This window comes from Enhydra lutris, unplaced genomic scaffold, assembly GCF_002288905.1.
Source record: "Enhydra lutris kenyoni isolate GAN:26980312 unplaced genomic scaffold, ASM228890v2 scaffoldscaffold39, whole genome shotgun sequence".
Lineage (NCBI taxonomy): Eukaryota > Metazoa > Chordata > Mammalia > Carnivora > Mustelidae > Enhydra > Enhydra lutris.
The window spans coordinates 10596571-10722788 of NW_019154123.1; the positions used below are offsets into that span (position 1 = coordinate 10596571).

Consider the following 126218-nt stretch of genomic DNA (forward strand, 5'->3'; position numbering starts at 1 on the left):
CTGGACATCAGCTATATCACAGCCCAGAAATTCTGCTCCCCACCCAGGGCTCACAGGATCTGCCAAGGCAGTCTTTCTCAGCCCACGTGCATGCATGTCACCTGGGGCTCTTGCAGTCATGCAGGTCTGAGCCTGCAGGTTTAGGGTGGGCCTGAGGAGCTGCATTTCTCACAAACTCCCAGGTGACACTGACCTTGCCAGTGTGTAGGCAATATTTTGAGAAACAAGGCTTAGATCAGTGATTCTCCTGATTTCACAAGGTCTTCTCCCCAGGTCTTCAACACAGCTGAGGGCGCAGAGTTGTAGGGTGGCCATCTGCCCTGGTTTGACAGGGATTATCCCCAACATCCCCAGTCCTGGGCAAACCCAGATGATTGGTCATCCCAACAGCCCCAAACCACTCTGAACAGCCCTCATCCTTCTCCTCCCTACTCCTTCCCCACCTGACACTTGTATCTTGGGCTTCTAGACTCCCTCTTAAGATAACTGCTTTCCCCCCAGGCTCTTCATTTCTCTTCCATACAATACATTCCCCTCGGGCAGACCTGTCTCCACCAGCCCTAAAGACAGAGCTGCATTTTTCAGCTAGTGAGGCCAGTTGTAGGAAGAGCTGCCCATTTGTCTTGGTATGGAAGGTTCCATTTCATATTTCCCTGTAGCTGGTCAGGACTAAGAGGCCCCCCTGAGATCAGTGAGGACCATATTTAGTAGTTAACTGATTTATTTTCACAGAAACTTTCTCATCCTGTCTGTTCTCTGTAGACCAAGCAGGTTTCTCCAGTGCTTGGGAATAATGCCGGCTCTGCTTTGCCTCTTAGCTGATGATGTGGCTATTATCTGGAATCAGGAAAAATCAAAATCTTTCACTCTGGGGCTTGGTGAATACAATGTGTTTTCCAGTATTTCCAGTGGTGCTTTTTACATCGAAGCCATAAATTCTTTTAGGCAAAGCTTCATGCCTCATCATCCTAGAAATACAGCTCTGATTATATCCATCCACAGCTAAAAACCTTCATTAACACTGAATTTACAGCAGAATTATTTCCAAACTTCCTGTATTAGTACAAAGTAATGGTTCTCAAAACTTTGCTTTGCACCAGAATGACCTAGAGGGATTGTTGAAATAGATTGTCCGCCCCACCCCTGAGTTTCAGATTCAGTAGGCCTAGGTGGGGGCCCAGGAACTTGCATTTCTAATGAGTTCCCAGATGATACTGGTCCACAGACCTTACTCTGAGGACCACTGCTTTCCATCCACCCACCTAGCTATGGGTTACACTCCAACACCCAGCTACACCACATAAATTCAAAGACAACCCTTTATTCCTTGTTCATATTGCATGTCTCCTACTCTGTGCCTTTGTTTTGTTTTATTCATTTATTTACTCACTGTCTTAGTCCACTTAGGCTACTATAACCAAACACCACACCTGGGTGGCTTAAACAACAGATGTTTATTGTCACAGTTCTGGAGGCTGGAAAGTCCAAGATCAAGGTACCTGTAGATTTAGCTCTTGGTGAGAGCCCTCTTCTTGGCTGGTAGATGGCTGCCTTCTCACTGTATCATCACATGGTGGAGAGAGAACATGCTGGTGTCTCTTCCTTTTCTTGTAAGGGCTAATTCCATCATGGGGCTTTGCCCTCATGGCCTCATATAAACCTAATTACCTACTAAAGACCCCCCACCTCCTAATACTACCACATTAGGAGATGGGATTTCAGCATATGGATTTTGGGGGGACACAGACATTCAGTCCACAAAATTCATGGATTTGTTCACTCAATCAATGATTCATTGTTTTATAACTTCCCCCTTTTTGTTGACGTATAATTGGCAATAAAAATTACAAAGACTTAAGGTTTATAATATGATTTTTTGTATATACTTTATCGAACATTTCTTTTTAAAGACGACACAACTGATCCTGTCAAATGCTCTCATGGAGTTTATGGTACAAGAGAAGAGAGAGAAAATTTACCCTTTTCATTAACAGAGTGCTTCAGGGTTCCCAAAGAGATCTCACATGCAAGCTCCCCTTTGGTCTTTTCCAGACCCCTGAAAGATCAATGAGGCAGAGGTTATTTTACACATTTCACAGATAAGGAAATTGAAGGCCAGGGAGTATTTCAACCGAGGTATTGCTAACCCAGGTCTTTCCAGTTCCAGGTTAATGTTTTTTTCCAACCAATCATGCTACTTCAGTCTTGGTTCACTGTATTCCCCTCTCACTGTTGCCCAAATTGTACCTCTTCTTTAAAGCCTAATCTGTCACACCTCCAGCATGAAGCCTTCCATGATAACCATAATTAAAATAATTTATCCTTCTAATAAACAAAGACAATACTTTGTCTCTCTACTGGCACTTAAATATATACATGTTTATATATATTTTTATAATATATAATTATAACATAATATATTATATATTTATAATATATATAAATATATAATATATTTATATATTTATAATATATATAACTATATATAAATATATAATATATTTATATATTTATTACATATATATACTGGCATTTAAATATATATATTATATATATATATCCCAATCTCCATGAGAATAGGATCACTCTCCTTTTTGTTTCCCATAACACTCAGCTCTCACCTTATAGTAGAAGCTTACTAAAGCTCTAAGAAATGAAAAAAGAATGAAGGTTGGAGAGATGAAAATCCCACCTACTTTCTGAATCAATGGTTATATTCATTAGATAATTAATGAAGAATAATATATTTGAAGAGAAAGCAGAGTTCTGCGTTATCTCTTTATTTTCTATCTTCCATAATGGTGATAGGGAGGACTAGCACTCAAGAAGTGAGTTTTCCTGTTCTAACATTTTGCCTTCATAACATAACAGATAAATACTATTGCTCTTGTTTTCAAGTGGAGATCCTAAAGCCCAGAATTGTTTAGACATTTCCCCAAATTCTGACACTGGTGGCAAGTTAGAAAGGGGACTATACTCAATTCCATTTAACCTCATTGGCAATATGAACACATGAAATCACCTCCAGTTATACTATGACAACAATAAATTGTCCAGCATTTATCTACATAGCAAATTAATTCTTTGTATAGTAATAATCTTGAGGTCATCCTTTAGTAACATAATCTCTCACCTTATTATTGACTTGTCATTGATTCACCATTTGCTGGCTGAATCTTTTGATCCATTTCTGCAAAAAGGGAAAGGAATTTCACTTTACCGTGTGACCAGTCATCACTAATTGTGAAATGCTGGCCTGTGACTTTGACAGTGAATCTGTCTTAACACGTGGTATTGTGTTATAACAGAACAAGCCTGTTAGGAAAGAGAGTGGGAAAGGTTTGTGGTAAATCCTGGAACAAAAAGTGGGGGTGGGGAAGATAGATCCAGTTCCATGAATAACCTCAAAAGAAACAATAACTTTAGCAACAATGTAAAGCTCATACATTAAAGCAATTTGTTACACATTTACCATATCATAGAGCTGAGAATTCTTGGAGAGTTTAACCAAAGGACATTGCCGATCAACATCACAGGGCCTTGACAGAGAGGCAGGTAAGAGACAGACAGCATTCAGGAAAGCGCTAACTCACCTACCCGGGTTCAGCCCTGGGTTCTGCAGCCGGTTTTATAAGAGCAGAGACCTGCAACATCCTAAAAACCAGACAGACATATGAAAGGTGATCTTTCTCACAAATGTATGAAATACCAATTTGCATCCTCTCCTCTTGTATATACTGCAATATTCTACCTGACAAACACCTGTTAATTTTTAATTGGCAAGGGTTATTTCAAGGTCTTAATCATTTCATTAGCCATTAAGACAGCTAACAGTAAATCTTGGCATCTACCGGATTTTTTTTTTTTTTGCTTACAATTTCAATGAAACTGTTTAAAGGGATGAGGAAATTTTATAAATATCTTCTGAACTTTCTGGATCTGCCAGGTGGAAAAAAGTTTCAAAGCACATTTTCAGGCCCTCTGGGGTGTTCAATTCAGAAAAATTAAGTTACAACAAATGTCCTATTTCATAAACAGCTTTTTATCATTATTCAAACTGTCAGATCAGGGAGCTGGTAAAAAGTCATTCATCCAGAGAATGGTAAAAATTAGGGAAAGAGATAACTATTTTCTCGAATTCACTGATGATGATGTTAATATATATTGGCTTCAATGGGCAGTTTCAATCACGCTTCTCCTCAAGATAAAATAAAAAACATTTCAGACATTTGATTATCACTGCTTCTTAGAAAGAGTTCAGAAGCTCCCCCTCAGCCAATGGTTCTTGGTTCCTAGACATCTTTGCACTGGGGAATTCTTAGTAAGGACGAAGATCTATATATAGAAACAAAACCTGTTCCTAACGTGTGTGCCTATCAGGGGACAGGCAGGAGGGAATTGTCATTTTGTCTAGTCATTCAGGCTCTAAAATGATGAGGTTTCTTGGTAAAATAACAACAATACTACTAGATCATGCTTACATACTGAACTTTCAGACAATGTTCTAAATACATTTTAAGCGTATTTAATCCTCACAACCACCCTATGAGATAAGTACTATAATTATCCTCATTTTATAGGATAAGCTGAGAAACTTAGAAACACAAGTTCAACAACCTGCCCAAGGTCACACACCTAGTAGGCAATGACACAGGCAGTCTGGCTCCAGAGCCCGGGCTCTTACCCTATATACTCTATTGCTTTTTTATGTATAAAAAGTAGTATTTTTTATATGAAGCATGACACATGTGTGTGTGTGTTTGTGTGTATGAAACACAATTATTAAAATTTTGAGAAAATGAAAACTGGAAGAAGAGAAAAGGAAGAAGTGCTATGAACTTCATATAATTGTCATGAGCCTTTGGGGATATTTGGTTTCAATCATATTTATATGCATATTTTTTATTTGTTGTAGTTCTAGGATTTTGATTTTTTTATCTTATTATATCAGAAATATTTCCTATGTTGTTAACAGTGTTCATGATGCTCATTTTTAATACCTGTGTAATATTACATAGACTGGGTATATTACTCACTTGACAAGTCTCCAGCTGTTAGCTATTTAGGTTGTTTCCAGCAGCCCAGGGCAGGTTCAAGTGCAGGTTGTGTAGCCAGAGAGACTGGTTCAAATGTCTGTTTCTCTACTCACCAGCTACATATTCTTCAGCAAGCTACTCGACCTCTCAGTGTTTCAGTTTTCTCATCTGTAAAATGAGGATATTAGTAGTAACGACCTCCATCTACTTGGGTTTCTGGGAGGATAGACTGCATTAATTGTAGTAAAGCACTTAAAACATTGTACAGTTATCAGTATCGTGAGTGAGTCTATAGTAAACATCTTTATACATAAAAGAATTCATATTAAAAAAATAATTTCCTTAATAGATATTCCCAGACTTAAGGCTACCAGGTCAAAAGATAGGAATCTTGTTTGTTCTAATATCTGATTTACATTGCCAAAGAGTTTCCAAAAACGTATTATATAGATTTATATGCCACTAGTTATGGAAAAAGAAACGACTTTCCAGTGTACTTTGCTGACTTTGGGTATTAATATTAAATCTTCTATTGCTTTGCCTTCTACTTCATCAATCTGTTCTTCAGCTGTTTCTAGTTTGCCCTTAAACCCATCCACTGAGTTAGTTTCTGCCAGTTTGTTTCTCAGTTCCAGAATTTCCATTTGATTTTTATCATAGTTACCAATAATATGCCAAAATTCCCCATCTTCTCATCTAATTTTGTTAATTTATTAATCACAGATATTTTAAAGTTTATTATATGGTCTATAGGTGTGACTGGTAATTTTATTGCCAGACATTGTGTAATGAAAAATTGTAGAGATAATTTGAGCCTCTGGGTGATCACATCTTTGTCAAGTGGGGTTTTACCTTAGCTTCTAACAGGTAGTTATGTAAGATCCTATATAAGAGAGCTCTTTTGGATTCCTGGCTCCCAGGGTTCTCTGCTTCTCAAATCTTCTCTGCCCTGAATCTGTGATGCTTTTAAACAAATATTTGCTAGATTTTATACAGGTTTTCCACTTTCTCTCAGAGGATAAGTTGATCTAAATGAAAATAATCCGTAACAGCTGGGAATGTAAATCCTTGACATTAATTTTAAAATAACTGATTAAACCTAAATACAGCTTATTTTTGTTTTAGTGTATATTCAATTGATTATTAGTAAGGCTGAATGTTCTTACTTTTTTGCAAATATGTTATATTTCATCTTTTGTGAAATGTGATTTTAGTGTTATCTCGTATATTGGCTAAATATGATTCTATTTTTATCTCATGTATTAGTTCTCAGCTGTGGAGTTTGTATGAGCTTCTGTTAATGATTATTGACCCTTTTGTAATGTTCAAATAATTGTACCTTGCCTACTGCTTGTTTGTTTATTGCTGTCTTAATATAACCAAATCTATTTTATCTTTACTTTGTGATTTGTTACAGTATTTTAAGGCTATAAAAACAAATTCTTTAGATTTCCTACAGTTTGAGTTTTGCTATTTTATTATATGTGTATCATGAATATATAAATTGATTTTTTCAGTTAATCAGTCCATATCTTATAAAATATTTTCCCTTCCCACTGATTTGTGTTCTGACATTATCAAATATTCCATTATTATATAAAATATGATTTATTTTGACCACATATTTTGCCTCATTAATTTATTTTGGTGCCAGTATCACATGGTTTTAATTATTATAACTTTATAATATATTTTAATATTTGATATGACTAGTCTGTCCTCATTACTTTTCTTCCTCAGAACTGATTTCTACTATTCTTGCCTACTTTCTTTACCAGATTTATGTTAAAATCAAGTTCCTCTCATTGTTACCTCAAAATGTGAAAAACAAAAGAGGCTTTATTACTAGATTGCCCATTATAGCTATACTTTGGAAAGAATTAACAGTTGTTTTAGATTTATTTATTTTAGACAGAGAGAGAGGGAGGGGCAGAGGGAAGTGGGAGAGAATCTCAAGCAGACTCCCTGCTGAGTGCAGAGCCTGATTCAGGGCTTGATCTCATGACCCAGAGATCATGACCTGATCATGACCTGAGCTGAAACCAAGAGTGGGACACTTAATTTTTAAGTGCCACCCAGGTGCCCCAAGAATTTACAATTTTAAAATGTTTTTTTTAAACCAGAAACCAATCTTTTGACTAATTTAATATTTTTATAGCTCTCAAAAAGTTTCATTTAGATAGGTAACATATTTCCATTTAAACTCAGTTTTATATATTTTGTTGCTCTTGTAAAATAAATCTTTTAGAGGTTTATGTTGCTAATGGTTGCTAATATTTAGAAATATTACTAATTTATGTTAATAGTCATATGCCTGCCAATATTTTACTAATTTATTGTCTATTCACACTTTTATATGCTTCTTTGGGTTTTCAAGATATAAAAATATTTTTCCAGTCATAATGATTTTTTTCCAAAATATTTTTGGAATAATAATAAAAATAAATAAATAAATAAATAAATAAATATATTTCCAAAACATTTTTCCAGTCATTCTTTATAGGTCTTCTTTCTTTATTACTTTTTAAAAAAGATTTTATTTATTTATTTTATTTATTTGAGAGAGAGAGAGAGAGACAGCACAAACGGGGCAGGGAGGGCAGAAGGAGAGGGAGAAGCAGACTCCTTGGGGAGCAGGGAGCCCAACTAAGGGCTCGATTGGAACACTGGGACTATGGCCTGAGCAGAAGGCAGATGCTTAGCCAACTGAGCCACCCAGCTGCCCCCAAGTCTTTTTCTTTAGTGTTTTATTATATTGATAAGGGCTTTAAAAAATGTTTAATAACATTATTATGGCAGAACCATTATACCAACTTTTACCCCATCCTTGCTTTTAAACATGTATATTTCTAGTTTTTTAAAATTAATCTTAATATTGACTACTAGTTAAAAATATTTATTATGCTAAAAATAGTTTATTTTTTCTTCTTATCTTTTTATCAGGAACAAGTATTAAATTTTATCTAACACTTTACAATCTATGAAAATAATCTTTTACTTCTTATTTAATGTACCGATATGAAATATTTCACTAGTTTAGTTTCTAATTTTGTAAACTTTTGCATTGCTTGGGTATACATTAGTTTTATTATTTTGCTGAGATGAGCTCTACTGACTTTTTAAAAAGTACATTAAATTGTATTAGGTTTAAGCTTATTTTTTTTTAAAGATTTTATTTATTTATTTGTCAGAGAGAGTGAGCACAGGCAGACAGAGTGGCAGGCAGAGGCAGAGGGAGAAGCAGGCTCCCTGCTGAGCAGGGAGCCCGATGTGGGACTCGATCCCAGGACGCTGGGATCATGACCTGAGCCTAAGGCAGCCGCTTAACCAACTGAGCCACTCAGGCGTCCCAGGTTTAAGCTTATTTAAGGCATTATTTTTTCAGTGTCATTATCCCTTTACTAATATTATAATAACAATAATTATAAAATAGTCCTTTTTGTCTTATTTATGTTTTTTTGAAAAAATTCTGCTTGTGACCATGTTAGGCTGCAAAATCTTTGCTCTTTTAAAAAGTATTTCTATGTCATTTTTCTTTAAATATGACTCTTCTAAGCACCACCAAATCATAAGACCTTCATTTTAATTTAATGTGAAGATCTTTCCATTTGAATAGAGAAATTTAAGACATTTATACTTGTCATGATTTTTAGCTTGATTGTACTTATTTTATACTTTCTTTTCAATAATTCCTTATTGTTTCCTTTCCATTTTGTCTTTTGAACTGTTTTATCGCCTACAATTATTTATAAAATAGATATTCTTCTTCCCATTCAACTAGTATCTATATTAAATTGTTCACAACTACCCTTAAATGTATTCTTAGCTAATGATTTAAAAATAAAGCAACAGGGGCGCCTGGGTGGCTCAGTTGATTAAATGTCTGACCCTTGATTTCAGTTCAGGTCAAGATCTCATGGGTCATGAGTTTGAGCCCTGCATTAGGCTCCCTGGTCAGTGGGGAGTCTGCCTGAGATTCTCCCCCTCTGCCTGCCCCCTCCCCCGTTCTCCTGCCATGTGGTCTCTCTCTAATAAATAAATAAATAAATAAGCTTTCGTTTTCTCCATCTCCTCTTTCCACATTGTGGTTATTAGTTACAGACTCTTCTTTTAAAATTTAAACAAACAAAAAAACAAACAAAAAAACCTCCTTTTCGGATTAATTTATTAGAAACATTGCTTCCTTAGAAGAAAAACATCTGGTCATTAATATCAATTCTTAATTCATTTCAATTTTCCCTATATTTTATTCCTTTATTACTTCATCTTGACCCTGAGTGCTTGGTTAGCCCTAAGCTTTTTTCCTGGAATTTTCTATTTTTGATTTTTTTTATATATCTGACCACTTAGTGATCTAAACAGTATCTCTTTGCAACTCTACTCTAAGTTGTTATACCTTCTGACACTTTCCTGATGTAAAAATGTTCTTCTGTTGCTTTTATGTATGAGCCAATAATCAGGCAGGCATAAAACTTAAAGAATCAAACTTGTTTTGCTTAAAATTATGCAAGAAATTATACTTTGGTCTGAAAAATGTTCTTGTTCTGTAAAAGAAATATGAAGACAATCTACAAAAATATGTATCTGTTTTCTTAAATACTTGAAGGAATTTTGTTTGTTCTAGAAATTTAAAAATTTACCAGCCTATGACTAGGCATTTATTTCTACCCCTTAATTTTGCTCAAAATTACAATATTACTGCAGTTTTTGTATAAAGAAAGTTTTCTTCTGTCATAAACTTTGATTTTTACTTCTAATCCACTTGCTCTATTTTCAGGGGAACACCCATTATTTTATTCATAAATATAAGAAATGTTTATCTAATATTAATAGCATATACAATGTGTTAAGCCCTCTGTTGGGGGGTAGGGTTATAATAATAAGATGTTTATTGCTCTCAAGGAGCTTATTTTCTAAGTTAGTCCTCCATAATTTGTCTATCCAATTTCCTCTTACCCTTTTAGCTTTTATTCATTTTCTTTGGATGTTTAGACCAGTTATGAAATTTTTCTTCTGTATCCCTAATTTCTATTTCTGCAAAACAGAAATTTCACCTACTGAATTTTTCATTTAGTCACAATCTATTCTTATTTTTACCTGTTCTTGTTTAATTAAAAACAATATAGTCCCTCCTGCTATATCGTTATAATTGCATTCCTAAAAAGCCTCATATTATCAGAAGGTTATTATAAAAACAATTATTTCAAGGAGAAAAGGGGTTGGGGCTAAGTAGTTTCAAATGCACAATAATAAGATAATTTTACTACCGTAATTTCAATAATAATAATATGTGCTTTTATATTTCTAAGTGTTTTTAACTCAAATTTTAACTAATAAATCGGTCTATCAAAACAAGTAAATATGATTCTCAACATACCAATCAAGTAAGGTAAGACTTACAATGTAAAGTTAAATCAGATCTTAGACAATGGGTTACTACAACCATAAAATAAATTATATTACAGTTTGCAACTCTCCCAAGTAAAGAAAAAACTGCAACACCAACTGATCAACCAGCCATTCAAACAAACCTATTCCAAATATTTTTATGGAGTAACTGCATGTCTACATATATAACTATAGTTCTAAATATGCCATCATGTTAAAACTAATAATAGCAAGTACAATGCAAATGATGTATCTTAATGTATCCATGATGTTATCTCCAATTCTATCTATAAAACCACAGGAAGTAGGAGAAATGATTGAACTTGCATATGGAAACAACCAGTTTCTGGTATACTTCATGTGTTGGGATATATTCATTGCTTCATTTCCAAAAACTGCAAGGAGACCCAATAAAGTGGGAGCCCAAGAGAAGAGGACCCAAGGTCCTCAATGTGCTTCCACAAAATTCCACTTTTCTTGTAAGTTTGCAGTCAGCTTCTAGCATTTACAATAGATTTCAAGTATTGGTGCACAAGGCCCAAGAAGCCATCAAAGGGAAGTCTTACCTTTGACCATTAAAATCCCGAAATGCAATTCTGGCCAGGGACAACTTTCACCTGTTAGCATAGGAAACTCCCAAGGTATGTCCACTCTGCAGGCATAGGAAACTCCTAAAGTGTGTCAGGACCAGCAACATAGAAGGCCACAGAGCATGTGAGAGAGCAAACTGGAATTAACGAAGTAACCTCTTCATTCCTTCCACTTTCTAGAATATGCTTATTTCTTACATTTTTATTGTTGATTCATAAAATTCTTTTTCAGGTGGTTCTAAATCCTTTAAAAAAGTAATTCACCAGAAGAATGTTCATATAGTGCAACTCATTTGCGTCTTCCCAGAAGTTCCCCAAATTGGAATCTTAAAATATGCATATTGGGATGAAAAAACAGCTTAAAAACAGTTTTGTTAAATGTCTGTTTTTTTTTTAATTCAATGAATGATTTTAAAAATTAGCTTCATTGTTTTTTAATTTACCATCTGTTAACTCAATAAATATGAGTTCTTAAAGTTAACCTAATTGTCTTGGAATTTGCTGTTTTTGAAGCTGATTAAAGTTATTTAAATTAATTTTATTGTATATCCAGACTAGAACAAAGCACGTCTGCCTTTGAATAGATCTTGGCTAATAATTTACAAATAAGTGTGCCCATTTTTAAAATGGACTAATTTTGTTTCTGGTCCTTAATATATATCAGTCAACCTGTAGAGATGCAGAGATGCTGATGTTAGATACTCAAAGGGATAGTATGTCAATATACCGAAACTAGTAGCCATTAAAAACTGACCAAGTACAAACTTCCAACAACTCTGTCTTTTGTCTAATAAAGAGGAAATCCAGAGAGAATATCAATGAGAATGCTATTTCTTTTCACCCTATGTTCCCATGGATGAAAGGAGTTGCTATGTTTTTTAAATATCCTGCTTCTGGTCATAGTTTCTTAGACTAAGGGTGGTCACTGAATCCAAGTGAGCCAATCAGACTCATCCCTAAGAATTGTGAAGACACAAAGATGGGCCTTTCTCTGGGTGGCTTGACGGAAACATCCATAGTGCAAGAACAACTGGCCATCGTGATCTGCTATGTAACTGAGTAGAGGTAACTCGTATTGCCATGAGAAAGACAGAAAAGAAATATGGAGAGAGAGGATTGACTGGGTTCCCTGTAGCACTTCAACACATCTACTCCCAAAACCCTACTGTACCCTTGACTTTGGATTCCACAAAAAGCTCCAGTTGTGCTTTTCCCTTTTTGCTTAAGCTCAGAGTCGGCTTCTATCACTTACCAAAGTCGAAAGAACTTGAACTAATGTACAGAAGAGAAAATCCCACTGGTAGTAATGATTGTTTAATCATGGGTTTTTAAGGCTTTATTCCCCGCCGACCCCACTTTCCTTCAGATGAGAAGCTCTTAACTTTAACATGTAATTTAGCTAGTCTTTCTTTTATGGTTATTGCTTTTATGGCTTATCTAAGAAAAACTGTCTATCTCCAAGTGATGTTTTCCTCTAAAACTTTATGGTTTTAATTCTACGTTTAGATCTATAATCCACTGGCAATGAATTTTCATGTATGGTGTGAGGTAGGGATCAAGATGTTTGTTTGTTTGTTTTCTGTATGGATATCTAGTTATCCTAGCACCATTTGTTGAAAACACTTTTTTTGTGTATTGGGTTGCTTTGGTGGTGGTGAAAGTTGGCCGGGGTGGGGGGAGGGGTCATCTGAAGCCATCTGAAACTAATGACTGAGTACTAAAATGCTGAGACAGTCATTTTGTTAACTTTATTAATGAGTTTAAGAAAATAATAGTAACATCTTCACTTAAAAGAATGAGTAATAATTCATTCATCGGAATTCACTTCTTCCATAAACTTGCATGTAATATACCTAAAATATATCTCATGACTAATAGTCAAATCTGTTTTCTGTTCCATGCTGTTATCAGCTTACTCTTTTCCATTGTCTATATAATATGCATCCATTCATGTTCCAGATATTAAAAAGAGCAAGACATACTGAGATCCAGCCTAGGGCTATATCTGTGAGATGGAACAAACTACATATGTCCAAGAATACTAAATGAAACAAAACTGATGACCAAGTCAAAGCGGAATTCAACCACTGGTCCTGCTCCATTTGTCCCTCTTCTGTGTATCATACCTGGAACTTTTGCCCTCCAATTGTATAAATCAGCTTCCAAGTTGTCTCAGGAAGATCCAAAATTAATAACGTTATCGTAGATTTGAGATGACCTTGAAGTGTGATCTCAAAATCCATTGATTCCCAATGTGCAAGTCACAGATGACTTGCATACAAATCATCTTCATGGCACACATAGAAAATCTTTAATATTTGCCAAAAACTGGGGTAAATGCATGAGGCAACTGGCTCAGGAACTCTGAGCACCCTGAGCCCTTCCCAGGCTCTGGTGGGTCATCTTTAAGACTGAAAGGTTCAATATCTTGGCACACTTGTTATCCTTTTGTACCATAGCACTTAGTTTATTCTCATCTAAGTACTTCTAAAAAATGTGCAGTAGTGGATGAAAAATTTATAGGTTTGGCTAATAAGCATTCTCTATTTCTGGAAAAAATTATCCCCAATTTATCTTGGAGAACAGTACCTCCCCCATTCTCAGCCTACGCAATTTGGGTAGGGAGCTCTCCTAAATCCAAGGCGGGCATTTGGCCCAAGGCTGTTGCGTTAAAGAACCATAGCCCTTGACCAGGGTTATAAGTGCAGGTAGGAGCACATGATACAACTTGATACAGTCACAACCAGGTATAGTTCTTTTGCTGGAAACTTTGAGAAAGAGGAGTGCTCTTTTGTTGGAGTTTCTGCTCAGAAGAATAGAAGATTGGAGGGACTAGCTTATTACAGTGAAGGGAAAACTAGACTAAGAATGAAGTTAAAGCAGAAGTTGACACAGAAGAAAGCAGAAACAAGAGATAGTTGGTGACGTTATTTGAGCAGATATACCTAATTATGCCTAAAGCACTTCTTACACTGTATTTCCAACTAACATGTATGTTTGTTGAGGGAGTTCGAGGATAAAAAGTGAAACAAAACTTTAATTTATAATTTGGATTTAGGCCCCTTTCAACCCAGGTTTCCCAAATCCATATGGATCACTGGATCCCTGCTTTATTTCTACCAAATCTGAATTTATGGACATGGAGCCAAGGAATCTGCATTTTAAATAAGCCTTCTATTTAATTCCCATGTACAGTAAAATTTGAGATATACCACTGTGTGGGAATAAGGAGTGAAAAGAACAAACATTCCCCACCCTGATGTTTGTCGACATCAACAAAATAGTTTGTTACAGAATCAGAACTACAGTCCAGTTCTCTTCTTTTCTTCCTGGTAACTTGATTTCCCTAAGGTCATGCACTATTACTTTTTTCCCTACTCCAACACATTTTTCATCTAAAATGTAAACATTTACTAATGGCAAAGATTCTACGTTTGGGCAGCATTCATAGCATATAAAAATAGGAGGTGCTTTAACAATTTTAAGATAAATGTTACTAGTGACTATGTTCTGGACTTGGCAAACATTTCCACAAAAGTTATAGAAGAGAAAAGCATTCCACTGTGTGTGTAGCTGTTTTAATACAAAAATAATTTCTTCCAAAATCTATCAGTAAAAAATAAATATTCCAGAAATAGAGGCCATAATTATTCTCCAGCTCTGAGTCCCCTTGGCACACCAGCAAGTCACCCAGGAGGTTCTTGCTTCTTTCTACCCCACTTACATTTCAGTCAATTCACTTTCTCTGCTTGTTTACAGCCCAGGATTTCCTCTTATTAGAATAACAATGAGAGCAACATTAACAAAAGAAAACACCGTCTTTATTGACTACTACCCACGTAGAAGCCCAGGCATTTGCTAACTCCAGGAGTTGAGTACAGTGGTAATCCCCACCGAATGGATGAGGAAATTGAGGCAGGAAACTAAGAGACTTGCCCAAGGTCATGCTAATGACTAGTTGAACTTGGATTAATCCAGGCAGTTGGACACCTATGGCTCCTCTGCCTACATGTATATAAATTTTGTCTATTTTTTTCTTTAAAGTTCACTAAAATATTATAATCTGCTCATGCTGCTTCTTTGTATTCAAAACTCATGGAGCACATAAAATGGGTGGGTTTTATTCCATAAATTATACCTCAAGAAAGGTGAATTTAAAAATTACAAATTGTAGAGCCAAACTGCTAAGAATTTAAAGACTTGATTGCCCAATGAATTGAGTGGCTTTAAAAATATGGATGTGCCCCTGTGTATATAATGTGTGTGTGTGTGTGTGTATATATATATGGTATACATATATGTATCTATATGTATGTACACACACACACACACACACACACACTATACTATATAGAGTTTGGCCTTCACTAAAAATATGCATAAGCTACACGAAAGTGTGCCCGTGTAGTTTTACAAAGCCTGGGAGTACAGATTTTAGGGCCTGCTCCAGGAATCACGTATTTAGCTGGCATTCCTTTACAAGGTAGGATCGTTAAGCTTAGTCCTAGATAATATTCTGACGCTCTGCTGATCTTTATGTCCTACTCTAGATGATGTATGCATTTTTAAAAACCAGTAATATTTATCACAGTGAAATAAAAAAGTTACCTGTGATCGATATAAGATCATTGTGCTCTTGAAAAATTAACAGTCTAACAAAGGAAGCATATGGCATAAGGAATCCTCAAAAAATGTGCCCTCCTTCTAAAACTTCAGCTTTTTCCTCTTTCATTCATTAGCTCTTCAAATATTTATCAGGTGCCCCTAATAAACATGGAAAGTTGTATACTATAAAAAGGGCAGTATTATAAACGGCTTTGCATCATCCCTCAAATGATATTATGGAGTATCAGTTACAGACCCCCAGCCTTGACTCTTCCTGTCCACTCTGCCACCAGAGAGATCTTTTTTTTTTTTTTTTTTTATGATTTTTATTTTTAAGCAATCTCTACAGCCAACACGGGCCTTGAACCTACAACCCTGAGATCAAGAATCACATTCTTCACCAACTGAGCCAGCCAGCTACCCTCCGACTGATCTTTCTAAAGAGTTCTGTTGGTGTTACTCCCATCCTTATAACCTTTAATGACTCCCTACCTCATAAGGTAGGAGACATTTGACTGGTGGTCTTTACACTGATTTTGATCTGGAGACATCTTTTCTCCCCACATGTGTACTTTAAGATGGGGTAAGTTTTCAACATTTAATATTTCCACTTTTCACATAAAACCAAATTAGCAACTTCTCTTTAACAATTGGAAGACGAGGGGCACCTGGGTGGCTCAGTTGGTTAAGCTCCAACTCTTGATTTTGGTTCAGGTCATGATCTCAGGGTCCTGGAATAAAGACCTGTTGGCCTGGGATGAGGGCAGAGGCCAGGGCTCCCTGCTCAGCTCCCTGCTCAGTGGGGAGCCTGCCTGAGGAATCTCTCCTTCTCCTTCTGTCCCCTGTCCCTCCCCCCCTCTCTAAAATAAATAAATCTTAAAAAACAAAAAAAAACCAAACAGAACAGAACCCAAAAGTAACCTCAACTGGAAGACCTGACACTCGGCATCATTGGGCAGAAAATATATTCTCAGGATTGCCACAGTGTTTACACCGCTTATGGTCTCAACTTGGTCTACTTTGCTCACTTGTTTCCATGCTTGGCCTAGAGTAGAGAGAATTTGCAGTCCGACAGACAGGATACAGCTTGTCTGCAAGGTTCTTCTTAGTTCGTAGTTGCTTGATTTCATCCTTCCCAAAGATCTCATGTTCCAGCCACACCGAGTTCCTGGTAGTTTCTAAACAGCAAGCTTGGTCATCCTCAGTGCCTCTCCTCATATTGGTCTCTCTGATTGAAATAGCCTCTATCTCCCTTTTTTGCCTAGAAGAGACTCATTTAACCTCAGCACTTAGTTCAATTCTTCTATGCAACTTTCCTAAATCCCACCAGTTATTTGCTTCTTCCCACGTGTTCCTGTAGCACTTTGTGCCTCTATTGGCATCGCAGTGGCTTTTCCTTCTGTGAGCCCAGTTGGAAAATGTGTTTCTTGAAAAGAACTCTTGACCATCTCCACATACACAGTCCTTAATAGAGTATCTGGCATGAATAAGCGAGTATTTATTGAATGAACAAAAAGATAGATAAGTGAATGAATGAATACTTTCAAGAAAGTTTTTTATTTGTGTTGCAAAATTTTGATGTTTAAAATAAGGGAAGTAACTATTCAAGACAAAATTTCAAAATTTGATAATGATCATGACATCTTTAGATAACACTTTTTTTCCCCCCCAGATAACACTTCTCAAAAGTTCCTGTTCATGGTACCCTTTCTCGGAAAACAAGTCTTGAAAAAATAAAATACATATAATTTAGGAAATACATAAAGAGTGGCTTAAAATTGACAGGGCAGTGCAGTTTGGGGGGAAGGCGTGGGATTGCAGGGGCTGCATTCAAAGAGAGAAAGATGGTGAAAAAAGTCACAGCATGCATGTCTCCCTATAATTTGGTGGCCTCTCCAGCAGTGTTTACCTTGAAGAATGAAACATTTAGGCCACAAAGGAGAAGGGTGAGATTGTTGAGCTGGAGGATATCAGTTCTCAAGGGTCACTAAGAGTATGTTAGTCCTTAAAAGCTGTGCACCATAGCTCTCTACTTCAGGGCACAAGATAGGCTGCACTATCTGGCCTCACTGTGATGATTCTATGGAACCATGCAACTAGTCCTGGCCAATGAGTTGTGAGCCCAAATAATGAGTCACTTCTGGCTATAGAATTTAAATGCCAGCCTGACACACTCTGAATGATCTTTATTTTTCCCATAGCAACATGAAACATTCAGGATGGCGACTGTTCTATCAGCCTGGGACCCTGAATGAGGAGACATGCAACAGACAAGCTGACTTGCAGGGGACTCAACACGACCAAGAAAACAACTTCTGTCACTGTAGATCACTAAACATTGGAATTGTTTGTTATTCTGACATAAGATACCCTCTCCTGACTAATATAACAGATTTGCTCTGTTTGGCAGAACTAAGACTAATGGTTGGAAGTTTTAGGGTTTATAGGATTTATGAGTTTTAGGGTTGAAAGTTTTAGGGAAGTCTGTGTCAATTTTGTTCAATTTTTTAAAATGTAATAAGGTATAAAGTATAAAGATGGAATGAACTACTTAGGATACTCCTCATTTATACACACAATATACATTGAACTTTACCCTGTAGTAACTCTTCTGTAGATAAAATCTCTACCTTGAGGTAGGTATAAGTGGTGAGTTCCCCTTCACTTAAGTTGTTTGCCTTGATAGCCCCTAAAGGTTTGGCTTGACAAATCAACTTCAAAAATACATTCCAACCAGGAACTTCAGGATGTGTACTTCCTCTCATCTAGAAAAGAAAAAAAAAAAAAATCTATTTTCTCAAATATTCTTTGGATTTCATCTATTTACGGACCTATTGAGTTGTCTTTTCGCATTTTGATGTCATCTTGCCACCAAATAAATTTATTGAAGGCCAATGCTGTTTTAGCTCTCCTTTCCATCTTTCTGACACTGTTTAGTAGACAATATTTGTTATCTATTCCCCATAGGAAAATAATCAGCTTTTGACCCTATTTATTATTATTGACCATTTGATATGCTTCATATTTACTTGTCTTTCAACCATTTAAGTCAGATTTGGACTTGTTAAGAAAAAATCTAGGAGCAGAAATATATTACCCTAATAACTTTCAGGCAAAATACCTTTTCCTTCTGGGAAGGGAAAAAAAAAAAAAAAAAAAAAAAAGGCTTATCCTAGTACTATTGAATTTGTGGCCAATTACAATATTTCATTAACATCTTAATTCAGTAAGTATTTAATGTATTCCTACTACGTGCCAGGGGGCAAGGTTTACAAAAGAGTTTATCAAGTTACGTTACTTAATGCACTGTACGCATCATTACATAATTCTGTACTATAATAGAGCCTGTGAGCTCTCTGTTCAAGACTATTTAGGGGATAAAAAGCAAATTCAAAAGGTTGGGGAAAATGTTCCTTTGGTTTAACGTGGGGGAGAATATCACACTTTAGATTTGGGGGATTTGGTTGATATTTCTGGGAAATAAGTAAGAGTGTGTAAGGGAAATAAGAGTGTGTAAGGGAGAAAAAAAATCGATCTTTTTTTGTGTGTGTGTGTGTATTTCAATTTCTGTTAAGCTTCACTTCAGCCTTTCAGAACTGGAGAATCAGCTGCCTGCTATAAGAAATTGCTAATAAGCAGTAATTAAAGACTGAGAATTTTTTCTTTCCTTTCCAAACCTGATGTCATTCCCAGATGGAGATACTGGTACTAGTTAGGCAATTCAGCATTTTGGTAAAGTAAGGCAGAAGATTTGGGGTCTCTTGGATCTATGGACACAGAAAGTGGTCCAGGAGGGAAAACTTGTGTTTTGTTTTGCCCATGGCATTTATACCTTTTTGCTTTGCTTCACAGAACGAGGAGTTGAGGTGGGCACTTGCGTCTCAGAAACGAGGGATGAGTTCACTAAAATAACACTAATTCATAAACTTTTTATAGTCTTATATCTTTGGAATTGTTGTCTTCGCAGAAAACAACAACAAGATAATCAAATGAAAAAGATGGACATTCCAGTGGATCCAATACCACTGATAGGAAAGAACTGGTATATCAGAAAGCAGCATGAATACATGTGCTATCCTCCTTTATTTAGAAAAATGACACAAAAATACAGCACAGTTGATGTGCTGTTACCAGGACTTGAAAGTAGAATCAACCACTGTGTAAAAGATAAAATAAGACTGCACGGAATATGAGGATTTTCCCAGCGTGCTTTATTCATAGACATCTGACAGAAGAGGACCTAACAGAGCTTTTAGGAAAAACTGAATTCTCAGCCCACAGTCACTTTCCAGGAACTTCACTGCAAACAGTGCTCTGCGCTGGCGGGATGGAGATCTTAGCAATCTCCCTCCTGCTTCCATAGTTTCCTTTTCTCTAAATACAATTATGTATGGGGACTTAATGAGAGAGCAAGCCTTGTGTGAAAGGAACTCAAGAAAGTGCAGCTTCTAAAAATACACCGAGGCGGCTCTACAGTCCTTATTGTTACAAACTGACGTTTTGCAGTTCAAGCTATGAACCTAACAACCACCCCCCCCACACACACACACGAAGAAAAAAAAGTAGACCGTTTTTCCTTTCTGCAATCCCCTTAACTTTGAGTAAACAGTAGTAATTTTCTGTTGTCATACTCAATGCAAATTTCCCCAAGACTACACAACACAAAACAAAAGACCTGTTAGCTTCCCACGAGCGGGGTGAGGGTGGAGGATGGCAGGAAGAGAGGGGCAAAGTTGATGGAGTTCTCACTTCTCCTTAGCCTGGGGTCCTGAACCTCCAAGTCACTCTGCTGTTGCAAGGGGTTTCGGAGTTTCAGTCACCTTCTGGGCGGGTTCCCTTGCCCCTCTCTTCCGCCAGCTCCCTGTCATTAAATTCGCATCACTTGCCCCCTTTGCTTTCAGAAGAAACTGGACCTCTCAGTTCAGGGTCTTTTCCCAGTGGATTTTAAAGTACAGCTGCCGACGGGAGGACACATATTAAACAAACAGGCAGAGGCGAGGGGTGGGGATCTGCAAGAGGCCCCCCCTTCTTCTCCTTCCACCACGTGTTCCTCAGTTGGGGTGCAGCGCTCTTGGATGGGTGCTGAGAAGGGCGAGGGTGGGGTGGAAGAAGATGGACAGAGCAGGCTGTAAGGGAGGCCCCCCTAGGAGAGATCGTCTCCACCGAACATTGACGAGAGAAAAAAAACTGGCCCACATGCCCCTAGTGGGGAGCGATACATCCCACGCGGGCTGGGTTTGGGGGGGGTGCGTAGGGCCCTCTCACCTGACTTCCTCCTCTGCTGGCACACACACTACAATCACCCGCTCCCCCCCCCAAAAGCCCAGCTAAACAACGAACAACAAGAGGAAGCCGCAGGCAGCAAGAGGAGGGGCGCGCGTGGTGGGGGCCCGGGAGAGGTGAGGGGGCAGGGTTGGTGGGCGTCAAGAACCGCGCCGCGCACCCCTATGCGTACTCCCAGGCGCCCACACTTACCCCTAGCGTCTGAGGGTCCGGTCTTCGGCGCCAATCCCAGCGCGCGCCTCTCGCCCGCCCTCGTCCCTCCGGCCCGCCGCCCCCCACACCCCGGCCGGCGCGCTGGGAGGGAGCCTGGGAGCGGCGCGCGGCGGCGGCGGCAGCGGCTCGGGCTCGGCTCGGCTCGGGCTCCAGCGCGCTCAGTGTAGCCGGCGGCCGCTGAGGCTCCACCGCCAGGGGGAGAAGCCGGGGCGGGCGCTGGGGAGGCGGGCCGGGCCCTCGCAGCCCCGCCGGCCAGCCCGCGTCGCACAAGCTCGGGAGCGGCAGCGACGCGGGGTCTGCCGAGCCCCCGGGCGCATAGTGCCCGGCCGAAAGGAGCCGCGGCTGGATGCGCGTCCCGGGGAGCTGCGGGGTCCCGCGGGGGGCGCCCCGGCCGCTTCCGTGCGCCTCCAGACTGCGGGCGCGGCGACCGCCGAGCAGAGAGCAGCTCCCGCCGGCCCCTTCCCCCTCCCGCCCCCGCCGCCGCCCCCTCCCCCTCCCCCCCCCCGTTAACATCCCCCCCCCCCCCCTTCCTTCCCTCGGCCCCGCGCGCTCGCTAGCTCGCTCCTCGCCTCGCTCTCCCCTTTAAACGCCCACTTCGGATGGGGAAAGAAGACAACTTGAAGTCAAGTTGCAATTAACTTCCGCGGCAGCCGCAGCTCCGGCGGCGGCGGCACAAGAGGCAGAAGCCGCCGCCTCGGAAGTCCGACGCGCCCGCCCTGGGAGCTGTTCCTGGTCGCGGGCCCGCACTCGACAGCCACCGCCGCCCCCAACGCCCATGCCTGAGTGAGTTCTGCTCCTTTGCCTCTCTTTTCCCCCCTATTCTTGCTCTTTCATCTCTCTCTCTCTTTTTTCGGAATCGATCCAAACTTCTTTGTAGCACCCACCCACGGCGCCCCTTGTTGGGGCAGCGCGGCTCCCCTCTCGTGGACGTCCGGCTGCAAGGGTCTTCCGAGCCCCTTCTCTTCGTGCGCAGCCGAACCCGGGAGGGGTGGGCCAGTCGAGCGTGGGAGAGTACCCGGGATGGGGGACTTGGAGATGCCATTCATCCTCTCTCAGAGTGTGGGCACCCTACACACCTGCCCGGCAGACCCTGGCGGAACAAACTCCTTCAGGTCCTCAGTATGACCCTTCTTGGAAGAGGAAAGGGGAGCGGAAAAGACCGAAGGAAGCAAACGGGAAAAGGGAAAGAAAGCCTCTCTGTGCACCCCGGAGCTGGGCTGGCAGAAGGGTGCCCGGCGGAGTAGGCTGGGGAGTGGAAACGTTCCCCGCCGGATCGCAAGTAAGCTCAGCATCCTTCCCCGGTCCATCTCCTCCTTCCTCCGCCCCCCGCCCGCGCAGCTGTTTGGGAGCGGCGGCGGAGAGGGGCCTAGAAGTTAGTGGCAACTTCTCCATCCCGGGAACACTCGGGCGCCCGGGCGCTTAAGTTGGAGCCGGGATTTTGAAAGCCGCGGCACTCCGCATTTCGAGCCCTCGCTGGCGGTGGTGAGGTCGGTCCTGAAGGGGCTCCTGGAGTGACTGTGAGTTTGGAGCGGGCCTGGAGGCAGGAAGAGGTGCTGCCCTCTTAGCAGGACCGAGACATCACAGGTACGGCCTCGGGGTCTGCACCGTGTCTCCCTCCTGCGGTCCTGACCCGAGCGTGGCGGCCTTCAACGAGCGCTTCACTGCGGAGGCTCCCGGGGCGGCGGAGCGTGGGTTTGGGCAACCACCGTAAGAGGCACAAAGCAGGCAGGTGGCAGGTACGGGGAGCGACACGCGTGTACCGGGGAAATGCACAGAGCAGGACTCTGGGGATGACCCCAGAAGAAGGAGAGGGGCTTAGGGCTCTTGCTGGAGGTCTTGGCCGGGACCTCCACTGGGGCGTTGCGCTTAATAGTGTCAACCCCAGGATCGCCTCTCGAAGTGGCCTGGTTGGCAACTTTGACCTCTGCGCCCTTCCTCAGCGAACTTTCCCTCGCGGCATTCCAGATTTCCAGGCAAATGTAAGACTTGGACTCTACACGGTTATATTAAGAGACAGGGAAATCTGAAAGACGTCCTATTCTCAGGAGAAAAACCATTCTACCCGGATGGCTGGGGTTCCCTGCTTGCATCCTTGGTGGCCAGGGGACCTGACTTTTTCAAGAAGACAGAGGAAGGGTAAGAAATGAGTGAATGTGGACTGGTAGGTGTCAGGTTTTGTCCCAAGCAGTCCCTAAAATCTACAGTGTTTGTGCTACTGAGGGAGTAACTCCTGCGGTTGAAACTTTATTGAAATTTACACCCTACCTAAAGTGGATTTTTCTGAGGTGTCAGGAGTGTAAGATTTATTCTATGGTAAAACGTAGCTGCAGAAGCAAACAACAACAAGTACAAAAACCGTACTTTAATACTGGAAAACGCCAAGGTTGAGGTGTTTCCTCTAAAAACGTTTAATCTGCTGTGGGGTACCAATGCTATGATTTCGCAGCAGTCCTTTATTTCTATTGCATATTATTTTAGTAGAACAGTAGTACATTCATATACTGGCTGCTCCAGTCTGCTGGCAAACATTAGCATTCAAGCTTACATTTTTGACAAATGTGCAGACAGGAATAGCATGAATAGGCATCTTAAATATTAACAACCTAAGCATCTGTTGTGAAACAAATTTAATATATTTACTCTGTTTTTCTCACATTGTTAGAAAAGGTTATAATAAGTGCATAATTTCAACTTTAGTTAGCAGAAGTAACTGGCTGTATCTTTCACTACCTCTCCAAGTGTTTAACACAGTCACCAGACATAAATACTTTAATTAACTTGGTTAGACACATTATTAAATACACTTTAGACCATGTGTATACTATGTAAAATGTAACAAGTGCAAAATATGTATCCTATTTGTGCACATTTTAAGTGACTCTGCATTTTATAAATATACCAGGCATGTTTATTCTTCGTCTCCATTTGACACTTATTACTTTATAGTTTTTCTAATGGAAACAATATATTAAATGTAGAGTCGTTCAGTCATATGTAATACATAATATGTAAACAGTAGCTATAAAATAGGAAGCATTGTTAAATTTGAGTATGGCTACGTGTAACAAGATTATACAGGAGAAACAAAAATCACTGCTCCATTTTGTATTCTTTTCTGAAAAAGGAATACAAATGATGGATGAAAAAAGAACAGATAGGGATTTCCCTCCTAAAGTACTAGTGCCTTAAAATGTGTGTGGGTTGGGGGTGGGGAAAGCAAGGGGGAGAAGGGGAAAAAGAGAGATAGAGAAAGAAGACCTAAAGAACTTCTAAAAGTCTGAATAGTTATTTCCAGAACCAATGCATTCCTCATTTTCCCACAAGCTGAAATATGTAATAAATAATAGTTCTTTGTATGTAAAAGTATTCACAAGGAATGCCTTTTGTTTAGTTGTTATAATAAATTAATATATTCTTTGGTTGATAATCTACAAAAGTAGTTCTTTTGTCTCCCAGCATCCTAAACAAGAACGACAAAATGAGTATTGGTTTATTTCTGCAGACAAGCCTGTTGCCAGATATATGAACCTGTGACTGAATAAGCTATGGTATGCTGAGTGATGGTTAAGAAAGACTACATTGAATTAGCAAAGACTCAAATATCTGAAGGAGATTTTCAATTATTTTTTCATGTGACAGGTTATGGATTGTAAATTAGGCCTAAAAGGTCAGGTGACAGGCACCTGTTCCTCATTATTATAAAAATCTTTTGGTTACAAACACTATTAAGCTAAACACAACATGGATATACAGCAGGGACTCTATAAAGCACTCTAGTGGTTTTTCAGCTGCCATGTAAATTTCCAAGAGGGCCATACATTGATATGCCCTTTACACAAACAAATCATTTCTTCCAAGACGTGTTGTCTTGGATGACTCTTATATTAGTACTTGGGATTCATGAAGTATATGAAATAAATGCATATGACTGAATCAATCTTCAGACCATGTCTAGACATGTTGTTATTGAATGCAAAAATATTATTTTTTAAGCTCTCTTTTTCCTTTACAGTCCACTGTTTAATTATCAGAATTTGTCCATATTTTAAATAGAAACCTCCCCAAATTGCCTTCTGTCCTTTTTTAGATGAGCTCCCATTTTAAATAATGCCATGAAAGATTTTGCTAAATACTTGTATAGAAGGAAAAAATTAGTTGCACTATATACCGTCATAGCTTTGTGGTATATAGAAAATGGGAAGAGACCCACATTTTACATGAATGCTGTTAGGAAGGGTGTCATCATTTGATCTTCAAAGTTGACACTTCTCTCAGGAGAGTTCAGTGATATTTCTATTAGAATTAGAGAGTGTGATTTGATTTTTGTGAATGGTTTATTTTTAGATATTTCAGACAGCAGAAAAAGCATACATACTGAACGGACCTAAGTAGCCAATGTTGTGAAATATTAAAGGTGCCAGTTGCTTTTAACTGGCAAAGGAGGAAGATTTTTGAGTAAATCTGGTAACTCAGATGATTAAATTCTATATTTAAATATGTACTTTGTCTTAGTTTTGTCTAGTTTCTGCTTATTGTATTTAGTATTCATTTTTAGCATTTGTGATCAGATTACAGAAGAGTCCTTACTCTTGCTTTTCAAATCGATTTGCTTTTCAAACTCCAAAACTCTGGGATGATTTTAACAAATTGGTTTACCTTTTGACAGAACAGAGTTAAGTTAATTAATAGATCAGGCACGAAAAATCATCCACGGTAGGGTGTATTTTCTGGTAAAATGAAAGTTATGTTTCAGCATGATGAGCATCAGGCTTCACTAATCTGTTCCTCGTGTGGAATGAACACTTCCTACTTCGAGCTAGCAGGCACCTACTGTTTATTTACGCTGCATTAAACTGACAGCTCAGCAATCAGAGGAAAAATATTACTTACCTTCCTGAAGTAAATACCAGTTTATAGGTTAGTGCACGTATTTATATTCCTGTCACCACTAAATAACGGCTCTGTCTCCATTTTAATATCTACCTGTACTATAATCCAGGCCTTCAGACTCTTCCTGGTTGGGGGTAGGGGTCGAGAGGAGTTTCTCTTATCATTTACCAGTGACAAAACTTTAAAGAGGAGTAATATCTTCTTTTTGTCGTGTGAGAACCAGCTGAAAGCAATGCTATGCACTTTTACATTACATACCTCAACTGTAACATCAAAACCCCCAAAGAGCCTGGATGCCACTTAAAATAGTCATCTTAGAGCAACCTCAGGACAAATATGTTCAAACACATTGAAGTGTGTGTTTGCTAAATTAACTTTCTGCAAAGTTCCAAGTAGATTACTTAAATTATCTTATTACTTAGGGAGTAACTTTGATAAAGGGTGGTACCTTCCAAGGCTTAGATGGAATGTTTCAGTTGTTAATGGAGATCTGCTAATGTGAATACAAAGTGGGGTTCATCGATCGATCAATCGTTCCATTGATACTATTAGCTTTCCCCTGAAAATATTCTTGCCCCCTATGTTTGTCTTCTTGTTAATATGCTGACCTTAAGAGAGATTTCAACTTTCTTATAAGAATAATACTAAATGCATTTGTTGTTTTCTTTTTACAAGACCCTTCTTTTTTCAAGACCCCTGGAAACATCAAAATACTGTGAAAGTTGAATTCTTAAACTTAGGATTAACTTGAGAAAATGCATATTTTCACTTACGTTCTGTAAGTAGCTCTTACACCATCATCTACACACAGTTGTCAATCAGTAATCACATATTCCATTGACATCAGAGCAGAATGTGGTCTTAATACAGCATGGAAATAAAATCTGTTACACAAGGTTCTTCCTCTTCACTATACCAAAGAAAAAGTGTCTACGATGGTAATTTATATATCGTTCCTAAGTGCTGTTCTCAATGGTAAGTCTATTTAAACTTGATGTCTTCATAGAGTGTGATCAACACATTAACACACATTATTTAGTACTTTTGAACTTATGCCAACGGTACCTTTTGCTGTTTATTTTTTTAAAGTCTTTTTTAAGATCAGATATTTCATTTCAGAGTAAATAGATACAGATTGTGTGTATATATATTCAGGGTGAGATTTAGTAGCAGAGCATTTCTCCAGCATATTGGCCTATTTTTATTCTTTCAAGTTATTCTGTATCACTTCCACAGTTGTTGCTGTCTGAAGGTTTATAATAGAAATTCTAATCACCTCTTTCAATGGACTTTCAAGGATATAATTCAGTTTATGCAATGATCTAGTTTAGTTATGAGAGGTGAAAATTAGTTACCTGGTACCCCAGCATTTATGTCCCTAGATTCTGCTGAAATTTATTCAGTCCAGTTATTTGACATTTGGTAGTGGAGTATCTTGTAATCAAAAATTAAGAGTTGGTTCAGTTTCCAGTGGAGGAAAGATCTTGCTAGATAAAACATTTAACTCTGCAATATTTTATTACACTCATCACTCATTTTAGAGCCCGCTTATTGTTGCACAAATTTTTGAGTACCTCGGGGTGCAGGTCCCCCAAATGAAGCCGAAATGCTTGCAGAAGAAGCAGATGTCAGGCTGCACCTGGTAGTGCTTTTACTAGAATGTCTGTGGACCTGCACTGGCTGCCCCCTTCTCCATACCCCTTCCCCCCAGGTGTGCAGGAAGTGGAGGGCGTTGTACCCGGTGGAGTGGGTGGACTCTACCCAGAGCTATGACCTGATTTGTGACGCACCCTCAGAACTGCAGTAATGGTCCAGCTGCTTCACAGGCAACTGGTAACACCTCATTTGGGGATGCTTCTGCCTTGCTAGCAGTGCCAGAGAGGACTTCGTCATTGTCACCTCACCAAAGACTACTTTTTGAGAGCTCTCCTATAGGGCCGGATTTGGAGAGCAGCCTCTGATATTTGGAGGGTAAGTGCCAAAAAAGTTCCTATCAGTTTCATATGGAGAATCAGGACTAAGACCAGAGGAAGGAGAGACAGGCATTTAGTGTTTGGGGAGATCTCTGTGTTGGGATGTTGCTTTTTCTCAGCTAGAGATGATTTGGGACCAGATACCAACAAAAATTCTTCAGTAGGCATTCTTCTTTGGGTGGTGAAATATGGTAGGCAGCTCCCAGGGGGAAATTATTAGACTCTCTTTCCTTGAGATATTTAAAGAAAAGGTGGCAATCTATGTGAGAGGGAATTCTTCAGATGATGTTTTCCAGGAAGTCAGGCATTTGGTAGAGTTGATTGCTGGAGGTTCCTTTCTAGTCTTCCTCAATGGTTTCAGATATGCCGTTAAGAGCCTGTAAATGACAATTTGACCTTTTAATGTTTATAATGTTAAGGACTTTAAGGTAAAAGAGGTTTTATGTTATAAATATTTTATTGTGATAATTACTATAAAGGAAATAGAACCTAGTATATGCAGATATCTTTTGAAATGGAGATAATTTTGAATATAGTGTATTCATAATTAGCTGTTTGATGTTGAATGCAATTGAGTTTTCCTGTTCCAGTGAACCAGACGATGGAAATCTTTGGGGATTAACAACAGGGCTTTGTGATTCTTGATATAGCAAACCTTTCCCCATTCACTGATAAAATGTTTTTATCAGTGAATGAAGAACTAAATTAAACTGCTTACATTTTAAATTTTAAAAGATTACATAGACTTGATAAAATAGTCCAGGTGTTTTTCCATTGTATTTTCACCAGTTGAAATGATACCTGGAGGTCCTGTTTAATGTTAGACAGATTTCTCCAGACTGTGGAGGACAGAACAATATTTTAATAACTATTCTTAAAAAAAAATTCTTACAGATGGGCTCTCTTTTGGGTGGCTTAAGAGGACTCAAAAACAATTTAGAACCTTATCTTAAAAGTTAAAAAAAAATGATAGCCTTATTTTGTATGGAGTCATTGTATTTTAATAATACTGTATGCTTATTAGTGTTATTAGAGCAGTAGACAGTTAATTACAGCCTTTTCTGAGACATGTTAACGTATATTAACAGTCATGTTAAAAAAAGAATGATGTATACTCTTACATGCAAGCTGCTACTTGCTAGACTCTTTAAAAAATATTCTTTTAGAATGTATAGAGTCAGATTTTTGGTCCAGAATCATCAGAATGTTTTCTACTACCACTTAATTTTAAAACTTCATGGGATATACAATTTTTTCTTCTTTGTTCTATTCTTCTTTCTTTGTAATTGTTATTGACTTGGTCACTTTTGCCAGTGGCATTAAAAATTGTTGCCCCTCAGCAGTTTTAGCTTTCCCACATTGTATTTTGAGACGCCTACATTTTCTTATGTTCTGATGACTTTGGCCAACATGAGCCATTAAAAGCTTATTGAGTTGATTTAGCACCTCTTCCTATTTCTTTTTGTGGAATGATTTCAGTCACTGTTTTTTTAGCCAAATTAGGTTTTCTTATCATTCTCTATAACCTGATATTTAAGATACACTTGAGCACTTGATCACAGAGGTAGTTCTATTTCCTTTTCCAAACTTCAGCCCTTGGTGTTGCTTTGGTTTCTGTCATGGCAGAACAAAGGTGACTGGAACTAGAGTTTAAAGCTGGGCTTAGCCTTATTTAGACAATGCTACTAAATTGGTTAACTATTTGAATCCCCCCCCCCTGGTTAATTTGGATATGTAGACTTTGTAACCTTGTACTATATAGCACTTTAAAGTCCACCAATATTTCCACTTTATGAATTTTTAGGTGCTGCTGTTATTTATTTCTACAAGTTTTAAAAGACTACAAAAAAGAAACTCAGTGTAAGATACATGTCTGTTGTGTTCTATAAAATAGGAGAAATTCTACAGTTAGCATCCTTTGCCTGGTATAGTGAGCATTCATTAAGGATTTGCTAAACTAATAATAAAATAGTGAGTTTAGCTTGTACTGAGAATGATTCAATGGAAGAGAGACGTTTTTCTCTAATTTTCTCTTTTTGCTGGGGTTATCTGAACACTTAATCTACACATGTCCCAGTTTTCTGGATAATTGAATGTTTTTCTTCTCTAACTATGTGCCCTGTCATTTTTTGACAATAGCACACCAGGGTTTGTTTTATCCTCATTGTCTCTGACCTTCAGGATTAGGTGAAGAATCTCAGTTTAGGTTCAGGGTCCTTTGGTGTTTGGTGCAGTAACAGACTGTATGTACTGCAGTAAACAGAGAGAGCTCCCCTAAGGTCCTTGCAGTTAGGTTACCCATGTAATAATGGTCTTCCTGATATCATAGGACCAAAAATACTACGGACCTCTACCTGTTCTTTACTGAAGAAATATCTGTCATGATTATTGCTTAAAACGAAATTTTTCATTTAGCTATATACATTTTATAAAAACTATTTTAGATTTAGGGCATTTATATTGACAAAGATTTCACTCCATTCCTTAAAATTGATGCGAGAGTTGCAATAGAAATGCATCTAAAACATTCTGAAAAGTTCAGTGGAAGTTATTTAAAAAACACTCTTGCTTTTTTAAATTTATTTTCTTTTTGAGACCTGTATGGAGCTATTTGCAAGACAGACCTATTTAGTTCCTCAAAAGGAAGTATTCCTCAAGCTGTACACTGCTGTGTGACCTATTACATTATCGTGCACATTCTGTCTCTTTAAAAACAGTCTCCTCTATTTGCCCTATTAATTGTTGATATGTTGCCATCCACGAGACAAAAATTAGAGCTGTAATTAAATAATCATGTGATGCTCCTTAGTGCCAGTGAGAGCAAACTCATTTTTCCAGGCCCTGATGGTCACTGATTATTGTATTACTACTGGCTTGCTTTATTTTTTTTAATGATTCTCTATCTGTAGATTACCTAACCACTATCCCTGTTTTCAAAATTAAAGAAAGTAAGGAACATTCAGCCAGTTAATTGGCTAGAGGGCCTCAGGGATGTAAGGTAGACATACCTTTTTTTGCTTTTGGTCACCTGGTAGGTTCTTTGGGGAGGCTACATCAGTGGTGTGGTTGCCTGCCATTTAATTTACACTGGTGTTTTGGCTGGGATGGAGGCATATGGGGAATGCCAGGAGAATTACAAAAGGAGCCGGGTATTAAAATTCAGAAATGATTAAAATTGAAATAAAAGGATGTTGCTTCTTTGCCAGTACTCTGGCAGTCATAATGACACATAGAGATTAGTTTCCACCTTCATCTTTTCCTTCTTTCTCATTTCCTCTTGTTTATTGTTGACACATTTTCCTTATGTCTGTCTCCAGTCTCTGTATCTTTTTGCAACATTATGCATTCCTACTTCTCCCTCTTTCCTTAAGCATGGAGAAGCCTACTTAACCTTATTATAACAATAACAGAATAGGCTATTAATATTTAATATGCACATGATTAAAATTTCTCTCCCTTAAACATGGGTCAGCTGTATTATTATTAACCGGCATGTAATTTTTCATTTAAAATATTCTTATTCTGCCCTTGCTGTTTTTAAAATGTAGTCTACTTTAGTAGTGATTTAATACTTAATGTTTAGAAAACTGTGGTCGGCTAGTGAGAAAAGAACTTACCAGTCATGGATAATCAATTATGCATGAATTCAAATGTAACAGATGGAATCTGGTGAGTTAAAGTTTCTCTTTGCCTTAGTGGGTTTTTTTTTTTTTTTCTTGTTTGTTTGACACCTGTCTCTTACATAGAGATAAACATCTAATGTAGCGTGTGAGAAATTTCCTTATATCTTTATGTTCTCTTTAAAGTGAACTTGATTTTTTAAAATCATATTTGAGGGCAGAGAATTTTTATGTGGTCTTAAAGATGATCAGATTCTTTTCCGGCACTTTATAGATACAGAACGTGATTCTGCCAGACTTATGAAGGGTCACTCACTCAGTGGGCTTGTAAAAAGGAAGAAGCAAGACCCAAATCTTGGTTCCTTGCCTTTTCTCCACTACTCTTCCCACTGTCATTTTTCTTAGAGGTGTGACACTAATTCTGGGTTTTAAAGAATTTTTGGTGAAAACTGTGGTAGACTAGTATTAAATGGTGTAGTATTCTATGGTGAACAAATGTTATCTGTGAACATACATAATGTTATGCTACATGTATATTGGATATATGTTTATTCATACTTGGATGTTCGCTAAACAATTGGATTTCCCAAACCTATTGAGAATGCCCCAAGATTTGGTTTATATTCTAAACTGCGGCATATGCCAGCCATAAAGATGCCTTTGCTTACAATATTGTAAATTCTTCGTGACAAAACCCCTTTGTGCAAAGTGAACTAAAAACTTATTTTTGAGAGCCTTATTGCTTCAATGAAGAGATAAGTTTAATTTTCACTAAGTATAATGTGAATCTGTGGCTTTTTTTCAGTTGTAGAAAAATAGAACAGTGGGTATTGTCCATCTTTAAAGCAGTACAGTCTCAAAACAGTTACAAGCTGGTCCCCATCAAAATTTTTCATAAATATGCTGTTTGTTTCTCTCCCAAGTGTATTTATATATATAAAAAACAATACAAATGAAAATAGTCTTTACAGAATAAATAAAAATAAATGATTAAAAAATAGCCTCGAGGCTCACTAGTTCTGTTTTTAAAGTTATACTGTAGCATTATTTATCAACTTTTTGCTTCATATCAGCTGGAAATTTGCATGTGTATTTATAGTCCATGTTAGTTATCTAATGAATTAAATCCCACAATAAATACACTAGTTAAGAAAGAGGCAACTACAAAATAGGTAACTGGATATGCCCTAGCAACAGCTGTACTGTGCAACAATTTTTTTAGTATTTTATTTATGATTTTATACATAATAAATATGTAATTTTAATTTGGCTTCACCATTCCTATTGCTTAGGCATGCATCCACCAGAAAAATACATAGGGTTAGGTATGAATTCAGTGAGACCGAATTTATACATGAACTTCTAATACATTAACAATTCCATCATTAATATAAAAATCCCTAATATAAAACCAGTAAGAATAGATGATAGGAAACAGAATACAGACACCATTGTATGGAAAAAGATGATATTAGATATTATTGCATTAGGTAAATAATCCTAATTGCTGTCACTTGAAAGTGACTGATAAATTTGAAAGCCTTTTGGGCTCTTTATAGCCAAAAAGTTCTGTTCATTTATTTTCAAAAATAGAATCTAAAGTCTTTATCCAGAGACAGTTGAGAAATTATTACACCGACCACATTTGTAGCGTTGCTGCATATCTGTGGCCGTACTGTACGCAAGCGTTTGACATTGTTACATGCTGTTTAATTGGGAGGGTCTACTATTTCATGAGTATAGTTAATTTTCACTCATTTGAGAACATGCAAAAAGAGTTTTTGGACTTACAGTACTCTTACTTGTTTGTTTTTGTCTATGTTTGCTTTCTCTGCTCTATGCCATAGAATAGAATAAAATCTGAAAAGAGAACCATTTTCTTGCATCAGGGGACCATCAAATTACCTACTTTGGGTGGGATCTTGGTCTCTAATTACCAATCCATGTTAATTATCCTTGGGTCAGGTATTCATCATATGAATTAATTATCTAGCATAGACTGGACTGTGGCTGTTGGCGGTTAAGGACAAAGCAATGGAAGGTTGGCGGTAAGAAGAGGTTTGTTCGGTATGTTGTAGCTCATTGTTTTTCTGCTTGGCATCATACTTTCATGACAATATATATCTGCCAATTTTAGGAATATATGAAAGATTGTTTTCCTTTAGTTTTTTATTGTTTGGTTTTGTTTTTAGTTATTTTATTGGAGTAAAAGATGCATAACATAAAATGTTCTATTGGACAATTTTTTAAGTGTACGATTCAGTGGCATTAATTACAGCCACACTGTTGTGCAGGCATCACCACACTCGGCTTCCAGATCTTTTCCATCATCCCCAATAGAAGGTACTTTAGTTTTTCTCTTTGGTTTCTCCTTTGCTGCAGCACATTTCAAGCATCATAGTGGTATTTAATCATTGTGCAGAGTGTGATGTAGTGGTTTCTGGGGGTGGCTTTCTTTCCTAACGGACAACCCCGGTCCAGTGCCTTGTGGCTGTGGGGATTGCAGTACAGTATTTGGTGCTGCCTTTGGCTGATACTCCCCAGAAAGGACCTGGACAAACATTCAGGTCTATTGTAACTTCAAACTCTTCCTCCCTCCAATTAAGCCAAGAAAGATTAGCGATAACATTCACATCCCTAAGAAGATTTGGTTGATCTGTCTTGGCTAAAGGTTGATTAGGAATGGTTGCTGTTTGACTTCACTGGGATTAAAATCCCCTGAGCTTCCGGGAGAGTATGGCACAGCTGCAGGGGCCGTGATGCCCTGCCATTGGCTCCTTGGCGTGGACAACATAAGTACTTCAGTTATGCTTATGTGCAAAACTTAGCCTGGAAATAAGTGGAAGTTTTCAACTGTTCAAGGGGAAACTTACTCAAGGTTGAAATTTTCAGGGAGAAAACTTCGTGCTCATCTACGTTGATAAAAGACTTAGAGGAAACCAGGATGGTTCTGGCTCCAGTAAATAATAGACTGGTTTTAGAGTTTCACTTCCCACATGTAATTTTGTGGTTAGTCACTTATGTCTGTAATGATAAATCATATACCTGCACAGGATTTCTGGCACCTCAGTAAATCTCAAGCAAGTGCCCAAATGCTAATTTATCGTGGTTCCTCACACACCATCCCTGTTTCACCAGATCAGTGATCTAATAGCTTGCTCTCACCTTTTTTTGTTTGTTTGTTTGATACAAGTGGCTTGCCTGCACATATATTCCTTAAATTGGGGACAAGGGCTGGTTCCTAGAACAGCCTTAACTTTTCCAAGTGACTCCAGGATTGGGTTAAAAAACTCACTTTGAAGATATCCTAGCAGGTATATTTGACTTCGTGTCTCCAAAACATGAACTTAATCCAGTAGATGTCAAACCTGGCTGTACATGAGAATCACCTTGGGGAGTTCTAAACAACTAAATGCCTGGCTCCCACTCTTGGCCATTCTGATTTTTTCTTTTCAGTGGGGTGCAGCCTGGACATCTGGATTGTTGAAGGAGGTCCTCAGGTCATGACAATGTGCAGCAAATTTGGGAAGCCACTGAGCTTACTTCTGATCCTGCACCTGGCTTTACTTCCTAAGATTGCAAGAATCTGTCTTGCACTCTCTCATAGAAACAGTTCTCGGATTCCTTTTCCTGTGATGACAGTGTGAGAGACTCCAGGAATACAGACATAAGTATACCCTCAGAATGCTTACAGACTTGCAGTTCAGAGGAACAGACAGGTAGATATAGAATATCCCACTGAAGGACCGATAGTGTGAAGGAACATCAAAGGAAGTAACTGAAAGCTGGAGAAGGATTCAGACAGAAGAGGTGCAGTCAAGCTGCCTATTAAAGGATATGGCAGAAGGGAGGTCCCCAGGTGAGAAGGGGGAGGAAGGTCACTCCAGAAGCAATGGGGGAAAGATATGGCAACCTGAAACCGTTAAATACTTCAGCAGTGATACCAACACTGAAGGATCAACAGCAATGACAGGAGGCCTTCCCATCCCTACTCAATTTTGGATGCGAGTCTAGATCGAGATACCAGTTTTGGTGGGATTACTACCATCATGCCTTGTCAAGGTTATGATTCATACCGACGCCTAGGGAAGGAGAGGTAGCTTTCAAAAAATTCTGCTCAATAAATTTTTGCTAAAAAAGATATTTCTGGGTAAAAGACCCAAATACCCTGTCAAGTTCCAGAAGCCATCTATAATGGCTGTTCATTTCCCTTATTCGTCACTCCCCAAACTAGCTTACACATTGGCTTTTCTTTGCTCAGTTTTAATAATGACCCTTGCCTATTAAAGCCATATCACAAACTACCAGTGGGTATTCACATCCACCCCCAAGCAATCAGGAAATAACTTTTGATCATTATCAGTCTGGCTATAACTGAAACCTCACTTATTAGGGAAAAAACAAAAACAGAAAACCTTAAGCCCCATATTTAAAGTCCATTACCATTTCTCTTTTATCCCCCCCCAAACATATTCAAGCCTTTTGCTATTGTTTTCTGCAGTAACCATTGTTTGTTTGGTATCTGGAACACACTTACCTCCCCCCAGTTTGAGTAGGTACTGCTTTAAAGCTTCCTAAAGAGCCATTTCTAATGGCAACTGTGCTTATTTAATTCAGGGGTGGGAATGAGGGTGGGAAATGACCCTGTGGTTTTTAACTTCACCTATGAGCTATTTAAATGTTCATGGAAAGCAGCATTTGAGGTAAATGCATATAATTCCAAATGTACAATAGGACCCTTTCAAATACAGACATGTCTAGAAAGTTGTCTTAAATTTGTGTGCGGCAGCACACAAGCCTTATTCCATGCAACTTTACAGATCTCTGGGCTAATTCTAAAATGGAAACTGATATCAATTTGGACATCATTAGAATGTCTGAGAGCCATTCAGCACCTCTAAGACTCTTCCTGGCTAGGTCCTGGATATACTTAAGTTGTCCTTTATAGAAGTTCTCTAGATCCAGTAGAAATTTCTGTAGTGGTGGAGGTGTTCTGTAATCTACATTGTCCAACACAATGGCCACTAGCCACATGAGGCTATTGAACATATGAATTGTGACTAAGGAACTAAATTGTAAATTTTATTTAATTTCAGTGAATTCAAATTTAAATGTTATAGCCACCTTTCTCACAGGTTACCGCCTCCTCACTCCTGCAAACTCTAAAAGGAATTATCATTGCATTTAGTGGTGGAGGCTGGTTGCAAGTGACACCATCAGCTTTTTGCTCTCACTTATTTATTCGTAGTGTAAATATTGCAAGGACGGTGTATGAATTCCTGGTAATATGGTAGTGAGCAAGACAGTGTGCTCTCATAGGGCTTATAGTCTAGTATGTGAAACATATATTAAGCCAATAATTACCCAAGTTGTTAATTGACTAAGACTGTGATGACTGTTAAAAAGGAGCAATGAAAGAGCATATAAGAAATGGGGGCAATACCTTCTTGTGAGATTAGTCAGAAAGCTTAATCAGAATTCCATTTATTCACTAAGCAAGAAAAGCACCTTCCCTTCCCCAAGTTCAAGGCTAGACCCAGGGATCTCAGAGTGGGGCAGCTAACATGTGCCATGCCGTGACCTCCAAAGATGTGGAGTCTGATTGAGCTTCATGCATCCGCATATACTGCAAACTTCTGAACTTCATCAAGTAGATTCTCTCCTAAATTGTGCAGTTGTGATGATGTCAGTCACAGATAAGATGTGAGAAGAAGGGTGCAAATGTTTACAGGATATTGCATTTCCTCTCCAATATATGTTTTGACAAAGTTGTTTGAGTTCCAGCCCCAGCTTTTTCCTCTCTGTTCTTACAAATTTGTATTTGGTCCATTCAAGAAACGATGTGGAAATCAGTCCTGACATTCCAGACAGACAAAATGAGACACATGACAGCAAAACATATGGCTCAAATAGACATCCTTATATGGCAAACACAGACCATATTCCCAGAAATCATATATGGAAAACACCACCTGCAGCTAAAGCCAAAAAACAAAGAGTTGACATGATAAAAAGAGCAATATGCTACGTAAATTGTGCTGCTCTAAGAGTGTAGAGAGATAGCCAACTGTATTTGAATTTAAAAAGATGAAAAAAGAAAACAAAACAAAACATGTCCTTAGAAAGTGCTATGGTGGTAAGCATTGCTTTGCTAACACAGTCACTGGCGAAGTTACCATATCTTAAAAGCGTTCAAATCCTAAATGCTTTCTCTGTTTATTACAAATGTACATGCTATTCAGAACTCTGAATGTGTTTTAATGCTTTCGGATATCTGCCTGCATATTTATCTTAATATGGTGCCATGTGAAATATGCAGTTGTCCTTTCCTTATTAAATTAAAAAATCTTGTGTATCTTATACAATATTTTATCTTTGCTACCTTTGTGTAGCCAGTTTGAATGCCTTCTCATGTGATAAAAAATTGATGCACTCTGTTTTAACTGTACATCCGCATGTTAAATAGTTCATGTATTTGACCTGTAATATTTCATGTTCCTGAGGTTTTCTATTTTGATAGCTAGATTTATTAAGTTTAACCTTTTTTCTATACTTGCTTGTATCTTTATTGCCAAATATAAGAGGCCTGTATTAGAATAAATTGATGTTTTTCCCCCTCCATATCCTCACATATGCCTAGGAGGGTGGTATTTTCCTAATAATCCTTTTTCTTCTTTATTTTAACCTGGGTTTACATTGGCCAATGCTCTTTAGCATACTTGTTACAACAAGTGTGCTAAAGAGGGAGATACTGTATAATAAATAAGTTCATCAATGTAATGTACCACTTGGAGGACATAAACCTCCTTGTGTCATTTCTTAAATAGTTCTGAAATAAAGAATGTACTTGAAGGAAAATTAGTATGTGTGTGTGTGTGTGTGTGTGTGTGTGTGTGTGTGTGTGCATGCGTGTGTATGAGAATATGTACATAATTGTACTATATTGGTATTCTTTATAATAAAGTCATCATTAGAAGTCTCTATCATTTATTTTATCATTTTCCAAGGCCATGTCCATCCTTAAACTCTGAGGTTGTGTTTAAGAATTCGCTTGTAATACCTGGATAAAAGGTGCTATTCAAATTTTAAAATTATTATTTTAATTCCCATTAGTTACGTCAGTATTGGCCAAATCATTAGGAGACTAAGGCAATCAGGATCTATTTGTCTTGTATTATTTGTGTAAATGATAGGATAAACATATATTTACAATATTTTATTCCATTGTGTTTTAAATTGACATATTCAGTAGCCCTTTTTAATCTTCTTTTCTCTGCTCAGGTTCTGTATTATCCAATGACTTTCATTTCCTTTTTTCCTTTTTTTAAAAAAATTACTTGAGCTTAAGTTGCATAAATAAATTTTGTTTTGTAGTCTACTATAGTTTTTCTATTTTCTAAAAATAGTATTTTCTAATGCTACTATTTGTAAAGTTGCACAGTGTGATACTAGAATGCACTGTTCCTACTGAAAACCAAGCAGGTTTCAGGGAAACACATCAGGCATCACCAGTTTGAAGCAACTCTTAATACATACATCTTGGAAATTCCTAATTTAACATATCATTGCAAAAATCATTGCCATAGAGATTATTGATGATAACTGGATATCTATTTTTTTTTTTTAAATATCAAATATCTTCCTAAAATAAGCTTAAGTACTTCCATCCACAATACCAATTTGGACACCCTGCTACATTTTTGCCATGTTTGTATTTTTCCTTATTGATTCTGTTTCTTATACTTCAATTAAAAAACCCTACTCCATATTTCCCCATGTTTCAGCTTTTTAAAATGTGGTATCATTTGGGCTTTTTGGTTAAGATTGTCTTATATTTTCTTGTTTTTGATGTTGTGTTTTGTTTTATTATCACATGTTCTTCCTTTTGCTCAAGGCTTGGGTTTATATGTGCCAAGATTCACGGTTGCCTTCCTCGATTTTGACTAACCTTTCCGGTTTGTGGGTGAAACTTGGGTGCCATTAGAGTGATATATTTTCATTGTGTTTCTCCCAAACTTGTTCTCCCCAGGATGCCATTATTTCCTATACTTTATCTCCCGCTTTACCTTCTGCTTTTCTTAGATTTCTAATGTAAACAGTGTCTCTAAGAATGTATTGGTAGCTTTAAAGAGCTTAATTTGCATATTTCCCTCTTACCTCTGTACTTGTGCTAACTTGTTGCTTTTTTATGTGTAACAAAATGTTTATCTGACTGATTTTTCTCTTTTCCCTACTAGTGTATTCTGAAAAATAATTCTTACAATATTTTTGTTTTTGTTTAATGATTAACTGCCTTCAGGGTTCTAAGATGTTAGTATTGAAACCCAGTCGGTAAACGCTGCATCTCTGTTGTGAATGAGATTGTAATGTTCTTCACTTTTAGAGGAACTGTATGTAATAGATTATCTAAATAAGAGGATCATACTTCTGTGCTAATGACCATTAATCTAACTGGGTAACTTACCCTAGATTACAGAAGCATTTATTGCTACGACAGATGCATTTACCACCCCAAACTTTTCTTTCACCCGGTATAAATTAATTTAGGAATGGTGGCGTCTTCTCCTTTGTGATAACAAGTTACATCTCTTTCAAATGGCCCAAATTTTGTTTGACTTGGCCACTATGGGCCACGTATTTCTTCCTCCAACGTGTTCTATGGCTCAGAAGTGAGAGAGTTTTGAACTGATTAGATACAGAAAGCTCTTATCTTTTTTTAATGTCGGCTCTTAATAGTTTGGGATTCAACCTCCTTTGAGGATAAATATTCGCTAGAGCTTTTCAGGGCCCCCGGCCTTTATTCCTGCGCAATGGTTTCTGTACCCTCCACTCTTCTCCGGGAGATCTACCTCCCGATTGTCCCCTTCAGCCACTTCCTGAAGTCCCCCTACCTCAGTACTCCGTGCCTGTCACCTGCACGCCCGGGCCCGTCTCCCGCGGGGCCAGGGCGCCCTCCCTGCCTGGCCTGTCCCTCGGGTGCCCGCCCGCGACGCTCCCGACATACTCCTTTCTGTGGCTTTTGCGCGCGTGGGTGGTTGGTTAGTTTTCCCCCCTGGCCCTCTCCCCCTCCTCCGTGGCACTTTCTCCCCCCGCCCCCCGCCACTCGCGCCCCTCCTCCCGCCCCGCTCACTCTCGCACACCTGCCCCTGCCGCCCGCGCGCCGCGCGCTCCCCTCCCCGCCGAGGCGGCCGCTGCCAGGGAAGCCCCCTCTCCCCTCCCCTGCGCGCCCTCCCCGGCGCGCCTGGCGGCGGCCGGCGCTAGCCCTCGCGCGGCGCCCTGTTATTCTCGGTATTGTGTGTAATAAATGTCGGGCCGCCTCACTCTAATCAAGCTCATTACAAATTCTTGCGCGCCCGGGGCCGGAAATCGTGCGCTCCCCCCCCCACCCCTTCCCTCACTCATTCACTAGTTACTTGTCTTTCTGCTTTTTAACTCGCCGCCCCCGCCCCCTCCCCCAATCCCGGCCCTCCAGCCCGGGTTTTAATCCCCATCCCTATTCCGCCTTCTCCTTGCACCCTGCCCCCCCCCCGCCGCCTTCCTCCTCCGCTCCCTCCCCCCTCCTCCTCCTCCGCCGCCGCCGCCACTTTCTCGCTCGCTCCCGCTCCCCGGACGCGGCGGATGAGCCGGCCCCGCTGGGGAAGGGCTCGGGGCGGCGGCGGGCGGCCGGGAGGAGGCTGCGTGCTTGGGGCTGGGGCTGCGAGCGGGGTGATTTTGTATTAAAATGAGGAGGAGGAAGAAGAGGCAGCCACAGCGGCGGCGGCGGCGGCAGCAGCAGCAGCAGCAGCAGCAGCAGGAACAGCGGCGTAGAGGGCTGCAGCCCGGGCGGACGCGCGGAGCCGAGCTGGGCACGGCGGCGGCGGCGACAGCGGCCGGGATGAGTCAACTAATAATTTAATGGGGGCAGAGACGGCAGCGCGGGGGAGAGCGAGCGAGAGCGAGCGAGGGATAGAGAGAGAGAAGCAGCCCCGTCCGGGGACTCGCGCTCACACGCACGCACGCACACACAAACACACACACACACCTCTCCCTGTGCCACCCAGCAACAACCGGCCTCGTCACAACAACAGCAACAGCCGCCCTCTAGCCCAGCCCGGGGACCGAGCATAAAGCCGGGGCGACTCCAGAGGACGCTTCCCACCCCCCTCTTGCATTTCGGGAAACTCCTCATCAGTTTTGTTGGGGTTTCTGGGTTTCTTTTCCCCCCAAGTCCTAGTGCCATTGTGGTGCTCGTTGTTTACCTCGGACTCTGGCTGAGTGAGAGCTTGGCGACTTTTTGGGGGGAGGGGGCGGGGAGTTTGTTGCTGCTGAGGCGGTGGAGGTGGCTGGGGGTGCCTTCTGATTCTCTCCCCCTCCCCCCAAACCCTCCTTCTCTTTCCCTACTCACTCGGCTCCCCAGGCGCTCGCAGCCCCGCGTCAATGGGCTGGGAGAGGGTCCTCGGGGCTGCTATAAGCGAGGGCCGAATCAAAAGTGGCATTTCAGTGCCTTTCCGGGGCTCTTTCCGCGACCTTCTGCCCCCCACCCTCGCTGTCCCCCGGTAGATGCCCTTGTTGGGGTTGCGAGGCTGTGGGAAGAAAGTTTAAGGTTTGTTAATAATTAGTCGCAATTGTTGAGGAGGGGGGTGGGGGCGATTGGAAGGGAGGCGAGGTGGCCTTCCCCTCTCTGCGTTCTCCGGGGTTATTGGAGAATAATATTGCAAGTGACAGCCAGAAGTAGACTTTCTGTCCTCACACTGAAGAACCCGAGCGAGCAGGAGGGAGGGAGGGAGCGAGGGGACCTTTTTTTCCTTTCTGGAGACCTTGTCCGCAGTGATTTTTTTTTTTCTTTTTAAGAGAATCCTCAGTCACCACCTCGCCTCCCCAGCATCACCACAGTGTACAGCTCATAACGGGTTTTGCTTTGTTTTTACGATTTCCCCCCCCAACGAATCACTTGTCAGATCAATTTTATCTTCTCCCTCCTCCCTACTTCCCACTCTCCCCTCCTCCCCCATCGAAAACCCGGTTTTCTGAGGTTAGACATTTTACAAACCATATATGTTGTTTTTCGAATTGTGATTTTTTTTTTTTTTAACCCCCTCTCCCATGGCTACTCTTCTAGACGTTTATTTCTGCCCTTCCCCCGCTTAGGGGGGCGGGGGTAGGGGAAGAGAAAATAATACAATTTCAGGGGAAGTCGCCTTCAGGTCTGCTGCCTTTTTTTTTTTTTTTTTTTTTTTAATTAAAAAAAAAAAAAAAAGGACATAGAAAACATCAGTCTTGAACTTCTCTTCAAGAACCCGGGCTGCAAAGGAAATCTCCTTTGTTTTTGTTATTTATATGCTGTCAAGTTTTGAAGTGGTGAGTTTCAGGTCGGTTTTGCTAATTTCACTCAGTAAAACTGCAGTGTTTCTGTTTCTAGATAGTACTTTGCTTCTTTGTCTCTTTAAAAGGTCACAGTGAAAGCTTGGCCTGGATCGTGCCGGCCATATGGAATGGATAAGGGCACAATCTCTTAAAATGTGATTATGGGGTTCTTTGGGGGTAAATGAGGCGATCCAGCAAGGAACTCGTTGAAAAAATCCCACATTGCAAAAAATAGTTTGTCGAAACCGGAATTTCGTGTTTTTCTTTTTCTTTTTGGAGGAAATAATAGCTGTATCTGAGTTCACTGTTTTACTAAAAAATTATCATAGATGGACTTGGTTTATGGACAGGGAAATGGGATTTTGAGAAAGTAGCCTGCATTCAGTGTGACAACCAGACGTTACACTAAAATGCGTTTTAAAATGTGTAACTCAAAAGAAACTCTTCGGCTTGGCGTCTGTTGAGACCCTAGTTAGTTCCTGTACTCAGTCCAGCAGGCCCTTTGGAGGCTGCTCTTTCCAATACCAAACTGAGGTTTAGTGAACTTTAGCCTTGGGCATAGAGTTTAAATGAGTAAATTAGGTGTTTTATGTGCATGTAATTTTGCTTTATAATGTAAAGCTTTTTACAAGATGACTGAGTGTTTAATAGACTTTTATAGGTGGGTGTTGGAAGGATAATTTTGCATGACCTATATGATGTTTTGATTGTCAATACATTAACTAAATTATAATCTATCACTTTCATTTGCTGTACAGTTTATAATGCTGTTAAGCCTCATGACTACTTAATATGTTTTGTAGCATTAACTTTGATGCTGTTGTCTACCACCCCCCCCCTTTTTCTCAAATTGCCCCACGGGTTAAGTATTTTCTTTTCAAATCATATGTTTTAAAATTCATCTTCTGCTCTAGGGTAAGGCAACCAATTTCAGAAAAAGCAGCTCTGTATTATAATCCACATGAAACATTAGAAGCAGTGTTTTGAATAAGTTAATAATCACTGCTCTCTAATTTTGGCTTTAGACTATAGTTTAATATAATGGAAAAGAGTAATCTTGATAAAAAGTGGTTAAAAGAGGCACATTTATTGTTAATGAACCTCATAACCAAAAACAGATGGGACCTCGATCAACGGTAAACCTTTAGTTCTCAGCGTGCCACCCTAGAGTACAAGGATAAATAGCTATTATTTCTCAAACTTTATAGTTCTTCATTTGGCATTCTTAAGGTTGCTTTTAAACCTACAGATTACCATTCTCCCCCCACCCCCATTCACCTCTTTTCTTGATTATAATAGAAAAAGTAATCAATGGTTAAAGAGGGAAAAAATGCTTACAGAAAGGCCATGCTAATACAAGCTGGCTTTCAACAAACACAGATCTCAATAGCTTCTTTGGTACAATAATTTTTTTTTTTTTAAGTACAAGATATGTTGAATTACCAGACAGCTGAAGGAAAGTGGTAATTATTATACTTTCTTTGGCTTTCCTAAATATGATCCCCTCTCCCTTAGTATTGGTGAGTTCCATACTTAAAGTACTATGAAAGTTTATAAAATAATTCTGCTAAACCTGTTCTTATTAGTTCAATTAAAACTGCATTTTAGAAGTGACTTTGATATTGTATTAATTGCTTTGTTATACACAGTATGAAAATTGATGTCCAATGTATAATATAACTGAAAACAATTATCTGCTATGTTTTTTCTGAAGTCAATTAGGATGTTGACTTCATTGCATCCCAAGATTATTTTTAAATGCTAATGACTGTGTTTTACCAAAATCATCAAGATTTTTTTTTTTAAAAGTAAATTTGGCTCTTCAATCTAGTATGTATATCACAAAGTATTTTCAAGTTTTTTGCTATTTAAATTGTTAATAGCATTCTATTACTAAGAGACACCTAAATATTAACACTAAAACACATAAGTTGTAATGCTTCAGCACCTGGGGTATTTGAAGAAATCCTCCATTTCTTTCAATTTTCTTAAGGTTGATGTGATCCAATCACATATTTGAGCCAGGACCTGACTAGATCTTTAACAGGTCACGTAATTCTTAAAACTTAAGCAGTAGAAAACTTTCTGTGGATTAGCCTGTAAAGCCAATGAGGAGTTTAAAAAGCAGATATTTGCTACCTTGTTTTGAGGTGGTATATATAGATATATATATATTTCTTCATAAAAATTAAACTATGTAAAAACGTAAACATGTACATCAGATTTAATTAATATTTTGGACTGTGATCATCTTCCTATTCTTGATTAAAGTGTTACTATTGTGTTCTGTAATGAGTTTCTGATTTTTAAAAATTGGGACTACATAAATATGTTGTTTTCTTTTTAGCTATACTTGTGGTAATTCTTGTTCTAAAAGTAAGCCCATTTCCCCCAACTTAGTTTTGTTGGTAGGTGACAAATTACCTTTTTATTCTAATATGTGTAGCTACAGTTTCCACAAATTATTCTGTTAACTTGAATGGAAATGTAATACTGTTATCTGAAAACATAGTAACATCTGCAGTATATTATTTACTTAAGCAGTTTTACAAGTGTATTATTATATTTGTGGAGAGAAATAGCTAGGGATAAAATATTTACTTGGTGTATCATATATAATATATAGAGAGAGGGTGAGGGGGAGAGAGACCCCCCCCATCCAATTATAACATGTCTTCTTTTTAAATTCTGGCAGGTGATCTTTAGAGGGTAACTGAGTATGGATCATTTGAACGAGGCAACTCAGGGGAAAGAACATTCAGAAATGTCTAACAATGTGAGCGATCCGAAGGGTCCACCAGCCAAGATCGCCCGCCTGGAGCAGAACGGGAGCCCGCTAGGAAGAGGAAGGCTTGGGAGTACAGGTGCAAAAATGCAGGGAGTGCCTTTAAAACACTCGGGCCATCTGATGAAAACAAACCTTAGGAAAGGTAAATACTTTCGAGCCAAATCCTGGAAAGCTACAAGCCCTTGTGTCTACTCAAGGCCACTTTGTGTGGGGGTGGAGAGGCAGAACATGTCTTTGTATGTTCTTTTCCTTGATTCTCTTGCTGATGTGAAGTTAGTTAATTCCAGGCTGCCGTGTCAGTCATGTTTGGAAAGTGTAAGCTCTGTGCTTGACTGGAACACCTTGCCCTGCTATAGAGTGGAATCATTGGATGTTTGGATGAGAAGGACTGAGTTAAATGTAATGGCCTTCATTATACAAGGCTTCCATTGATAAGGTGTCATTGTAGTAGAGGATACGTAGGTGGCTGTTGCTTAAACTAACCCCGATTAAGAATAAGGCACTTAGATTGTTTGAGGACTGCTTTAGGTTTTTGTAGAGGGTTACTAGCTAGCTGTAAATCATTTTCAGACATAATGGGAATCTTATGTGATATGATGTAAAAGTTTTGTGATGTCATTTTTTGTGTGGTTTGTTTTCTTAAGAGCAGATTTATTATTTAGCAGTGAAAAACCTGATGATTCTAGTTTTTGATTTTTGCTATGGTTGAGTATTTTTTGATAAAGGAAGGGCAGACTTAGGCAAGTTTATAAAGGAAAGATAGTAACTGTGTGACTCCTTTCTACCCATTTGATATTAAATTGATGAAGTTTAACAACTTTGACTGTGTTCAGCCTTGCTATTTATGTAGATCAGTGCCTATGCTGGGTATAACGTGTGTGTCTCATAATGGTCTTTATTTTGTCTCTGAATAACTGTGTTTGGGATTCAGATTTTTCCTTACATTCACTAAGTGAAGGATAAAAATGCTGTCTTTTAGCAACCAAGAATATTAAGTAGATAAAGTTAGAAGGCAGAGGAATTTCATTGTGTTTGATGCATAACATTTATCATACAATCATTTATTTTTTTCTTGGTTTGGCGAAAACAAAGAATATATTGATCCTGAAATGAACAGACACAGCAGTCCGTATTGTTAGATCTTTATCTATTAAAAATGGAAAAACAGCACTTCAGCAAATTCTTTGGCCTCTACTCATGATTACCCTATTTATTGATTGTTTGCCAAGAATGTATGCATCTTAAGAAAGCCAGGGTAAGAGCATTAAAAATATAATTTATTACAGCTTTTCAAACTGAGTGCATTAATATTGTACTGTGAAGCACTGGGGCTCTATAAAAAAGACTTTCTGACGCCTGCAAACATATAAGTTCCATAAATTCCTAAATAGGAGATTTCAGCTGTCTCTGGTATTATGTGATATTTGCACAGCAAACTTTAATGCCAGGACAGTTTTAGACAAGGATTCTACAGACTTCACTGCTCCTTATGGCAGACGTGCTGTTTACACAGGCTCATAAACCTTTAGCAAAAGCTTCTAAGACTGCCTCCAGGTTTAAATCATGTGGTATTTTTAGCATTCAGCAGTGACCAGTGCACTCCCCTTTTCATGCTGGAAGGTTATGAAGTTGCTGTAGTTGGAAGTCTCGCCAAACACTGGCACAAATAATCAGTTCAGAGAAGGCTCCTGTTCAGCATTACTCGCAGGATCAGGAAGGCAAGGGTGACAAGTTTGCTAGAAGGCTTAGCAGCTAGATTTGTCGTGAAATGATTCTCTTGTCACTTTATCAATAGCCACCTTAATTATCTATAGGGTATCTCTAAATAGAGTCCACAGTAAATCCAGTATGTTTCAATAGTTTGCAAATCCTATAGTTATTTTCATAGATCTAGGGAGCATATAGTAGAACACGTATGTATCATTCTGCAAGAGGAAAAATCAATGCATACGTTTTTGTTGTACTAACCCAACTCTTTGAAGCCATCAGAACAGGGGGAGGAGAAACCAAAGTACAGTAATTTCACTTCCTGCTGAATTTTTTTTTTTTAAACATTGCTTTCATAGTGACTTACTTTAAAAATATAGTTTAATTGTAGACGGTTCTCAGCTTGCTTCAAACAACAAAATTACTAAAGCTTTTTGGTAGTGGTGATTTTGTGTGTGTGTGTGTGTGTCTGTGTGTCTGTGTGTGTGTGTGTGTGTTTAATCTTATTTTTCATGAGCATGGTTTCTGTTTGACAGGTGCTAGATAAAAATTGTGGCTGAGATGAGAAAGCCCTACTTAAGAAAAAGAGGTTGGGTGTTTTTGTTTATTTGTTTAGGAAATTTTGCCAAAGTACCTTCACACCAAGGAAGAAATCACCAGTTTGCTCGTTGTTATTTTTGCTGTGGTCTTCCCAAGTCTTCTTCTGATCCCTGACAGGATCTCTCTCTGGTATAAAACAGATGAATGAATGACAAGAATATTGGCAAGCTCTGTGGCTTGTTTTTCATGCCTAGCCTGTTGGGTATCTACGAATGAATTTGTGAGCTTTTCTAAGTAAACCTAAAGGGGTTTATTTGTCAGAGCTAGAATCTCTAGTGATCAGTTCACTAAGGCTTTGGTGAAGATGCACATGTAAAAAAATGTAGCTGCTTTACTGCCAGCTTTTGTTCAGCATAAACAAGAAAATAGAGCCTTTTTAAAGGGCATCCCTGGTGTCAGGAGGAAATCCTGATTTTGAGCTCGGGTTGGTATGCACTAGAAATCTCTAGAAGTTGGTAGGATTCTGTGAGTCCAGAAGGCAGAGCCTTATAGAGGCATTAATGTTATAGGACTAATTGGGGATCCTGGGTGCCCTGTTAAAGTAACCCTTGTCATCATTTATGCTAAAGATGATACCCTCCTGGCAGTTTGCCACAGTACAGTTCAGATGCATCTGCTTTTAACCCTTTTCCGTATATCACTGGAAGTCTGGCAGTGTGCTGCATAAACACCTTGAGTACTACAGCATTCCGTGATTTCAGTTTCTAGAAGCCTCTTTTCTGACGGTGGTGTGGCCTGTGCTTATTAATCATCTGGCTACTGAGTTATTACACTGGATTAAAGTAAATAAAGAGAGAACACATCAGATCTATTCAGATTCCTTTATCCTAATATGTCATTCAGAGGCCACTTTCCTTTTCTCTCTTCCATAACATGCAACAAAGATTGTTCATTTTCAAGACCTGTGGTTGCTGTGATATCTTTTTAGTCAGGTGGATTAAATGAGTGGCCAATAAATAAATCTTATTTATTTACATTGGGCACATATTGAAATCATATATTTTGGACATCAGTTTGGTTAAGTTTGGTGTTTCTTTTATGGAACTGTTAAGGAAAGATCTTCACAAAGGAAGAAAATGCTGAAAATGTTAGAGTCAGAGAGAATTTGGACACAAATAGGAGAAGTTTAATGTTAACAAAAGCATGTAGGAAGCGTGAAGGTGGGTTCTTCTGAAGACAACTGTAGTGAGTTATATTTGCACTTTGTATACCACTCACAGCAGATCAGACAAGACACTTCTCTCTCATCAGCATTATTATTTTGATCAAAAAGGTAATTCTGCATTGATTGATTTTGGAAAATGCACTGCTGATATTCAAGCAGAGCCCAGGTTGTCTTAGGACCAAGTTCACATTCTATTTAACTATCCCTCTTACAACTTTAAACAATAAAAGAGTGTGTATATGTTTGTGTGTGCGCGCTTGTATTTCTGTACCCTGTCTGCCTTGGAAACACAGTCTCCCCTTCTCTCCCTGTTGGGAAGATTTATTTTCATGGTTGAGTTTTTCCTCCCCCCCAGATTGCATTTCTGAAGATTGTTGGTTTGCGTCTCTTTTTCTCCGTCTCTTGGATAGGAACCATGCTACCAGTTTTCTGCGTGGTGGAACATTATGAAAACGCCATTGAATACGATTGCAAGGAGGAGCATGCGGAATTTGTGTTGGTGAGAAAGGATATGCTTTTCAACCAGCTGATCGAAATGGCATTGCTGTCTCTGGGCTATTCGCATAGCTCTGCTGCCCAGGCCAAAGGTAAATAATGCATACGTGGGGTTGGAAAAATTGCTTGGCATCCTTTGTTTACTTTGCAGAGAAAGCCCTGAATATTTTTATTCAAAGAACTGTAGCCTGTGTGTTACATTGGTTCCTTATAGACTGTGAGTTTAAAAAATTGGCTTAATTCAGTTTGGTTTAGTTAACACGCATTTTGCTCGTGTGGAATGTCGAGGTGGATTTTTTTTTTTAAATTACTTCGGCTGAATCATTAGTATGCTTATTGACCTTAATAATCTGCTCCACTGAGGACCCACAAGGAAGTGAGGAGCGTATTTGAGCAGATGGACTGTTGAGAGTCAATTTGCATTTATGACTGAATATCTAGTTCTGTTTCTTTTATTCTGTTTCTGATGGTTTTATGGGCTGTAAAGTATTTTTCAATGCTGATTCCCATTGCAATAGAGAATCTTATCTAAATCGTAAAGCCATTTAGAACTGGTTCAGCTATGTCTTATTAGAACTTCCTGTAAGTTAGGAAAATGTGGCCTATGCATGGGTTTTATTGATGCGCTTTTATTTCCAAAATAATAAACAACCCTACAGTCATTTACATAATTTCACAATTTGGAAAGCTAAGCTGTGAATATTTTCATTGACCTGCCTTTTAGAGGGAAGGGAATCATTCAGACAGAAATAACAATATTGCTTGTGGTGGGGGCCATAAAAAACACCACCACCACCACCTTCTCCTTGAAATATTATCTGAAAGGTAAAATATTTAGTGACATACTCTCTTTATCTGGAATAGGGCTAATCCAGGTTGGAAAGTGGAATCCAGTTCCACTGTCTTATGTGACAGATGCCCCTGATGCTACGGTAGCAGATATGCTTCAAGACGTGTATCATGTGGTCACATTGAAAATTCAGTTACACAGGTGAGTCGGGACGGCGGTTCTAGGACAGAACATTCAATGTGCCTGATCTTTTGAAATAAAGCATCTCTGGTCAGCCTTTGATTTTTATTTACTTTGTGTTTCAGAAAGGTTAATGCAAACTGATTTCATTACTTTATCCCTTCTGCTTAATTTTACTAACTTCAACGTATATTTAAAAGCAGCCTCTCCCCGCACCCCGCTCCCTTACCACCCCACCCCCGCCAAATTTGTAGGTTTTGTGCAGGATATCAAAAGACAAGACTTTTTATATTCAGTCAATTAAATGATGCATTACAAGAAGGCATTTTACATAAAGTTTACTTAAGAGAAAAATATTTTTGCATATCATGAACAGTGCCATCTGTGTACATTTTGTGAAAGAATGCCTTATTCACTATTGCCGCAATCTTATTTATTTATATATTTTTTTTTACCATTTTAATTCGTATGAACAGAGTCACGAACGGAAAACGGTTAATACATTAATGCTTTTCACGATGGCTCGTGAGAAAGCAGTACACCTTAAATTGTCTTCCCAAGCGCATCAGAGCAGGAAGGTAGAAGTAACATGAAAAAATAGCCACCACAGGCAGCTGATGTATAATTCATGCATCGATACAGCAGATGTGTTGTATAAAGTAATTAACTAATCGGAACAATCAGGAGACCGAGAGCAATCTCCAGATGCATCTGTTTGATGCGCAAAATGAAATCTGTCTGTCTTAAAGGAATGTTCTGCAGCGGGATGCAATCTTGTAATAATCCCCTTTCTAATCTATGTCTCAAATAGTTGCCCCAAACTAGAAGACTTGCCTCCCGAACAATGGTCGCACACCACAGTAAGGAATGCTCTGAAGGACTTACTGAAAGATATGAATCAGAGTTCGTTGGCCAAGGAGTGCCCCCTCTCACAGGTACTTAGCATAGCATGTAATGAATAATAAGCCATCCTGGGCGGCCCTGATTTGAGGTTTGATGGGGCTCCATAGTCTAAAGCAACTGGTATCTGAAGCGAAACTGTCAAAATTGCAGTGTCTTGACCACTGGTGACTTTAAACAGTGTGCCTGATTTATTCTGAACAGAGTCTTTACACTTTTTCTCCCTTGGGGAAAAGAGTGAAGGAGAAACAGCTCAGCAGAAGACTGTGCTAGCTTGTTTTTCGATCCCTCTTCTGAGTGCTCTGAGCATGGAAGCTACATTCTCCTGAGTGCCCTTATTTAAGAAAGAGTAAAGGTGGTATAACTTCCAGGAACCTTTGGTGAGTGGGAAGGTCAGTGAGAGTGTTCATATAAAGCCTTCGCTGTGTTACTTGAATAAAATAAGGGAACAGTTTGGGATATTATGTTCATTACAAAAAGGGGGAGATAGCATTTAGATTAAGCATTTATAAAAATAAGTTTCTTCCCTGTAACTAAAGATTGAGTAGTTAGTTATTTTGGGGGATTTTGTCACCAGTTTTGTGGCATTGGTTTGGTTTACTTTTTTTGTTTTGCTTTTTGGTGGAATCTTTTTTTTTCCCCCTCTGAGATTCCTGTCATATCATCAGAGACTCTTCAAACAAGACAAAGATTTATTATTATTGTACTTGATATTTTAGAATGAATTTTGGTGAAGCATAACTAAAACTCTAGATAGAGACTGCCCGTGTCTCTAAATTTAAAACCAAACATGATTTTTGATAATGCTCAGCTGATTTCACATAAAAAAGGGTGCTGTGAACCTGCTCTTAATGGGCTGCTTGTGTAGTCACTACATAATTGTGTTAGAATGCCATCCCTCAGTGTCAAACCCAATGTGCGGTCATCCTATGATACAGTATAATTCGAGTACGATCTAACTAGATTTTTACCCCATTTTGAAGTTGTTCTTTTATTTTCAAGTTCAAAATGTAATTCTGAACGTTAGTCTATCAGTCACTTGAATGTGAACCATATGATTCTGCTATAAAGGTTTCTGCAACTGAGATATTCTCAAAATGTATTTCCAGTGTGATGGCTCCAGAGGGTACTAGTACCTTTGGAAGGAAGCTTTGTGGGCTTTTGTGCTGCTGTTTTATGGAAACTCCATGCATCTCAGGTTACAGACCATCAGCTTTACTTTGATATTTGTTAGCAGTTGTAGGAATAGACCAAATGAATTAGGGCTATAGTCAATTATGGCTCTCTATATTCTCTTAAGGTAGCCTGTAGCCGTATGTAAAGTATTTCCTATATTGCAAGTGTCAGTTTCTTGGAATTCAGGACAAACTCTTTTTGTCATTTTAGCTTATTTCCTTCTATCTTCCCTCTCTCACCCTTGGAGTAGAGAGGATGTGAATTTATAACCATCGAATAAAAGTAATTTAAATTAATTAAACACAGTTAAATCAATAGGATGGTATAATGAAGCAGGTGACTCTTACATCTGGGACTTTGGGTTTTGCAGACAACTTCAGATAATATGTCAGTTGGTTGCTAGCATTTGAAAATTTGAAACGTCCTAGAAATAAACTTTTTTTTTTAAACTCAGAGTCAAAATACACATAAACACCCAGTATAGGAATGCCATGTATGTACATGTTGCTAAATGTCCCATTGATGTTGGAAGTAAATTCAGGCAAAGATTTAGGGCATTTACTGTGAGCTGGAGAAGAGGATGCTAGTACGAGTATTTACTGATAGAAGCAATGAGAATTAATTGTTAAATCAGCCAGTAAACTCCACCTCACTATAGCTTCTAAATATAATTGTGAGTTTACTTAATGTTATCATGGGAAATGAATTGAATACAGACAATTATAACATTAAACAGAATGACAAAATGAAATTCGGGGCTTGGTTTTAGAGTCCTACATTGGTGAATTTCTGTAGAGAGGGCTTTGGAGGAACGTGCGTCTGTGTGTAGCTGGAGACCCTGTGGTAATTGTTGAGCGGTGGAACTAGGCTGGGACTTCAACATCAGTTATAATTACAGTTGTCCTTTCTTTAACAAATATCTTTTGAAAAAACTACAAGGAGTTTACCAGCGGCAACAAATATTTGAAATTAATTTAATGTTTAATATTATGAAAAAAAACTGCAACCTGTTCTATTAAATGAGTAAGCTATTTTATACTCTGCTGTGTCATCTTTCTTTCTTTCTCTAGAATGGGTTCATGAATCTTGATACTCAATGCAGAGTGTTTTAATAATGAACTATTTTCCATTCGCTTATTTTCTTTTCTGTCATGTTATTAGTTAAAGAAGAGAAATCCAGGCTCTGTAAGACCTCAGCCCAAAATATATGCTGAGCTTGGCAGAACTACTCTTTCTTTCCCCTGTGACTGAGAGATAGTGAGGAAGATGGCATTATGAAAAAATGCCTAGGAAAAAAATATTGCCTCAGTCTTATACAAAACGGAACGTACCATCAAGAAATGCTAACTCTTAAGACTTGTTTTACTCGCCTGTGGAGTTTTGATTTATTCACTTGCGAATTTTGAACATACAATCTAGCACCCACATTTTGCTACACATAAGAGTTTTTAAAAATATGATAAAACACCTCAGCAGCACATAGGGCTATAGGGGCCCTTACTGTTACGCTGAGCAGAATGTCCACCCTGCAGATCTCAGGTCAGCTCCCTTTACAGAGTAGAGGCTGGGAGAGAATTCCAGTGGGAATCCAGCTTGAATGTGCCTGGGTTTGTGACAAGCCCAGCCTCCGGTGCTTTTAGAAGGACTGCCCACGTTTTCAGGGCAGATGACCTTGGAATCTTAGAACTGAGCTGTATCCTACCCAGACTCCTCATTGGACAGATGAAGGAGCCAGTGGCCTTGGAGAGTAAAGTCAAAATGCTGGTCAGTGACCGACCCAAAAGTCCTTTCCCAATGAAAAATTTTAGAGTGTGTTGATTTTAAAATGAATACTTGCCATAATTATCAGACATTCTGTCTGATAATATTTGCAAGGTTTTCTCCAGATGCAGGAACTCCATTAGGGTACATGTGGCTTGACTTATAACTATGCCCTTATTTCTGTTACTGCTTTCCTAAGTCCTAAATCTGCCCCAATAGATTGACATCTATCTATTACGTTTTCATACCACGTGTTTATTTTTGTAAAAACCTGCTAAGACACAAACAGCTCCTTATGGATCTGAAGTTGGTCACTCTCTTGTTACTCTCACTTTTTTCAGTGGATGTGGTTGGATAAGGTGGGCGTTGTATTTTGAACTGCAAGTAAGGAGGAGAGAATAATCCTGGCTTGGAGACAAGAAAGCCTGTGGTCATGAAGACATTGAGAGTATGGATTCGGGAGGCAAATGGGGAGTTAAATAAAGTAAACATTTTGATTTACCATAAAGCATTTCATTTTCATTTTAGTTTTGCGTGAATTTTAAAGACTGAGCTTAAGAAGTGGATAAATATATATATATATATATATATATATATATATATATATATATATGCAGTACAAGACTAGGTTCATTTTGTTGAAAGTATCATATGTAAAAGGTCAGTTATTACTTCTCCCAGCCTGATGTCTTTCTTCTAAAAATGTTTAGGTCAGATATTCCTGAGAAATTTTAATCTGCTATGTACACCTATGTATTTTTCACCACCCCTCCCCCTACCACACACACGCACACGTTTGTTAAGGCACTGGGTCACTTTCTATTTCCTTTCTCACCTGGAGAAAAGTAGCTCCAGTCCCAAGCCCCACGTGGAGTAAACGAGAATTGTTTTTATTTTCAAGCAGCAAAATAGATATAAAATATATTTAGGTTTGAACATTCCATTTAGAAGTCACACTGAGTAAAATAATTTTTCCTTTTCCTTTTCCCGACAGCATCTAAGGATATAATATATGTCAGACTTTTTATTAGGTATTGGCAAAACAGGTAAACCTCCTGCCCTCCTGAAGCATACCATTTAACCATGCTGATTCTACGATGTCCTTGCCGTAGACATTTAATAAACCCTGTGCTCAGTTGATCTGCAGTCTATATGATGCATAACACCAGAGCAACAATTTAAAAATCCCTACCAGTTATGCTATAAATATATGTTTTTTAAACTGCACTTTGCATTATTGTTTCATAATTTTTTAGATTGAAATAACATTTCGGAAAATTTTTAAATAAACATTAGTAATCACTTCTCTTGAGAATATCCATCATCAATATTCATATATTGTATTTCGTGTGAGAGTCTAACCCTATGAGATTTATTCACATATTCACATACTTATTCAAAAATATGTATTGACAGTCTGCTATGTGACAGGCATCCTATTTCCTACGTAGTATTAAGCATGATACACTTTAATAGTTGAAATAATAATAATTTTTATTTAGTTCTTCTGATGTATCATGGGCAAATTTATCACCCAAAGCAGTATATAGTTTGTATCCACTTCTAGGTTGAGGAAACCTGAGGCATAATGTGTTTTAAAAAGCCTTGTAGTTACACAGCTGGTAAAGCAGAGGGGTGAGAATTCATGCCCAGAGCCTGTGAGCTTGGTCACATCCAGATGAAGGACTTTTTTTTTTTTAAGGCTTTCTCAAAGTAATTTGATGTATTTTATAAAATACTTCCTTTTCCTGGAAATAGTGATAACTACTTACAGTTTTCCGATTGCATTTATTCTCACTGCTGAAATTTTTCTTTAACAAATGGGGTTTGATTCTGTTGTTTGTACAATGACTTGCTTTAAAAATACCGTCACTTCATGCCCCTAGTTTAGAGGTGAGAGGGTAGTTCAGACCACAGGGACTAATTTCTGGGATAATCTGGTATTTGGGAGGTTCCAAAAGGTTTGAGTTTAGCCTCACTGTGGCAGTCACTTCCTTCCCCATCCTGTCATATCCGTCTGGATCAGAAGGTATAATTCAGCTCCTAGCCCTTTGTTTTGAGCCCCAAGACACTATTAGGTATTTGCATTGGAAACAGTGGGCAGTTGAATTTCTTGGGTCTATTTGCAAGTATAGACCTTATTCAGCCACTGGCTTGCTATGATGGATGAGGATATAACTGGCCAGCTCCATTTAAAAATAGAGCTTTTCCTGTTTGAGATGTGCTTGTAGGATTTTGTACTTGCCCCTTCCTGATGTAATCCATAAATCTTGTTGTTAAATACATATCCTTTTTTAAATTACAAAACTTTTCCCAGCCCTTACCCTACTGACCATGGGAATCCAAGGTTAAGATCATTGCTTTGCCAGGCACTGAAGTACTTGATACTGATGGGATTTTACTACCATTTTCAGCAATTGTATTCATGGTGAGATCCATAGAGGAAATGCTAAACCAGTGGTATGAATTGCTGATAATATTTCCTGTCTCCTTTTTCGAACCAGTTACTACTTCATTCTCTTTCAACTTAGTGAGTTATCTGCTTTGTGTTAATATTATAATATATATAATCTACAATAGAAGAATAAAAATGTGCTCCAAATTGCAAGTTTTCCTTTTTTTTGAATCTCATTTATCAGGCTTATTTTTAGCTGATTTAGATACATAAGGATTTTACTGTAGCTTGATGTGAGTTCTCCGTAACCTTTCAGATATATTCATCAAAAAAGCCAAACTTAATAAAGCATCTAACTTAAAATGCATTGATCTCAAATATTTTATAGCTACTATCTTTTCACAATAGTAAAACATAAAAGAGTTTAAGCCATGCCAATTTAGAGAGTGCTTAACAACGTGTAAGTACTTCATTTTCACTTAATAGATTTTTACCTGTGCTTTGTTTTAGATCTGAACAGGTTTCCTTTGACCTCAAAATCACTAATGCAAGGAAAATTACCATATCATGAGAGCATTTCCCCTCTTTCTTTCTGATTTGCAGAATAATAAATTCTGCCAAGGTTTAAGAGTAGACATGGCCTGGAGAAAGAATACTAAATACTATTTTCTAATTGTTTTTTTAAAAAAGTTAACCAAATCATGCTAATCAATCTGATTTTCTTGCTAAAACAGAGCTAGTTTTAGAGTGCTTTTGGAGTGTCTTTTTTTTTTTTTTTAAACAATTTCTACTTAAATTTCAAGTTAGACTCTATTTGGATTTGCTTTTTAAACCTGCTTTATTTCATGTCAGATTGGGCCAAACAGACTCGTAAACAAATAAACAAAAGACCTTAAATTCAGAATAATCAAAACAAACAGATACACGCACCCAATTTTTTTCCTGTTTCATTGGAAACTGCTTGATCATAACGTGCTCTGAGTATAAAAAACATAAGAGAGCCTTTAACATAACAGGAGAGAGCCTCAGCCCGGCTTTGCAGCTCATTGCCAATTGAAGTAAGGAACGCTCTGGCTGTTGGGACTTTTAAATCTAGACTTAAAAGTTATTTGTTCTGTTTAGCATTTTTAAAATGATTCTATTAGGAATTGTATGTGCTTCAGTTTTAATTTTAACTCATAATGATTGTAAAGCACCCTGGGATGCTTGCATGAAGGGCGCTTCAGAAATGTAAGATTGTATTGTGTTCTCATATGCTGTATTATTATGGGGTGCTGGAGTTTCATCGTGGACAATTCAGAAGGTTGCAGAATTCCTCATTGTGGAGAAGGTAGTGGACTTCCCTCAGTAGTCTTTTTTTTTTTTCTTTCAATTTTACACTAAAACTTTATCCTTTTTAGCCATCGTCTTTTTCTCTCTTCTTTAAAAAAAATATTATCTTTTATTGCAATATTTCCCCATAAAAATGCTAATCTAATTTAGTTTACTCAAAGGGTTTAAAGATGCAAACCAGAGGATAGGTTGAAAGTTAAGAAGAGATTAACGCTTTGTTAGCATCATTTGAGATCACATTCTTACCGGAATGAGAAGACAGGAGATTTCATTCCTGGGTACCACTGATTCTCCTAGGCTTGTCCTTTTCTACCACCAATCCAGCATTTGTTCCCAGGCAATTAAAAAAATGTGGAGCTACCTGAAACAAGTACTGACTTTGTGAAACGTAACAATAGGATTTCCAGAGAGGTATTGAAACTGCTGGCTGATGTTAACATAGGACAGAGCTTGATTTTGTTTTCTTTTTATTTCTTAACGGAACTGTTTCTTGAAGTGATGTATTTCTTCCACAACTTCATTCTGTCACTTTTTACGGGAGTCTTTGTGTGTCATTACTCTTTGCCAATCACCTTCGTTAGTGGGCTTATAGCATTCAATATCTAGGAGTCAAGAATGTGAGCTGTCCCATTACCAGCTCTGGAAGCTCTGAAGTGACTCTCCATGCCTCAATTCCCTCATCTATAAAGTAGGAAGATAATATTACCACTTTTTCAGGATTGTTATGACAATTACGTGAATTAATACATGTTACACATTTACAACAGTGTTCAGTTCTAAAGTGTACAATAACTTGTGCTGTTTTTCTGCAGTGTGGGAATTGAGAGGTTGAAATTTCCCTTGAGAGTGCTGCATAGTCTAAGACACTGCTGCTCCATAGAAGATTTTGATGCAAAATTCACTTTATATGGAAACAACCAAGAACTTTTCATTTGTAGAAGAATCAAAGGACTGTGTTATAATCCATTCTCACCTGTGAGGGACACTTTTAGCATCATCCTTTGAATCATTATAAAGTTACCCTGTGTTTTAAGATGGAAGTGGGGGAAGGCTAATCTTTGTACTTTATTTTTTTTTTCAAGATTTTTTTTTTTTAATTTTTGCAAGAGAAAGTGAGAACGAGAGAGAGAGAGAGAGAGAATATGAGTTGGGGGGAGAGGTAGAAGCAGACTCCCTGCTGACCAGGGAGCCCCATATGTGACTCAACCCCAGGTTAGGATCATGACCTGAGCCAAAGGCAGATGCTTACCTGATTGAGCCACCCAGGCACCCCTAAACTTTGCACTTTACCCATTTGTAAGTTAAGCAAATAAGGTACCCTAGATGAGACAATGTCCAGAGAGGTTAAAGATGCCTCAGGGTACTGTCATCTAGGTGGGAGTTTTGTCTGGTGTCCTTTTCTTGAATTCCTGTCATCCCCACTCCCTGCACTCAGGGATCCATCCATCCTGCCTTTGTGCACCCATCATATGTTCTGAAAGTATGTGCAGATGAACTAGGCTCAGCTTACATTGTGATTAACAGTCACAAAGGGACTAAGTTTGATTCGTCATCACAGTTGTAAATCCTGGCACACAGTAGGATCTCAGGAGTATCTGTGCAGCTGACGTAGCCTCAGGATTTTCACCATATTCATTTCATGAACCAATAAACTATGTTAGTAGTTTTATTAGTTGTATTTTATACTCAGATCTATAGTATCCTACTGTACAAAGTATTTTTTCTATTTTACTTTATTCCAAATTTTTAATTTATCTAACCAAGAGCAAATTACCTCTGAATTTTTCTCTAAGTAAACCTGTTATCCCAAGCTGTCTCGTCTTCTTGCTCATGTTGTGAGGTTCTTGAATATATGTAGAAGTTTACATGTTTGTAAGCAGAGCAGTGGTTTTAGAGGTACTGGGAACCAGAGATGTAAAAAATGCTGCAAAAGACCTAATTATATGTCACTATTAAGCACAATCTTTAACAATATATTTATATGCATGTTTAAAATTTTTCTTCCATAATCGAACATGTATTTCAGCATGGCTAATACTTTTCATTTTGGCTCAGTTGTGTTGTATTTGAGATCCATGCTTTTTTACTGTTAGTTCCATTTGTCCTTTTCTCATATTTAAAAATATATAAAGAAGGAAAATTTCAGAAGCAGAGTCAAATGATTTATATACAAAGATGCTGCTGCTGCCAGCCATAGAAATGCTAATGGCACCACCCTGATTGGGCTTGGTGTCCATTCCTCAGTTGATGTTCTAAAGTCCACATTTGGCATTGGAGACTCCGTTTAGAGCTATAAACACATTATGTGAAAAGTCCGCTGTATAAAGGCTCAGAATCACCTGAATTTAGGGGAGAGCTGCAAGTGTAGATAACTGTTCAGCCATTCCAGAATGGGCCTCAAGGACTCGGTCTGTCCACTCTTCTGCATTAGCACCAGCTCAGCCAGGAGCACCTATCTCCAGTGATGGACGGAGCTCATTATCTCTCGATGTCCAACCTGTGCAATATCATTTGTACCATTTTACTATAACTCCTAAAGAGGTGATTACCAGTATATGGTGTTTCCAAAACTGTGAAGCATTTTCATACTATTGATAAAGATAAGACAGATTAATTTGATTTTTCTTTGTGACCTAATGCCAACGTGACATTGGTTTGTGTTTATCAAGCTTGATTAACAATAGTAACTAATAAAACACAGAAATCAAGGACATAGTTAGCCTTTAGCCTTCTGGGAAATCTTGGTTCAGATCTGAGGGGATCCATGGACCCTGTGCTGGGCTTCTGGGGGTTTGTACTGACCTAGAAGTTAAAAGTTACTTTGGGGAGTATATGTGGTGAGACCTTTCAAAGGTTTCATGAGATTCCCAAAGAGAGTTTTGTGGTTCCATAAAAAGCTAAAAGCTGGACCATCTTTTCTCCCCAAGTTTCAGGCAACATGGCTTAAAATCTTAATAGCGTTCATATGAAGAAGGAATGCAGAAAGAAATATATAATCTGTAAAGAGTTACAATTCTACTACAGTAAAGAATTGAAAGTAAAGAAAGAAATATATAATCTGTAAAGAGCCCAATTCTACTACAGTTGACCTTTGAACAGCATGAGGTTAGGGACACTGACCCCCTGTACAGTTGAAAATCCACATAGAAATTTTGACTTCTCAGAAGCTTAACTACTGAGAGCCTACTGTTGACCAGAAGCCTTATGGATAACATAAACAACACACATTTTGTATGTTATGTGTATTCTATACTGTATTCTTGCAATGAAGTAAGCTAGAGAAAAGAAAATGTTAAGAAAATCGTAAGAGAAAATACATTACAGTACTGTGAAAAAAAAACAACAAGAAGCAACTTCATATAAATGGACCCAGGCAGTTCAGACCTATGTCGTACAAGGATTAACTATGTTTATTAAAAAAAAAAAAAAAAAAATGGAATCAAACTACTTTAGCCCTTTTATTCTGTGGCTTAACGGTTTTCAAAATACTTTATGGAGGACCCCTAGAACCGAACACAAATTTGGTATTTTTTTTCCCTGCTATTCTAAATGCAGATACTAGAAATTTTAATCTTCATAGAGGATGGGAGATTTATGTACACAACGACCATCAGAGAAAGAATAAGCAAGCATTCCCCCAAATTTACAAGTTGGTACAGAGCACCTAAAATTTAGAATCTTAGGAAACAATTTTTGCTGTAAAATAAAAGTCACTGGATTTAGATTAATTGAATGAAGAACTTCCAAAAATTCAATTTGGAGTAGTATCATGTTTAATAACGATGAGTGTATTTTGAATAATCATGAGCAAAATACGGTGGTGGGGGCGAATACTTTAACCTTCGTAATAATAAAAGTGTGGTTGGGATATTTGTGGTAAGTGTACAAATGGATGATGTGTCTTCCAAGTGAATGTTCTTAAGTCATTGAAGAAGACCCTTGTAGGACCTCTGTTTGAGAATACCTGTAGATTTCATAGACTCTGAAGGCTAGAAGGGACCCTGAAGGCTAGAAGAGACCTTGAAGATTCTCTCGTTCAATCCCCTGCCTCTTGCAGATGAACAAATGTAAGCCTCTGTGTGCAGTTAATTTGCAATATTACATGCCCTTAGTAGTAATATATTTTTAACAAATATTTTCTAATTTAAACACTTTACTAACATATTTGATTATTCAAATAAGGTTTAGGTATGTTAAGAAAGATCTAGAATAGGTACTTATACAAAAAGAGTAGAGAATCTGATCAAAGGATATTATCTGGGCCTTATGTAAAATTACTTTAATTATGTGGAAAAGCTATGTGAATTGTGAACCAGCATTTTCTTTAAAAATTATGAATTGGGTACTTATTCATTCATTTATTTATTTATTTTAAGATTTTATTTATTTGAGAGAGAGAGAATGAAAGAGAATGACAGAGCATGAGAAAGGGAGGGTCAGAGGGAGAATCAGACTCCCTGTTCAGCAGAGAGCCTGATGCAGTCTCAGTCCCAGGACTCCAGGATCATGACCTGAGCTAAGGCGGTCACTGAACCACCTGAACCACCCAGACACCTGAATTGGGTATTTAAAAAATAAAATTTCTGTGTTTTGCAATGATCACACTTTCATCTTTAGGAAATGTAGTAAGACCATCAAAACAGATTTAGATGTGTTCTCTTTGTGCTTCCTTTTGTATTCTTTTGGAGCTTTGTTCTGAGATTCTGTTTTTAGCATGATACTCGAGGGTTACTTTCTGTGAAAAAGCCATTTTCAGGCACTGGGATTGATCAAGATGGCAAGAGCCATAACTATGACAACTGGAGTTTAAGTAAAATTTATAAGTGATTAGTCTCTTCTCAACCAATTGAGATTCGGAATATGCCCCAGTTGTATCTCCCAAGAGAATGGCTTAGAAAGCAGTAGAGGATCCAGAGGGAAAGATTTGGGGAACATAAGCTAACATGCACAAACAGAATATTACACTTAGAAATCCTGCCATTTGCTTCTCATAAATTGAAACCCATTTCCCTTCCTTCCCACCCCCAAATACCAGATGGGGGACTACCTGTTAATTTGCAGCAAATTCCCTCCATGTCACCGTCTCATGTGATGCCTTTTTCATAGAGCGTATTTGTAGTATTTGATATCCTTTGGGATCAAAAGAAAACTTCATTTGCTGAGAATCCCTTTTAAAATTGTACTTGAATGTGGAGTTGATTCCATTTGATCCAAAATTAAAGTTTGACCTTTGAGCTTTTCACACGCATATGAAAAACTGCTGTGGAAATTCAGGCCATAGACAGACAGGACATGGGGAAAGAAGAGGGACATCAGAGTCTATGAAGTTACACTTCTCAAAAAATAAAAATGTAAAAGAATAGGGAGCCAGCAGTTTGACAGATTGTTCAGTAAATGCTCACTTTATTGAAAATTATAAAAAGGTGCTTAATGCCTCTGTGCCATTAATACAATATATAAAAAGGTTACTGTCAAGATTAGTGTTCCAGTCCTGAAAATTAACTGTAAGGTTTTATGCATCACTCTGCATCAACTGAGAAGTTAAAGGTTTCTGTATGTACATTTTACATGTGCGGGCATTTATTTCAGAAAACAATTATTTTAGACTTTATGCCAAAGACATTAGCAGTAATGTGCTTTCATTTAAAACGTGGACATAGCAGATATATATTACAGACAAGGTAGAACCATGAAAATCGCCTTATAGAATTAAACCTGAGTGAGATTATTTCCCTTGCTGTCTCTGGAGTATTCCAATTCAAAACATACATTCCTTCCTACAGAAAAAGATATTCAGATTCCTTAGTTGAAATTAATTAGCATTCAGAAACCAGATAGCATGTTTTTGGGTATTCATGAGATCTCTGTTTGAAAAAAATGTTTTTAACTTGTAGAAATGTGTTGCAACACACAGATGGGAAGAAAAAGAAAAAAAAATCTCTTTAGCAAGCACTGTGTGTAAAAGGAATATTACATTTTGCACGCTCCTGATTGCTCTGTGTAAACAGTTTTTGACATCTGTCTTTATAGTTTTCGAGGAGAGGAAGACTTTGTTAAAAGAATCATTTTTATACAGCAGTCACCATTTCAGTCTTGCTTTACCTGTATTATGAAAGCAGATGGTCTGCATGTCTTTTGAATATTTATAACTATCAAAAACAATCTCTTGCTATTCACCCTTAGGCTTATGAGATGTCAGGACTGTTCTGGTTGAAAAAAATCATCCTGGGTGTTTACAGAAAGAGGATTACATTAAGCTGAAATGACTATACATTTTCCAGTTTAATATTTGTCCATCAGCTGTTTAATCGTATTTAGATAATTGTGTAAATAAGATGTTGTAGCCTTTGCCCTCTCTGCTGATGGAGCCTGAAAGCTTTAAACATGGGTGAGCCACCATTTTGTAGATCTCTTGCTACCTCCTCCCACCTCAGGGAAACCGTCAGCAAGTCTTTACTAAGTTTTGCTCACGATATCCCAGTCCTGTTTAAAAAATATATATATAGTGCACAGAAAGTCAGTATGGAGAGCAGATGAAATGCTAGGGAGCTGCTGACTTCCGGGACAGGCTGTTTAGTTTATTAGAGTATATTGTAATATGCAAATATGGTACAGCACTTCAATTACCCTTTAAAGATGACATGGCTTTCTCTTTATTCTCCATGAGCGCGCAGAGCTGGGAGGGTATTTTGGAAAACTTTTGGTATAGTGGGGGTTAACTGTTTTTTGACTGGAAGCTGAGCAATCATAGATAACAGATTTTGCTGTGGTTGGTTGATTTGGCAGAAAAGCATGAACAGTTTTGGTTTAAATGATTGAATAACCTGATTAGCATTGTTTTGGGGTGGGTTTTTTTTGTTGTTGTTAAAGGCACAACAAAGCAATTTTAAGGGTAATCAGATCACTGCCTCTCCCCAACTGCTGAACCTTTTTTTTTCCCCCCCCAGAAGGCCTCACCTCTCCTTAAACCTCTTCATTGGCTACGAGGATGACCAAGTAGCAAAATAAAACAGTCTTCCTCCAGTTTCTAAATGTGTTCTAAATATATCCTTACAGCGTAGTGATATTCTAGTAGGGGTTTGAAAGAATATATAATATCTTGAAAAAGGATATGACCTCAACCAATTCCTGATGGGTTTTTTTGTGGTTTTGTTTTTTCACATTTGGAGACCTGCAGTATTTGAGAGCAAAGGTTCAGAATGTTCTAACTATATCTAAGTCAGGCTTTAGAAAAATTCCACCCTTACCTTTTCACAATTAGAAAGGTTATAAATAATGTATTTGGCTGAAAAGGAAGCTCAGCCTGTGGCAGATGGTATCATTCTAGAGTACTGGGGTTTCTGTGAAGATGGCATTCTTTCAGATCCGAACTTCAGCAGGCTCTCAGAAAGAACCGAAGCTCTTCATAGGGAGCAGACATGTGCTTTATGGATCTTAGAAAAGCTTACAACTTGGCTCCTAGGATGAGAATATTGTGTCACACTGGGGTTATGAGACCCACAGCCAATTTCCGCCAACTTTCAGATTGCGTTTCCCAACCCTGGAAGCAGTGGGCCTATTCATTGGTTGGTGTACTGTGTAGCATTTGAACCTGGGATATGAGCGGACTCAGTTTGTCAGCCTGATTATTTCCTTCCCTTGACGCTGACATTTTACGTAGACCGGCCACTGAATAGGAAACCTTGAGAGACAAGTTGTGCCTTTTTCAAAGTGCTTTGGGGAGCTTGTATAAATAGACACCAAGAGAGAGAAAGAGAGAGAACTGGAATAACATAACCACCGAGCACTGCGACTTCCGAGACATCTGTGTGGATGTATTTTGAAAAACCTGGGAAGGGATCTCTTGCAAATTAATGAACAAAGTTTCTTTAAACTATGTGTTCTATCATGACAGCGAAAAGTGATGCATTTTAAAAGATTCATGGGACAAGCTGCCATTGCCTTTCACCTTTAGGGACAAAAAAAAAAAAAAAAAGGATTTTCTGGTAGCCTGCAGTAATGGCTAATTTCAGTGACCTTTAAACCTTTGATTGATCACCTAATACGTGCCCAGCCTTGTGGTGAGTCCAGGCCTTTCAGGGATAAGCCCCAAGACTCACAGCAGCAAGAAAAGTGCTGGGAAGGTGTTACGTGCTGGATGGACACCAAGGCAAATCAGGAAAGGCTTTGCAGAAGTGGGGATGCCTTAGCTCTGTCCTGAAGGATAAGCTGCTATTAGCCAGAGGGGATAGGGCATGGCTTGAAAATCCAAGTCAGAGAAGTGGTATTTGTCTTCCTGAGGCCTGCTACCAGGTTGTAGGCCAGCCTCACAAGATAGTGCCAGATTGGAATATTGAAACAAATGGGGGGAATACTTTTTTCCTTTGGTGTTTTCTCATTGTCCCTTGACCCAACTTATAACTTAATAAATTTAGTTAGTATACTCTCTGTTCTTCATAAGAAAATGTATTTGACTTACAATGTATCATTTGAAAAGTCTCTCTGATACTCTTCTGTTATTTAAAGCATAGTCTTTCGACTGATCTGAAATGTGATCATATAATAAAAGCCAGTGAGGAGGAGGACAGAGGGTTGTCATAGTAATTAGCATCTCCTAAGTCCATACTCGGTTATGTTCCCAGCTCTGTGCTAATTGCATAACATTCACTATTTTATTTATTGTCTGTGTAAGTGTAGATAGCATCTCTCTTCAGGTCATTATTTTTCTAATAACTTGCCTACTGCTTAGTACATAGTAGGAGTTCAGTAGATATCTGCTGAATGAATGAAAAAAAAAATGCCTTAAATGGAAAGGATTCTCAGAACAACCGTATCAAGTGAGTGCTGCTATGACTCCCATTTAGTAAAGGGGATTATGATAAAATGAGGGTCAGTACCTTGAACAAGGTCACACTGCCAGTGTACTACACATTTTGGACTTAAATGCAGATTTAGCTCTCCTCTTTCATCAAATGAATATTTAGTGTGTGTTTAGTAGATGCCAGACATTTGGGCTGGAAAAGAATATGGAGCCCTAGAGCTGCATAAACTCACAACTTAGTGTGATCTGTTTGAACCAGGGTCTTTTTTGATTGACATAAGAATCCCAAGCATCTCTTCCTATAAACATGGATCTTGGTCTGCCTACCTCACTGCCTGTCCCCATCCTCTGGGAAAAATAGTACCCCCCCCCTTGATTTTGTTATTTGTGTTATCCAAATAATAGGTGTTTCTTTATGATTTTCCAAATTTAAGAACCAGTACTGAATATGATCTTTCATATGCCATGTGCCTCTCAACTTTCTGAAATCTCTCTTTCTTGCCCTTGAAACTCACAAGCTAGGCAGATGCCACACCTGAGTCTCCAATAGGGACTTTACTACTAGGAAAAAAAAAAAAGTCCTCATGCAGTGGCCACTTGAGTAGGTTAGTTGTACAGTTTACTGCATATTGTTCCAATAAAAATAGAGGTTACCCCATGTTACCTGAATTATGGACTATTTCCCAGTCCCCTAAAAGTACAGAAAGTCAGAGAATTTAAATAGTGGCTTTGGCATGTGTCATAACCGGTGGATTAGCCTTTTGATTTACGTCTTGCTTGGGCTAATATTTACATTAATCAGAGTTTCTTAAGCACACAGCACTTGAGAGAGTAGAAAGCATACAGAAAGTCACTTAAGGACAGAGCCTTCCAAGTTAGGGTTAAACAAGGGCAGGAGGAAGCTTTGATGATCGGGCACATATGGGTATTATTTTCCACATATGGATAATAATGAACCACATAGCACTATTACATATGGGCTCCAAAGTCATAAAAATATTTCAGATGGGTTGATTTTACACATACCACGTATTCTTCCTTTTGTCCCCCTATGTATTTTCCACTGTTGGTCTCCTAAATCACATTAAATTGAAGTGATCTGTTGATGTATCTGTCTCCCTAACAGATGGTAGACTTCTTACAAGCAGGGGCTGTGTCTCAGTCTGCCTTTGTATCCCTAGTACCAGTCGGGCACATAGTAGGTGTGCGGCAAAGAGCAAATTTCATATACAGAACTATTGGCAAACTGAAACAGACAATGTCTGTCAGAAACCTCGGCAGAATTTAGGTAATTCCTGTACATTTTTGAAAACTAAGAGCTAAACTACATCTAAAACTTGTCTGTACTATTATATTGACATTTAAGAAACTGCCAGAATGTCTAGGAATAAGAGTAATAATTTTTTAAAAATTGGATCAAAATGGAAGAACATCAACTGTCATCCATTTGCAGAATCACCATTATCCATCAGCAATCTCAGTAGTTTTATTAGTGTCTGACTTTACTGATCCATTGTTACAATAGAGTAAGTGTGATTGGAGCTGGGATTGAAACTGAAGGATTGTTAACTGGATCAGGTAATCTTCTGGCTCTGGTTTTGGCAACCCTTGCTAAGTATCTTTTTGTACTCTGGACTGAGGGAGGCTCTTAGTAAAATTGCAGGCCACTGGATTAATGGCAGAGAACCACGAGCACATTAAGAATGTCTTTTTAGAGATATAAAATGTGAAAATGACTATAAAATAGAAAGTGTCCAAAAAAAAAAAAAAATATCCCAGTGCCTCGTAGGAAAGATGGCTGTTTTATGTAAATAATATGACTCTGGCTTATCCTTCACTGGAAATTCTTCAAAGATCCCCAAGAGTTACATATTACAGGAATACATTCATGTTACAAAATTAACACTGATATTGGATGTCAGGAGAATCAAAAATAACCAAAAGAACTTTAAATTAGAAGTAGCTTAAAGAAAATGATACAAAAATACTTTTGTCCCCAAACTGGCTTTTCTGGTTGTTCCCTGCCTCCCAAACAAGGCTGCATTCTGTAAACTATTTCACCATAGACCAACTGAAGTCTGAAATGTGAGTTCTCACGTTTCTATACAGATGAGTTGGGGGCGGGTGGGTGATGCAAGTCTAATTATTCCTAAAATGCAGTTGGAAATTAGTTGAACCGCTACTAGGTAAATGGGCATTAGGATTAAAAATAACAATGAGTTAAGTTACTGAAATTACCATAACCAAAATTTGCTGGGAAGAAAACATTTTTGTTTGTTGAAAAGAAGTTAAAAATTTAAAAAAAAGAACTCCCAAATTATTCTCATTCCTGCCTTTGTTTTTATATGTTAAACTGTTGACTTTGTTTTCAGGGTTTTTGTTAAAAGCGGAGTGAAGACAAATGACAAAATAGGTCATTTTCTTTTCTGTGGTATCTTTGAGAATTAGTAAGCATGAAATGTGTATATTTTTAAATTTTATGGTTAGTTTGAAATGCAGAACTTGGCTTTACTGTACTTGAAGCTAGCGGTAAGATTGTAGAATGTTTCTTTCTCTGAATGAGGATATCTGTGAATAGTTTGTTTTTTTTTTTCCCTTAAATCTGGTCAGTTAACCTTTGAAGAGTGCTAATTGGAGTAGAAAGTACAAATGGTGTTTCCCAAACTTTATGCGCACTCAGATCCCATGGGGATCTTGCTAAACTGTAGGGCCCAAAATTATGCATTCCTTTTTTTTTTTTTTTAAAGACTTTTATTTAGCATGGTGGAGTGGGGGCAGAGGGAGAGGGAGAAGCAGCCCTCCTGCTGAGCAGGCACCCTGATGCAGGGCTCCATCCCAGGACCCTGAGATCATGACCTTAGCTGAAGGTAGACACTTATCCAACTAAGGCACCCAGGTGCCCCCAAATTATGCATTTCTACTAGACTTCCAGGTGATGCCAAAATTGGTGGTTTCTGGGCCATACTTGGAATAGCAAGGGTGTGGAGTACAGTCACTTAACTTCAAAGTAGTGTTGATGAATTCAGTCATAAAGTCATCTTCACGTCCTTGGAGTTATTGGGATCAGTGAACGTTTGTCAGCCTAAGAATAGATGACATTGATAGAAGTTCCATAAATACTAGAGCAAAGTCTGTTGGTTTGATAGCTTTATACTGGTCTCAGTGGACTCTTGCTTTGTACATAAATAAGCATTTGAGGCACTACTTAATGAATTTTAAGAAGTTGAGGCTTTAGGCCAAAGTGCAAAACAGAAATGTACTGGTAGTCAGTTAATTAAAAAAAAAATACCATTTATACAATTGGAATCATTTTTGTGTTCCATCTTGTGCCGATATGTATTACAAATGTTTCCCCCCCTCTTCATGCAGAGTATGATTTCTTCCATTGTGAACAGCACTTACTATGCAAATGTCTCAGCAGCAAAATGTCAAGAATTTGGAAGGTGGTACAAACATTTCAAGAAGACAAAAGATATGATGGGTAAGCAAAAAACTGTTGCAGTGGTGGCTACATACCATTATGTGTCATTTGGGGGTTTATCAAAGTCACATCTAAAGCCAGGTCTTGTGATTGCCCAATTAGAGATCAATTTAGAATGTTTCTTTGAGGGTGGGGAGTGGGTATGAGTATAATGAGATAATTAAATTCAATAAATGTTTGTGTTTAAATCAGCCAAACTGACTTGGTTGTCAGACATGCAGGGAATCGAGGCGGGAGGAGGGAAGCTGTCATTTTTTAACATCTCAGTGAAGACCTAACCAGGCCTTGAATAACTAATATTAGCTGTGATTTCTCTCAGAGATAACTCATGCTTTTATGTGTTTTGTTTTTGTTTGAGAGAAAGTGCCTATTTTTACACCCAATTTTTAAGGAAATTAAATTGTATTTATAGTTTCCACAATTGAGATCAAGTGATTTTTTTTTTTTTTTTTTTTTTTGAGATCAAGTGATTTTTATAGGTCTCATTGCCTGCCCCTCTAGATAGGCACTTCAGGGAGCACACTGCTTTACCGTCCATACAGGAGTCCTCATTACACCATTTTTCAACTTTTAATTCTAGAATGGCTGCCCATCTTCACATGTAACTTCAGGTCACTATGCGTTATGCAGTAAATGCATTAAAAATTAGTGTAACAAAAACGGCAGATAAAAGTTGTGTGTTGTGGGACGCCTGGATGGCTCAGTTGGTTTAGCAGCTGCCTTCAGCTCTGGTCATGATCCTGGTATCCTGGGATCGAGTCCCACATCGGGCTCTTTGCTTGGCAGGGAGCCTGCTTCTCCCTCTGCCTCTGCCTGCCACTCTGTCTGCCTGTGCTCACTCTTGCTCCTCTCTCTCTGACAAATTAAGAAAAAAAAAAAAAAAGTTGTGTGTTGTGCCGGAGCATTGAGGTTATGATGTTTTCTCCCTCTTGAGTTTGCTAGTGTTACAAAACCAAACACTGTGATCAAGGTTAATGTTTTAATTTCTATTAATGTTTTCTTTCAGGTACTTGTACCTTCCCAATAATATAGGAATGGGATGTTAATATGCATAGCATTGTGCCCTGTTTTAAATCTGTTTCTCTTTCCTTCCATTGCATCCATTTAATAACAACAACAACAACAACAATGACTTCTCCTAAAGATTTTAAGAAACAAGAGAACCTGAATTTTGAGCATGTTTTAGCTTTTAATATTTGAAGCAAAGCCATCCATCTACCAAAACAGATTCTTTGCCTTTTATAGCTTAGAGCTGTAATGAAGACAATGCATCATTTTTGGAATAATTGCTTGAATTACTATTCCCTGTGAATGGCCCACTTGGGCTGATATCACTGGTAGAAATGGAAGGTTTCTTTCCCAATTCTTAGTTATATTTTGCATATATCAGTGATTATAGCAATGTGATAAGTTCCTCTAAATATAAAGCCTGAATATTTAATAAGAGAAATGGCGATTAAAATCAAGCCAGAGTATACATGAGAAACATGGTGTGCTATTTGGAGAAGACTCACCTGTTTACATACACCAACCACGCTCGGCCTTTCCATTTAAGAGCATCAAACCAGTCTCTTCCTTGCGGCAGCAAAGCACTTGACATACTTACAGCTGACTCTCAGCCAATCCACATTAGGGACCTAGCCAAGGGAGAAGCATTCATCCTGGTAGGTGGTAATAAATTGCAAAATCATGACAGTATCACCATTGTACCAGGATGACTCCCCGCCCCTTCCTTGAAAGATTGTCTTTAGCATCTGGTGATAGCCATAGCTTCTGCAAGAGACATTTGGATCTTAGCAAAACTGGGTATACTGGCTTGCAATACAGTAAATCATTTGCTTCATTCTCTTGCAGATATACCTGCCACCCATGATAGTTAGAATTAAATGAAGCAAGCCATATAAGATACTCAACCCAGTGTTCAATATGTACTCAGTTATTATTACTTATCATTATGATCACTTTATTTATTATATTGATTACTTCTTTATATATTCATGGCTAGGTAAAAATTGAACATAGATAACATTTATGTCCTCTTTTCCCTTTCAAACCTTTTGCCTTGAGTAATAACAGTTAATATATATCATGGAAAAATACACGTATATTTCTTTTTGCTTTAATGTATATATTTTCTTAGCTCTAGTTCTTATTAAACAATCAGTGTTCTTCTAGAAGCTATCTTAATTTAAAATAACCATTGCTTATAAGCCTTCTTGGAGAATTAGAATTTAAAAATATTAATTTTATGCCTTAAGCCTAACTGCATTATATAACTAGACATTAAGTACCTGACAGTCCCCTTTTCAGAGTTTGTAGAATTGTGCAGAAGAGGGAAGTAAAAACATAGCCATTGAGTTCCATCTTGAAATTTTCTTAGTTTAATTGGATCTTTAATGTGCCCTGTGCCTACTGTCTCTGTTTAGGAAATGGTCAGAAATCCTTATCAGCGTACCCATCACTGTTAACATGACTTTCCTTTTGTCTGCTTTAGTTGAAATGGATAGTCTCTCTGAACTATCCCAGCAAGGTGCCAATCACGTCAACTTTGGCCAGCAGCCGGTCCCAGGGAACACAGCTGAGCAGCCTCCGTCCCCCGCACAGCTCTCCCATGGCAGCCAGCCCTCTGTCCGGACCCCTCTACCGAACCTGCACCCTGGGCTCGTGTCAACGCCCATCAGTCCTCAATTGGTCAACCAGCAGCTGGTGATGGCTCAGCTGCTGAACCAGCAGTATGCAGTGAATAGACTTTTAGCCCAGCAGTCCTTAAACCAACAATACTTGAACCACCCTCCCCCTGTCAGTAGATCTATGAATAAGCCTTTGGAGCAACAGGTTTCAACCAACACAGAGGTGTCTTCCGAAATCTACCAGTGGGTACGCGATGAACTGAAACGAGCAGGAATCTCCCAGGCAGTATTTGCACGTGTGGCTTTTAACAGAACTCAGGTCAGTTTTGTTTTGTTAGTAATGGTTCTCTCTTTCCTTTTTCTCCCTTCTCTCTTTAGTCCTTGACTAATGCTGATTCTTTTACTTTGTGTTAACATTTAATCCTTCTTGTCGTGTGGTCACACTGTCTTGTTCTTGGTGGTGCCTAAGTTTCATCTCATCCTTTCCCTCTCTTAAACCTCCTTTACCAAGAAAGATACAGACCAACGACTCAAGAGCCTTGAGAGGATAAATTCATTGTCAAATATATTTCAAATGGTCATTACCTATGCTTTTACATAGTGAAATCATAGGCTGGTAGTAGAAGCAGATTGAGAAGCATTTCATGACTTGGTCAGGGCCATTGGTAGGACTCTGAGCTTCTAGCCCACTATCTTTCCTGTTACCCCCGTATCTGACATAAATATGTTAACATCCCTTGTTTATGTTCCTCTACAACTTTTGAGGGCGGAAACCCCAAAAAACATTGTGGTACTCTATAAATAGCAATTTCTACCCTTTAATTTGAACAGCCCTTGGGGAGGGGGTTATACAGATATGTATACATAGGGCCTATTAACCTGAAATGTTTCTTAGCTTTGTCTCCTCCCCTCTTTACATTATTACTAATGTTCCTCCAAATTTCATTCTTTAGATCAGAAACCACCAGATATTTTCTGTAATTGCCCAGATAGCAAACATTTTAGGCTTTGAGGGCCATAAGAGCTGTGTCACAGTGTCCGGTGTTAGGCAGCCATGGACAATAGGTGAATGGATGTGAGTGTCCTAGTAGTGTTTCAGGAAAACTATTTACAAAAAATAGGCCCAGGGGTAGCTTTGGCCTGCAGGCCTTAGTTTGCAGACTTCTCCCTGAGATCTACATACTCAATGTTCACACCTTTATCCTCCTGGGCAAATACCTGTGAAGATATTATCAGCAGGGAAGATGTTTAGAGGGACCTGGAGAAAGAGTGGTAGTAAGATATGGGAAGGCCTTAAGATGAAAAGTCTGAAACAAATCCATTCTATTAAATTGTGAATGAGAGGATTTTTTTTTTATTTCTTTTTTTGGAAATTAGTATGGTTCGTATGGTTTTTATTTTTGGCCCAGGCACACTAAAAAAACCAAGAGAACATGTAACTTTGATTAGAAATGAGGACGTTATGTCCTTTCAACTTTCTTGTTTTACCACTGTTCTTTCGTCAATTTGTTTTTTGGCCTGACTCATACTTTCCTTTCATATTTAAGTTATTTTGTTTATTACATGATTATAACAATGAGATTCTGGTACAAAAATAATCTAGTATTAATTCCTTATTGGCAGAGTTTCCATATCTAGGAGAGTCCCAGCAGTGACTTATTTTTGGCTCGCTTTAACTGGATTGAAGTTAGGAGGCCGGACAAAGCCTTTAACTAAATCAGTGTTTGTTTTCACTTTCTTTATCTGTATTTTTTGTGCATCATTTGTCTTTTTTAAAGGGGAGTTGCAGAAGGTTATGTCTCAGGTTAAAATTATATGATTTTACTTACTTCTCTATTTTTACAACTTAAAAAATGTGTTCATTATTAGCCGGTAAATTTCGTGATACCATATTCAGTGGGAAGTAATTATTTAAAAAATTAAATGAATGAATGAATGAATCAAGAGTGAACTTCTAGATAATCCTGTTTCTAGCAGCATTCTTTATTTTTGGAAATAGCGGTGACTTCTAGTATTTCTCAGTACTGGGAAAAAATAGGTCTCTACATAACAGATCAGTAAAATGCTTGTCAATTTAATTGAAAACCCATTGACATGAACACATGAAATATAGATTTACTGATAAGTGTTTCAAAAATTGAGCAATGTGTTATTTCTTAAAGCACTAAGGAATGTATTTTATATGGTGAAGAATGACTAGAGAGGTTAGCTGAGGGATGTGTGAAGTTACTATCCGTCCGTACCGTTTTTCTTCTCTTGGGTTGTGATGTCACACCATTACTCTGAAGAGCTGACCACTTGTTCTGCATCTGGTTCTCACAGTGACTGATTCCATGGATATCTCTAGGACTTGTTGCTGGGAAGAAGGCAGAATTAGAATTTGCTCTCTTTTTATGTCATATTAATCTCTTTGAAAAGATAGTTATCTCTGTGGTTAACATCAAAAACAGTGACTTAAATTTTTGTGAGTGTGGTAGGGGAATGAAACAGTGACAGCTTTGGTATCGAGCTCTCTTTATTTAAAATAGTTAATTTAGAAGAAAGTTACTACCATAAAAATTATTTGGAGCCCAGGGTGATAGAGGGATTTGGTTTTAGACCTTTATATTAGTTATTGGTATCCTCAGTTGAAGTGGATATTGGCCATATTTGAAGCTGTTTGACATAAATTAGCGTAATTGTCTATGTATATTTAAGTGTTCACTTTTTGGGAACGAGCTTTTGAACATGCAAGCATACGTGTGTTTTTGGTGGTCATACTTAAAAACCACACACGCGCGCACACACACAGCTGCATTTATTTTAATGATTATACATTCATATGAATGCATGTAGTGTGTTTATTTCAAAGTGTATGCATTTCAATAAAAGCAGGTGCAGAGTGAGAGTGTATGGTGTAAGTGTGGAGTACGAAAATACACATGCTAATGCATATGTATAGACAAGGAGCTCTGCAGTTAAATCGCACATCACACATTTGTGTGCACTTATTACAATGTGCAATTCCAAATCCAAGTTTTAAAAAATAATGTAAAATATGTACATGCAAATGCAAAGTTATGATATGATCAGATAAAGAAACTGGTACCCTATAAACAGTATGTTAAAACATTAATATAATAGATAATACTATCATGAATTGAGACCATTTTAGTCATTGACAGCTCTGTGCAACTTTAAAATCCTGGATTTCATGTTTTAAGTCTTAACGGAAGAACTTTCTCATCATCCTAATTGGGTCTCCTAATAAAACCCCTCTCTTAAGACTTTCACACTTGACTATTAAAAAAGAAAAAAAAAAGTTTACCTTTTCTGAAAATTTATGGTGAAATTTATATAATTACTTGTTCTAAGGACTTTTTCCCCTTCTGAATTGATGGGCATATGTTCTTTAATTGCTACTGAAGATACCAGCTTTTAGCATATGTCATTCATTCAGTTATGCCTACTTGATGTCTTTTTAATGGAAACCTATGGCTAAAAATAATTGCCAAAGCTTCTAGATATATACTTTTCAGTTCACTTCTCTGTATTATTGCGATTTAAGGATTGTGATAGAAGCAAATACATTCGTTAGTGCCTTTTTTTAAAAAAAATAAAACCCAGAGTTTAACTCTGATCCCATTCTGTGGCTTTTTTCCCTTTTTTCTCCCCCCGCCCCTTGTCTTTGGCACACTTTATTTTCCAGTAAAATAAAGAATGAAGATGGATTATTCAAAACTGATAACAGTAATGGACCATCATGTAATGTTTTATTGAATTTGAGTTCTGTAAATTATGTGGTGGAGAGAAATTTGCCTGCTTAAGTATAACAGAAATTGCTACTATGTTCCTATAATTCTTCACAGTGTAATTTAAGGAAAGTCCACTATCCATATCACTATTGAATAAAAGGTAAAAAGGTGCTATTACCCCAACGTGACAGCTCTCGTTTAGCCTCCCAAGCGACAGAGATAAATGCGTCTGCTTATAACTTACTTGGCAGGAGTCCAAGGTAGTAGGTGGAGTTGAAAATAGTCTTTCACCTGGACATATGATTAAAAATTCACAAAACAACAGAGGCAGGTAGTCTTGAAGAATATTCTACGTATTTTCTTTTTAGAGAGGGAGGTTTCATGAAATCATATTTTCCTTCTGAGGGCTTTGAAGTTCCATGAAGCTGATAAAATCTATTTGAATCAGTGATTATGTTCAAAGAGGAGACAAACGGGAGGCCAGACAGGCCTTTTGTTCTGATTGGCAGTCTCTTTCGCTTATCTGCTATTTTAAAGAATTCATAATTAGCTTTTGGAAGTACTGATAATATTTATTGGAGGTTTTTTCTTTCTTTTACAATTACTAATGAATTTTACTTGTAATAACTTGTAAACTCTTTTTGGAATGTAAAAAAGGTTTAGGAATTCATCAGTAAGTTCACTCTTTAAGTGAAAAAAAAATTAGAATACTCACTTAACCCCTATGTAATAACAATGCAGAATAATTCTGTTTTTATGTAAAAAGCACATAGTGCATTATTTGAAGATGTAAAGTCCAAATGAAAAGCAGAGTCTCATTTCCAATAAAATTAATACTCATGAGTTGTTGGTAACTTACTACATAATACAAATTTTCAAGTTCTTTTCAGAAACAAGAGTGACTGATGATTTTGTTTGACTTTGTTCGGTAAATTCACTGAGGACCTATGGTGCACAGTACTGATGATAATGTTTCAGTCCTGGTGTTTTAGTGTGTTCTCTGGGATAGCAAGTAACGTACATCATGACCTTGACATATGACTTTAGCATGAAGAAAAGATTTTGGTAATAGATACCTCTTAACTCTTCACAGGGGATTACTACAAATGACCTTGACCTAAGTCTGAAGTATATTTTTGACTATGGGAAATAAGAAAGAGGGACCACGTACATCTTGATGCATAAATGTACCTACTCAAATAACAACAACTCGAACAGGATGAGAACATGCATTCTGGGGGAGGGGGATAATTAACACATTCTAATCAAAACATTTTCTAACAATATTTTCAAGTATTTCCACCAGGGGGCACTCCCCTCATTGAAAGCCTGGGCCAAAAAAAAAAAAAAAAAAAAAAAAAATCCGAAGGTTTCTAAAACACCTAACACTGTCTACACTGGCTGCTTTTGAGTGTTCCAGGATTTGAAATATCTCTTTAGACCTTAACATACTGCAGGCAGAAAAACTGTCCTTGCTGCAGTAGAATAAGTAAGTGGAAATAAACGCTTTGCCCCTAAAATACTTTAAATGCTCTACTGGGAAGTCATACCAACATCAAAATATGGGTAGAGGAAATTTTAAATTTTCTCCCAAGTGACCTACTATCTTCTAATTTAAGCATGCAGGAATGACTAAGTTTCATATTAACACGACTTGATAGAGAATATTTTATGTATTTTTTCATGTGTTTGCTTTTCTCACTATAGTTCTCTGCTGTCTCAGAAAACATTTTTAATAGAGATGATAGAGTATTTTGTTATTTGAGATTTATAAATGTCTAATTTCAAATTTCCCAAATACAGTAACATGCTGAGTATTTATAGGCTCTCTTTTGACCTAATCTGTTTTTTTTTTTCAATTTCTGAACAGCCAAGGTAGATAAATGTCTTACAAAGTGCCATATAACTTTTCATTGAAGCCTTACCTTGATTAAATTAAGAATTTCCATTAGAATTTACCCATGAGTAGCATATCTTAGTTCTTAAGTTTCTATTAGTCATTTACAATTTTTTCCTTTTGTGGTCTGAATACACATAATTAATCCACGTAGTAAATATTTATCAAACACTTATGTGGTAGGCATTGTGCTGGGATGACAGAAATGAGTATTAGGTTATTCTACTCAAGGAATTGATAACATTGTTTTTAACTATATTGTACATTTTGTCTGTTGATTTCTTTGTAGCTCATATATATTGCTTTGCCAAGCACATCTTCTAATATATGACATTTGGTGGGGAAAAGTAGAAAGCAAGGACTATTTTTTTACACCTCTTTTCAGGCGTTTTTTTGAGACCTGTATTTTTCAGTTTCAATGTGACACATCAGAAACACAGTCAATCTAATTAGTTGGCCTTGTGCAAATTAAATAGCTGGATGATTGACTGCCTGTTTGACTGAATTTTAGTTAAATTGACTGGATGTTTTATTCTTGTATAAACACAGTTGCAGCATTACTTGTCAGTCTTATGAATGAAAGAACATGCACCCTTCATTCTTCAGTCACATTTTTTAATGGGGAAACTGAAAGTTCAGGTCCACTCTCCAGGTTTCAAATTCAGGACCAAGTGAGAGACTAACATTTACTTGTAAGCCCCCTCGTCCTATTGGAGGTTCTTTTGAGTCATTTTTAAAGTGGACAGTGCTTTTATATTGTCTGCGACTAGGTGTTATATGTAGGCAATATAGTACCTTATCCCTGAGGAATTAGGAACAAAACTAGGTTTGCATTTCTAGGGAATCATGAAAAATTCCAAATGTTGTTATCATCTTAGTCTCAATCATTTTGATATGACACTTTGCTTCCCCTTCCCTAAATGTTCCCTTTCACCATTTCTGCAGGGTTATTGGTAAGTGAAATTTACAAATGACGTGGAGATCTTGACAGCATTTTATTTGGAGCTATCTTGTGATAAACTGATATTCTGGCTAAATGTAGAAAGCAAATATGACTTGGTATTCCAGGCATGATTTCATGCACAAAATGAAAGAGGTAAAGAGTGCTCAGCTCCTATCAAATGGGCAGAACATTTTTGTAATCCTTTATTTCATATAATTCCTTAAATAAAAATGAGGAAACCCATTTATTTTTGAAAGGCTTCTTCCAAAAATTAAAAAAGAAAAAAATAGTTGACAATTAGTGCTCTAGTATTTGGGGAGAGAGAAACACCTTAAAGGAGCTTACTAGTGGTTTGTAAATTTCTTTTATAACTAATAAAGACTTCTATTCCTTAAAAAAATTGGCAACTGGAGAATTTGATAGTATTCTTTTTTTTAAAGATTTTATTTACTTGACAGGGATCACAAGTAGGCAGAGAGGCAGGCAGAGAGAGAGGAAGGGAAGCAGGCTCCCCGCTGAGCAGAGAGCCTGATGCAGGGCTCGATCCTAGGATCCTGAGATCCTGAGATCATGACCTGAGCCGAAGACAGAGGCTTTAACCCACTGAGCCACCCAGGCGCCCCACTTTTCCTGGGCATGCCATTATGGATTTTTGCACTGTAAAAATGGGGTTATGTATTTCAAATTTAATCAATGATTTCTGAAGTTCAAAATTTCAACCTGTTACCCAGAGGTATAGTTATAGCATGATATTATTCATGGTAGTCTGTACAGTTTCCTTAAACGTTAAATAGAAGGAATCACTTGTCATTAATTTGAAAATTAAAGGATAACTTAAAATATTGCCTATGAAAACATAGCATGCTTTAGAAATATTCTTTTTTCTAATATGTTACAATTCATTTTCTGGTATTTTCTTTGAAAGTTCTCCTTCCCTAGAAGTGGCTTTGTATCTTTACATATTGGGCTCTCTGCATTCCACTGCCTTTGTCTGGGCAGCTTGAGAACTATACAGTTCAGCTGTTGTATTATGAGCATTTCATTTATTCTTAACTTCCCTCGATCGTCTCTCTCTGAAAGATTTCATGGCAAGTTAAGCTACTCAAAGGAAGGAGACCAATTAGGCAGTTTCAGTTTGTGTTATATGTAAAGCAGATGCTTAATAAAATTAAGAATACAATTGAGGCTCTCCTCTCTACCACTTCAGTTGTAACTAACATATTTCTATGCAGAATTAATGCTTTTGACTGTTCATTTTCTAAACAGAGCAGAAGAGAGGGAAGGATCACTGCTGGCTGGGCAGAGCTCAGGAGCTAGCTCACCCTGTACCTTTCATTCCCTGCAGGGCTTGCTTTCAGAAATCCTCCGAAAGGAAGAGGACCCCAAGACTGCATCCCAGTCTTTGCTGGTAAACCTTCGGGCTATGCAGAATTTCTTGCAGTTACCAGAAGCTGAAAGAGATCGGATTTACCAGGATGAAAGGGAAAGGAGCTTGAATGCTGCCTCGGCTATGGGTCCTGCCCCCCTGATAAGCACACCGCCCAGCCGCCCTCCCCAGGTGAAGTCTCCTGTCCTCTTTGGCCTTCTTCTTCCTTTTCTTCTTCTTTCTTAATGTTTGTGGAAGGATCTCAGCAAGAAATTGGAAAAAGAGATGAATAGATACCACTTTTTCTAAAAATAATAATTCATAGAGTGACTTGAGGAGAATTTGGTCCCAAATCAGTGATTCTGATATAAAAACAGTAAGTTACTAATTAGAGGAAAGAAAATTGCTTTGTGTTGCTTCCTTTTAGGGGTTCTTTGGGGGTGAAAGTAGTCTTTAAATGGGATGTTTGTCTCTACTACTATTATTAAGTGAAGAAATATTTTAAACTCAATAGGAAGAAAAGTAATAAAGTCAGTTTTATCCCTATGAGTTTGGGAACTGCCGTTTGAATAGTAAACAAATAAAAATAAATAAATAATTCCATTTGTATTTTTGCTTTCCAATACGAAGTGCAGCTGGTACCAATTACACATCATCTCGTTTGTAATCTTTCATAATTAAGTTTAATACAATCCTTGAAGGCAGCTTTAAATGGGGCTGATAAGGAATTCCACCCGTATTCCCAGAAATGGGCACATTTTCTATTTCCCAAATTTTCGTACTTTTTAGAAAGGACAGAACTCATCATGCAGGTAACTTTGTGTATGTGTATCTATATTTTTATTTTTTAAATCAAATTTTAAAGATAGCCTGTAATTGTTATGAGGATTCAACAAGTTGATTTGCAGTATAAGCTACTACACAAAAATGGTTTAGACTTCAAATCAATAGGCAAATATATTTCTTACACATTTAATTTATTGCATGTACAGCCCTTAAAAATAAGGTCAGCTAAAACGTGATAAAAATTGAATGTGGAACACAAATTCAAAGTATTCCTGTAATATAATGTTATCCTGAAATCGTAACTTGATGTTAATTTCTTTTCATCAGCAGTTAAAAGAAAACAAAACAAAATGCCTTTCCGTGTATGGAAATATAGAAAAAACACACAGCGCTAAAAATGAAACTGCCACAGATAACTTCATCAATAAGGAATAGACATAATATTCGGTCACTTGTTGAGGTTCTTAAAGCTCTATGTTGTAATGTTATGAAATGAATCTTTTGTAGAAACGTCCGAAGTCCGTTTTCTCCATTTTATGTAATGAAAATCAATTTGGTCTTAATGTCTAGGGCATAGACTGCAAGAAAGTCATTGCTGTAATTGTGGATAAGAAAGTCATATGTCTCTAGCACAGAATAATGGTATCTATCTGCATGTATACGTATCCACTGGTCTACACACACAATGATTGAATTTGATCTGTAAAGCCTTCCATAAAGTATTAAGAAAAAGAATGAGAATATACATATATATATGACTTTTTATATATATGAATTTATATCTATGTATGACTATATGTGTATGTATATGACTTTTTAAGAGTGATTAAACAAAAAATACTATACTTTGGACTTGGTTTAACACTTAGTATGTGGTGTTTAGAGTTAATACGTCGTCATTAGTTAACTTTGCTTCTACAGAAGGCCTCTGGGCAAAGAGTTACTTTACTTATCACTTAATCTGCTATACTAACAAAAGAATTGCTTACTTAAGATCAGTATGAACTTCAGCATTGAGCTGTTCCTTCTTTTTTTTTTTTCTCATCTATCTAAATATTTGACTTAGTAGTTCCTTAACACAGTTTTTGTTTTCTAATTTTTTATATGATCATGGTGCTTTTGTTTTTCCAAATGTGATTCTGCTGTCCTTACTCATCAAGTTTTTTCTTTAGCCACGTTTCCAGTAATTTTTAAATGGTATTTCTTTTCACATACTATTAAGATACTCTTGGGCAGCTCTCTTACATATGTGTCTAAAGACTGCTGCTAAGTTGCGGTAGAAAATATCATTTATTTTGGCCTGCATTATTGATTAACTGGTTGAGCCAGTCTTTGCTATATTTGTTCTCAAGAGGGCTTGAGAAGCAAGCCCTTAGCTGGAATATCTAGCCAATGATGAACATGTAAGGTATGGAGATACCACAGATTCTTAGTGAAACTCTTTCAAAGGAGAAAAGTTTCTGAAATGCGGTATTACTGGCCATCTAACCAAATTCCAAAACGATTATCTGATGTGTGTATAATTTTATTTCACTGCTGTAATACGCATCTTCAAGTATCTTAATTTGCCTTACTGAGAATCCCTTTGCGTTACTTAATATTATTGTAATAGAGCTCACAACCAGTTTGTTCACCTTTTACCCTCCAACAGTGACTTTATGAATGACATTTTAAGAAATCTTTAATGCATTAAAAGTATTATCGATGTAAAATGAGTACTTAAGATGGGAACAAATGTTTCTCTGGCAGCCAAATTAGTAATGTTTTGCAACTGTTGAAATTGAATGCTTTTAAAGGGGAACCAATACACTATACTTAAGGTTTTAATATGCATATGACACATGATCAAAATGGAAGGGGGAAAAAGGACAAAACCACAAATACAGAAACAGATGGCAGAATTTTGTCTTTTTTAATTTTATATTTTGACAAAGAGGAGTTCATTATTGCATGTCATTTCCCCTTAAATGAAGAGATCTGAAACATATTTTGAGACAAGTCTTTAACTTGTTGGACGTGAACTCTGATTTCTTTATAAAGGACAGCTTTTTATTATTTTTATTTATTTATTTATTTTTAAGTAGACTCCACACCCCAACATGGGGCTTGAACTCACGACCCTGAGATTAAAACCTGAGCTGAGATCAAGAGTCGGATGCTTAACCGACTGAGCCACCCATTTGCCCTTAAAGAAAACTGTTTTTTGAAGGCAGAGGTCCCTTTTGGCTCACAGGAGATCCAGACCACTTTGAGGACCAAGAGAGCTGGATTCTCTTCCAACTCCTACCCTGTAGAGTTGAGGTTATACCAAAGATAACGGAGATGTCCTCCCTAGGTCATACCAGACCGAAGACCTACATTGTTGAGGAACTTGGATTCTAAATGATCTTTAGGCAGAAACTTCCCTTTTAGTAAGGCTGTATATTTTATTACAAGGAATCTTTCCCCTGGGAAGATCTAGACTAAACATCAGAAGTCACTATAGCCCTTGCCTAGGAGTGATACCTCTGGTGCAGACCTATCCCATGTGCTTCAAGAGGGGCAGCCATGCCATGGGTTTTGTCCTCTGTCTACAGCAGTAGGCTCCAGGTCCGACATGTTTGCTGAAAGCCTATTTTCATAATGTACATGTTCTAATTCAGGAAATAAGAATATCTTATACTTGATAATGGTTCGCAGTTCTCTGACAACTTCACGCCCATGAATTCGTTGAATCCTCATACCAACCTTATGGTTGGAGAAAGAGAAGAAAACCAAGTTTAAGGTTGAGTTTGTTTTCACATCTGCCTATTAAGTCTCTTGCTCTTTCTCCTACCTCAAGCCACCTCCTTGAAACACAAGCACTTTAGAAAGGGGAAAATGAAACTTGGGGACTTCTTCTATTTGTCACAGAGGGTGGGAAGTTTTATTTTTAGATTAGGAAGAGGAACACACATGAGAACCTTCTTCTGATAGAATACGTTAAATGTTTGACAAATGATCCACTCGAAGATTTCAGACAGTTGGGCATTTCTGAAATGGTGGAGAAAACAGCCCTTTCCAAACTTTGCTTCATATGAAAATGTTGGGGGAACCCAAGCCCTCCCAAACTCCCTGATCCTAAAGGCTTCTTTTCTTACTATGCTTAGCAAATTTTACAAATGAGTTTATAGGAGGAGTTTGATTAATAATAATTAGTGGTTACTTTCTGGAACTTGTTTTTTCCACAGATCAGTTTTAAGTTGATGATTTCTATTTAGTTGCGCTCCTACTCTGATTTTATTTGTGTGTTTTAATATGTGCGACTTTTGGAGTTAGGTTAGCACTTTGCGTTTCCATAAGGACTGTTTGAAAGCCTATAATTATCAAGTTATAAATTCTACACGAATTACATAATGCTTTTTTTCTTTATATTTTTGTATCTCTTTATGTAATTCTTTAGTTTCTTCAAAAGGAAGATGGGTTATTTTATAACAGTCCTTTAGAAAATGTAATAAGTTCATATAAGCAATGTGTAATTCATCTTGTAGCTGCGCGCACCCTTCTACCTCTTTCCAACAAAGTCTTCTACAATGTAATGAAACAGGTTCAGTTATGGGCAGGAACTTAACACTTAATAAAAGTTTTGTTTTGAATCACTTGGCCAGCATGATTTTAAGATCTTACGTGCTCATGAAATGCTTCCCATCATCAGTCATCTTTTAAAATACTAGAGGACTTTTTAAGGTCCATATTTGGAAAATAATTAATATTGTTCCTAAAAAGAACAGAAAGAAAATTATAAAAAGATAGAACCATGATATTCAAACAGTTTTAATGTACAAAAATTTGAAAATGGGGACCATTTTCTTTCACCAGTAAGAATACCTTTAAGTAGCACATTTCTTATATCACATTACCAAGAAAACATTTATAGTTTGCATACCTTGCCAAATAAATTCAGGTTGGATTTCTAAAACGAGTGACAAAGCCACTTGCTAAAAATTAGATATTAACGAGCCAGATTTAGCAAAGGGCCACCAAAAAGCACATCCAGCATGTCTTTAAAAAGTTAGAATTTTTCCAAATAAAGAAATCCTGTGTAACATCATAACTTCAGTAAAGAGCATTAGTTTCTAAGATAAGCATTAGCATTAGACAGACTTCAATTTAGATCTCACATTGCCTTATGAATAAATTCTTTGTTTTTGGAGAGTTTTCTCAAATTTTAAAATGGGGCAGTAATAGTACTTACTCAGGGCTTTCATGCAGGTTAGAGCTAACGTATCTGAACATGATCCCCAGCACATGATAAAAAGGTAATAAATGCCAGCCTTTGTTGTTATCATAATTATTATTAAAACTACATCACACTTTAATTGCGTGTGTGTATGCACACGTGAGCTGTGGACTTGTAGGCAGTTCCTCCTCCATCAAGGAATAGTATGCTTACCAGCCAGGACCATAGTAGAGTTCGTTTTGTGTAGTACATATGTAGTATGTAGCATGGATATAGTATTTAGAGTTCATTTTTTAGTATGATTTGATGCATTCAGCAATCCAGAAAGAAACAGAATAAGATTCTCAGGGAAAATCTGTGTTCTACCATACAATTTTAGAGATATATAAAGCCAGCCGACCCTAGTGCTTGCACCCTCTCCTCACGTGGGAGGGTAAAGGGTAAATAGTAGAAGCTCCAATTCCTAACTACTTCCCGGCGCCACCGTAATGATGGAGTAGTACGCCCTACCTTGATAAAAGCTATGCGGAAAGCAACTGCATTTATTTTACCTCCTGTGCTATTTGCGGAGAAGAGCTGAAGAGTAGTTTGTTTTGCCTGGAATGAACTACTTTATGAATTTTAATGTGTGATATAATATTAAAAGCTAAACCAGGATTAAAGAAGATTTTTTTTTGTACTAAGCTAAAATAGTACTTAGTAGAGTGAGGTATAAAAGATTTTTGTTTCCATTTTTACCTGGGGAAAAATTCAGCTTTCATATTTTTGAAAAGCTGTCCAAGTCAGTTCCCCTTAAGCAATAGCTTGTGTTTAGGAAAAAATGTGATTCCAGAATTCTAATAGCTTATCTATGATAAGATACATATCTGAGCCAACAAGATGATAAAGAGCTTTTCTAAATATTTTTAAAATGAGTAATACAGAGTTTCTTACTTTATATTTTAAAAAATTGTCGCTCTTTTTTTAATTTTTAGAAGTTTCATGTGGACGTCTTTTCTACTTTTGATTGTATTGGCTCCTAGGAAACAGTTGGTTTTTTTTTTTTTAATGATTCAAAATTCTTGCTTTTTGGTTTAAGTTGTAATTGCTTTATTAAAAAAAATTAACGAAATTTTTAGAAACCAAATCACAGGGTTGAAACAAATGATTATAGCCCACCTCAAAGGTAAATTCTTAAACATAGTTTTTACCAAAAGAATGAAAATTGTTTTAAAAACACACCAAAACAACAAGTTTCCAAAGTCCGCTCTCTTAAAGATTGCTAAACAGACTGCTACCAAGGAACTGTTTTTTTCCGATGCCCCGGACTTCATGCTCCCATTTCCATAACATTCAATTTTCAAAGCGATTGAAATGGCTTTTCTTTTCTCTTTCATTTAAACAGTGAGAAAAATAGGTATTAAGAGAGACCCCCTGGGGTGATCAAATCTATCCTTTTGCCTCAAAGCAAGACCACCCCAGAGCAAAGTTGCGAATCTCACCAAAGCAACTTTGTAGGCAGTTTATGGTAATGCATTAACTCTTCTGGCTCCCCAGGTGGTATTTAGCAGATGTTGCTTCAGAGCCCTGTGGATGTTCTTAGTGGCCTCCAGTCCTTAATATACCTCTGTAAGTGCCCTTGCTTTCTGGGGTCACAGAGCTAGAAGGGGGGCTCTGGAAATTGACCCTACACACTTGCCATCCCCGTCTCCTGCTTAGAGTTTAGCAGTGGCAACTGGGGGCCAACCAGTGGGTCGCTTGTCCTGTCTTACTCTCTGTTTCCTCACTTGGGCCTGTGGTGCACCCATTTCACAGTATCATTGTTTCAGTGCTTAGAAGGGTAGGATTGAGGGGGAAAGATGAGCTGCCTCCCAGATAAGCAAGAGATGAGTTATTTTGCTAACTGGCTAGAAGTTAGAAGGCATTTTTTTTAAGACTTATTTATTTATTTTGACAGACAGAGATCACAAGTAGGCAGAGAGGCAGGCAGAGAGAGAGAGAGGAGGAGGAAGCAGGCTTCCTGATGAGCAGAGAGCTGGATACAGGGCTTGATCCCAGGACCCTGGGATCATGACCTGAGACAAAGGCTGAGGCTTTAATCCACTGAGCCACCCAGCCGCCCCAAGGCATGTTTTAAGACTCCTATTTAGTGTCTTAAGTGCAGAGGATCAAATTGTTTAGGATAACCTCTGCCCGTCTTTTGATACCAAATATTAAGGGGAAAATGAAGTAGGCCCAAAAGACTTAGAGCGGGACTAAAGGGGTGTATCATTTCGTGACAAAAGAAATCATTCATTTATTCCAAAATGGACTTCATTTTCGATCGCTTATTGTATATGTGAGAAATTGTCCAGGATGCAACAGAAACCCAGATTCTGGAAAGGATCCTAAGAGATGTGGTCCGCAGTGAATTATCTGGCTGGGAGAAACAGGGTCCTCCATCTGTGGGTAACTTTTCATTGACATTTTCACCAATTTCCTAGTGAAAAAGCAACTGCATAGTTCATACGTAAATTTTCCAGACTGGTTCACATAACTGCTTAATAAAAATTAAATTTGGAGTTTTAGAAATTAATAATAGTATCAATAAATTTTGAGGTTGAGATTTTATTTTTACTCCCAAATTTTTACTGCTGACACCTGCTTATCATTATTACCAAAGACATTGGTACTAATTTTTTACTCAAGATTATTCATTTGAATGTATTTATAAAGTCACTGATTATATAATTTGTGTAACTTGAAATAATATTCTGTTAAATATTGTGAAACATTTTCTTACTGTCTGGTTCCACGAGTCAAAAGGAAATAGTTATGTACAGGGGTGCCAGGAAAAGATGAAATAATTATACAGAACAGCTTGGACATGCACGTGTAAAATGCAACCAGCCTTTATGATAATTAAGCAAGGCGCTCTACCTGTTTCATGGATGGATAGAAGATTTAAATATGCAGCTCTGCAAATGGCTTTGTTATGGAAGATTTTTTAAATGAAACATAAGAGGAACAGGCATAAAAAAAGGAGTCTAAAATTAAAAAGGCCATAGGATGTAATAGCTATTAGTGATGCAATTATCTATTAGGCACCGGGCACCCAGTGAAGATACAGCACTGGGCATTATGATTTTAATTGTGAATTTCCTTTGTTAGAATTGCAATGGACAGTAATTGGGAAACAATTAGTTTAGGGTTTTCAAGTCTTTGAAACTATTCTGTTTTCCAGAAAACTTACTTTATGGCATTCTAATTCCTGTTTGTCAGCTGGCAGTGGCTGTCTTATTACAGACGCGATCACCTGTGACAATGTGACTTTCTTAACTTAAGCAATCTGATCTCGGGGTAATAACTAATGTTGAATGACTGCACTGTTGATCACCTTGATCATAAAAGGAGCAACAGTGTCCAGTTTGGATGCCGAGCCTGAAAAGCTTCAAAACAATTTGGCCAATGAAAAATGACAGTCATGTTCAAAATGTTTTGTAGGTGAAAACAGCTACTATTGCCACTGAGAGGAATGGGAAACAAGAGAACAATACCATGAACATTAATGCTTCCATTTATGATGAGATTCAGCAGGAAATGAAGCGCGCCAAAGTGTCCCAAGCACTCTTTGCAAAGGTTGCCGCAACCAAAAGCCAGGTAAGAACCTCGGTTAGGCACTGAGAATGTTGATCTGCGATGCCAGTGCAAGTTTCGTTCAGAGGGGGGTCTGTTTTCAGTATGAACCTGCATCACTGAGAGGAATGGTCTCCAGGATTCTCGACAGAGCTTTGTGATGAAACAAAGTGTTGTTCAGATTCAGGCAGTAGATACGTGGTTTTTGTTGTTTCCTCCAACACCCATTCTCCAGACCAGGGATTTCTCAGGAAATCTCGGGGTCAGTTAATAGTTGTTTTCAGAAGAGTATCATAACGTAGAGGCAGTTTCTCAATGTGGTCTATTGTACTGGGACAAGTAACTTGAATCGCTATTGTTTCATTATTGCTCAGATGACCTTGATTTCCATCCTAAAAGACTACAAACATAATAGTTTCTTCTGTTCCAATTCAGGCATCCACAACTATTAGGTACACAAACGAGCACGTCCACCACACATATCTTTGCCCATTAATGACCGTAAGTTTTTTCATAGATACACCATATATAAGCCATACAAACTGAATTACAATTAGAAAACCTGTCCAAATCTGATGAATTATAAATGAATAGAATTGAATTAGAAAAGTTGCAAGTCCCTACCAACAAGATGAGAACATAACAAAGGAGAGATAAGGCAGTCCTTTATCAGTATAATTTTCATATGTTGAAAATTTGTGCTTATCAAAAGCAGAGTCATCTATAGGAGCAAACTTATAATTGCTCATAAACCCTCATTCAAAGCGAAGAATACTTTTTAAAGGACTGGAAGAGTACTAAACTGTCTTCTCCTTTACAACAATATTTGGTAACATTATGAAAGTGGGTATTTAGAGGTGAGATTTTAACAACTTGTGATTTTAAACAAATATATTTTCCCGATCATTAATGATCATTAATGAACTCTCCTTTATAAAATAGCCTGGCTGCCGTCAACTTCTGATAAAAATAGACAATTCTGAGAGTATTTACAATATGTAGCATTTACTATACCATACTTTATTTTTTTTGGCTCTTCCTAAAATTTTTCTTTATCAGTGTTAGTAGTGGTCCTTGATAGGGGTTTTGCTTTAGAAAAGGTTGTTCTTATTTAAGTTATATGCTGGATAAAATACTTAAGGGATATCTTGGAAATGTTATATAAAAATGATTAAACTCAAGCTGTGGACTGTAAAAATTATAGCTTTATAGGCCACATGCCTGCCTACCCTTCAATCACTGTCAAAGTGATAATTTCTACAATAATATGTTTCTTTTATTGTGAGATTCTAAACATCAAGTGCTGTTTAAACATTAAACTGGATTGTTTATGTTAGTGCTGTACTCAGCGTGTCATACATCAGGCCACCGTAATCTCTCATGGAATGTAAAATTCTGTCATGAATCATGGCTTGTATATCGGAAATTACTGTAATTTTGATTGGAAATTACAGGGCTCTTGAAATGTTTCTAATTATGATAGAATGTTAGAGCCGCTTCAAACCTGTGTGCTTCTTCAGATGTCTTCATTTACATGCCAAGACTATGCATTAAGGAGAAATGTCCTGCTCTCACTTTGCCCCTCACCCACCCACCGTGCACATTCTTGTTTTGACTCTTTAGTCTAATTATGATGAGGATCTCGTCGTCAAACGTATATTATCTTGCCTTTCTTTCTGGTCCTGCGTCTTTTCTGACCTGTCCAATTACATTTATCAAGAATAACAGACTGTATTATTATGGAGCCAAACACTTTCTCCAAATCCTGAAAATAGATAAATGGAGAAACTAGACATGTATTATTACAATAATAAGGGTCAGACTTAAAATGAACAAAAAACTAGACATGTATTATTACAATAATAAGGGTCAGACCTGGTGACTGTCATTTAATTGCTTGTCCTCTGTCACTTAATTCGGTGACATTTTCTGCCTCCCCATTTCCTTTCTGACTATAGCATAGCTCCTTTCAGTTAGCATCCCCTTTGCTACCTTCATTCTTTCTTTCTTTTAAATGATATCCCCAAATCTGCCCACCTGGCCCGAGTTACTGATTTGGGAGCTGTTTAGACAGCGGCAACAATTGGCGGGTAATGTCACATGAGTGATGTTCTGGTGAATTTTTTAAACATGCTTGCCATTTGTATCCCTGTCCTCCAAAGCTTCCCATGAGTCTGTTTCAGCAGTGTCGACTGGAAGCTTCTAGGTCTCTGCCAGGATGGTGTGTTTCCCAGAACCCCTAAAGCTGTTAGCTAATCCCCTCATTACTGATTAAGAGAGAATCCAAGGAGCCGGTGGTTGGCGGTGGGGTCAAGCATACTGGTAACTTTCATTCTTTTGGGTAGTTATTCCTAACTACTAATATCCTCTAACTCCCTGACAGAGGGTTTTTGTGCTTTTCCCTTTGTCGTTCAGTTTAGGTGTCAACACTACCCTTGGTAGGAAAATATGTAGAAGGATTGATGATTACTTAAAAATAAGTGGTCCAAAAAGTATATATGTCACTGAGAGAAGAAGTCAGACTTAACGAGGGAAAATAGTCACTATTTAACTTCTGTTCTGCCATGATTTTTGTGAAGGAAACAGAAGAACTAATAAACAAACAAAATATTCAAATCTGACCCTTTTATGGTCAAAATTTTTAACTTCCAAAAGAGTTATTTACTTCTGAGATGTATGTGCCACAGCTTGTCAGAATGAGGCAGAAGTCCCTGAAAATGAAGCGTGTATGAAGAGGGGAGAGCTGGAGTCACTTTTACCCCAGCCCATCTCACTCCATTTGCTTCCAGTCCTCTGAGTTGGCTAACTGTCCAGCGCCATCTTTGTGCTAGTCCCCACTGTTTGCTATGTATGACCTACATTTAATTCTCAGAATAACCTTTGGAGCTAGCCCTGTTTTCTTCATTTTATACATGAGAGTCACCAGACTGATAAGTAGTAGAGCCAACCCCAATTTCTTGGTTCTTGGTAGACTCCAAGTAGGACTCCAAGTAGGTGTTAGAATATTAAGAAATTATTTAACCTTTTTGAGCCCAAGATTCTTTTACCATGGGAGAAGATCATATGCTATAATAGATGCAGAAGAGCTTTTAAATCATACAGCACTCTACACAAATGGATAACGTCTTATGATGTGCTCAGCAAGAGGCTCAGACCTCTCCACAGAGTGACTTCTTTATTATCTATGTATTTATCTCAAATACTTTCCGTTTTAGACTAAAAGGTAAAGCTTGAGGTGTAGGTATCCTGAGTGGCAGGCAGCATAATCATTTTTAAAATTTCAAACAGTCCCAGAATGTTATGAAACCAGACACATCATAGTCGTGCTATGTACTGACTAATGCACCAAGTATTTTCAGTAAAAGAAACCAACTCTGTGGATTCCACCATTTTACATGGATTCTGTCTTCTCTTTGATGAGTAATAGAAATGAGATTGTTTTTAACTCTAATAGAAATGTCTGAATAAGATATGCAAGTAAAGACTGAAGGTAGGCTACTTTTTGTGCTTGGGTAGGAGAGCAGGCTAATGCAAACTTTAAAAGGATGATATGCTTTAAACATAATGTGAGTAGCTGCAAATGAATACACTTTATATTCTGGGTATTCAAATAACCAGCAGTTTTTCCAAGTGAATCATACTGGAATTTTATCAAACATTTAGTCTGATAACATTCAAATAATTATGAGAGCAGAATTTGCTAATTTTACTGTTTTAAAAAAATAGTTGATTTGGGTAATAACCATTACAGTATCAAGGTTCAGTTACTGTTCATTGGTTATAGTGTTTTCATATGGGAGATGGAAATGGAATTTTTTCCTTAATGGTGGCAGATGTTGGAATCTAATTTTATTCCACAGCAAACCTCCTGAGAGCTCTGAGACTTAAGGTGTATGTCCAGCAAGGGGACATTAGCAGCGCCATAGGCCTCGCCTTGTACATGGAATTGTTACATTGATTTTCATGTCTGCAGAGGTAGGGCTTGCAGACACAGTAACGTGGGAGTCCAGGGCTTTGACGGCGTGCCACTGCATCGCCCCGTGTGTTTAGAAAATTATTTCTCTCGAGTGCTTTATTGAACTGGGTATTTCTTTTAGGTAAAGTGACATAAAGTGATGATGAAAATTCTATTTGACTGAACATGACTGAATATAATCTTTGGCAGTCTCTACCCCCACCAGTCCCATAGACTTATAGGACTCTGGCTGCTACTGCTTCGTTACTTGATAGGTATGATTTTAGTGCCTAAAAAAAAAAAAAAGAAAGAAAGAAAGAAAAAGGAAAATGGCCTTTGCCTCTGCAAAGGTAGCACAACCAGTGGAAGAGAGCAAATAATTAAAAGCCTCCTGCTTCTTTTCCATTCACTTTTCAGACACTCTTGTTATTGAGAATCAAAGCCTTCAGTGGGGTGGAGGAAGGAGAAGAGAAAGGGGGTAGAAGAGAGAAGGAAGCTTTGGTGCATCTTTTTGGCCTTTGGGTTTGGAAACTCTTCGCTGGTGATTAGAATATCTTAAATACAAGTAAGATGATATGTCACGGATCGGTGGGGCTAGAAATGGGGCAAAATAATGTAATTTTCATTGCCGGGAACAGGAATGTATCATGACAAAACCCAGGGGAAAAAAAAAAAAAAAGCACAGAACCATAGTTGCACTCTATACTCCAGCATGTTAGTGAAGGCATCTTTTATTTGGTTAGAATTAAATTACACTTCAGGGAAACTACACTTGGAAGCTCTGTGCTGATTCATTCTTTTGGAATGTTCATGCGACAGACTTTGCTGCAACACGATTTCACCTGCGTAGCCTCCTATGGAAGACACAGAGGAGGCCCCTGCATCTGTGAGAGAGTCACCGCGTCAGTTTTTCCTGGTGCCGCATCCTTTTCTGGGAATCTCTGGGACAATCTTGACATACTGTCCTCATCGCCCCTTCTCTTGGGCAAATCCAGTGTTCTTCAGGCAGGGTCTGGGGAGAGAACTGCCTCTTGACACACACTCCATCTAGTACTTTATTTTATTTTATTATGATTATGATTATTATTTTTTTACTGGGTAGAGGTGACTCTGGGGCGATGCAGCTTTGATTTCCCTGAATTGGCTTGAGAAGTACTTTGAGGGGAGAGCAAGGAGAGAAGCAAGACAACCCCACAACCCCGGGTGTAGCCACGGGGCAACCTGCCCATTTGCACTTCAGCACCCATGTGGGAGGCCACTATGTGCTGCCCTCTTGAATAAGAAGGATGTGGAGTTCTGTCTATCTCCTGTTTAGGGTGGCCTGTGTTGGTAACCACCTAAAAATCTCTTATGTCCAAATACTGGAAATCCATATTGGATTTAACTTTCTAAAATGCAGACCTATCTTTGTATTTCTAGTTGGTTGCTAAACAGGACTGTTGAAGTCAATGGTTTTAAATACACAAATATTGACCTACTATAATAGTTTAAAAGGTACACAATCATTACACAGTATTTTAAGGGCTAGTTAAATTTGGGGATCTGAATATCAGCCTATCTATATTTTAAAGATAGGCCTATGCTTTATAAAAAGGGTTTGATCAAGGAGGCCCAGAATTATTAAGTAGAACACTTACTTGCTCATTATATTTTGGGCTAGAAAATCATATAAGGGGATGTTTTTCTTTCTATACATTTGTTTATCTATTTTTAAAAAGTGTGACAGAAGGTTTTCAGTTACCTTATTGCCATGTACAAATCATTTAAAATCTTTACTCTTTTGCCTTAAATTTAAAATTAATTCCCTTATATAAATACATTTTCTCCATTGACCGACTTAATAAGTTAACTGTTACAAATACAGTCATAATTCATTAAGCCCATTTTCTCCATCTTGAGAAAACGTCACAAGAAAATTTTAGACAGTATTTGAAAAGAATCAGTTTGTAAATATTGGGCCAGCTCTTTAAAGAGGGTCATCATATGGGGAAGTCCAAGGAAGGTTACCACCAGAGTGGCCCACTTTAAAGTATTTGAGCATACACGTTCTAAAGCTTGAGTATACTGGTTATGCATCTATAGAATTGGCTTTAATCTGAAGCCACCTTTTGTCTTCAAAGGTTAGGATAAAGCTGAAAAGTGTAGACGAAGAATATTCTGTGGGAATTCCTCTTTTTGGAAGCTCTTCCATGATATGATCAGTTTTGACAGGTGATGAGTGAGTTCTTCAGTACAGGCTCAGGCATCCACAGAATGGGAGCAGGGAAGAGAGCAAGCCCATGGGGTTTATCTCTTAATAGCGGTCAGTCCTCAAACGGAATATAACTCGCCTAAACTTAGCATGGAACTGTAGCACTAATAGAATCCTTCAACAAACTACCAAGTTGAAAGGAAAAGTGTTTTCTCAGAAGTCTCCACAGTTGTCTTTTATGTTTTGGGTAGTAAAGGTAGGTTTTATTTTAGCTTTATCTCCTTTTTTCCTCATATGGGAAATGAAAATAAAGGCCCTGTGAAATGAATGAACTATGAAAATGCATTTATGCAAAATGACAATAGAAAAATAGCTCTGGGAAGAAACCGCACCATTAAAATTTCACATCAGTGAAAGGTGCTAAGAGAAGGATGGAAGAAGTTATGTTGCTAATACGAATCTCAGGTAGATTTTTTTTTTTCCTGCTCTGAGAGAATACCTTTAGTCTCTTAAAAAGTAACCTTTAAGAGTATTCATTTTTATAAGTGTAGTTGCTTTTACACGTGCAGTTCTTTTGCATGACAAAATACAACAATGTCATAGACCACTCCTGTAGAAACAAATGTATATGTCTTAGAGATTAGTAGAAATACAGCCCTCCTGTAACTTATCCTGAAATATCTTGTAAAAAACACAAGTTCCATCCTCTTGTGGTGTTGCCATACAATTGCTAAATTGATGAAGTTGTCTTTTTTCTAAGTCTTAATCTACTTCTGGTGTATGTTAATAGAGAATCTATTCTCCTTTGATTGCTTGATTCAACAACTACTGTTGCCTTTGTGCATTTTTTTTTTTTTTTTTAACAATTCCCTTTTCAACCAGTATGCTTCAGGAATTGGGTTTAAACACACTGTTTCATAAACTGCCAGCCTCCTCGGCCGCCTCAGTGCCTCTGATTCCGTAAATCAGATCATAGGCAGCATGCTGTCATATAATAAGGTGTCTGATCCTTATTACCAGTTTGTTGATGCACAGACTCCTTCAAATTGACCATTGCAACACATGGTTTCCCCTGAAACTAGCTGTGATAATTAGCGTGGTTCTAATGAGACAGAATGTCACTGATCTTGTGCTGAACTGTCGAGTATCGGTGCTACGGATGGGAACTGTCAGAGCCTGCCATCTGTGACAGCGCTTGGCATATTCCGGTGGCAAGGTAGAGCATGCTCAATAGAGTATTTTCAAACAAATGGCCCTTTTCTTGATGAGGGCTCTGTGTTCTGCTCAACTGGAAGAATGTTTGCCCCAACTTTGGCCCGCGCTGCACCCATTTCGAGATCCAAATGCAAATAAACATTTAAATCTCCGTTCTGTGTTACGTAAGAGAGGAGTCTTTTGTTTAGCAGGTGACTTTTAAGTGGCCTTCCTTCCCCTGATTTTTGACTTTCCCAGTTGCCCCATTCCATCAGTTAGCAGTAAAGCAGTCATTTACGATACTTTCCCCGATTTTAAAATTGCCTTGTTTAAAAGAAATTTGTTGGGAGTTGGGATGGCTCCTGGTGATGAATCAGTCTGATCTGATGGAGAGGAAGGGGAAACGAAAGAAATAGCCCCGAATGTGTACCAGAATACCCAAGTTGAACAGAAGAATTAAAATGGACAGGACATTTAGATCTGTAGGCTCCAGAGGGAAGTAGAGCTTTTTTGCTGGAGTAAAAGTCCAGCGCTGCTTATCATTCCAAAATATGCTTTGTTGCTTTTTATTTCCTCCTCTCTGGCAGACCACACAGGGCTTGTTCTGAAGAACATTTTCACTAATCTGATCAGGCAGCCAAATACGCCGGGAAAACTGCTTTAATGATCCCACTAATTACCTCAAGTCAATATGAACTGTATTATTAGACTGAGGGAAAATATTCCATTAGGTCTCCCCCTTGGGAGTTTCTCCGCTTTGTGATGTCACTGAAGCCTTCACCCTCTCGCTTGTAATTAATTTTATTTACACACGCAGGCACGCACAAGGTCACACCTGCACAACCGGCGCTGGCCAGGGAGCTTGTGGCACTCCGGCTTAATCAGATCTGTCATAATTACCATTCTGCATGTTTCTGACACACGCTGTGAAATATTTCAATTTAACTGCCGCTACCAGCACAACCAGATGTAGTGCGAGTGTGGCTGCATTGGAAATATTATTCCTCAGGATAAACTCTCTCCTCCTCCTTTTTCCTCCCACCCCCCCCTTACAGCTAATGTGGCACAGAAGCTGATGTATCCTGTAAATCTTGAATGCAGCGCTAGATTGATAACAGGCGATTAGACAGTTTAACCACAAACAGCTTGTTCATTTTTCACAAATGAAAACCACATGTGGTGTAACTAAAATTTCAGGCCCTTTTTTTTTTTTTTTTAAGAGTTGGGGTATGTATGTGTGTGTGTTGAAAATGTGCTTAAATAAAAATAAAATGTAATGAAAAGAAGTTAAGTGTCTATAAAAAAATGGAGAAGTTGCCTAGTCTTTTCCAGGTTCTTCTATCAAAATCCTTATCAAATCCCATTTTTTTCTACTTTCACCGAAACTCGAATGAGAGAAAGATTCTCCGTTGGACTTTTCCATTATTTTCTCTAAGATTTCTTTTGGATGGGAGAGATGATATCCCTCTGGTCTATCCCTTTGTATTTTTTTTCAGTGCTAAACCTTTTATTTGAAATTGAGTCTGAAAGAATATTTTACTATTGGGCATGTATAGTTTTTTAAAGGTCAGTCTCCCTATTTTTTAAAATGGAAAGTTATTAGTTTAGGCTTTATGGTCCTATCCCAGACAATTCAAAAAACAAAATGGACCCAATCAGAAAATTTATTTCTTAAGAGATGTTTATTGATATGCAGAATCAGCCTGAAAGGTAGAGTTCAAAACCAATGAATTCTGTTTCCATAGACATTTTGGAGATAATTTTGGCAGAAAATATAGGCTCAGTGGGTTACCATATAAGGCCAGAGTTATCACCAGTTTCAGAATAATTCAGCCATAAAAAAATTAAAGTATTGGAGCCTTAAGAAGGCAAATAAGCTGGTAGAAAACTAAAGCCACAGCTATAGCCTAGTTAAATGTCTTTTAATGCCAAATAAAATATACTCCTTCTCTTTTATCTTTAGTTTTGTTTTACTACTTAAGTTATGAACCTCTCGGAAGCTTTCTAGGATTCTGTGGTGATTCCTGTTATCAGATAAGAGGTGCCATTTCCCATGGACTACTGGGTTTTTTACCCTGTTCCCTTACTTTATTCATTTTCCCCCTTCCTTAGTTATTTGTTTACATTAAATATACAAACAAAACTTCACTTCCTAAGTTTTTCACCAGAACTTTCTTTCCCTTTACCCTGGCTATTTTCTGTGTATGTTGAGTTTGCTGCATGATATCTTCTAAATTTGAAATTTAACATTTTTCTGCCTCTTCATGCTTTCTTCTGGCCGGAATATCCCTTTAAAGGAAAAAAAAAAAAGTTTGCCTTTTAATTAGAACCCTTCTCCCATCTCAGATGCTAAGCCATTCACACAGTTAATACCAAATTATTAGATCAGTTGCTTCTCACATTCTTCATCTGCCTTTGTAGTCATAGTGCAAGATGCAGATATTGTGGAAGATTTGATTCAATCCCCACCGCAGTGATCTGTCACAACACTATTTCCTGTTGAATACAGATGTCCCCTCAGAATCCTTCTTAACACAAAGGTGAAGGCACCAGTCACTAATCATTAGCTCAACCCACTGCTGCTTCAGTCACTTGTGTTTTAGGATTCCCAAGAAGAGGTTTGATGTACATAGCATAGCTGTATGGGGATGAGCCCAAGAAATAAGAAAAGTGGAGGTTAAAAAAATGAAAATCAAAAACCAAAACAAACCTATTCCTTACGATGTCATTGGTACTGCCTTTGCTTTAATGACCCTAAAGTTTTTGCACAGCTACTTCAAGATATGTTAAGGATAAGCCAGCTTGCAAATTGAATCACATCTTGCAGTCATTGGTAGAGCTCACCACAGAAAGGAAACTGAACTTACTCCTTAGCAAGTGAAAGATTTCATTAACATTCTGAGAAATCATCCACTAGTTTTCCATGTTTGCAAACTTTTGTTTTTGCATGTTAGAATTTCTTTGCTCCCATCACACCTGTTGATACAAAGGGAATAGGAAGGAGAGGGGGAAAAAAAAAAGTTACTGTTTAGGGATTGCTGTGGTATGTACAGAATTTGAGAATAGTCAATATTTTGAGTATGAGGGAAGAGCATGTCTTTTCATTAAATGTAATTAGACTACAAGAATCCCATTGTTCAAAAAAAAAAAGATAGTAATTTTCTTTATGGACCCCGCTATATCTCTGTCTAATAAAAGGACAGCTTTCATGTATCTGGTAACAAATCACAGTTGAAGATTCAGTAGAAAGTAGTTCAGAAAACTTTATCCCGCCCAACTCAGTCCACTTTCCTTAGCACTGCACAATTGTTCTTCTGCAGTGTTCTTGGATCCTCATGAAAATGTAGAGGAAGGAGAATTGGCTACTTGCCATTTTCTTTGGGACCCACCGTTTGCATTTTTCATTGTTGACGTCATCAGTATCATTTACAGTGTAGCTCACCTTTGTATTCCCAAGCTGACAGGAATGGGAGGACATGTTCCTGAATGTCTGTGTCAGATAGAAATAGGGTAATGGGAGCTAATTGACAGACTCACAGATGGTTTATATAACAACTTGAATATAAACTTCATCTCTCAGGGGAAGCATTGAGGATTGCAAGGAGTGGTGATCCCAGGTCCCCCTGCTATCATTCCGCGTAGCCCCAGGCAAGCCATTTAACCTCTCAGGCCCTGAACCTCTCCGTCAGGAAGGTAAAATAGGTTGGGTCAGATTATGTCTGATGTCCCTTTCAGTTCCAGGTTCTGTGAGTTTGTTGCTGAGACAGGTGCGCAAGTGTGAAAAAGGATGCTATTTTGATTGAAAGGACTGCCGACAGGTGTGTTAGTCTGAAAATGAGTCACAGAGGAGGAAAAGTTTTGAATGATGAAAGGGCTTAGTTTGGGGAGTTTGAACAAAGGGCTATTTTGGGGTCTGTAGCCAAAAAGCCTTCATAGGTGGGATATAGTGGGGAGAATGGATTGCTTGGGAGCCCGTGTATGAACTTCATGTTACATAGTGCGAAATGGGCTGAAGGTTGTTTTAACTCATCTGAGACTGGTGATTACACACCTGGATGACCTCTCTCTCATTATCAAGGACCTAGCAGAACCAGCACAGTATAGAGATGAGAGGAGCTCCGTTCAGTTGGGAAATGGGCTCGGCTTAATATGCGGCGGGGCCGCGTTTGCCACAAAACGGTGTGACTGTTTTGAAGGGTTGCTGGAGAGTTTCCTCCTGAAACATGTTTTTTTTCTTGCTTGCTTCTTTTTTTAACTGATGCCTGAAATTCTACCTTTAACATTTCACTATTTTTGGACTGGTGTAAGTCCTGGGAAGGGTAACGCATTAAAGAGGAAAGAAATACTCTTGGCGCATGAGAAATCCCAGGTTTGGAAGAGGTTAGTGAAATAAGAAACACAGGGCAGGGAATGACAGCCCAGTTGAAGGAATATCTTGAAGCCCATATTTGCAAGTTCATAAATTGGTACCTATAGCATTTAATAGCTGCGGAGGACTGTCCATTCCCAAATGTCTCCTTTAACTGTTTACCCATTTACTAATGGTACCAACATGAGTGCTACTTGTTATGGGTGCTGCTTGGCTGGTTCATTGATGGAGTATTTGGTGGTTTAAATGAAATGCAGATTAGCTAAAAATAAATTACTTTCAATAAGGTCAAGGAAGTGAAGGCGGTAAATAAAATATACATTCACAAACAGACAAATGCTATTAGGAAATCCAGTTCAGTCCATGCCAAGCTCTTACTGTCTAAATTGCCTTCTTTCTTCCTGGCTTGCAATTAATTTTTGCTTGTGTGTTTGGAGATTGGGGGGAAGGGTAATAGCCTAATGGGTAATGATTTTATTTTAGTATTTTGATTAAAGAGACTAAATAACTTGGACCCTGGATAACCATAAGGACTAAAGCCTTATCCATCAAGCTTAATTTCTAGACAGAAAGTTGCATTATATTTCTGGATAAATTCAGCATTGTACTACGTATAGTATATGGTGAGGAGATGGCTGTGTGGGAGTTATTTTCTACCTATGCCTGCCCCCCCCAACCATCTTTCCAATTCACTTTTTGTCTTTCTTTAACCCTCTACTTGTCTAGACTCCTCCTGCCCTGTCCTCAAATCTTAAAAGCAAATACTTTAAAACCATTTGCTCTTTGAAAAGTGGTGCTGAGAACCAGTACCATCATTTGTTTACCTCTGGTTTCCTAACCTTTGCATAGTTCCACACACCCCATGGCATGCCCAGGTCACTGTTCTATTTCTCTCCCTGATGCCATTCTCTGTCTGTTCTGCTACCTTTTCCCCTACTGTTTGGGAAACCCAGGTGTCTTTGGAAAGCCTTTTTAGTGTTCCTCTTCCGACAGATAGAATTTCTCAAAGGATAATCTGCTAATCTTGTCTACCTTTACAGTTACTTGGATGGTATGATATTAACTAATATCATGCAGCTCATTTATGCACGGTTGTAAACCCATTTTCTGAGTTTGTAATAGGACCAGGGAAGAACAAGGAGGTCTATATGTACTAGTACAATTGTTAATCAAAAATGCTGAGGCTGTCAAACTATTATTTTATGAATAAAATCTCCAGCACTGAAATAAATAAATCAAAGTCTTCCCCCAGGGGCTCCTGGGTGGCTCAGTGGGTTAAGCCTCTGCCTTTGGCTCAGATCATGATCTGATTCTGATCTGGTCCTGGGATCGAGCCCCACATTGGGCTCTCTGCTTGGCAGGGAGCCTACTTTCCCCTCTCTCTCTCTGCCTGCCTCTTTGCCTGCTTGTGATCTCTGTCTGTCAAATAAATAAATAAAATCCTTAAAAAAAAAAAAAAAAAGTCTTCCCCCATTTTGGTCGACTTGAGATTGGGTAAGGGTGTGTATTCTCGTCAGCCATGGCACTGTTAAGATTCCGTGATGGAAACCTGGTCTCCTCAGGACACCATCTGTGAACCATCATACTAGTGACTATTTTCCTCCAATCCTTCTCTAACAGGCATGGTCCTTTAGTGGCAAAAAAAACCCTCAAAAAACCAAAAACCAACCAAACAAAAAAACCCCAGGATATCTGTTCCATGACCATAAATACCAAAGATTTCTAAACTACTAGGAGCTTATATAAGACAGTTCTAGAAAAATATTTGAATTATATGTCTGTATATATACACACACATGCATGTGGGGTGGTGGGAGTTCTTTACCTGTGGCTCACCTTCCCCCAAGAGGTCCATGAACTTGGATAGAAAAAGAAATCTTTATTTTCATTAACATGTTACTGAATTTTGACATATTATTCAATTATCAATATGGGCAATAGAACATGGTAGTATTAACAATAGGTATAAATTTGTCACCGGTAAAAGTCACAAATATTTTCACATTACATTAAGTTATTGCAGATATCTCAAAATATTATCTTTGCTCATCACTATAAAATTACAGTAGTTATCAGATCTGTTGTTAGAGCTCGTTATTTAGTGTGTTAATAAAGAAGGATTTATATTACTATATCACAAAGTTTTGATAACTGTATTTCAGCATAATTGGTTTTCTTCATCATCTTATGTATTTTATTTCAGGCATATAAAAACATTGTTCTAGAAAGGCATCATCTGTGGGCTTTTACCAGCTTGCCAGAAGGGTCGATGGCACAAAAGAAATGAGATCAATCATTAGATAAATTATATGTGGGGGGAGGGGAACTACATATTTTTTCTAGTACATTAGCTGAACAATTCTTGAATTTACCAGGGAAATGCTTGTTATTTATTACCTTATAGTATGCTTATTTTTCAAACGCCCTTCACTTCAGAGCATGTAAGCAGGGGTTAGAGTCCTTGCAGTGACATTTAAAACAACAGCAAAACCAGAAACCTTATCGGCAGCCTTTTTTCCAACATTCTGATGCCACATGCAGTGCAGCACTTTGTGACAGAGGAGCCTTTGCCCTTAGGCTCGAGACTTTGTGTCAGGAGAACCTCACCTGTAATATCAGCTCCATCTGAAGTGTAAGCTGTTCCTCCCTCACCGGACTGCAAGTGCTGGTGGAAATGACTCCCTATTATATCTGTCCCCACATTTCCTCTTAGCCTGCATAGTAGGTGGCAGAGAGATGGCACTTAATAATTATTTGTAGAAGGATGAAATGATGCAGAAGCACATTTCATCTGCTCTCAATTTTTCCCTCACAAAACTCAGCTCATTCCTAAGGGAGTCTGGGTGGGAATTCGCAGGGGGTGGGGGTGGACTCTGTGCTCAGAAGGACAGAGTAGGGTCAGACTCCTGTCCTCTTCCCCCGGGGCCCTCTCGGAGCCCGCCTTCCCCAGGTATAAAACAGGATCAGTCGTCATGAGGAGTGACTGACGTGGCCTGTGCTGAGCCGAGCCTCCCTTGTCTCCCTTGATTGGTAAAATTATAACCCAGCCATTGTCACTGGGATCCACATGATGCTTCTAGAAATATTTATGCTTTCTTTTTTTGAAGTGTCCTTGTGAATCACAAGATTTGAGTCCCTCAATTAGGCCAACCTCTGATTAGTAGGTTTGCATAATGGTTAAAATGATGTGGGTTTTGGCCACAAAATGGGTGTTACTTTATCAGCAAAATCATAAGTAGCTCGGGAGCTCATAATGACCCTGCCCGCTTAATTGTTCCTCTTAGGATAGGAGTCCCATAACTTTTACAATCCCAATTTGCCTTCCCCTGGTTTTAAAAATTCTTTGTTATCTTTCCTAGGATATCATAGAGGGAAGATTTAAATTTTTAATTCCCAGCCCCTAAATATGCACGATGGGACGTATAGCTCATTCTAGGAGATATCTGCTAGTGTTGAAAAGTTTCATATAAATCAACTAAAAATACATTGACAGAAATATTTATTAAAATAACCTGTGTAAGTTATTTCTGTAAGCAAACAAACCACTGTATCAGGTAAATCGTCACCTAAAAATGATTCATATCTTAAGTTCAAATTGTTATATTTCTTTTTTTTTCCTTTGCACATGGCATATGTGGAGATTCAGCAACATTTTTTTTCATGATCTTCATAATTTTGAATAGAAAAATACTGTAAAATTTTAATAGTGACTTTAGGAGGCAACACGTGAGAGATTGGCTTCATAACATTGCCGTATAAGCGCATATTTATTTGGATTGAGGGGTTTGGGAAACATGAAGTTTCCCATTAAGCTTCTTTAAACAATCAGATGTGTTTGCTTTTGACAGAAGCCTTTAATAGTGCTTCTCCACCTCTTTAAACCTAGTAAGCTGAGCTCAGTTTGAATCTTACTTTTTGAAATGCAACATCATTATAAATGCAAATTGTTGGACTTTGCTACAATACTTGATATCCTCAGGAATAACAGAGATGTATACAGTTTCTTCTCCCTAACTAAGGAGTCCAGGTTGTGCGGCCTTATACCTTTCTCTCTCCCAGAACTTACTGCCACTTCAGTGTTACAGGGAATCTTGTTTCATTTTTACACTTACTCATTGAAGTGTGAGCCTCAGGGCCTGTCCAGGCCCTTTGGGTGAAGGAAAGTGAAGAGGATGCCATTCAAACGGAGATTTATGTGGTCCTTTGTTTATGATAAATGTATTTCAGCTAAGATGGTGGTGGCCTAGGTTAGTAAACCTGTCACCATTAGTTCATGGAAGAAATGCTGAGGGCCTGAACCAGAGCAGCAGGAATGGAAAATAAGGAACCAATTCAAGAAACCTTCTGAAAGAGTAGAATTGGCAGGAATTCATGGTTGTTCTCTTATAAAGCAAACAGACAAGAAAAATCAGGTTTTTATTTTATTTTTTTATATATTTTTTAAAGATTTTATTCATTTATTTGACAGAAAGAGACACAGCACAAGAGGGAACACAAGCAGGGGAAGTGGGAGAGGGAGAAGCAGGCTTCCCGCGGAGCAGGGAGCCCGATGTGGGGCTCGATCCCAGGACCCTGGGATCATGACCTGAGTCAAAGGCAGACCCTTAACGGCTGAGCCACCCAGGTGCCCCAAAAAATCAGTTTTAATTGAAGCTATTTGCTATTTTTTTTATTAAAAACATATAGCTATTATAGAAGAAACAAAAAAAATGCAAGCATAAAGAACATAAGAAATACCCATAATCCCAGTTAACTAAAGATAGCCCGATATATGTTCTTTATACACATGAGTATATACGTATACATACATATATGTCTATACATATATATGTCTTACATGTATTCAGATGCTATACATACCTTTTAATTCCCTACTGAGATATATTTAAGTTAGAATCTCCTTTTGCTATCACAATTAATGCTAACATGAACATTACTAGAGTTAAATATTTGTATACATCTTTATCATTTATTTAGGATCAGTTCTCAAAAGTAGAATTACTGGATCAAAAAAGGCTTTTGTGTTTTAAAGGTGATTACTAGACATTTCTACATTCAAACATTTCCACATTGCCTTTCAGTAAGATTATACCAATTTATACTTCAAATAACAGCCTTTCAGCCCAGGTGACTGGGTGGGTGGTGATGCTATTAATTGAGTTAAACTACATCAGAGGAGAACCTAGTTTGTAGGAGGAAGATGGTAGGTTCAGGTTAGGATATGATAACTGACTTGTTTTCGTTAATTCCCTAGATAGTCAAATTCCTTTGGATTATCTTCGTGATAATGAAAACAATAATAAAAATAGTGATGACATTCATCATGCTGTTACTGTGTGCCAAACCCCCTGCATGAATTGTCTCATTTAATTCTCACACACCCTATGAATCGTGGTAAAGTCATCCCCATTTTATAGAGGAGAAAATTAAGGTCTAGAGAATTTCAGTAACTTGACCTGGGCTATAGTAAGTAGTAGAATAAGAATTCAAATTAAAACCCAGGCTTTCTTAACAAGTTGGTCTTGGAAGTACAGTACATTCAGGAGATGAGGTCACAGGAATTAAGTATTCTCAGGAAAGTCCAGTAAGGTAAAGAGCTATAATAAGAGAATGGGGGATGTAGTCAGTTCAAAAAGCAACTGGTCTACCTGTTTTTCCTGGCACATCACTAATTCATCTCCCTCTTTTTTTCATTATCCACCTTATTTTAAATATTGCCCACTTTTCAAGGCCATGCCAGTATCACTTTTTATCAGTAAAGACTTCCTTGACTACTCAGCCCATCTCTTCTTCTCACCACTTGGATCCCACTTGATGTTTGTCCATCATTGACCTTTATCATGCACTCCCTTGCACTGGTAGTTATTTTTGAATGCTTCCCAAGTATACTGTGAGCATTTTTAGGCAAGTACTTTCAGTTAAGTCATCAGACCTTTTTTCGTTATTTAGGAACCAGGCATGGGGCTGAATGTTTTCTATTTTATTTGTACCAGCCACAGTCCTGCAAGATTACTACTATTATTTTCTGTTCTTTGTAGAGGAGGATCTGAGGCTCAAAACGGTAGTTTGCTTAAGTTCACATACATAAATGCCTATAGGGGATATAACCCTTTATCGAAATCCTGAGGTGCTTGAGCATGACTTGAAGGAGAGTTCGTATTTGGATGGGCAGGAAAAAGGAGAAAGGGCTTTCCTGTTAGTACGAAGAATGAAGAATAGAGTGTGGGGAAATGCTGGGTAACACGTAATAAATAGTCCAATGAATTAGGACTTGAATGTGATTGGGAGTAGCCTTCAAGGCAGCTCTGGGGAGTGTTTCTTCTAGGGAGTGTGAGCATTTTCTCTAAAATGGGAAGTCTTTGAAGGTCATTTTGGGCAGTAAGATAACTTTGGCAATTTGAAAGCAGAACACCAGACCAGTGATTTTCATCCCAGCCTGTCTTTTCCAAGGGCATCTCAGAGATGGCTAGGGGAGTTCCAGAAAGCTTAGTTACACTTGTAATTTATCTGTCAGAAAGGTCCATAGACTAAATTAGACATCATATTTATTTGCTTCTTGTAGGCGTCACAACTCTGTGTGGTAGCACTTATTCTCATTCTCCACCAACATTGGTGTACTTTTTCCTCTGAGTTAAGAAAAGGAATGATTACTTAAAATCTTCCTTGTCAGAAATTGAAATAATTGTCCATTGGAAGTAATTAAAAAGAATGTGTGGTGTCTAAGAGCATAATTCAAGGAAGAAGTGTCCCAGACTGACAAGGCATGGGTGAACAGGTGAAAAGGGGCCAATGATTCTTTATGATAGAAACAAGGCTAAAATTGATGAACCTGGGGAGTACTGAGTTTTCTGGTTTTTTCCCCCCTTCAGTTTTCTGCTTTTTAATGACACTAACTATAGAGAACGAGAAGGGAATAAAAACTTAAGTAAGATACTGGGGTGCCTGGGTGGCTCTGTCGGTTAAGTATCCAACTCTTAGTTTTGGCTTCGGTCATGATCTCAGGGTTGTGGGATTGAGCCCTCCATTGAGCCCGTGCTCAGCTGGAGACTGATTGAGATTCTCTCTCTCTCTCTGCCCCTACCACACTGCTCATGCACATGTGCTTTCTCTCTCTCTCTAAAGAAATGGATAAATCTTTAAAAAAAAATTGATATTAATTTAAATATCTTATAAAATGTGTATAAATGTTATAAATGTTATGTGTATAATGTTATAAAATGTGTATAAATGTTAAACAGGAGCCAAATCACATCACTGAAACTTATATGTCAAAAATACATCTCAGTTGAGGGGAAAAACAAAAAATTCTTTTTCCAAGCCCATATTCAAGCATCAGGCATATAAGCCAGATTTTTGTTTGTTTCATTTAAGCTTTGAAAAAACTATCTTGAAAGCAGGTAAGTTTATGAAGTATAAGAAAAATTAAACATTTAGGTTAGATATTTTCCAAATCTAATATCTTTAAAGGAAAAGGCAGCCTTTCTTTGGAAAAATTCTGTTTCAAGCTACAAGATTATTTTCTTGCTACTTTAATATATTATCTACAGTTTCATGCTTTTCTCTTCATTCCTTCTTTTCCTGCTCAGATTCTCCCTCCTGAAAATATTCTTTAAACTGTAAGATCTCCTTCTCAACAACCTTTTTAAGTGAGAACTTTTTATCACTCTGGCCAGATTGTCATCTGATAATCTTAATATGGATCAAACAATCTGTAGCAAAAGGAAAAACACTATATTTATGTGTGCCATAAAGTCAGTGACTTTGAGAAGGTAGAAAAGAAAGGTACATAAAAACCACTTTCATTCTTTTACTTGCTTAAATTTTGAGCAAAATTGCATAATAGAAATTATTTACTAGGGCCCCTGAGTGGCTCAGTCATTAAGCGTCTGCCTTCTGCTCAGGTCATGAGCCTAGGGTCCTGGGATTGAGCCCCACATCGGGCTCCCTGCTCAGCGGGAAGCCTGCTTCTCCCTCTTCCACTGCCCCTGCTTGTGTTCCCTCGCTCGATGTGCCTCTTTCTGTAAAATAAATAAATGAAATCTTTAAAAAAGTTATTTACCAATGATTCTGATTATTCAAAATTCACTAAATTTTAATGGGAGTTTTTCCTCAGATTGTATGAACATAAACCTCCAGAAAAAAAAAAAAAGAAAGAAAGAAAGAAAAGAAAGAAACCTCCAGGAAATTCTGCTAGATGCATTTAACCTCTTAAAGACAAAATAGCAAAAATGGACTCATGAGAAATTTATGGGTGGTCATTGTCTGTCCTATTTCCACAATATGGAAACCCACAGATTTTTCGCAAAGATAATAAGTTCCTTATATAACCTGGAAAGAGAAATGTAAAAATCATAATCATTTTTAAATATCGTGGTTTTTTTTTCTTTTCAGCAAATACAAATACCAGAAACCATACCTTGAAAATAAACATATTTGGGGAATATATACACACACAAGTATCCCATTTAAATTTGTTTCTTTTTTAAGTAGGCTCCACACCCAACATGGGACTTGAACTCACGACCCTAAGTGTTTCTTTCTAAAACCCATCTTTAAATAAAGTGGATGTAATGTGCCACTTTTAGCATGAACATTGATTGGTATGTCTCTGTTCATACTCAGTTCCCATGTTTTCTTGAATAAGACCATTGTTAACTTAGCAGGAAAACTTACTCATGGTGCCTGCTGAGATTCTCTTCGTTGTACATAAAGTAGATGTTATTAAACTGGGGAGAAAGATTAATGTATTTCCTACTAATTCCATAGAAGAGGACATGTATCTTTATTAATGTTAATGGTGGGGGCCTCTCATTATGTTATAGAATAATCTGCTTTAGCAAAGGTTTTTCTTCTGAAGAACTTCATAACATTTAAAGGTTAATATGTTAGGTAAAGAACAGTATCTTAAGATAAGCGTTTTTATTACAGGACATGATGGGATGGTTTTTATTAAATTATATGATGATTTGAATGGGGAAGAAGAAAAAGTGCATCGCTTCTTGCCCTCAACTTTAATGACGTTAATCAAATAATGACCTTCTGGAAAATAGTTAATTTTAAGCATTTGGAAAGATCAATACCACTCTGCCACCAAAAAATGGCCTAGACAATGAAATTTGATGTATTTAAAGTATCATTTCACCCTCTTAACCTAGTAAATAATTTAAAAATGCTTTCAATATTGCTTTGCCACTGTTCCGTTTCTCACTGTTTGAAGTGTGATTATTGTTCTTGAAAAAGAGGGTTGAAGTTGGTGTATGAAGCCGCCAGGCCTCAGACCTGGAAGCCAGGGTTGTTCCCTCTGAGCCTTGTGTGTCTCTGCATTCGGGGCCCCCAGAAAAGTACTGTGTGTTAAGACTGTATTTGAGGCAGCGAGTGTTAAAAACATAAGTGTGAAAATGGAACGCTTCTGGGATGTTAAAGGGGTAGCTTAAAACGTCATTAGTCACTTTTCGTCTTTGTGATAGCTTTAAACCTTCATGCTAAAGGTGAAAGATTCCGCAACTCTGACAATTAGAACCCATTTTCCCCCCAGCTTATAGAACATTGATATGAAATTACCCTTGAGTGCCGTCAGCTTTGTAAATAAAAAAAAAATTGCCCTCTATTAGCATGTTTGTGGGCAGATTAAAAACTGTCTTCATTAGCATAAGTAACACTTACGGATTCTTTTAAAAGTAGAAAATTATTTGCTGAATGATAAATTGCTAGCTTTATAGTTAGTTGTTGTTGAAAATGTACTCATTCAAAATGCCTGGTGTAGTTTAGTCTACAATACTGAATTTTTTGTGTTGGAAGTACTATTTAATGGATTATGTACTTAATCCTTGTTCCTACTACTTGCTAAAATGTAATTCATGCTTTCCACTAAAATGTTTGTATCAAATACGTCCCTATTTAGATTGATTTCTTTTAATATCATATATTATTATACTATATGCCCCAGAGACTGGAACAAAATACTTCTGCAAATAACACCTAAAGATGAGGGTGGGGCGAATAAATACAGACTGTAAAATGTTTTGCTTTTTAGAATTCAAATTATCCTTCCGTTTCTTAAAATGTATCTTTCCTTCTTCATTGCAGCAAGAATTGTCATTTTCTTTCTTTCATTTTTATAGCTCTTGGATTTAAAATGTATATGTACCTAACAGTAACAGATACATACCTGTATATTGTAGGAAATGAGTTTTTTTCTCAGAGAACGCTGAAGCCTCTTTTCTCCTGGAAAACTAGTTGTGTTACGTGCTCCCACCTTTGTCACAGAACAAGCCCTTGGAAGGGTTCTCTTTTTGACGTGCGTGAGTCTGTAGAGGTACAATAGATTCATTCAAGAAAGGAGGTTACTTCTCTGACTCAATTAAAATCATTGCGTACCCCTTCTCCGTTACAATGTTCAAACTGAATTGACTTGAATTAATTGCTCTAAAAAGAGTGGAGTAGAAATCAGGAATTGAGTTTGGTTGGAAATTAGCAGCTGAGAGATGAAGGTGCCAGGATTTTTATTTAAATGTGGTACAACAAGATTCTGTCAGTAAAGCACATCATTAGAATATTGAGTTTAGAACTGCTAATTTTTCCTTTAAAATGAGCATACAGTCATGTGTTTCATGGACCATAATAAATTGCCATTGTGTTGTCATTGAGTTTGTTTTGCTTTTTTTCAGTACTGGTTTGGCAGTCATTCTGCATTTTCTCTTTCCTTTTTTCCCCCCGATCTTACTTTTTTTTTTTTTTAATAGATCCCTCACCAAAACCAGTCAAACGAATGTTATTTATTTCATGCAGTCTTAGGTTTATGCATCTTCTGCACCATTTTCTTGCTTACGGTAGCAAGACATTTGCAGATGGTTCTTGGTTACTATAAAGTACATAACAGTATTTCCTTTGTGGCAGATGGATTTAAGACTTTTAATTCTCAATAAATGTAGGTTTACAATACATAACTTTACAGGATTTGTGTTGTATATAACAGGTTTGAACATATTATCTCAGAATTCATCTGCATGGCATTTTCAGCTTATTCAGGGTTCATGCCAGTTTTTTTTAAGTAATAGGGGGAGTGCTGTGATTGATAGCAACAGCTCAAGGCGTGATTTTGAATAGAAACAAAGGGTTTAGAACAGAAGGTGTCAAATTAAACTTCGTCAGTTTGAAAAGTAGTAACATCCTGAAAGTTTTACTAATTTATTTACATGTGGCTACTGTTTATATTTTGCCCTCTTTATATGCAGTGTAATGTTGCTTGGCAAATTTACTACATTTAAAGTTTAGGTTGTTCCTTGTACCATTTTAGTTTTTGAGAATGGATTCGTCTCATTATTTTAAGGCTGTTATTCTCCTGTCTTTTCTACTGTACGGAACAGTCGTGATCTAATTTAATTTGGAAAGTAGCTCACTACTCCTGCCTATGGTCTTACAATATTTCAAGTCCCAGAGACCACTCTTAAAAATGTAATTATGTTCACATTTTGCAGCAAAGTACTGCATTTCATTTCTTGTCTCTCCTCTACCAAGTAAATCTATACATTTGTCATTTAAAAACTAATACAGTACTTAGGGGAATCATCATTATTTGTCAGATATTACAATATTCTGACATGTTCATTGTCTTACCAAGTTTATTTGCTCTAACAGTATCACTTATGGAAAAGTGACCTAGTAAAAGATATTGGGGAATTAGAAAGCTTTTGGCTTTTTTAGTCACTTTGGGCAAAACATAGATCGGATTACTGTCATCATTAATAGAGTCTCAATTGATAGGATCTGAGGCAGTCAAAATATTCCAAGGTATTTAAATAGTATTAGAATGAATTAATCTTATTTTTGCCAGCATAAATTGGGAATGAGCCAGTGTCTCTACTGACAAAGAACTAGCGTGTCAAAATGTCTGTTTTCCAATATTTTTTAAGAGATACACACATCAAGAAAAGCACTCCCTGCTTTTAGTTTAGTTTTTTTTTTTCTTTCTTTTTGGAATACCCTTGTAGAACTAACAGTTCCCAGCTGCACCGTTAAATATTTTTCTAAGAAGCATCTGATTTCAGTCTCTTAAAATCATCATGTCTCTTGAAAGGCTAGCAGAGACATGCTTCAGACTTATAATTCATCAAATTATTTTTAGATAAGGAATTAGAAGTATTATTTAAGGGCAGAGGTTAATAGCAAACTACTGGAAATGTTATGTTAGTCATGGACAATTAATAAAAATAAGGATCCATCTCATAAGTATAGATACACAGAAGTGACAATATGAGCAAAATATTTGTTGAATGAGTCAGGGCTCCTTTTCTGAAATATTTGTTAAACCAGCGTGAGTGTGATTGTTTAGGAATTAGCTATCATTATTAGCCATTTTAAAAGAACTAATGATTTTCTTTTCCAAAGAACATCTGTGATCCACATGTTTTTTCACATATATCCGAGTGCTAACTGATCTGTTACTTTAAGAAGTTCTAAAGGATTGGAAAAATTATTGGAGTTTTTCAGCTCTCTCCAAGAAGCATTTCTTATGTGAATTGTTCTTAATTTAACTTTTAGCAATTTATAGTTACAAACGTTTATTTCTTAAAAAAAAAAATCTTAGATATTCCATGTTTAGCACTTACTGCAAGAGTATACAATACCAGCTAAGTACAAAAAAGCTATCCTCCCCAGAATAACTTTTCTGTTGTTTTTTATGAACCTTCTAACATCTTGAAAGGTCAATAGAATTGTAGCAATTTGCTCTGTTCAGGCATGGGGGCCTCTCAATTTGCCGTAAGTGAAGAATGGAGACAAAGGAGAGGAGCGTCTCTTCACCATAGTTAATATTCAAGCCTGCAGGAAGGTGTGTATCTAAAACCTGCACAACATCAGAACTTAGAGGTAAAGTGTAAAGAAGTAGCTGAGATATAGGAAAATATAAAATGTTTTCATGGCTCAATCCAGATAGCAAATATTTGCCAATAAGAGCTAAATAAACATCTCCAGGGCACCATATGCAAGTGGGTCTCAAATACTTCAAATACTCAAATACAGTTTGAGAGTTAATATTATACTCATATAAATAGAGCTAAAATATGACACATCATCATATTTTTCTGGAAATAAACATAGAGTTGCTGTGGTTAGAAAAGAAGCATATTCAGTGACATTCTAATCACAATTATTATTTTTTTAACTAATATTCTCTCAGGTAAATCTTCAGTTTACTGCTTGCTCTCTTAGCCTTGAATTACACATTCAGTGGCATTGAATGGGTGCATGATTGCATGACCGACCCCTTGTACGTGTTTGTTTAATTACAAGACCTGCGGAGTAGAGAAACAAATGTCTCAGAAAAATTAGTAGATCTCATGAGGTTTAGCAACAGTCACTCACCCTTGGCTGGTTAATATGTGGGCCTTGGGAAGTTGATGTTATCAGCTTTCCAGCTTTTCTTTTAAATTCTCTCAAATCAGCCCTTTGAGGAAGAATGGGCCTATTTCTTTTCACTGCATATTGCAGTTGGAAGGGGAAGGAGAATTTTCTCCAGTGGCTTAGTTTGGGATGAAGAGAAGAAAAGTCATACCATTCTCTGGTCTCACCCCCGATAACAATCACAACACACACACACACACACACACACTCTCTCTCTCTCTCTCTCTCTCTCTCTCTCTCCTTTGCTAGTTCTAAAAATCAGATAATAAACTGTTCTCATTCCACTCTCATCCAAGTAATTTACTTGGAATTTCCAAGGAATCCCTTCATCTTAGGTCAAGTCCCTAAAGCAGAGCCTAAGACAGGGAATCAGGTGTCTATGATTTGGTGAAGGACCTGGAAGAAGTGAGGGAGGATAGGGAAGGAAGGGGTCCAGTAAGATTATGGTCTCAGGTAGTCTGTATTGATGGGGGGAGGGAGCAAGAAGAAGGGGGAGGGCCATCTCCAGAGAGTAAATTGAAGGATTGAGTTGTCCCTTTGGAGGAAGAGGGTAGGGACATTGTACCCCTGGGTAAGCCAATCACTGGCCACCCCAGCGTGTGAGGGAGTCAACGAGGATGTGGAGTAACTGTCCAGTCATCTCCAAGTGAGGTGACTCCAAACACGACTCCAGAGAAGAGTATGGCTGTGAGCTTTTAGCAGGCAGCACGCAGCTGGAGGTGGTTGCCTGAAGGGGGTCTGGGTGGAACAGTCCCTCTTACTCTCCGCCCCATTGCCTACCGTCCATCATGCAGCTGAGATGAAGAACGTTTGGGATGAGGGGAGTCATCAGAGAGGTGCAGGTTTTGGCATTCATTGGACATTTCCTTCTCTCTCAGTTCAGGAAATCTATTAAAATTCTTGTCTGGTGAATCATATGTTGCACACTGCAGTGGGCAGAAAAAACAGGCTCTGAGATGTCTTTCTGGAAAGCTGTTTCTTGGAGAAGTCTTCTAACACCCATTCTGATGATTATGCTTTACAATGGACAACATTCTTGCTCACTCTATAGCATGTATCCTTTCTCTGTCACACACACACACACACACACACACACACTTTACACATAGTTTCCTTCCGAATATAAAAATCATGAACTTTGGGAATCCTTTTAGGAAACAAATTATTTTAAAAATCTATCTTATCTCTTAAATACCTTCAGGAACTCAGATGGCTGCTCATCAGACAAGAAGGCTGGGCAAGATGAGAAGCACGTTCAACTTTGCTTTTCTCCTATTTCACATATTGCAAAGTCCGTGGTAAATGTGTCTTGCCCTTGGAATCTTAAAAAACATGACTCTTTTACAATGCAAATCTGAACATTTATTGGAAACAGCCTGCCTCCTTGATAGCCTCAGCTATTTCCTCTTAACAGGTTAAAAAACTTTTTTTTTTTTTTTTTTTTTAAAGCAGATTGCAGTGTTTTTGAGCTTAGGAAAAAAAGTTAACTTCACAGGGTCTTTTCTTTTTAGCCCTTACTGGAAAGTATCAACCCCCCACAGGCACAAACTGACCTATAATGCCCTTGTCTCTAAGGGGTGGTTGTGTGAGCTGTTGCGCTGGAAAGAAGATCCTTCTCCAGAAAACAGGACTCTGTGGGAGAACCTCTCCATGATCCGAAGGTTCCTCAGTCTTCCTCAGCCAGAACGTGATGCCATTTATGAACAGGAGAGCAATGCGGTGCATCACCATGGCGACAGGCCGCCTCACATTATCCACGTTCCAGCGGAGCAGATTCAGGTTGGTTTACCTTGGCCGATTCAATATAGCACTAAGTAAATAGAGCTTTAAACTTAGCTGGGAAATTCACGTTTCTCTTCTTCCTGCCAGTCTAAACATAGGCTTTAGCAAGAGACAACGATACACTGCCATCTTGCTCAGGGGAATAAAAGGAAAATTAGCACACTTTTTTCAGCATGTGTATTGTGTTCCTCTTCCCTCATCTCCCCACCCACTAAGTGGCAGGATCCCCCTTTTTTGCCCTACTGGTTTGGCAAGTGCGTCTTTGTTAGAATTGGGTTGTTTTTTTTGTGTGAGAGCTCAAATTTTTTTAATGACTATCAATACTGCCCTTTTGGAAGGGAATTAACTGCCGTTTCTGTAGAGAAGGTTTGTACAATCTCAACTTTCTACCTTGGATACTGTCCAAAGAGAGGAGGGGAGGGAAACCTAATTGGAATCTTGTTTCTGACTCCTCGGCCCTTCCTTCACCTTGTAGCTGTCTCCCTACAACCTCACAGAACACAGGTTAGGGGTGAGTCATGTCTGTTTGTCTTTCCTTTAGAGCCCCTCTCCCACCACCCTTGGGAAAGGAGAGTCTAGAGGCGTTTTCTTACCGGGCCTGCTGACCCCTGCACCATGGCTCAGTGCTGCTCCCCAGGTGAGCGGGCACAAGTTACCTATGCCAGCAAGAGAGGGGGTGGTATAAAGACCTGCTCCCTTGGTCAGGATTTTCAGACTTGGCAGAGGACGTACTAACCATGGTGGTGGCCAAGGACCACTGTGCCAGCAGATTCAGCCTTGTGCTTAGCTGGTCATGTCATGGGACTTACCTGCATTCATCCACTGAGGGAACCCCCCTATGAATCTAGATTGGAAAGCTCTGGGATCAGGTAGTTTGTGGTGCCCTATGGCCTTGATTTCTAAGGAAGCGTGTTGAGTGAACTGGAACTATAGAACCTTTTCCTGTTAAATCTAAAGGGATGTTTTTAGCTTTTCCCTTTAAGAGAAAATGCCACTGCCTTCCAGAGTCCTAAAATTCTACTGTCTTTTTTGAATCACCTGCATTATTTTTTTGGTATTGCTGTGGGGGTGGGTGGGGAATATATATATATATATATGTATATATATATATATATATATACATATATACTTATACAATATATACAATATATTATTGTTTTAGCTATATATATAGCTAAAAACAATAATAGGGTTATCCATCACTAGGAAAAAAAAATCCTTGAGTATGTATTAAAGATAAATTGGAAAAGAGAATTCCTTAGGATATCAAGCACTAAATAATCATGAAAACCTGAAAAACTTACTGTTTAGCAAAAACAAAAAAAAGAGAAAGGTATATGTATAGTAATAAAAATAGTACTTGTTTGAAGATGTAAATTGTTTTTAATAAAATTGTTTCTTAGGGGGATAAAAAGAAATGCTTAGGCACAGTAAAAACGTGCTAATATTTTGCCGCTTACAGGTTGATTTGCTTTGATGATAAGAATTATGGTTATAGAGTATACAGTATGTGCATGTGTCACACATTTGTTATGTATAATTGTGTATGGAAATTACAGCACATATACAGACACTAATTATGAAGAAGTGTCTGTATACACTAAATTTAAATCCTAATCACATGAGTTTACTATAGACAAAACAATTTGCTAGCCGTTGTACAGTGGATCAAACTTTTATTTTTCAGTAAGAAAAAACTTGCAGTGTCAGCCTAGTGCAATTTGGTAAGAAATTGTGTATTAAATCCGAACTGACTGGTAGGAAATTCACAAACGTGAGAATCTCAGAAATCCTTTGGAGTCTGAAGGGATAATGCGGAAGAACAGCAGGCATTTATCCATTTTATTTGGAATTTAAATAAGACTTTCTATTCTTGCTCCATGCTTTAGCCATGGATGAAATGGGGCAAAACACAGGTTTCTTCCCCCCACAGCTCTGTAGCACTCCCTTCTAAAATGCCTTTGAAATCCTTACTCCTCAATCTTCATATTAAATCTTTGTTAATTATTTACATCATAATTTGCTTTGCTGTCTTCGCCTTCTGATGCGTATCCTTCTGGTGAAGTTCACGGCTCACATTTTCAGCGTGCTGAGCTTTCACTTCCGTGAGCCAGACTGAAAATGAAGGGCAGGGAGGCTCCACTGACCCCTGATGAGGAAGCCCAGTAGCCCCCCAAAACCCTACTCAGGCCTCCCCTTCCTGGTTCTTATCATTTTGCCTTCTTTCCCTGTTGCTGTGAGCCATCTGGCTGGCCTCCCTTTTGGTCCTGAATCTTTGTCCCACTCGGAGGAGCTCCAGGTGGGAGAAACTACAGGTGGGATCCCCAGCCCCCAGTTTCCTCCTTCAAGCCGGCTTTGTCCGCCGCCGCCGGGAAGGGAAGACCGAGCTCTGACTGTCCATTTGTTTCTTTGCAGCAGCAGCCGCCCGCGCAGGCGCAGCAGCAGCCGGCGCCGCCGCCCCCCCAGGCGCAGGCGCAGCAGCCCGCCGGGCCCCGCCTCCCCCCGCGGCAGCCCACCGTGGCCTCTCCCGCAGAGGCCGAGGACGAGAACCGGCAGAAGACCCGGCCACGAACGAAAATTTCCGTGGAAGCCCTAGGCATCCTCCAGAGTTTCATCCAAGACGTAGGCCTGTACCCGGACGAAGAGGCCATCCAGACTCTGTCCGCGCAGCTTGACCTGCCCAAGTACACCATCATCAAGTTCTTTCAGAACCAGCGGTATTATCTGAAGCACCACGGCAAACTGAAGGACAACTCCGGCTTGGAGGTGGATGTGGCCGAATACAAGGAAGAGGAGTTGCTTAAGGATCTGGAAGAGAGTGTCCAAGACAAAAATGCTAACACCCTTTTCTCGGTGAAGCTAGAAGAAGAGCTGTCAGTGGAAGGAAACACGGACATTAACACTGACTTGAAAGACTGAGATCAAAGTATTATTTTCATTCATCAGTGCCACTGGTATTTACTAACGAAATGAGAAGTCCACCGTGTATTCTCTCAGAAAACCTTTGTTGTTCATTGTTTGGCCAATGAATCTTCAGAAACTTGCACAAACAGGAAAGTGGAGAAAGGATAATGCAGACTGCACTAAATGTTTTACTCTGTTTTACAAACTGCTTGGCAGCCCCAGGTGAAGCATCAAGGATTGTTTGGTATTAAAAATTAAAATTTGTGTTCACGGGACACATCAAGGTGTGTACCCCGTAAGCATGATACCGGTGATTTTTTTTTTTTTTTTTTTTTTGAAAAATTATTCTGGAGCCTCAAACAAGCATTATAACTTCTGTGATTATTATTTCCTTCCTTTAATTATTTCTGTAACACTCCACACTGATCTTTGGAAACTCGCCCCTTATTTTAAAAAAAGAAAAAAAAAAGAGTTTGTTACTCTATTGTATGTTACAAAAGAACTATAGACTGTGGAATGCAGTTTAAAGATGACATATGCCAACAAATGCCTTGTATTATATGGCACTGCCGTAATTCAAATTTGTTTTTATTTTCGAAATAAAAGTTCACTGTAATTTTTTTCATTCTCATTGTTACATGATTTTTTAAAAAATGAAAAGAAAATGTGAAACACAATTTAGTCCTCATTATTTATTTGTAGATCCTGCAGCATCATGTTGTAATTAATTTTTTGGAAGTTTCCGTTAAATGTAATATTGCTTCTCTTGTTACCATACTGATTCTTTTCTATTTATAAATGTATTTTGATGGGCAGTAAAACAAAGTGTCTTAAAAGTTTTAAATAGAGAAAATGTGCTTTACACAGTTGCCTATAAAAAGTGCTCTATGTTATCCAAGCAATTCATACTATAAGCTTCACTCTTATTGTTGTATGCAATTTTTACTATCATGCAAATAAGCTTAGGTAAATAAAACTAATAGATCACCTTAGAAAATTATGCAATTAATGTGAAAATAATTGATGTTTGCAATGTGTCTTCCTTTGGTTTACAATCAATTTTAAAGCTACATCTGTATAAAATTTCTGTATAAAGGTGTATTTCTTTTTTATGAGTTTATGGCTATGAAAACACCAGCTATTTTGTTACAGCTGGCTGTTTTTATAAGTGTATCACAATTTTCTTTATGCAGAAATGTTCTGATTAGGAGTGGTTATTGACTGTAACTACACAATTAAAATTGTTTGTATGGTATGACATGGTAGGGTTGTCTGCTTATGTGAAGTAACTTTCAAGAGTCAAAGATGGCCCTCTCAGTTAGGTGCATGTTAATATTTTCTTGATGATATTTTACTGATTTTAAAAAGAACGATTGAAAAGTCACTCAAAACACTGTAAATTTAAATCACAAACACATGCTCATTTTTTAAGTTTAACAACGAAGACCATAACCTGTTTGGGGTTAACATTTTGCCTAATAAACAGAGATAGAAGGATGGTCGGAAGACCCGCCAAGAAAAACGTAAATACACTCTCTAGGAGTTATGTGCTTAGAATGAATCCATCTGCATTTATTTCACAATACTTAATTATGGTAACACTTTTTTTTAAGCTAATGTATAAATATTTTAAAGGCCTTTATCAAGTAACATAAGTAGGTAAAAAATGGACCTTCTGTATAAAAACCTCTTAGTAAGCAATGTATTTTTTTAAGTTATAAACGGAATATAAGTTAAGAACTCTGAGCTCATTTGGTTGTGTATGTCATAACTATAAGAACTGAATGAAGAAAATAAGAATAACACACGTGGACTTTAAACACCATCTTCAAAATTCTTGCAACATCAAACTCCATACACTCCGCGATATAAAATGAGGTATACTGGTGGTCATGGAAAAGATTGAGGCCAGGGTTTCGATTTTTGATTATCATTTTGTATTCATTTTATCTTTTGATGCATCTTTTTAAGACTTCCTAGATGTTAAAAGGGGTGTGTGGGTTCCTTGATAGTTGGTTCTGAAATTGTCCAATCTCTTCATGCCTAACATTTTTCCAGGCACTGATGAGCTCATTGGTAGGCAACTGGGCTGCTTTAATGTTGAACTTAAGAAACTAAAATGGCATCATTGAAGACTCCCAATTCAGCTGTAAAAGTACTATTTACTTTTGAAGCACAGCTGAACTGCTTTGAAGGCAGCTGGTTTGCTGTAACTTAAAATTGTATTGAAAAAGTTTTCAATTCTTTTTATTAAATGAGAGGACAACTTTTAAACATTCTTGCTCACTTAGAGTTCAGAAAACCATTTGAGGAAAAGAAATTTGAACTAATAAAATAGAAATTAGATTTCATGTAGTTAAAAAAAAAAGAAGAAAGTAATATGCCGTGAAGTTTTTTAAGAAATCCTTTCTTCCTCTTTTTTTTCCTCTGGGTTTAGAGGGAAAAGCTAGAGCAAGGAGTAGTTTTTGATTTTATTTCATTTTTTTTTTAATCCAGCCCAGCAGAATATAAGGTGCCAGAAATTTTAATTTTTTTAGAAGGAAAAATTGGGTTGCAAATACGATTTTGCCATTCCCAATAAGCTAATTTCTTTCGAAATAACATTTTGGATGAATTTGATGACTGTGTGTAAGAAATCAATACAATACTAATAATACTCTTCCTTAGACCTTTTAAGCAGCATAATCTTTCTAATACAATATTTTAAGCCAAAAATAAATAAATAAAAGCACATATCAAAAAACAGTGATGGTCATGATGGAGTGAGCAAAATCGTTTTCAGGGAAGATGGCACAATTTGGAAATGATTTCTTTGGGTGATCTTCCACATTGCTCCCCCAATGTCATGTATCGTCCATACCAGTCCTCTTACTGCCAGTGGCTACAGTAAAACTCCTTGAACGAGCTTCATGGTGTCCAAGTATTTCAGAAACTTTTCAAAGCTGGGCATGATATAGCGCTTTGTGCTGTTAAGACCTTAGCAGAGTCAGGTAGTTTACGGGTAATATTCAACCTTGTGCATCTGAATCTGTCATGGATTCCTTCCCTCAGCATTTTGCCACTAATTTGTACTACACTCTGTGGCCATATAATACTTGCACGTTATGCAAAAAATAATGTTGACAGTATCTCCTTGGCACGTAATATGCAGAGCTGACACCTAACCTTTGAAAACCAAGGTAACTAATATGTGTGCCCTAGTTGTGTGGCACTTGGTTAAAAAGTCTGTACATATTATGTATAAACTGTGTATTGATTAACATTTAGTCCTAAGGAATTCTGAGCTTAAAAGAAGTGTCTTTTTTTTTCCAAGTAGTGATATCTATATCTAACTGTGCTTATCTAAAATATATAGCTTGAGTAGAAAACATTTTCAGATGGTTCAGCATTGAGTAAAAATGACAATCCCATACATTCCATTATTAAATTCTGCCCTATTCCCTATTGTTATCATCAGTTGATATTAAGGTCCTTGATTGTCACGATATTATCAATAAATGAGGTATTCTGAACTGCCTGGTGATATTTTCAAAAGAGCAATTAAAATGTGTATACCCTATTATATAGCCAATAAAAATAGGACTACCTGGCTGAAGGAAGCCAAAAATCTGCATGATAGTGTAGAAACCAAGGAAGGTCCCAAAATATGAATCACATTTAAAATATCAGAAGATACTGATGCTATAGTTTATCTTACAAATAAATATTTTTTACTTTTAAAAGGGTCATATTATGGATTCAGTGTTTCTTAGGAGGTAATCTTTTTAATGTAAATACTAAATACTTGCATGTCTTTTGACAAAGGTTAAATTACAATCTATTAACATGCACATTTTTTATAAAATATAAAGTACCCTTATTAAAGAAATGTGGTGGAAGGTATATGTCCAGAATACTATTACCTGTTTAACAATACCAAATGTTAATTAAAATAGTTTGGAATTAATGTTTAAAAAACGAGCAACATTTTTAAGCCTTTCTTATATTACCCTACTTATCTGAATCATGCATTTCCAAACTTATCAAAATAATTCCAAAAAGTTCCATTATGGCTTCTTGCCTTATACCAGGGTTGTGTACGAAGTCCCCTTCTGTCAACTATTTTCAGCTGTTAATATTCCTATTGTGGTCAAAAGCATGAGACTTGGGCCCCGTTCTCTATGATAATGTTTGATGAGGAGATGCAGTAAAACAGTACCTTGTACTTGTTGCCTCGCCAAGGAAACAGAAAAACTCTAAGGTGACCTATTTTGCTCTAAATTAAATATTGAACGTTATTTCTGTACTATTAGTTGAATTTTTTTGTTATTATTTGCTTTTTGTGGTATTTAAATACTTTTCATTACAGTGACAATCTAATCACGTCTTTACACCCTCCCCCCCAAAAGATATGATGCCCCATGTGCTGCTCTGATATTCCACTCACAAAAAAACCAAACAGTACATGTTAAAGGAGGATGTTGGGAACTTTCCAATGTTTAATGTCTGTTAATTCATCGAGTGTGCGGCAGAGTGATGCAAAGTGAGCATTTGTTCAGAGCACGAACCTGTCCCAACAGCATCTTAATGTGGGGACAGGTTTCACCTACTCCACTTTTGTTTCCCATTTTAACTTCCAAATTTTACCAAATCTCTCTCAATGGCTTCTTAACCTTCTGAGAGCCCCTGAATCGCAGCACACTCAGACATGCTTTAAAGGAAAATAGCAACATCATTCGTAGAATGTTTCGTTATAGAAGGTACTGCCCCCAACCTATCTCTGTTCCGCTCTGAGGCACTGAAGGCAGGCTCTGAAATTCACCCTTCAAACACCAGGGAGGGGCAACTCAAACAGGCTAACTGATTTGTTCAGCTGTTCAGCGGTCTCATCGATTTCAAACCCAAGCCCTCTACCCTCGCATTCCTATGGCTACTTCTTAATAAAACCTTTTTCAACTGCAGAAGATGTGAAAACATTCATTACCATTCAAAATTTTCAAAAATCTAATGTAGTGTGTATTCTGCTAACATGAAAAAGTCTGTCACAGAGTAATTGAAATCAAGTGTATGAAATGTTAACCCCCAGATTCTGCTGTCCTGGTGTAAGAGCCATATACACAAAACCTTTTTTTCTAAAAAACAAAATACACTTTGTTATAGGAATGTTCAGATATACCAAAAAAAAAAAGGTAGAATAATGTAATGAACCGCTGATGATTCATCCCCAGTTCAACAATTGTAACATTTTCCCATTAATAAGTACTTTGTGAAACTCATTAAAATTAAGATGAAACTTTTATGAAAATATTCAAACTGTTCAGTGGTTTTTGCCTATAATGATATTCTGACATTATCTTACTTTTTGCAAAGTAATGAATTTTCTGATTTCTCGAGAAAATACTGAAACGAAGTTTCTCTCTGAACTCTCTGAGAATTTTCAAAAAGCCAATTTTAGAAGGAGAACCTGTGAGAATTCCACAAATATTTGTAATATAAAAAAAGAGACAACCCAGCCTCTCTTTATTTATAAACAATACGTGCTTTCATATCATTGTTGAAACTAAAATACATAATTTTCAGTTATGCATAATAAAGTATGTAATTAAGCAACATTCCATAGTGGATTAAAGAATTAAAAGCTTCAGGTGCAGAAAAGAATTTGTTGGCATTTTCTTTTTCAGGGTGGTATTTCAAGGTGTTACTTTTCATTTTCCTTTGACATCTTATACACAAATAAATAGAAACAGGTGAGAAGCAGAGAAATGAAGTATTGTCTCTACTACAGTAAACCTGAAAAATAGTGAGGTAGCATATTTGCAATGTGCCCACAAAAGCTAAACTAAAAAGGACAGAAATCTTCTTAGCCTGGGGAGGAAAAAAAAAAAAATCTCTAAATGGAGGTGTGTGTTTCAAGAAATAGAAATAACATACGAAAATTAACTGCACTTGATCATTCCTGCATTTCAAACTACATTAAATTAATCACACTCCAATTGGTCAAGTCCAGTAGACTTATTTTTCAAGTGAAGAACTACATTTAATTAATAATCCTGTGCTATAAACACTGAAGTTCATAGAGGCATTTGGCATTTATCCTATTTTTGAAAAAGAGTAATGCATCAAATAAAAAGCAAACCACTTCGATGTCAGAATGTCACAATGATTCTGAAAATAAATTATTCTACTGAACATTTAAGAAAAAATAATAATACAGAAAAAAATATAATAATAACACAGAGATGAGATGACCCATCTAGCATCAGGAGAATTTCTAGTATCTATAGTTTTCATATAGTGCTTAAACTACAGTAATAATCAACCGTATGAGAGCAAGCAAATTCAATATCATGTATTTTTATTAGTTAAAGCCTGACACAGAAATGTGTGTTTGGTTAGTGCATGAATGAGATCAGACAGCTTAGAAGAAATATGGAATGAGACCTATATCCCATGGACAATCCTTTGAATGGGACTTTTTAAACTGACACATGTAAAGAGCCTTTTGCTAGCCTTTAGCATCTCACGGTCCTGCTGAAATATGACACTTTTGTATTTGTGTGTGTTTTTATACCCCAACTTATTACAAAAACAATTAGCTAAAACTTCTATATGTAATGCAATAATATAGGACAACAAAGGAAAAATTGCAACAAAATTAATCCAAAATTTAGATAGAAAAAGACACAAATTGAAAGGTATGCTTGACCCAGAAATGCATATCTTTTTTTTTTTTTTTTAAATTTTATTTATTTATTTGACAGAGAGAGATCACAAGCAGGCAGAG

At 37.8% G+C, this 126218-nt stretch overlaps 1 protein-coding gene across 2 annotated transcripts; it reads left to right on the forward strand.

The window, feature by feature from the left end:
• Nucleotides 1-21866: 21866 nt before the first annotated feature.
• LOC111155136 (SATB homeobox 1) lies at nt 21867-120786 on the forward strand. 2 transcript variants are annotated; one of them, XM_022515208.1, is made up of 13 exons: nt 42910-42935; nt 45637-45871; nt 49612-49788; nt 50561-50687; nt 51478-51601; nt 70400-70511; nt 73006-73460; nt 81061-81273; nt 89528-89683; nt 116345-116548; nt 117093-117188; nt 118842-118850; nt 118967-120786. In XM_022515208.1, exons 2-13 carry the CDS (start codon nt 45661-45663, stop codon nt 119468-119470), a joined length of 2388 nt encoding a protein of 795 aa, XP_022370916.1. In that variant the 5' UTR covers nt 42910-42935; nt 45637-45660; the 3' UTR covers nt 119471-120786. The 2 variants fall into 2 exon arrangements, with proteins under 2 accessions (XP_022370917.1, XP_022370916.1); XM_022515209.1 differs by lacking the exons at nt 42910-42935; nt 117093-117188; nt 118842-118850 and adding an exon at nt 21867-21898.
• Nucleotides 120787-126218: the final 5432 nt, after the last annotated feature.

Bases quoted from the DNA above. Each gene is read 5' to 3' on its own strand.
- LOC111155136 (XM_022515208.1), top strand. From the start codon at position 45,661: ATGGATCATTTGAACGAGGCAACTCAGGGGAAAGAACATTCAGAAATG. The intron at 70,512-73,005 runs GTAAGCAAAAAA...TGTCTGCTTTAG, and splicing joins GAAGACAAAAGATATGATGG to TTGAAATGGATAGTCTCTCT. The intron at 73,461-81,060 runs GTCAGTTTTGTT...CATTCCCTGCAG, and splicing joins TGGCTTTTAACAGAACTCAG to GGCTTGCTTTCAGAAATCCT.